At 34.6% G+C, this 144,179-nt stretch overlaps 5 protein-coding genes and 1 long non-coding RNA gene across 19 annotated transcripts in view; 4 read left to right on the forward strand and 2 right to left on the reverse strand.

The window, feature by feature from the left end:
• Positions 1–1,174: 1,174 nt before the first annotated feature.
• LOC111044855 (integrator complex subunit 13) lies at positions 1,175–23,517 on the forward strand. The gene is made up of 12 exons (XM_039433990.1): positions 1,175–1,763; positions 3,725–3,799; positions 4,071–4,235; positions 5,361–5,485; positions 5,999–6,092; positions 6,579–6,789; positions 8,502–8,646; positions 11,000–11,216; positions 14,652–14,816; positions 18,044–18,270; positions 21,284–21,403; positions 22,360–23,517. The coding sequence occupies exons 1-12, from the start codon at positions 1,533–1,535 to the stop codon at positions 22,703–22,705; spliced, it is 2,121 nt and encodes a 706-aa protein (XP_039289924.1). The 5' UTR covers positions 1,175–1,532; the 3' UTR covers positions 22,706–23,517.
• Positions 23,518–23,665: 148 nt separating this feature from the next.
• Positions 23,666–43,732, forward strand: LOC111058352 (gastrula zinc finger protein XlCGF57.1). 5 transcript variants are annotated; one of them, XM_039433992.1, is made up of 6 exons: positions 23,666–25,672; positions 26,786–26,887; positions 29,918–29,983; positions 30,656–30,788; positions 33,728–34,093; positions 41,791–43,732. In XM_039433992.1, the coding sequence occupies exons 1-6, from the start codon at positions 25,661–25,663 to the stop codon at positions 42,864–42,866; spliced, it is 1,755 nt and encodes a 584-aa protein (XP_039289926.1). In that variant the 5' UTR covers positions 23,666–25,660; the 3' UTR covers positions 42,867–43,732. The 5 variants fall into 5 exon arrangements, with proteins under 5 accessions (XP_039289926.1, XP_039289928.1, XP_039289925.1 ...); XM_039433994.1 differs by lacking the exon at positions 23,666–25,672 and having other exon boundaries at positions 25,930–26,887; positions 33,728–34,822; positions 41,791–41,925; XM_039433991.1 differs by lacking the exon at positions 23,666–25,672 and having other exon boundaries at positions 25,931–26,887.
• A 6,702-nt stretch (positions 43,733–50,434) lies between these two features.
• Positions 50,435–57,858, reverse strand: LOC120352633. 2 transcript variants are annotated; one of them, XR_005571986.1, is made up of 3 exons: positions 57,796–57,858; positions 55,436–55,621; positions 50,435–50,988 (listed from the first exon to the last, which is right to left on the reverse strand). It is a non-coding gene; the product is annotated as an uncharacterized LOC120352633 (long non-coding RNA). The 2 variants fall into 2 exon arrangements; XR_005571985.1 differs by lacking the exon at positions 50,435–50,988 and adding an exon at positions 54,414–54,495.
• Positions 52,021–73,987, forward strand: LOC111058351 (inositol polyphosphate 5-phosphatase E). The gene is made up of 9 exons (XM_022345867.2): positions 52,021–52,197; positions 53,286–54,482; positions 59,134–59,251; positions 60,029–60,126; positions 60,899–61,023; positions 62,572–62,790; positions 64,010–64,168; positions 67,638–67,932; positions 69,241–73,987. The coding sequence occupies exons 2-9, from the start codon at positions 53,362–53,364 to the stop codon at positions 69,353–69,355; spliced, it is 2,250 nt and encodes a 749-aa protein (XP_022201559.2). The 5' UTR covers positions 52,021–52,197; positions 53,286–53,361; the 3' UTR covers positions 69,356–73,987.
• A 4,781-nt stretch (positions 73,988–78,768) lies between these two features.
• Positions 78,769–121,654, forward strand: LOC111048289 (ubiquitin carboxyl-terminal hydrolase 7). 9 transcript variants are annotated; one of them, XM_039433996.1, is made up of 24 exons: positions 78,769–79,148; positions 85,793–85,912; positions 87,132–87,313; positions 88,498–88,594; positions 89,128–89,246; positions 90,864–91,007; positions 92,031–92,216; positions 92,783–92,863; positions 93,368–93,458; positions 94,175–94,367; positions 95,349–95,502; positions 96,716–96,910; positions 97,943–98,164; positions 106,079–106,373; positions 107,481–107,605; positions 108,442–108,557; positions 109,434–109,601; positions 113,950–114,103; positions 114,629–114,765; positions 115,238–115,336; positions 115,788–115,911; positions 117,213–117,284; positions 119,206–119,314; positions 121,024–121,610. In XM_039433996.1, the coding sequence occupies exons 1-24, from the start codon at positions 79,085–79,087 to the stop codon at positions 121,122–121,124; spliced, it is 3,348 nt and encodes a 1,115-aa protein (XP_039289930.1). In that variant the 5' UTR covers positions 78,769–79,084; the 3' UTR covers positions 121,125–121,610. The 9 variants fall into 9 exon arrangements, with proteins under 9 accessions (XP_039289930.1, XP_039289929.1, XP_039289932.1 ...); XM_039433995.1 differs by having other exon boundaries at positions 78,781–79,148; positions 85,790–85,912; positions 121,024–121,654; XM_039433998.1 differs by having other exon boundaries at positions 78,781–79,148; positions 85,790–85,912; positions 108,463–108,557.
• A 5,780-nt stretch (positions 121,655–127,434) lies between these two features.
• The window catches only part of LOC111048290, a 302,562-nt gene continuing 285,817 nt past the window's right edge, over positions 127,435–144,179 (reverse strand). Inside the window, exons 6-12 of the mRNA XM_039434005.1 lie at positions 139,337–139,492; positions 138,160–138,394; positions 136,645–136,857; positions 134,224–134,476; positions 132,811–133,118; positions 131,524–131,701; positions 127,435–130,355 (exon numbers count right to left, since the gene is read on the reverse strand). Coding sequence (XP_039289939.1) covers positions 129,720–130,355; positions 131,524–131,701; positions 132,811–133,118; positions 134,224–134,476; positions 136,645–136,857; positions 138,160–138,394; positions 139,337–139,492 — 1,979 coding nt within the window. The 3' untranslated portion in view covers positions 127,435–129,719. The remainder of the gene's footprint in view (positions 130,356–131,523; positions 131,702–132,810; positions 133,119–134,223; positions 134,477–136,644; positions 136,858–138,159; positions 138,395–139,336; positions 139,493–144,179) is intronic.

Genomic DNA, 144,179 nt, shown 5'->3' on the forward strand with positions numbered 1-144,179 from the left:
TAATATAAGTCATGAGCCAAAGTCTGTTGTAGGCCTACGCTTTTTAGGAGTGAAGTAAACTTTTTTAGAAGTCTAGTATTACGTGTATGCTAAGTGTTATCACTCAGGTCTAAACGTTCAACAATACTCAATGGCCGAGAGCGTAAAGGCGTAATACATCAGAATTCAAAGCTGAATAACAAACATGATCTAGGTTCGAATCTCGGTCGATGACAATTTTTTTTGTCGATGAATTTCGACTTTTATTAGCTATTTTTTTTATATTAGTTACCGTAATTTAAATTTCAATCAATTTTTTTAGATATATTTTGAGACAAAACTGTGAAATATGCAATTATATTAATTTTTTTCATCACATTATTTCAAAATAGTAATGACAATTCTATTTATCCATCTATCCATGAGATATTGCACCGGGCGCAAAGCGCGAGCTATAAAAATTCAAACAATTATTCCAAATATCAATAGTAAAAAAATATGGTCACTATTGTAAATTATTAATTAGTAATATTGAAATTAATTGGCAGTAAAAGTTGTCATAACCAAGATTCAAACTATCAAAATAGGCTGTTTGAATTTTATTTATTTTGCAATTTCTTCTATATTGGGAAGTTTTTTTTTTGGTGTGGCGAAAAATAGCGTTCGCAACACGGGCAAAAATGTTTTTCCAGCTCTCGAACGCTTCAAGTTCTCGACTTCGTCTCGGACTTGAAAACCGCGATCTCGAGCCGGAAAACGTACATTTTCGACCCTAGGTGCGAAATATACTATTTCGTGATTACCTGCATTTTTCAACTTTGAGGGGGAAAAGCTCCAAGGGGATTTCTTGGGACTTTTGGGAGAATGACCCTCTGGGAGGGTTCTATCGATGGTAAAAGATTCAGCTTTTATTTAATTTTCGGATCGAAAAAACCTTTATTGACTGGGCTAATAGGCCTAGTAGATATTTGATAACATGTTTAGATAAAAATAATCTTTTTCCTCTCATTCAAATTTGGCGCTGATTCAGTCTGACATGCAGAAACGTTTCTTTATAAAGTTTTTGCAAGTGAATAAAATATTCTTCAAATTCCATCTAATATTATTAGATAAAAATGTTTTTAAAATCATTTTTGTATTAAAATGTTTTTAGATTTTCTGCCATTTCCAATGTGCTGGACAGCTGTTTTAATGTTGATGTTGATGCATTTATCTGTTTACTGTTTAAGGTTAAAGTACATTTCTAAGTTTAATTTTTAAATTTTATCCTTCAAATATTCTGTATTAATGGATAACCAATTTTTAATAAGAATTCTGTATTAGCCACTTAATATCTTGTTTATTATTATATTTAGCATGTCATTTTTAACGATTGAAGTATGAATAACTTTTATAACCTAGCATTATTTTAGGTTATAAGATAGTAGTCCAAAGTTTCATAAACTGACAATACAATAAAACTTTTCTAATAACCCTGTTTATAACAAATACAATGATTTATCACCAATTATTTGAATAAATAATTTCATATCCGTTAGCTATATTACATAAAAATGTTGAACGATAAGAGATACCCGGCAAACCACAAAACGCTGTTTCTTTTGGATCATACACCGTATTTTGGAATACCATGTGAGTGTTTAATTGAATTCGATTTCACCAAATCAAGAGGACCGGGTTTTATTCCTTTAGCACCGATATCGAAATCGTTGTGGACTTGTAGTGTTGAGGCTGCAATTGAATATTGCAGAATCGTTTGGGATATTTTTCCAGAAGGAAAACTGGTGAGTTTAGTTCTAAAATATTAAAAATAGGATTGTAAAAATTCAGAACAATGTATTTACCGTTTTTATTGAAATACATTTACTAAGCTGAATAAAACAGAAATATGCAACCATCTCATACCTGATGTTGATGTATATACAATAACCGCTCGATTTGAACGTTAATACTTATTTTCTATTCATTGCAATGATCAGTAATAAATTCTCATATTTAGTATATAATCATAGCACATTTTTTATTTTTAGGGTATGATAACATTGGATAAGTTTGTTTATGTGCAAGAGCACGATTGGTCATTCATGCTTGGCCAAGTACACAGATGAGAAAAAAATCAGAAGAGAGCAATAGGAGCTCTCACTCTGAACGCGAGTAGTTGCTGGCTGCGTTCAGTGTGAGCAACTACAAACAAGTCAAAACGTGGTTCAATTGGTTTTTAAGATTTTGTTTTTTGGCCTTACCTAATCTGATATTTACGTGCACTTCTTGGCTTATACCTTTCTGGAAGGACTCAGCTTGTCACCCTCAGTAGTGCAAACTCCCAGACTCCTCCGGTGTTCCTCAGGGATCAGTGCTGGGGTCTACACTGTTTGTACATCTCTACTGTCGTCGGATGTTGATCTTGAGCGGGTTTTGGAGGCATCTGCAGAGCATCTTTGATCTGCCTCTCCATGGTTCCTGGCTAATCAATTCCAGCTGAATGAAGACAAGACCCAAAGGATCATTTGAAGCTTGTCACGAGAACTGCGTGACCCTCGGAATCCAGTAAAGCTGCTGGATTTTGTTGTGAACTGAAAACTCAGCTAGAACAGTCATATACAGCAGGTAACCAGTCGATTCTCCCGCATTTGCTTCCTGCTGCTCAAGATGAAAGGCCTGATGACAGAGATATTTGGTAATGATGTATCACACTCTCTTCCATTACCCATCACATATGGATTGCTCCTGTGGGGTTATTCGCAGGGACTGCTGATGTCCTGAGGCTGCTCTTGCCCACTGTACGCCCATCTTTGCTCGCCTTGGTGTACTGACGGTCATCAGCCATTACATCCTCTTGTGCTTGGTGTATGTCAAGAGGATACAGCATAGGCCTACTCTAGCTTCCCGCAGTGACATCCATTACGATAACACCAGGCGCAGTGAGCTGTTGGATACCATATACCTACTTCTTTATCCATTACCCACACTTGTGGGATCGATGGCGTCATTTCACAATGAAAGTCAGAAACAACAAAACACTAATTTATCAAGATGATATGTCCCCAGGAGACGCCTCCACCAATCATAGGCCAGTTTTAGGAATTCTGCTCAGAAATTCTTTAACAAGCTGCCTTATGGTGTGAAGCAGTTGGATGAGGCCGCCTTCAATAATACCGTCCGGAAGCTGCTGTATGGCAAGGCATATTACAGTGTAAATATGAATTTGTGGGTGATAATTTGAATCTTTACTGAAAGTGGTCACTGGATCGCTGCCATCTGAACTGTTACAGTAGGTGTTGAATTACGTGTTTTGAGTTTTATGACATCATCGATCCCACAAGTATGGGTAATGGATGAAGCAGAAGGTATTAAAGGTAGATACACGCATCCAATGTGATCATACTCTGAAACTGAAGCATGGAAGTATTTTGATCATACTTCATAATTTAGATTTTCAATCTTGATAACTCTCAATTTTTGTGGGGCATGCAAATTAGTTGATTGCTATTGCTTCTTTATAATAACTCTGAAAATTTTTCAGGTAAGCTAATTAGGCCTAGCTACTTTAACAAATCTATAAATAATTAAAAACTTTCTAATATAAAATATGCTTCTCCTTCTAATTATTAATTGGAAAACAATCTTTCCTCTCATTCAATTTTTATTAAACATATAGTTTTCAAGCTCTGGTGAATTTCAACAACAATTATTGTATCTATCATCTTTTTCACATGCTTTTTAAATTCATTTTATTTTGTTTCAGGTTCGATTTGTTGTCAGTGACAGTACCGCTCACGTTTTAAACTCATGGAATCAATCACAGCAGAATTTAACTCATGTGAGTTTCTGTTAATCAATTTTTCTACAACTTCCGATTTTTATAAGTTATAGATATCACGAGAGAGGGTTCTTTCCTGTTTCGGAAAATTTATTTATTTATTCATAGACAATAGATACAATCCCATATCCAAAATATCGAAGAAATAAAGCTTGTGTGATTTGAACAGTTGCCGGAATGATGAACTTTTTCAACCATAAAAATCGTGTTAACTCAATCATAAACCTTCTGATGTTATTTTGCTGCATATTGTTTTTTTGTGATTTTTCAGTTGCTGAGTGGATTGTCAGCAGTGGGTGTTCCCCCCTCCCACCGCCACACACCTCCGAACGAATACACGGTTGTGCACGGCATACGAGCCGCTGTCAAAGCTCTCAGCGAAAGCTCCGAAATTCAGCATGAGAAGCGCAATTCTCTCAATGAAACTGCATCAATGGTATGTAAAAACTTATACATTTAAATTTACATTTAATTTTTAATGAATCTGATAATGCAATGTTCAGAAAGCAGTCGTTTGGTCATGTCAGAGGCCTGAAATTGATCAGTTGCGACCTGAAAACTCTGACACCAGACCTGAGCCAGCCAGGTCACTCGATATTATTATTATTATTATTATTATTATTAATGCAATGTTCAGATTTATCTATTTATATTCTAATTTATTATGCAAATGTAAATTCTTATCACAATGAGTCAATGGAATATATTGAAACACAATAGAATGTATCAAGTATCCTTTTATTTTATTCAATTTTGATACTTTTAGTAGCCCTAAAATAAAAGCCTGTGGAATGCATTACAATAATCAATTAAAATCAAGTTCTCTATTCACGCATTCTTGTATACGTTATTGCATCAAATAGAGTGCAAATTAAACGACAACCCACATTACTATCATCATTTACCATACTGCAAATAAAAATGCTATAATTTACTCTGCACACTTGTGGCTGTTATTCTCCGAGCTTCAGGGGAATAGCTAAGTTGCATAACTAGGTTCAGCCAGCTTGTTAATCCGAGTTGAAAGCAGTGGAAATTCAATATGTAAACTGTTCGTGTATATATGGGTTGAAGTGCATTGAGGTTTTATGCATGCATTAATCTCTGCATAAATAGCAATCCAGCTAGCTAACAGCTGAACCTAGACTCATTTCTAAAGCGTTCGTTATAACATATCTGAGAATCTAATGAGTCAATATTTCCACTTCTACAACAGCACGTTACTTACTTGTCAATTCCGGATGCGTTTCAAGGCCCGGGGCCCTATCTGCACGCGTCTTCTGCGTGCAGATAGCACCTTAATAATCAAGCTAAAATTAAAAAGTAATGCACTGTTTCAATAAACATTGTTACTTATTAGACGAATGAGCAATAGTTCAAGATTGGATGAAAACCTGAACATATATTATATTTGAGAAGTTGAACACATTGCTCTCAAAACTGGAAAAACTTTCCATGGAATCTAGTCCATACATATTTTTAAATGTAGCATACTACTGCTGTCTTTCGTTGATCTTTCTGTAAAAATGGAATTCTATGATAAAATAAATGTTTTTTTCAGCTTTTAAATAATTGTAGAGTGATATGCCTGACTTCAGCGAGAGATAATATCAGCATTAAAAGTATACAGGAAATATTTCTGAATGAACTCGTTCAAGTCAATAAAATAGCTGCTTCATCTGATCAGTAAGAAAAATATTATTATATCTGTAGTGATAATTTTTTAGTCATAGTATTTTTTTTTTCATTCAAGCAAAAAAAGAAAAAGCAATCCTTGAAAGGCTTAGATCATTGTCAACTAATTTCAACAAAGAGTTTTATTCCAATGTTAATTTTTTTAAATAGTCAAACATAAAGATATAAACATTCCATCAAGACTGCTCCTACATTGAGAATAGGAATATTGTACGACAGAAAGCAGACATGCTTGTCTTCTCCCTAACAGTCCTAACTTGAGATTCCACTTCCAATATAAGAGCAGCGTTGTTCATTACTTTTGATTCAAGTAATTTATCATTCCAATTTTAGTTTGCTTATTTTTCAAATTATCTTTGCTATGTTAAAGTAAATAATGTTTACGTAAATCCATTTCTAAGATTTCAACGCTCATTTTAATATTATAAGTATTAAGAGCATAGTGAATAATAATTTTGCTTACATGTTTCTGAGAACAAACTTCATGAATCTTCTTTTTTCCAGTTTGATTCCTGTCAATAACTGTCATCTAGTAATTATAAATGTTTATCCAAATAATATGGAAAATGTACCTGTCACTCCACATCCATTGAGAGAGGTAAGTTCATCAATCAGAAAATAATAGAAACTCAACTTTCTTTCCGATAAGATTATTCATTTGAACAATCATATGAATCGGGTTTATCTTCTTCTTACTAAATAATTTTACTAAATATATTTATAAATGAGATGGAACATCTTCATTTTTATCCTTTTATCATTATCAAACTAACTTCACGTCATCTACACAGGAAACAACATACACATCACTTTCAAATAAATAGATTTCTTATAAAAATATATTTATTTAATGATATTAATCATTTTTTATATTTTTGTCAATATTCTATTCATACTTATTCTGTTTTAAATATTATTTCCATTTCAGATGAAAAATAGTCAACTACACTGCATAAAATCCGGGGGACAATTCGCTGGTGGATTATGACGTTTAATTCTTTCTGAAAATAACTTCAATATATTAGAATATTTTCACTTATTGTATTCTATTCTTGTACATTTTTAAAAATAATTTCTATTGCAGATAAGTAATCTGTTAAGCTGTGAAGTACACTGTGCCAAAGCCGGGGGACAAATAGCCAGTAAATTGTCACATCTGATTCTGTCGCACTATGATCTGGCATCCACAACAGTCACTGGAATTCCGATGAAAGAAGAGCAGAACGCCAGCTCCTCTGCCAATTACGATGTCGAAATATTCCATCCGTCACAAGCTCATACTGCTCTTCTTAAAGGTAATGCTATTTGCACATTTAGGCACTCTTAGATACTTGGTATAAATACTAATGTTATATTTTATAGTATAGATACTAGGGATTCTTATATTATAGTCCCTAGATAAAGTGCAACATTTTCTTCCTGAAGGGGAACGTTTTTCGCCAAAACTGGTAGCCTAGGGTGACAATTCCTTCGAGGGGATAAATTACTTGAGTCCCATGATGTACACAACATTTTGCCTCCACTAACATATCATACGAGGGCTATCCAGAAAGTATATTACGTTTTCGTCTGTGTCTGCTAGGGGCGGGGCTATCGCGGCCATCTTAGGGTCAGAGCGCTGCACGGCTTATTTGGCATCTAGCCGTGCTAGTGAAAGGTTCGTGCTGTGCTCCGTTAAGAGACTGTGACCGTTTGAAATTTCTGCGTTGATTGACAATCCCGTGAGCTGTGTGCATTAGTAAGGTTTCTGACTGCAAAGAACTGTAAAGGTAAACCGATAGAAATCTTTCGGCAGCTTTGTGAAGTGTATGGGGACAAGATTATCACTGAAGGTGGAGTGCGTCAGTGGGTCATAAGTTTTAAAAATGGCCGAAACAATGTTAACGACGAAGATCGAAGTGGGAGACCCACCATAGTGACTGTTGAACTTGTCGAAAAAGTCGATGCTAAAGTCCTTGAAAATCGAAAGGTTACAATAACGGAACTTTCTTTGAGTTTTCCACAAATTTCGCGAAGTTTAGGCTGGCTATGCAGTGTTCTGATGACGAGGCACAGCTGCAAGAAGAGGTAGCGAATTGGTTGAAGGCGCAGGTGGCCGAATTTTTCGACAAAGGAATATTTCCAAGCTCGTACATTGTACGATAAATGCCTTAATTTGACTGGTAACTATGTATAAATGTAGTATATGAGTTTGGCTTCCAACTGTATATAATAAAATTTGTTTCCTATACTTTGTTTATTTTCTATTCCAAACTCCTTGTTCAAACATAACCTACACCCACTGATAATAGAACTATCTATTATTGTGCAACTAACTAACTCTAGGTTGTCTAATATATGTGCTATAAAGTTGTCAGACAATTTTCGTAGATTACAGAGAGACCACGAGTCTTTTTCAGATTGATTTCTAGGTTTTTGCAGAGTTGACCCATGGTTGGTAGAATACTGCAGCAGGCCTGCCAAAACTATGCATTTCGTTATACTCCCAACTTTTTCTGATGATCTGAGTTTTACAAATGGCTGTGGTTTAGGAATAAAAACTCACAGTTTGTGACTGAGGCTATACACTAGAAATATCAGAGCTGCGCTTGTGTGGTAGATCTCTTCTTTAAATTGACCAGCAAGGGGTCAAATCTTGTTTTATTCATACATTTACAAGTAAACATTGTTGTGTTGTGTAATTTATACCTGTGTCCCATGTCAAATACAGTCACCAAGTCCACAAAGTGAAGGAATCTGTGCCAAGTCCTAGCCCTAGTTTTTAGGAAAATTATAATATCTATAGGTTTAATGGTATTTTAGATTTAATAAGTGTCCTACAAACCGGGACCTAGACTAATAAAGCTAATAATGAGAGTAGGCGTGGTCTCTAGGATAATTTTATTAAATCTATAGGGTTAATGTTTCATTAGATTTAATATGAAAGTGTCCTAGAAACCAGTCCCTAGACTAATAAAGCTGAAAATTAGAGAGAAATAATTGTTTCTATGAACGTTTGTGTTTGCAGGACACTCAGCCGACGTGGGAATGATAAAGGAGGGCACTGATTACGAGAGTGTGACCTTGAAATGGTGCACACCCAGGGGCTGCTCGGCCGCAGAAATGCACAACTGCACCGCCATGTTCAGAGTTACTCCTGTTGATGTAAACAGGTACTGCATTCATTTATTCATTTACTCATCCATTTATTTATTAATAGAAGTACTTGCAATAATTAGATTGGCTAGGAAGAAAAACCATACCAACCCCCAACTATTCCTCTCCCGAACTTACCTAAATAATTAACTTTTTTATGAATAACTTATTACAATGATAAAATACAAATAAGTTCTCATTAGTTACTATTTAAATTGGAATCAATCAGTTTTGAATTTCCCCGTAAATTAGCATATACTTGGAATTAATCACAATAGTTTTCAGTTACTTTGAAACAACTCATTGAATTCTCACAATTAATTATCAAGTACTTGGAATAAATTAATTGCGGTCTCCAAACAAATAAAGTTCCAGGCGATGAGAAGTGGAGTTAATTGTATTGGCATGAATACTGTCTGTAATACCTACTAGAATGCTCTTAGTACCAGGAATGTTTAGATATAACCAGATAGCCACATGAGGTTGTATTAACCTTTTATTTGGTAATCGAATTGTACATTAACAGTGAGAAAATGACCGGTAACCTTATTTTTAAAATTAGAAATTACTAGCTAAAAGGATATAATATAATAGACTAATAATAAATTCTATACTAGAAGAATATAATTGATTGAATGAGTTTTTAAAGAACTTACGTGTGAAATAATAAATTTATAGGATATTACAAATTGCAATCTATCAAGGCACAAAGTATCTATTTTATTTAGATCTCCAATATTAATTCCTTTTTGGTATATCAATATGCTAAATATTATAATTCCGGATGTACGGTATTCTTATAAATAAGCATAAATCTATGCAGCAAAGATAAGAGCAAGGTTGAAGTTTTGGGCATTACAATAGACAGGGGCCTATCATGGAATGCACATGTTGATTCTGTATGCAAGAAACTAGGCTCAGGAATCCATGTTGTAAGAAGAGTAAAGTGTATTGCAATACTGGAAGCGGCAAAAGTAGCATACTATGCCCTCCGAAAACAAAGCCGTAGTGCATTCATGTGACGTCAGCACTTGTAGGGCTTCTACACCAATAAAAAGTCGTTGATTTCAGCTGATCTATATCAGCTAGTTTTTTTATTGGTGTAGGAGCCCTACCTGTGCTGACGTCACACGAATGAACTACGGCTTTGTTAACGGAGGTAGTGGGTAGAGTCCCACCTGAGATATGGCTTATTGTGTGGGGGGATCTTCTGCGGGCAATCTAAAGAGAGTTCTCACGCATCAGGAGAGGGCTATGAAAGTGCTGGCAAGTCTCAAACAAACAGAGACATGTCGAGATGCCTTCCGTCATCTGGGCATCATGACGGTGACCAACATTTATTTATTTATTTATTCGTGGACAGAATAAATATTATTATATTTCATAATAATATAAATATGATTAGGGAGGAACAACAGGCTTGGCCCAAATCTATTCCATTCCCAAATTTTGATAAATTAATAAAATGTCCAAAATATAGGTTATGTTTCTACTGTAGAACGTTCAAGTTCAATTTTCGTCCAAAAATATATAATATAAGCTAAACATTTTGAATTTAGAGAAATTGAAACACCAAACTATATTTAAATATAACACATAATTATCACTTCATATTGAATTAATCAAGTTATTTACATCATGTAAGTCATCACCCATGTTAGCCGTCACAATACGTCACTCGTCAGGCAGACAACTATGTACTCCCAAGGCACAGGACTGCATTCTTCGAAGAGAAACCTTCATACGTGGACAGAAAACTTTGGAATCACCTACCGGATACTATAAAGAGGCTGGATTGTGTGACATTGAAAAAAAGACCTAGTGAGTTTCTTCAAAGGAAGGTCCATGTATGAAGTATGCGAATTTCTTGAAACAAGAGACTCAAACTGGCAGTGGAAAAATATACTGAATCTATTTTTGAAACAACAAATATTAATAATGAATTATGCTCTTTGTAGTTACCAAACAATTGTCATATTTTTTCGACAACAATTACTGTTCTTGAAGAATATGTAATAAAGAATTTTGACTATTGACTTATTTTGATTAATATTGGTAAATTGTCTTGCTTGTAGCTTAATTATGTTGACAAATGAATCAATGAAAAAGTGAATCAATGAATGATTGAATCAATGGCCCCACTTGATCGCTTTATTGTCTACCAATGCTCCAAGAACCAATGACTTCACTTGATTCGAGTTGAATCTATTATTGACGCACGTGCAACTGGATGATGTTTTACAGAGGCTTAATTGAATGCCTCAAGAACCAGTGAATGATTGAACCAATGACTCCATTTGATCGCGGTTGAATCTAATAGACGTACATGCTGAGTGATGTTATACAGTGAAGATCAATGTTATGTTGCAGTCGACCATCGTCGTGTTTGATCAACTTCCTGCTGAACGGGCGGTCGGTGATGCTGGAGATGATAAGGCGCGGAGGGGGCAAGATGATCTCGCACCTGCTGGCGGCGCATGGCGGCGAGATATTCATCCACAGCCTGGTCACCGGTCGCAGCATCCTCGAGGACCCACCTTCCATCTCCGAGGGCTGCGGCGGACGGGTCACCGACTACAGGATCACGGTCAACTCTCAGCGTCACAAATTACACTTCACATTTCACCACAACACAAATTAAAAATTAATATAGGGGTTTTAATTTTAACTCTTTATAATATTTATCACATTAAACTTACAGTTGTAAATGGCTAGAACAGTTTTACTAGGAACCTTTAAATACAGATGGGAATTAATGAGAAATTGCATTTATCCAAATGCTAATTAATGAATAATTATTATTAAACGAAAATCCAAATTAAATGCTGTAAATCACCCCAAAGACTCCTGCTACTGCAAATATTGACAACAGGGGTAACAGCTAGATGAGAATTCGATGAGAGCTTCTATCCAAAAATTATTTGCCAGCCCGGGAATCGAACCCGGTACCTACCTCCTAATTGCTAGTCAGGTATGCTTACCCTTACACCAAACTGACAATCTCTGGATAGCAGCGCTCATTTTATACGAAGCCATAGCCAAGCCATTAATTTTCATCTGTTGACTGGCTGGCCGCTATGGCTTCGTATAAAATGAGCGCTGCTATCCATAGATTGTCAGTTTGGTGTGAGTGTAAGCATTCCTGGCTAGAAATTAAGAGGTACCGGGTTCGATTCACGGGCTGGCAAATAATTTTTTGATAGTAGCTCTCATCGTATTCCCATCTAGCTGTTAACTCTGTTTTCAATAATAGTAGTGGCAGAAGTTTTTGGGTGATTTACAACATTTAATTTTGGATTTTCGTTTAATAATAATTAAACTTACAAATGTTTAATATGACTACCATTTGTCGCACAGCACACATCCAGCCTATGACCGAGTTCTTCCCAAACGTTGATAAGTGTGTCTTCAGTAATTGTAGCAACACCAGCTCTTCAATTCGATACTTTAATTCAGGGAGATTATTTGTCATGGTGGTTATAGCTGGAGGTTATAGTGGGGTGTCATAATTAGGGTGAAATTGATATACATCTATTGTGTATTCATAGGTGTTTGCTACACCAGTTATGTTTTTTAAATGTATGATTTTTGGTCGAATATAATATTATAATATTAATTATTTCCAGCAATCTCTTGTGTTTGATAACTGTATTTGTAAATAAACTCCTCTGGATATAGGTCATTGAATAGGCCTACAATACAATAGATCAAAACTTAGTGTAGCGGTTGAGGTAGAGTGTATCAAAAACTGTATCTGAGAGTGTTTGAATAATGCATGTAGCTGAATGTCGCCGCTTCCTTCTATACATTCTACCCTACCTTCGTTGCTCCACTATGTTCTTACACAGTTAAGTATATGCATTATTTTCATCACTCAGCTACTTTCCCTGATACACTATTTTTTGCCGCTTCCCTATTTTTTGACACATTTCAGTACATGCATTATTTTCAACACTCTCAGCCAACTTCTTTGATACGCTTTACCTACCTACCTACCTTTGTCGCTCCACTGTGTTTTGACCCCTATTCAGTGTGATTTGTACTTTTTGGGTGTGCTTTTTCATAACTGGGCACTATCTAAGGGACAATTTCTTTTAATTGATGAATAAATGTTCAGCTTGCTAGCTCAGAGAGAGAGAGGTGAGGAGTGGGTTGTTGAAGTCAATCCCTCGTTGATGGTTGAAGTTTGATTACAGAGTCTTCTGTGACCGTGATCTCTTTGTTTTTTACTACTCCTTGATCAATAATTATTTCCTCTCGTTACTATTTTTTCTCTCTTCCTAGATTGACTCCTGTATAATCGTAAAAACTTCATTTCATTTCCATATTTTCATTTTATTATTTGCTGTGTTTATTTTTTCTGTTATCTAAAATTGTGTTCAAAATTTCTTGAATGTATATTTTTCAGAAATACTTTTCGTAAAAAATTTTCATGCAATAATCCTTTATTGTCATGAAACACAAAGTGTTGTAACAAACGTCAAAATAAAATAAAATAAAAACATTCAAAATATTTTTAAAATAATAATATAGTCAAAATAATATTTTTGTAAAAAAAAATTCACAACAAAATTGGCAAATAGTAATAAACAGTAGCAATTGATAAATAGCAGGTATTAAAACGGGATCCAACACAAGTCACAACAAAGCTGTTACAGTTGAACAGATGAACACTGAAGCTATTCAAAAAATTATCCAACAGAATAAAGACATCTTTCTGTAAGTAAGCCTTTTATGTGTGACTTGAATAGTGAGGTACTCAACAGTCTTACTTCAGGGGCAAGCTCATTGAATAACTTAATGGACATGTTTCTCCAATTCCTATGGGTACTCGCATATTGGTGAGAATCAATTCTGAGATTTAACCTTCCTCTGGTTTGATAATTATGTATGTTACCATTTCGACTATATTCATTAAGGTTTTTTTCATGTACATCAGACAAGTAAAAACATATAAAGATGGGAGAGTCAAGACGCCTAGTTTACGAAAAAGCGGTCTACATGTTGCTAGGGGTGGTGCCTGACAAATTATTCGAATGGCCTTCTTCTGGAGTCTGAAAAGTTTAACAGATGCCGAACAATTTCCCCAGAGCTGAATCCCATAGGCTAAATGGCTATGGATGTGAGCATAAAAGACACTCATTAAAACTTCATGATTAACTATGTGAGTTAATCTACGTAGGACAAACAAACCCTTACTGACTTTACCAGCTGTGTAATTAATGTGCTTTTCCAATTTAAATTCGAGTCAAGCATGATACCCAGGAATTTGAGGGAATCTGTGCCAGTAAACCTAGGGTTGAAGCTAAACTGTAGGTCACAGGTTTTCAGGAGGTTAAGAAGCACACCAATCCATTATATTCTATGTGCTCAATTCAACAACTGTGTCAACATTTTGTTTTCCTGTCCCATTCACCAATAAGCCCAGGTCATCGGCAAAAAGATAGGGTTGGTTTTGATCACAGCAGTTCCTTATCACACCTGACAAATCATTTATGTAAATGATAAACAACAGTGGACCAAGTATTGAACCCTGGGGGACACCATTTCTTCCAATATTTGTATTAAATATTGCACTTTCATTTGTTTTACTTGTATTATGTGTCAAGAGAACAATAATTATGGGTTATTATCCTTGTGCTCTCATATGTATCTCAAATAAATAAATAATTTACATAGTGAATAAATATAGATATTAGGATAAAAATGTATTAGTAGATATACCTTCTTAATGGCATTTTTCAATTGCCCTAACAAAGCACGGAAACCATTTAGTAATGAAAATTCAATTTATTCATTCATTTTCAATTAAATCAATGATTTAGAATGAGTGAATCAATAGGATTACCAAAACCTCTTCTCCCGAATTCTGATACTTGATTTAGTCCAAATAGTAATAGTATATTTGAGAGTAGCCCTAATGAAAAAAAAGACAGTCTAAATATTCTATGCTTCCAGCTCTTATTGCTTTAACGAGAAATGTTCATGTGTTATTTTAGCTTATTTTATTTATTTGTTGTAGGATTTCGGTATGCTGATGCAAATGAACAAACTCTTTCCTTTGCGGTTATCTGAAGAAGAAAATAAACCACCATGGCCCATTGACAAAATGAAAGAAAGGCTAAATCGATTCACCAAGTACTGGCCTCTTACCATCTCCAATACATCGATCTTCAACTTCAAAATGGTGAGTGAGGATGCTCATAAATTATACAAATATTATTATATAAAATATATAACTTATCCATTGAATATGTTCTATTAAAGTATTTCAATAGGGCTACTTGATTTGTTAATTAATAAAAAATAATTCCTTAGTAACCTTTCGCTTTCAATAGTTTTTTATATAAAAAACATCCTTAGAATATTCTTTATTCAAATTACCTACCTTAAATTTTTGATAGTGGTCGGGGTTGTTTGGTAAGTTTGGTCGTAGGTTGGTTAAATTTTTCAACACACCTGACGAATTGGTAACGTTTATTTGTGTGGGGGATGAGGAGATACTCAGTCGTTTCAATTTCCATCGGACTATTTTCGTGCGGTTGCTTCCTTTATGCAAGCAGCCCAAGTCCGCTGCACACAATAGACCGTCTCCCATGGAGATAGGAAGCTTAGTTGTGGGTTATGTTTCAGCTATGTTATATTAGCTAAAGATAATTAAATTTTTCAGTAGATGTTTGGATGCACGATTTTTAGATCATCCTGTTGTAGGTGAATGAAAAATGTTGTGTGCTTCTAGGGACAAAAGAACTTGCTCTCCAATAGGGAAATTGACAAACGTTCACTTCAGGAAACACAAATAACTATTATAGGTGGTTCAATCACAATAAAAGGTTCATTCACCAAGATACCGCTGCAATTTCAAGTTTTTTTTCTCGTGACTGAACCATCTGTACTCTCTAGAAGCACGAATAACTATAGTGAGCATAACTGTCAGCATTCCATAATTTGACTTAGGCCCTACCTATAAATCTATAGATTTAATTGTCCATTAAATTTAATAAGTGTCCTAGAAACCGGGCCCTATTTATTTACTCAAATCACTGATACAGCTGTCTACAAATAGGCCTACTACATCAATATGCAACATGTCTTAAAGTGCAGTCTCAATGAGACGCCGCTAAGGAATTGTAACTTTAGAGCTAAACAAAATAAAACTCAGGACAAGTCAATATTAGACCTACATAGCATGTTTTAAAATTATAGGTGGCAATAATCAAAACATTGTAGTTTCAGGGAAAAATATGAGAATTTAGGTACCAGGAAATTCATAATTTAGGAAGTCTGTTAGTGAGTCAATTGAGAAGGCTAAAAATATACCTTTCAGGAACCTGCTAAACCACCCAATATCCCTGAGCCTCCCCAACTAAACAGGCAAACAATTGAATAGCCTTATTGAGATTTAATGAAGCCTTCTTAAATACTTAGCCTATTGAGAAGAAATCATCACTGTGAGACCGCGGATTTGTTTCATTGTGCTGCACTGAATCTTTCGAAAATAGAGTTTGATCATCAGACAAGTTTAGTAATAGGTGAGAATAAGGAATCTATAGTGAGGTCCACGTTATAATGGCAGTGAAGAAAGATAGGAGAAAAAAGTTGCCTAACCTCTGTCTAATTATTCATCCTTTGCTGAAACAGCTGAGACTTTCGTCGTCTGTGGATAGTAAAAAAAGTGAGTGAGCGAGTGAGTCTGTGGAAAATCAAAATATCGCATCCCCGAAATTCAGCTGACTTATAGCCAGCTGTAAATAAGAGTGCAATAATTATAGAGGCATAAAGCTAATGTCTCATACAATGAAGGCTTGGGAGAGGATTACTGAGAAGAAACTAAGAAGGGACCACAATCAGTGAGGAGCAATTTGGATTTATACCAGGAAGAGGAACAACAGATGCAATATTTGCTCTCCGGCAGCTGGTGGAGAAGGCAAGAGAGCTAAGGTCTCAGCTGCACATGGCATTTGTTGACCTGGAGAAGGTCTGACAGGGAGCCCAGGCAAGAGATTTGGCGAAGTATGAGAGGAAAAGGTGTGCCAGAGAAGTATGTTGGATTGGTGCAGGAGATGTACAAGCAAGCCATCACTCGAGTGAGAACCAGTGTGGGAAGGACCCAAGAGTTTCCTGTGCAAGTTGGCCTTCACCAGGGTTCAGCACTTGGCCCATATCTGTTTGATCTGCTCATGGATGTCGTGGGTGCTGCAGTCAAGAAGCCAGCACCATGGTGCATGCTATTTGCAGATGACATCGTGCTCTGTGAACCTACCAAAGATCAGTTGGAAGAGAGGCTGGAAAGCTGGAGGAAGACTTTGGTGGAGAGGGGACTGAAAATTAGCCGATCAAAAACAGAGTACATGGTATTGGGAAACAATGATGGGCTACCCTTACAGCTTGAAGGAAACCAACTCCAACCAGTTGCAAGTTTTAAGTACCTGGGTTCAAGTGTACAGAGAGATGGAGGGCTTGATGTAGAAATACAGCATAGAATAAATTGTGGATGGATAACTGGAGAAAAATAAGTGGTGTTCTTTGTGATAAGAGAGTAAATTGTCAAATGAAGGGAAAAGTGTATAGATCAGTTGTGAGGCCAGCTATGCTGTATGGAACAGAAACATGGCCCATTTCAAAGAAACAGGAACGAAAGATGGAAGTGACTGAGATGAGAATGTTATGATGGATGTGTGGGGTTACAAGAAAAGATAAAGGGCTGACTTGCGGGAGAGTGGTTGGAGGAGAGAGGAAGCATTGGATAGGGCTTTGTGAAGAGGCAGACTAAGAGAAAGGAATGCCAACCCCATTTAAATGGGATAAGGCACAGCCAAAGAAGAAGAAGAAGATAGCCAGCTGTAAAATATAAACACGATTATTTTAGAGAATTGTGTTCTGTTTATCAATAAATAAAAATAACAAGCGAAGCTCGGTGCCCCCGATATTTAATGTAATATTAACTGTTCATGCTCGTTTGAAATGATCAATTATATTAATTAAGCAATAAATTATATTTTTCAATAGTTTTCATAATGAATTTATTTCAAGATGAAATATATTGTTAATTAATCATTAATTCTACATTGTTAAAAGAATATCTGGCAACAGATCTAAGCGAGAAAGAGATAGCGCTCTCCGGTTTGTTGGTTGATAGACAAGGATAGCAATACCATTGCTAATCAAACACTGCCATTATAACGTGGACCTCACTAAAGAAAAATATTGTATTCTAGATTCCTTAGGTAAGAACGTGTAGAATGCAAACAACTGGTACTATGTGTAGTTGTTTCTCCTTGAAATGTTCTCTACAACTGTCTTTGAAACCAAGTGTGAAGGCAATTCCCATTTGACTAAAGCTGACAGTTATAAGTGAATCTCACTGTAATTCGTTTGGCTTGGAAGTGAGATTGTAATGTGTTATTGTTTTAGTACATGGAACCTCTGCTGTCAGTGATGGTGTCGGAGAGCCTGACGGATGACGAGGTGGTGCAGTGCAAGCAGTGCATCTACACGCTGATGACACTGGAGTCGAAGCACGAGCCACTGCAGGCCACCACCGCCATCGGACACCACGGGCACCACGGACACCGCGGCAAGGGGCCCAAGCGCGACGAGCAGTACCACAAGATGTGGAATGAACTCGAGACTTATCTCAGGTAGCTTGTGCCAGTATTCACAATGCTATTTCAATAAGCTGAACTATAGAGAAGCGATAGCATAAAGGTTCGTACAGACTTTCGCTCTGCTCCGCAATCGAACGTCACTCGAGCAGATCGATTGATGATCGACCGGGGAGCAAGAGTGGAACGCGAGAAGAGCTCACATCTCCCATAACGTTCATAATCGGAGCGACTGCGGAGCGAGTGCAGAGCGTGCGTGTACCGATTGCGGAGCGAGTGCAGAGCGTGTTGGAGGCGCGTATATCTGTACGCATCTAAGGCCGGTTACAGAGCTCGACCGACCGTCAGTGCGTACGTCAGTCGCGCTTGTCTTTCCCATATTTATATTCCATGTATCCGTTCAGAGCAGGACTGACGGCCCGCACGCGCACGGTCAGGACTATGCGTTTTATACAGCGTATGAATACCATCGGTCGAGCTCGTGCGCATCCGTTCCATCGGTCGACTGACGCGCTATTGAAACAAATAGAAGCTTTCAGAGCTGTACTGATCGCAACATAACCAATGTGCTGACACCTCTGCCCGACAATCAGCTGATATTTTATTGAATAGCATAAAGAATGAATTCAATTGATAGTGTAATATTTGAATTCAGAGCTTTTCTATACAATTCTTCAATAATTTCTAAATTTTTTATTGAAAAAATCATATATTATTAATATTATCTACATTTATTTGATCCGTAGCTCAAAGTGACTGCAAGTATGTATTCCCAATGGTGATACAAGCTCGAAATAACTCATCAAAATTTCTGATGGAGATTCTGAGGTAGTTGAAAAATGTATCTTCACCCCAAGCAATGATGTATATAATGGTACTAAATTTCCTTTGAAATGCTCTTTGGGCGACCATCGGGTGAACTTGATATCTTCGTCTTTTAATCTTTCGTTTACGAAGATAATAAGCTGCAATTAAACAATCTGTAAAGGCGTCCATTTTGTGAGTCAGAAAAACTGATGTATGGTCAGGATGGTGCATACGCACTGACGGTCGGTCGAGCTCTGAATGTGTAAAACTGATTCATCGATGCGTACGGTCAGGATGGTACATACGCACTGACGGTCGGTCGAGCTCTGTAACCGGCCTAAGATATCCCATATTAGTATGGGCGCAAATGTCATGAATGGGCACTTCGTTGTCATTTTTGAGAAACAGCCATGGAAGATGTCTCAATTTCTTCGTTAGGTCTAGCATAATAAGGATCGTGATGATGATAAATCGAAATCACAGGCAAACACCTAGGAAACAAGCTGGCCGCCAAAACTTTCAGGGTTTTGCTATATCGCTATCGCTTGTATTTCAATAAACGTTCGAGATATTCAACCGTTTTTTTTTTAACGAAAATATTTTTAAAATCTTCCTCTACAATTTTTGTTTTATAAAATTTTCCTCTAAAACGCATATTTGTTTAGTTATAACCTTCAAAAGCCCAAAAAAACTTTTTTCCAAATTGGTTCAAATTTCATTTCATTATAACTTTATTCATGCAAGAGATACAGAGAAATTTCAAATCTATGAAATTTAGAGCGTTTTTCCACCTTTGGAACGATATATCTTCATGGTTTGTAAGTTACGTCAAAAAATGAGTTCTCCAGCGCCCTCCAAAGAAAACCCTGCATGATTTCTGGTGCGTTTTTCCATATGGAGTTGGTGGAATTGGATAAATCTTTCGAATATTGTAGTATGATTATTTTGGAGCTTCCAGATGGCTGAATTGATCCAATATCCTCGACATTATTAGAATTACAGACGATTTCTTGAAAATCGGCATATTTTTGCCGCCATCTTGTTTATTTCATGATGACAAACATTTTTGAGATTGCCATCATGGATCTCTCTCTACACATCATTATAAAGAGATTGATACCATTCCAAAGTCTGTACCTTCAAGGAGTCATGAGTTACACGGTTTTCCAAATTGTTGGGATTGGCATTTGGTGGAAAAATCGTGTTTTCCGCTGCAAACAGTACTTTTTACCCTTTTTCTGATGACGCTCCAGCCGTAAAATATGAACTTACAGCCTTCAAACAGATGTCATTTTGAAGCTTTGGAAATATTCTACAACACTGTGCCAATAATACTAGTGTTTGTCCACTTTTGTTATAAAACAAAAATTGTAGAGGAAGATTTTAAAAATATTTTCGTTAAAAAAAACGATTGAATATCTTAAACGTTTATTGAAATACAAGCGATGTAGCAAACCCCTGAAAGTTTTGGCGGCCATCTTGTTTCCGAGGTGTTTGCCTGTCATTTCGACTTATCATCACGATCCTTATTATGCTAGACCTAACGAAGAGACATCTTTCTCGGCTGTTACTCAAAAATGACCACGGAATGACATTTGCGCCCGGACTATATAAGTAGTTGGCTTTGGATGGTTTGTTTACAATCCGAAGTTAGCAAATAATAGTTCAGCCCTAGAGAATAAATAGCATAAGGATATATCCTATTGTATAGGGTATTTATGTTCCAAATTTCACTGTTAACTGAAGACAATGGTTCTAGAAGTTATTTTTCGTTAAGCTTCATAGCTCATTCGTTGAGTGCTACATACAATAGTGCTGCAAAGTGGGATCACATCATGTGACTTCATATTTATGAACTCGCTTGTGAAACCGTTAACTTGATGGCCAACTTATTCAATTCAGGTTTATTATGTCCGGACATTTAATAGAAACAATACAAAAAAAAAACAATCGGAACAAACGTTACTGACTAAATCTCTGCTATCTTTAGTTTACAGTTATTTACTCTATGCTCAATTTTTTCGGATGATGAGATTTGCCCACATGAGATTTTTGCTTGGGCATGGGTAATGTAAAATGCGTTGAGAAATTCATGAGATCATTAATTCATAGGAACTGATTATTTATTTAATTTAATTTTATAAGAACGTATTTTCTTGTTATTTTTCCATTTAAAATTAAATTTAAATCAATATCCAAGAGTCTGTGATGGAGAGTTTTGATGAAATGTGTATGTTTTCAGATCTCATCTGCATTCCGATCAGCATTCGAGAGTTCTGCACTGCTTGCTGGAGTGCCGCAACAAGGAAATTGATGACAAGACCAATGTCGAATTGGACCAGGCTCTCAGGGAACTGGATCAGTAAGTTCACAGTAGAAAGCCTTCTATTCATATATCAAAAACCAAATTCCAAACCTCTATTTCATTAAAATTAAATGTTGTTGCTGAAGCTGATGCCTATATTATGAGCTACAGGCTTGTACGTTAGTAATGACAGTATTGATCCAGTTTGGTCCAGTATTGATCTTTACCCACAAATGGGCATATGGGCATTGCTGAAGCTGATGCCCATATGAGCTCCAAGCTTGTATGTGGGCTAAGCGACGGATGATGATGATGATGATTATGATGATGATGATGATGATATAAGCGATGAGTGAAGCTACAGCTTGAAGCTAGATTTGCACATAACAGTGACAGTGAACAGAGAAATTTGATTGCCATGAGTTCTTATGGGATTATTCGTATTCAGCCCGGCCGAGTGAGTATGAATAATCTCATTAGAACTTATGAGAATTATATTTCCACTTTTCACTGTTGTGTGCGAATAAAGTCAAGTCGAATCAAGCTTCATTCCATAAGATTGATTACATATCTTTTCAATACTATCTATTGCTGCAATTCAAACATAATATTAAACAGCAGGTTCACAAGAAATGAAAATGGATCTTTGCCGGTAGTGTCAAATTGTAATATTGATAATATTTATTTTATTAATTTGTATGTAATTACATTATTTGTTACATAAATTTGTTGAACAACAAAAGATTCTCAAGAATGGAAATGGTTCTTTGTCGGTAGTGCCATATTGTAATTTTATTTATTTTATTAATTTGTATGTAATTACATTTATTTGTTACATAAATTTGTTGAACAATATTAACTTCTTATTAAAATATTGGAGAGAAATTTTACATGCTCAGCCTACTTTTTCCAACATGGTCATAATTATATTATGATTACGGTATAGTGTATTGTACAATAAATAAATAAAATTATTACTTTTATGGCAAATAAATTAATTTGTAATTTGCCAGGTTCCCGAAGGACTCGACGGCATCACGGTCCGGCACTCCGACGCTCGGTGGCGACGCGGCGCACCGGGCGTCGGTGATTCGCGCGACGACCGACTCGCCGCTGTCTCCACCGCCCCAGGCGTCCGCCGCCTCCGGTCGCAGCCGACCCTACCCGGCACCCCGCACTCTGCTGGAGCTGTTGGTGTCGCGGCAGAACGCAGACAACTCCAAACACAAGCGGCCTGACTTTGTGGGTCGCGTCACTGCCGAGCCACTTGCTAACGGCGGCAGTCTCGCCAAGCTCTACCCCAACCTCAAGTTGGTCGAAGGCGCCGGACGGGATGTTGTGTCGGCTGTCTTGGAGTGAACTGTCTTAATAATATTGAACTGTCATCGAGTGATACGTGGCTCCTACACTCAATTGTCCATAAAGTTTAGTTGTAACAAATTAAACAAATCTCAATCATGATAATACATAATTTAACCATTGACAAATATTTTTTTATGCATAAGATAAAACATAATTGATTTTTCTATCAATCAATAATTTTATTCAATCCAACGCATGATACACAAAATACAAAACAATACATTCAAAAATAAAATACAAAAAACAGTGCTGTAAAGAAAGAAAGGAGGAAAATTACCCAACCAACTATGGTTTCCCATGTTCTGATCAGATGTGTTGTATGTCGAATTTATGAGTGAACTAAATCATTACAAGTTCGTTTTGTTTTCTACAAAATACAGCATATCTCACACTAAATTTTAGTTCTCGTTGAGTTTCGGTAAAGCTGCGCTTACATTGGTCAGGTTTCCTTAATTTTGAGCAAAATAGAGCAAATCTCACACTAAATTTTAGTTCTCGTTGAGTGTCGGTAAAGCTGCGTTTACATCGGTCAAGTTTCCTTGAAGTTTTTTTGACGTTTGAGTTGAGGGGGAGTTAAGGAAAGGCTAGGGAGGTTAGGTTTTGGCTTATAAATGGCAATATTATATTAATATTATTTGAAATGTTTTTTCAGGACACAGTATCAATTTAAAATATGTTACTGTACCAACAAAGCAACTGGAACCAACCAGACAAACTGAAATTTCGCGTATCTGAGATTCTCGATAAGAAATGTAGGTAATATGATTGAGACAGTTGTATTTTGTCTAATTTATCTGGTCTTAATTGAAGCAAAAAAAAATGAAATCGACACAGGCAGCCCGTTTTTGCAGCTTCATTATGTCCACAACCTTGGTTGAATGACCCCACACGAGTAGACCGTAGAAGATATATGTAGCAGTGGAAACGTGCATGATACACCATGACCAGATATATGCCTCCGTCACATGTCCCCTCGGCTTGAGCAAAAGTAAACAGATTCGGGACAGTCACTTGCTGGATGTGGCTGGCCCAACTGATCTTTCAATCCAGCATAAAGCCTAGCAGCTTCACAGATTCCAGAACATGAGACAGGCTTCGCGACAAACTACAGATGATGTTTTGTGTCTTGCTCTCATTTATCTGGAAACGATTTAGCAGGAACCATGTGGAAGAAGACCGCAGATGCTCTGCCGACTTCTCCAACACCTGCTGAAGGTCAATGCCAGCAGACAGCAGCCAACAGGAGAGTTGCACCATTGTCATCCATGTCGTTAACCATCACGATGAACAGGATTGGCCCCAGAATTGAACCTTGAGTTACCTCAGAATTCACAGGGCTCCACCCAATGACACCACCTTAGGCACCCAGTTAGGCATGACTTCAAGATGTTCAAGATAATCCATAATAATTCAATAATTCAATCAAATTACTCATTTGGAATCACATCTATCAGTTATTTTTATAAGAAAAAATAGTGAAAATAATAACATTTATCCTATACCTCTTAGGTACTGAGCCATCTCAGCCCCCTTCAATAGAATGAAAAATCAATGACATTTTAACAGTTCTACAAAGTTCAAGAACTTAAAGATTATTATTGAAAGATATTAGGAAGTAGGTATAGTAGTTATTTATTTTGCAATATGCTTCTAATGTGCATTTATAATAATTTATGAGGCAGTAAGTATATGGTAGATACATTGATCTGAAATGAGAGACTATTCATAATAATATGAGAATCACATTTTTATTATAAACATCCATACACTCTTTTAAAACATTATAATAATAAATAATAAAAGCCTTTATTGGTTCCCAACACTATACAATAATACAAAATAATATGTAGAAAGAATGAACATCTTTGCTAAACTGAAAATATTAAATAACATTACTGAATTAGCTAGCTTTTTTCAAATAGTCCAAACTCAATTATTAGTATACAAGATTAAATAAAAAGAAAATGCAAAAATGTTCTTATCATTTTATTTGTGGAAACCAGGTCCTCTATTGGACATAGGCCTCTCCCAGGTTCCTCCATCTATCTCTATCCTTTGCATACACTGCCCACCTATCCCCAGTCACTTTCACAATGTCGTCTTCCCATCTGAATCGCTGTCGTCCAATTTTCCTTCTCCTCCAGCTGGGCTTCCACAAAGTTAGACTCTTCGTCCACCTGGCATCCTCCAATCTAGCGACGTGACCTGCCCACTTCCACTTCATTAAAACATTATAAACACCTATTAAATCAAATGAGTCATGGTTTAATGGTTTCTCGATGATAATGCTTGAGAATAAAATAATTTAATCAATCAAATTTTACTTTGATTTTTATTCTTTCCTATTTGAAAGAGTAGCCCTAAAAAAAGTAATATGACTTGTATACACTAATCTTTCATTCACATTCTACTTGAAATAGACATCATATTGTGTACGGTAATTTAATTAGATACACTGAAATAAAAATATTTTAATCATTAATATTCAACTGCACCAATTAGCTGCTTGAAATACAGAATAGATATTATTATTATTACAGTAACTATACAACTATGGTGATGAGCACCGAGGTTTTATCGTTACTAATCACCCAGCGGACATCCGGATAACCGAGAATGCTTTATTAACAGCATTTTTTAAATTCTATGGCTACTCGCGCGTATAAATTCAATTGGTTAATCCAGCGCATGCGTATTACTTTGGAATTATTCAGAGTGGAATGCGGAACGATTCTTATCGTTCCACGACAAAAGGTTGTTCAAGGTCATCTTTGTTTATTCGTTCGTCAATAATCATCTGTCATTCTCATTGTTTGATCTTTTCATGTTTTCATACATTCCCCGCCGTTGATTGGCAAATAAATTGTTTTAATTCCAAGATTAGAATTATATAAAAACTCAATTCATTAAAGTGAACCAATCTATCTCCTTTGTGCCTACCAAAATTATTAAATGGATAAAAATGTAAGTATACCATAACTTGAAATAATTATTTTACCTACGTTGTTAGTTTAAAATTTGAAACCAACAGGAAATAATGAGATCACATAGGTAACCGAAAACTTTGTTGTTAAGACTGATTGAAGTATGAAATGAATCGAATGGAATATTATGAATGGTCAGTGGCGTAGTGAATTTTCCACGTTACAACCCCTCCCCCCACGAGACCGAAAAAGAGGCCAAAATCACCCTTGCTCATCAAATTCTACTGGTGCAGTTAAAAACTTTTAAATAATCCCCCCCCCATTTCAAAATCCTGGCTACGTTACTGTTGATTTTCCTATTTGGGCCTACTTGGCACTTGATTGTGCTCTTGAAATGATAAAAAGTACCTATTGCCGTAATTACAGAGGAATTTAAACGCCCCGTTGTCATTGTTCAAGAGCAGTGTTCTTGCTTGCTACAATTTGATTAGTATAAATTAAGCTGATTCAGAACTTATTGACTGGTATCCATTAAGATGTCTTGCTTACTTTTTTCTAGGGCAAGTCTAAAACCTTACCTTTTTTCTAGACGTCTTGAGGCTGTCAGGGCTTCAAGAGTGCTGCTCATCTCGAAATTTTTTTTTATTTGTCAAAACTTATAGGTTTTATTGCAATGGGTCGGACAAGGAAATCGTACACTCATCGAATATTTCTAGGTGTGACACCAGATTTTAGTGTCACCCTCGGTATGCACGAACACTGCTGTTCAAGTTTGCATTACACTCGGACATCACTGGTATCCGCATATAATATGGGTATTGTTCCTATAAGAACCAATCCTATTTTAGATCTGCACGGCAGTATAGCTAGTCTCTAGGTTAGTGCTCTGAATAAGTTGGAGATTCAGTGAACAGGTAATTTTCTAATCTTGGATAAGGGAGGCTGATATCGCCTGGTCCTCAGCTTTGCAGCAGACGTTTGTCGTGTGTTGTCTGAATGACCGAGTCCTATCTAGAGTGCCACCCAAAATTCATTTCATACTACAATTTATACTATACTTTGTGGGACCACCACACCTATGTGGTCTCTGTGTTGCTTCCAAAACAGGTGGTTATCTATGATCACTCCAAGGATTTTTGTTTTATTTTCACAGATCAAGATCGAGGAGATAGAAGGTAGATTCGGAGATCACGAATTTACAACAAATAACAAGGAAGATGAATCGCCTTCACTTGTAATCTCAGCCATAACTCAGGTATGTATTTTCTACAATTAGAAAAAGTTAGGTATATTGCTCAATTTTTTGTTGTTGCTGAATGCATTAGAACCTCTATTGGTACTATTCACAAAGGTTGTTATCTGTGTTTGTAAAAGTGTCACAGAACTCATTTGAATTCAGTTAAGCAATATTTAGAATTATTGTTTGACTAGCTGGCCCGGCGAAGTTCGTACCGCCAAATAGTTGTATGCATCTCATGACAAACTTTAGCTGGATGCACACCTGAGGAGGCGCGATGCAAAATAAATAAATTATAAAAAATCAATTAATTTTAAACACCAAAGATAGCACAATAATTCGAAACAAAGCAATGTCTTTAGAGCATGTAAGTCTTCAACCTGAGGAGGCACGACTGAATGGTTACACACAGAACAGTCATTTTATTTTTAGTTGGGGCGTTTAGAATAAAATACATGGGCGGTTATGGAACAGCACACACTCTTGTCTACTATCTACCGACGGCTGTTGTATGGCTATGATTATAAAGCTGGCCACTGACGAGCGTTCCAACAAGCCAAATGGCACGGTAGCGTGCCATTGGAACGACGTGAATGGTGAATCGCGCTCGTATTTTGGTGGAGCGACGAGGCTCGATGGAATTCCAACCGGTTGAAAATCCATCGCGCCACGCCAAACCCACGTGCTCTCTTAAGAGAATTTGAACGTAGACCTATATCGATGCACGCACAACTTACTAAATTCCAATTACTTAGTTCTTACTAAATAATTCTTTGCAACTGCTCATTCTCAGTTATATACCAGTCCTCGGAATAAAGAGACTGATATCAAGACATCCGTGATAATCACATCTATATCACTGATATCACTGATATCAAGACATCCGTGATTTATCACATCTGTGATAAAGGAAAAATAACTAAAAAGGATTTTTCACTGCTTAGAGCTGGAGGGAAGATTGGCTTGACAATATCCCACTCAGTATGTGAATGGGTATTTGGTGGGTGAGAGTGTGGCTGGATTTGATGTTGGAATGTGAATGGACCAAATTGAGCAGGATCAGGCCGTGGACATAGTGGTACAGCACTTTATGAATTGGGGTTTACCCGAATTGTGACTGGAGCAGACCAACAGACTATTAGCATAGAGAAACAAAAGCGTTAGTAGATATCCCATGGTATAGGGAGTTTATGTCGTAACTTTTACTGTTATCTCACGCCAATTACTGTTGATTATTGTCGATTCTTACTGTTTTGGCCGGGTGAGAGTGTATGAACGGTACAATAAGAGAGACTACCAGTGTCACACAGCTTCAAGGGAAAGAACTACATGGACTATCGGTTTGAGATAACAATAAAAGTTACGACTTAAACTCCCTATACCATGGGATATGTACTTAGGCTATTCTTTCTCTATGCTATTAGACTCATAGTTAGGCACTGCAATGGTTGAGCCTATAAGTTTACGGAAAATGTTGAAGATTTCATAGTATTGACTGAGGAAGCAAGGCGTATATTATGAACTGGGATATCTGCCTCTAAATAATTTTATATTTTCTGTATTGGTGCGGGGGGGGGGGGGTGAAATGACAAGATACTATATCTATCTCGTTAGAAGATAGCTATAGACAGACCTATGCTGAATAAATAGTATCTAAAAAGACTCGCATTCGTTAATAAATAGCTTAATACAGTATAAGTTATCAAAATTAAAATAAGTTATTAAAATTAGTTATTAAAATTAAAATTACGTGTAATTCCGTATTACAATTTAAGGCGCGTTCCTTTTAATAGCTCGTTTGTCTGTTAAGTGAAATCATAACCCTATTTCGGACTTTTTAAATGTTATCTAAATTTGGGAGAGAAATAGTACAAGGAATAAAACAATATAAAAATCTTAAAGCACCCTTAATTTTCAAAAAAAATTAAAATAGTTTAGCAACTTGTTTCGGTTATCACACCATCGTCAGGTTATAAAATGGATGACAATTTTTTTTCCACCAAATAATCACCAAAACTTGTAGTCAAACTATTTTAAAGTTTTTTAAAAATAAAGGGTGCTTTAAGAATTTTTATATTGTTTTATTAATTAAAAAGTAGCTCATGTGAATGAAGTGTTTTTATAGTATAATGAGTATCCTTAGTTTTTCTCTCCTGATCAGTGCTTCCTTGTAAAAATTATAAAGAAACTAGCCGTCAGGCTCGCTTCGCTCGCCATCCAGCTTCGCTATCCGTCTATCCAGGGGGCTCCGCCCCCTGGACCCCCGACTGGATCGTCCGAAATTGAGATCAGCGGATTCGCTTCGCTCGCCTGCATTTTTCATTTGAGCATGCTTCATTTCATCAGAAAGTCAAAGTACTGAGAAAACGCAGAAAAGCTGAGAAAAACACTGATTTTGGGCGTCTTTGATGAAATATTAAAGTCACCTCATCACAAAATTTTTAGACCCTAGCTAAACCTCTGTACCAAATTTGAACATTTTGTGTCTATTACTTGATGAAAGAACTGAGGAAACGCTAATTTTGGGCGTATCTTTGACGTTATTGCAAATTCCTTCTAACTCAACTTTATTACACCCTAGCTTAGCTTCTGTACTAAATTTGAACAATTTCTGTTCATTTGTTCTCGATAAATCTGAGAAAAAGCAAAAAAAAAAACGCTGGAGAACGCTAATTTTGGGCGTATCTTTGACCTTATTGCAAATTCCTTACAACGCAACTTTATTACACCCTAGCTTAGCTTCTGTACTAAATTTGAACAATTTCTGTTCATTTGTTCTCGATAAATCTGAGAAAAAGCAAAAAAAAAAACGCTGGAAAAACGCAGATTTTGGGCGTATCTTTGGAAATTTTTCCAAATCCGTTCTTAGTGCGCCTCTAAAGGGCCAACTGAACATACCTATCAAATTTGAACGTTTTTGGTCCGGTAGATTTTTAGTTCTGCGAGTGAGTGAGTCAGTCAGTCAGTGAGTGAGTGAGTGCCATTTCGCTTTTATCTATATATTATATAAAGTGTCTTATAAGTATTTATTTTCTAGTATGATTACAGGGTGAATCTGATAGTGGAGGAGTTGACATCAAAGAGGAGATCGATATGGACTTTGATCCGCAGCAGGTGATTTATTTATGTATTAATACAGGCACAAGTTATTCACAGTAATTATTATTGGCAGAAGACAGCAGGCTTAGCCAAAAACTTTAAAAATAAATTTTCATTGAATCACTGTTCCTCTCTCAATTTTTCATAAATTTACCATTTTGAAATGAATCATTTGTCAACTCTATTACTATACTAGAATAGAACATTGTTGATAATTGTCGCTAGGCTATCGCCTATTGTACATTGAGTTACAAAAGTAAAGTACATTGAGTTTACAAAAAATTATGATTTTACAGATTGAAAAAAATAAATACAAGATCAAACTTACTATTTAGACTGATGCATTGTAATATATTAAATCTAATGTTAATATAAATTGATATTAATTATCTAGGTATTGATATTTAATTCTATTGATAGATATCAAATCATGAGTAAGCCAGCCTTCTAAGAGACATTCTAAGTCAAAGAAGAGAAATACATAGTGTTTTGTTTATTACTTTTCAGAAATATAATAGCCTATGCTTTGACAGTGATTAGATTTTTATCCCTATTCTGAGACTTGCTTTTGCAGTTACAGGGTAACTTTGTACAATATTTTGCAAATTATTTTGTTATTTTTCATTTTTTAAATTGCAATATAACATATTAATTTATTTAATTATGTTGCTATGTCAATATTTGCAGATGGAAACAGAAGTTGTGAAGCAGGAAAATTATAGCAGCCAAGAAACATGGTCTTCAACTAATGATGACGGCTTCGTCCATCATATCACAAGCCAGGGTAATCACCAGATATTCTTCAGGGAAACAGTGCCAGGTAATACCCGTATTTGCTTATAACAATGATATGTACCCACCATTCTGTCTCTACTTTTTGAGCGAGTAAATAAACTTAGGTCCACTAGGTTATGCATTCTATCGCATGTTTGGGTTAGATTCAAAAGTGTTTTTAATAGATCAAGGAAATCAAATCAACAAATACTTCGTGGAATCCAATTTTTCTTTTCGATAAAATCAACAAATACGTCTTGCAATTTTTCTATCCGATTTAAGTAGAAGTAAAAATATCCAAATGAAAGAAATTATGTCCTAATCTCTATTTTACAGTAGTCGTTCTCTATCTTTGCCTACGTGTCCTTGAAAAAGCATCTAGGCAAGGTATGGTTCGCGGACTGATATCATTGCCTTTGCAAAAATATTAATTAGGCTTGTTGAGAGTTCCTAGAAGAAGGAAGCTCATTACAGAGCTACCTTCATCTTGCCTTACTACTGTGGCTCCTTTAGCGCCAGCTTAGCATGGTAGATACGCGCATATGTTCAACTCTCAGCAAAATTTTAGCAAAAAGACCTAGTCTCATGATTAAAAATAATAAATTCAATTAATTCTCCACATTCTCTACAAACTAATAATAAAAAACAAACATTTTTCTCAGTAACTTTTGCTCGACATGAAAAATTCAAGTTGTGAATTTCTCGAATTGAGTACCTCGGTTACAAGAGATCTTTGACCAATTTTCAAATTAATTAACACAATAAATTGTCATCCTCCAACAATTATTCTCATGACATTGCCAAAGTTACGTCAGTATTTATTATGCTTAGTTTTTGAGTAATTGTGTGTTTAAGTATGCATCATTTGTGATGGAAACTAAAAGGTTAAACTATAGTCAGGTCCACGTTATAATGGCATTGGGGAAAAATAGGAAAACTTCCAGGTGGAAGACGCTAAGCATTGGTTCATTTTTGCAACTTCAAGGTTTTTTTACTTGCCCACAAACTTTTCATTTTAAGTGAAAACAAAGTCTCTCTCTCTCTCTCTTCCCTCCATTTTGTTCCCTCTCTTACTTTATCCATATCATTATTAGGGTTTCACATATTTTCAGATGACAATATTATTCAATCACTTTTTGCTATAAAAAAACGACTAGCTGTCAGATGACTCCTATCTGACTGCTAGTTGTTCTTTTTATTGGGCACGTTCTGTGTACATGGAATGTGGTAAATTGTCCGATTCACAATTTACTATAGTGAGGTCCACGTTATAATGGCAGTGTACGATTGACAATACTGTTGCTGTCCTTTCCTATCATACAACAAAACAGATAGCGCTATCTCTTTCTTGCTTTGCAATGTTGTCAGTTTTCCAGTATATTTTATTTTTACTTTTGACAGTGACTGTACGAAAGTAGACAAACAGTTCTCAGCCGCCATTTTTTTTTCATTCTATCAAAATACTTGAGTACACAAGTCGTATAATTGATTTAAAATGTATTTTTGAAACAATAAAATAATTTTTAGACATACCGTATGAGAAACACAAATTAAAATACCTGAAATGACATTTTAAAAGTTGATAACTAGCCATCCTAGACTCCCTCCATGCTTCAGTTGGGCTACACTTATAGGTTAGACCTACTCGTACTGGTATAAATAATATTGAAATGTTATTTCAGAACTATTTAAATTAAAATTCCTTTTTTTGATAGGATTTCTATTTTTCTATTATCTTTGAAAGAAATTGGAGTAGAATACCTACCAAATAACTTAATTTCTATTGTTTTGAAATTCAGATTGTTGTATCACAGCTTTTCAAATTAGCCGCCATTTCAGATTTGTATAAAAATAAAATCTGATCTCAGTTATGAAAGCAAATTTTTGAATCAAATTATGAAAAAATATATATTCTCTTGATTAATTTGACATTAAATTGATTATTTTATCAAGGAAATGATGATTATTGTTAGATCAAATTTAATGGGATGAATTGAGTAATAGCTGTGTACACTCAGTGGCAAAATGGAAAGACTTGGCAACGTTTTTCTTCTATCTTTCTTCACTGCCATTATAACGTGGACCTCACTATAGGTAAAAAGTTCCGCGTTCCATGGGAAGAGTTTTGACAGATTCTGTATCAGAAACCAGTTCCAGTTTCAAAATCCTGCCCCACAGTCGAAGCGTGGTAAATTGTCCGACCTGGTACAGTTCCAACTTTCTGAGCTCTCATTGGTCGATTATTGTAGTCTGCTTGCTTCTCTGCACATGCGCTGATAGTTGTTTGTTTACCATAGCATAGCCATAGAATACATAACCAACAAAAGCCATACGAATTTATTTTTACATAACCAACAATATGATGTTTGATAACCATTCATTAAATGAATTTTTCTGTATAGAACATTTTAGAGTAATGGAATAAAAGAAATGCAGAAATGCACACTTTTCTAGACGGTAAGTTTGTAAAACAGCCTTTCTTCATTCACGCAGCTAGTAAACGACACATTTTAGTGTAAATCAACTTTATATGTGCACGCCAAAAGCTTGAACCAACGATTTTGAAATGGCATTCCATGAGAACATTTTGCACTAGTCACGTGATGGAACAATTTACGATTGGAACTGGATAAATTTTCTGTACACAGAACGTACACAATAGCAATATGTTTTTAATAATAAGCAGTTAGTGATGGAAAACAACATTGAAGTACAATTATTAACAGTTTGAAAATAAATAGAAAATAAATTCAATCCAGCCGTACATGGTTGATCAATAAACCTTGCTTATTGTATGAAAGTTGAAGATTAATCTATCTTTCCAATTCTCTTCCACTCTATCTTTAGATTTTCCTCTTTCATTTTGATAAGTAAATTATTAATTATCCACAGTTGTGTGGAAAAGAGGATCTTTGTATTTCATTGCAGTCCCATGAATCACAATCCAAATTTATCTTAGATCATATAATTCTCAATTTTTTTCAGGTGAGCAAGAGGATGAAAATTGTTCAGAGGAACTTGACTTCATCGCTGTGAAGAGTGAGCCGGAGATTTGGCCTTCTACGTCCAGTACATCTAGGTCTACTAATGCCTCTGGAGTGGGTGAAGTGGACATCAACTGTGCAAATTCAAACTCCTCAGTGGGAACGTCTGCAGATCCATCAATTGATGTGGTTCATTCGGAGAAAAAACGTTTCAGCTGTGAGTTTTGTGAATTCGAATGCACGCAATCAAGACAGTTGAGATCACATCTCAAATTGCATGCAGGCAAAAGATCTGTCCACTGTGAATTTTGTGATCACACATGTGCTACTGCCAGTGATTTGAAAAAGCACATGAGGCGTCATACAGGTGAAAAACCGTTCAGCTGTCAATTATGTGACTATGCGTGCTCACGATCAGATTCTTTGAAATCACATATGCTCCAAATCCATACAGATAAACCTTTCAGTTGTGAATTTTGCAGCTATAAATCCGCTCTATCAAATCTTTTGAAATCTCATATGAAAACACATACAGGATATAAACCTTACAGTTGTGAACTTTGTGACTATAAATGTGCTCAATCAACTTCTTTGAAATTACATCTGAGAATACATACAGGGGATAAATTATTGTTGAGGTGTGAATTCTGTAACTATAAGTGCGTTTCATCAAGTCATTTGAAAACACATATGAGAATACATACGGGAGATAAACCTTTCAGTTGTGACTTTTGTGACTATAAATGCGCTCAATCAAATTCTTTGAAATCACATATTATGAGAAGGCATACAGAAGATAAACCTTTCAGTTGTGAATTTTGTAACTATAAGTGCGTCATATCAAATGATTTGAAATTACACATGAGAACACATACGGGAGAAAAACCTTACAGTTGTGACGTTTGTGACTATAAATGCGCTACTTCCAGTAATTTGAAAGCGCATATCATTACTCATACTAAAGAAAAGCCTCTCAGCTGTGAACTTTGTAACTATACTACCGCTAGATCTGGAAATTTGAAAAATCATATCAAGGGAAAGCACGCAGGGAAAATTCCTTCAAGCACAATTGTCTGAAAGCTTAGCTATAAGCCAGGTAATCTCCCTCTCCAATGGCGCTGAAGCCCAAATCGGACTCTGGCCTCAACCAAACTACACCTCCATCTATCCCTATCCATCGCCGCTCTCTTCCATCCCCTCACACAATTCAGCATCCTTCCTCACCCAATCCTCTCATCGCTTCCTTGGTCTCCCTACAGGTCGTCTTCCTCCAGGCTGACCGACAAACACCTTCCTTGGCACTCGTGCTTCGAGCATTATTTGCACATGCCCTGACCATGGAGGCGCATCAATCTTATGTGGACTGATAGTTGAGGCTCTGCATAAAGTTCTGTTAACTCGGCATTGGTTCTTATGCGCTATTGTCCATCCTCGCATACCGGTCCATGAATTCTTCTCAGGATTTTTCTTTCAAACACATCCAAGACTCCTGCTTTTTTGGTTGTGGTAGTCCAAGCTTCACTGCCATAGCAAACCACCTTTCTCATTATACTTTCATATAGTTTTGTTTCACATATCCGGTGTACATTTCTATTCTTGAATATATTCAGTAGAGAGAAGAATGTACGATTGGCGGCGAGAATACGTTTATGAACCACTGTTTGCTCCTCATTACAATTGGACACACAACTGCCCAAGTAGGTGAAACTGTCATCAACTTCATAGTTCTTTCCACCACATTTGCCCAAGCCGATTTCTGTTTTGTCTAGATTGAAGTAATACTTTAGTTTTGTTGACATTGATCTTCAGACCAACCTCTGATGCGCTTTGCTCCAACTCGAATGCTATGTTTTAAACGGCTGCAAGAGATTTTCCAAGTATGCCTATATCATCTGCATATCCAAGTATTTTTGTCGACTTGATCATCAATGTGCCACTCCTACCACTGACGTCCTCCTAATAGCGTGTTGCAGAGACAAATTGAAGAACATTGGTGCCAGTCAATCTCCCTGCTTCAAGCCACGCGCCACGCCAAACCAGTCTGTTAGCTCTCCTGCCACTCTAACTTGACAGCCAGTTTATTATATTATATTCTTTTTTTGTAAAATGAGCCTTCAAGTAGGACTAGGTCATTTTTATTGACACAACATCATAACATGCTTCTATGTAATACCATTTTCAAGTGTAGTATTCTAATCACGTCGAAAAATTAAACTTAATATCTCAATATCAGATTTATTCATACACGTTCAACATATTATACAGTATTGGTAAAAATAATGGAAACAGCTTAATATTTCTTCTACAAGGATAATTTGACATTAGGTTTGATGCATTGATGATCCTATTCGAGTTAAAAAACTACTTTCTGTATCTTCAATAAAATTATGTTCTCGAATAAGCATCCTCATTTCTCAAAATGCTTCATGTTTAATGACGCTTACATTGCATAGATAATAATTAATACCTAGCCTATCTTCATAATACTTGTGTAATAATAGTATGATACATAATTTCCTCTCATTCAATTGTTTATAACTACCTGTAAGCTTCATGTATGCTATGAAGTATCTAGCCGAATTTGATTCAGCTTTGTGTTCTGTTTCTGGATTGATCTTTTGGAGACTCTATAGAACTTTTTTACTTATTTTTGTATATCTTATTTTAACTCTTTAAAACGAATATGGCATGTCGCATACTACCGAGCTATGCAAGTTCCAATCTAGTTTATACTAGTCTAAAAATATATAATAGCAATGGACAAACTAATAACATAATAATTGAATAGATTAAATGTTACGTCATGTGTTGTATTTTCCTCTTCGTGAACTTGACCAAAGGGGCTCTTCTTTTTTTCATAGGAAATAAATTTTTTCTTGTATTCACGTAAGTTGAGATTTTACATGTTAAGATTAATTCCCACACACTAGTGACAGTAAAAGTAACCGGTAGAGTGAGAATTTTAATGAATTGTTTCCATGAGTTCAAATGGAATCAATTTATAATCCCTAGACCATGCTGAGTGCTGTCTGTGAAGGAACATTAAATTTTCAATATTTTTGATTAAAAATTTTAATAACAAATATTGGAAATTAAATTTTAACTGTGCCGGGCACTTTCTCTGTCACTGGTGGCTGTGAATCGCTTAAACAGTAATTATTATGATAATAGTCCATTATATAAAACAATAATAGTCCATAATAGTCCTTAATATAATAGTAATAGTTATATAATATTCCATTAATTATAATAATAGTCCAGTCAATTGGTCATTTTTCAGGAAACAGCCCAGAAAGAATTTTTCTCGTCGGTTTTATGTGTATTTTGGGGCGCTGAATTAGAATCTGTAATTTTCTGACGCGCCAAAGGGCGGCTTTGCCCCTAAAAGCCCTACATTTTTGGACTTTTTTCATTTTTTCCATTTTATTTTGAAAACTTCTGGTTTTATTTTGAAAAAAGGTTTCTCTAAAGAATTGAAAGACAATAAAATTTCCAATGAATTGAGTGGTTGCGCAGGGTTCTACTTTTACGCAGAAAACTGAGTTACTTTAATACTTCTTGAATCACTATTATCGTGAAAGTGCAGAGACTGTGAAAATGAGGAAAACATTATCAATTTATTGAATCTTTGAAACGAATGAATCAAAGTCCAGAAAAATCTGGTGTGTTAAACTCACACAAATTATTTGCACATTGAACTGCACGCCTCATTCTTAAACGAGAATAATTTAGGGGAATAACATCGTAATTATTACGAATGGCGGCTATATATTTAAAACTACGATCATTACTATTGTATACAGAGTGAGTCATATGTAAGGGAACCCTTCAATAAGTCGAAGACTGTTGTAGATATAAAGCCGTGTCCACACTGAACAAATGTTCGACATACATGTTCGGCAAACATGTTTGTTGAGCTCAGGGACAAACATTTTAAAAAGTTTGGACAATCATTGTTCTTCAAACAAAAAATTACTGTTTTTCCAAACATTTTCAGTGTTGACAGCTGTAAAACATAAAACCTGTTCTCCTCACTTAGCCTACAAATATTTTGTTTGGTGACGCATCCACACTGGCCACGGGCAAACATTGTTTGTCAAACATAATAGAATTTGCCCAAACTGTTTTAAAAACCATGTTTGTCGAACATTTGTTCATTGTGGACACGGCTTAATACTGTAACTTTCAGGATAAGTTATTGTTCAAACTAACCTTTTGACGTACAACTGAATTTCAACCCCTCGTAAGGGGGTGACTTAGGGGTTGTAACTCGAATATTTCAATTGTAAACACCCATTGGGTGGTACATTATTTTAAAGGTCTTTTTAAAACAAGAAAGATTGCAACAATTTGGGGTTGTAACTCAAATATTTTGAATGTAAACACCCATTGTGTGTCACATTATTTTAAAGACCTTTTCGAAGCCAGAGAAATGACATCAATAAAAATATTCTATGATACTTTTATCCAAAATGGCGACTGATTGAAGTTTTAATTTTTAAAGAAATAATTGACAAAGTTCAATCATCCGCCATTTTGGATAAAAGTATCATAGAATATTTTTATTGATGTCATCTTCCTTGTTTTAGAAAGGCCTTAAAAATGATGTGTCACACAATTGGTGTTAACTTTTGAAATATTTGATTTACAACCCCTCATTTCCTTAAAAACTAAAACTTCAATAAGCTGCCATTTTGGATACAAGTATCATAGAACATTTTAATTGATGCCATCTTTCTTGTTATAAAAATAACTTAAAAATAATTTACCACACAGTGGGAGTTTACATTTGAAATATTCTAGTTACAACCCCTAAGTCACCCCCTTATAAAGGGCTGAAATTCAGTTGTATGTCAAATGGTGGGGTATTCGACCGATAACTTATCCTGAATGTTACAGTATCTACAACAGTATCATAGCCACAAGTATGACAGTATTCCACTTATTGAAGGGTTCCCATACATATAACTCACTCTGTATATTGTTTTCAGAGTACATTTACCTTTGTATAAAAATTGTGAAATTTGATAAATTTTTAAAAGTCGTCGAAACAGCTGTTCTACAGATAAAATATCTCGACTATATCGCATGCTTGTGAGAACCGAAAGTGTTGTCAATAGATCAATAAGATCAAATTATCTAAATACTTCGTGGAATCCAATTTTTCTATCCGATAAAATCAACAAATAATACTTCCTGTATTTTTTCAAGCTCCTTACAGAGCTACCTTCATCTTGCCTTTCAAGTGTGGCTCCTTTAGCGCCAGATTAGAATGGTAGATGCGCGCGTATGTTCAACTCTCAGCAGAATTTCAGAAAAAAGGCCTAGTCTCAATTGAAAAAAAATTCAATTAATTCTTTACATTCTCTACAAACGAATAATAAAACACAAACATTTTTCTCAGTAAATTTTTCTCGACATGAAAAATTCAAGTTGTGAATTTCTCGACTTGAGTACTTCGTTTACAAGATATCTTTGACCAATTTTCAAATTAATTAACACAATAAATTGTCATCCTCCAACAATTATTCTCATGACATTGCCAAAGTTACGTCAGTATTTATTATGCTTAGTTTTAGAGTAATTGTGTGTTTAAGTATGCATAATTTGTGATGGAAACGAAAAGGTTAAACTATAGCCAGGTCCACATAAAAATGTCATTGGAGAAAGATAGGGGAAATCCCAGGTGGAAGACGCTAAGCATTGGTTAATTTTTGCAACTTCAAGTTTTTACTTTCCTTGCCCTATTACCATAGGTAAGGAAAGTATTGCTTTCCGAAAAAAATTAAGGTACCCCAATTTCTAAATTTCTATACGTTTCAAGGTCCCCTGAGTCAAAAAAGTGGTTTTTGGGTATTGGTCTGTATGTGTGTGTGTGTGTGTGTATGAGTGTATGTGCGTTTGTGTACACGATATCTCATCTCCCAATTAACGGAATGGCTTGAAATTTGAAACTTAAGGTCCTTACAATATAAGGATCCGACAGGAACAATTTCGATCCAATGCAATTCAAGATGGCGGATAAAATGGTGAAAATGTTCTCAAAAACAGGGTTTTTCGCGATTTTCTCGAAAACGGCACCAACGATTTTGATCAAATTTATACCTAAAATAGTCATTGATGAGCTCTACCAACTGCCACAAGTCCTTAGTTTTAGATTCTCAATTATCTGGCTTCAGATACAATTTAAACAAAAAAATTGAGTGGAATAGATTGAGCATGGAAATCTCTTCAATTAATGTTCAGTAACATTTTCACCTAAAATTGAAAATAAGCTCGAAATTCGAGAAAATGTTATTATTTCAATTATAAACTGTTGGCAACTGTTGATTCTATTAAATCATTCACTATGAAAAGATAGCAAACTTCGTGTATCTCCAGCCTTATTGTCCTGTCACCAGCTGGCTTGGATCTTTGAATAGTAGACTTGAGATGCGCGGGAACACTAGCGTCAGGTGATAAATTTTCATAACGGCAAGGAAAGTTGTGTGACTGCGCCACACCAGATTTTTTAACTAGCCCACAAACTTTTAATTATAAGTGAGAACAAAGTCCCCCTCTCTTCGCTCCATTTGGTTCCCTCTCTTACTTTATCCATATTAGTATTAGGGTTTCACATATTTTCAGATGACAATATTATTCAATCACTTTTTGCTATTAAAAAGAACAACTAGCAGTCATATGACTGTTATTTGACTGCTAGTCGTTCTTTTTAATAGAATAAATCTGGTGTGGCGCACTCACAACTTTCCTGGCCTTTATGAAAATTTATCACCTGACGCTAGTGTTCCCGCGCATCTCAAGTCTACTATTCAAAGATTTGAGCCAGCTGGTGACTGGGCAATAACGCTGGAGACACACGAAGTCTGCTATCTCTTCATAGTGAATCATTTAATAGAATCAACAGTTGCCAACAGTTTGCAATTATTGGATAATCACATTTTCTCGATTTTCGAGTTTATTTTTAATTTTAGGTGAAAATGTTACTGAACATTAATTGTAGAGATTCTCATGCTCAATCTATTCCACTCAATTTTTTTGTTTAAATTGTATCTGAAGCCAGATAATTGAGAATCTAAAATCAAACTTTGCGTAGATGGGGCGGAACTCCTGAAATTTTTACAGATATGGGGCTTTTGCAGTTGATAGAGCTTATCGATAACTATTTCAGGTATAACTTTAATCAAAATCGTTTGAACCGTTTTCGAGAAAATCGCAAAAAAACCTGTTTTTGACAACATTTTCGCCATTTTAGCCCCCATCTTGAATCGCATTTGATCGAAATTGTTCGTGTCGGATCCTTATATTGTAAGGACCTTACGTTCCAAATTTCAAGTCATTCCGTTTATTGGGAGATGAGATAACGTGTACACAGACGCACGCACATACACTCATATACACACACACACACACACACACACACACACACACACACACACACACACACACACATACACATACAGACCAATACCCAAAAACCACTTTTTTGGACTCAGGGGACCTTGAAACGTAAGCCTATAGAAATTTAGAAATTGGGGTACCTTAATTTTTTTCGGAAAGCAATACTTTCCTTACCTATGGTAATAGGGCAAGGAAAGTTATGAAACGTATAGAAAACATGAAATTAAGGTACCTTAAATTTTTTTGGAAAGCAATACTTTCCTTACCTATAGGGCAAGGAAAGTAAAATGTGATTTAATAATAAGCAGTTCGTGATGGAAAACAACATTGAAGGACAATTATTAATAGTCTGAAAATAAATTCAATCCAGCCGTACATGGTTGATCAATTCACCTTGCTTATTGTATGAAAGTTGATGATTCAACCATCTTTCCAATTATCTTCCTCTCTATCTTTAGATTTTCCACTACCATTTTGCAAGGGACTCCTCACCAACAAAAGCCATACGAATTTATTTTTCACTTTCATTTTGATAAGTTAATTATTAATTATCCACAGTTGTGTGGATAAGAGGATCGTAATTAATTCTGTATTTCATTGCAGTCCCATGAATCACAATCCACATTTACCTTAGATCATATTATAATTCTCAATTTTTTTCAGGTGAGCAAGAGGGTGAAAATTGTTTAGAGGAACTTGACTTGAGCGCAGTGAAGAGTGAGCCCGAGATTTGGCCTTCTACGTCCAGTACATCTAGGTCTACCAATGCCTCTGGAGTGGGTGAAGTGGACATCAACTGTGCAAATTCAAACTCCTCAGTGGGAACGTCTGCAGATCGATCAGTTGGTGTGGTTCATTCGGAGAAAAAACGTTTCAGCTGTGAGTTTTGTGAATTCGAATGCACGCAATCAAGACAGTTGAGATCTCATCTCAAATTGCATGCAGGCAAAAGATCTGTCCACTGTGAATTTTGTGATCACACTTGTGCTACTGCCAGTGATTTGAAAAAGCATATGAGGCGTCATACAGGTGAAAAACCGTTCAGCTGTCAATTATGTGACTTTGCGTGCTCACAATCAAGTTCTTTGAAATTTCATATGCTCCAAACCCATACAGACGATAAACCTTTCAGTTGTGAATTTTGCACCTATAAATGCGTTCTATCAAGTCTTTTGAAATCACATATGAAAACACATACAGGAGATAAACCTTACAGTTGTGAACTTTGTGACTATAAATGTGCTCAATCAACTTCTTTGAAATTACATATGACAGCTCATACAGGAGATAAGTTGTTGAGTTGTGAATTCTGTAACTATAAGTGCGTTTTATCAGGTCATTTGAAAACACATATGAGAACACATACGGGAGATAAACCTTTCAGTTGTGACTTTTGTGACTATAAATGCGCTCAATCAAATTCTTTGAAATCACATATCATGAGAAGGCATACAGAAGATAAACCTTTTAGTTGTGAATTTTGTAACTATAAGTGCGTTATATCAAGTCATTTGAAAATACATATGAGAACACATACGGGAGAAAAACCTTTCAGCTGTGACGTTTGTGACAGGACATTTGCTACTTCCAGTAATTTGAAAGCGCATATCAGTACTCATACTAAAGAAAAGCCTTTCAGCTGTGAACTTTGTAACTATACTACCGCTAGATCTGGAAATTTAAAGATTCATATGAAGGGAAAGCACGCAGGGAAAATACCTTCAAGCACGATTGTCTGAAAGCTTAGCTATAAGCCATGTAATCTCCCTCTCCAATGGCGCTAATGCCCAAATCGGACTCTGGCCTCAACCAAACTACGCCTCCATCCATCCCTATCCATTGCCGCTCTCTTCCATACCCATGCCTGTTGTGTGTTGTTGAATAAGTGGACGATTAGTAATTTGACAAGTTGTTTATTAATTAGACAAATAGACATGTAGACAAGAAGAAAAATCAGTTCAGGTCATACATAACCTCCTAACCAAACCATTCACACTGGCTTGGCCCGCGCTTCCTTCTCTTGTTGCCAACTTAAGTATGAATCAGTAGGTACCTGTATCTTATCATACTAGTGTATTATTCTATTCTATTTTATTTTAACTATGAGGTTATTTTTGTTTATGTCACTTGCCAACCATTTTGTATTTTAGTCAATGTATGTCTATTTTTGTATGTCAGTCTGTCAATGTATAATGGTCTAATGACAATGTCAGTTATATATTTATAATTATATACGTTTAATATCATTCATATAAAAAAAGAGCATGTTGTATGTTGGTACTGATTCATGCTTGAGTTGGCAACAAGAGAAGGAAGCGCGGGCCAAGCCAGTGTGAATGGTTTGGTTAGGATGTTATGTATGACCTGAACTGTTTTGTCTTCTTGTCTACATGTCTATTTGTCTAATTAATAAACAACTTGTCGAATTACTAATCGTCTACTTATTCAATAACACATAACAATACCCAAATCCTGCTGTTTTGGTTGTCATAGTTCAAGCTCCACTACCATAGCAAGCATACCGTAGTATTCTAATTACGTCAAAAATTGAACGTAATATCTCAATATCAAATTTATTTATGCACTTTCAACATATTAGGGGTATTCACAATGTTGTTTTAGCCTTCTGAAATGCTATTATTTTAATAACTCTGGATTGTGAACGACTCATCTAAAACCATCTGCTATTAGCTAACTGCAGTAGCGATCCAAACGGATAATTTGTGTAACTCAAAGTTTACTATTATTCTAAAGTAAGATTATAAACATTTTTCTTCAAAAATGATAGCCTAATTTGACAGTAGGTTTGATTCATTGATGATCCTATTCGAGTTGAAAAACTACTTTCTGCATCTTCAATAAAACTATATTCTCGAATAAGCATCCTCATTTCTCAACACGTTCCATGTGTAATGACGATTACATTGCATAGATAATAATTAATACCTAACCTATCTTCATAATACTTTGTAAAGTCGCACATAACCTTTATTTGGATAATTTATTTTATGAAATTGGGATGAAAAGAAGTTTTGGACTGTTATCTGTTTTTTGTCCTTAAGTGATTGTAAATGATGAATAAATACTTGTGTGATAATAACATGATACATATTTCCTCTCATTCCATTATACTACCTATAAGCTTCATGTATGCTATGAAGTATCTAGCCGAATTTGATTCAGCTTTGTGTTCTGTTTCTGGATTGATCTTATGAAGAATCTATAGAACTTTTTTACTTATTTTTGTATAACTCATTTCAACTCAATGACATGTCGCATTTACTACCGAGCTATGCTTTATATGCCTTTTTCATTAAATAAATTCTAGGCCCGGTTGCACAGAAGCCGGTTAAATTTCAACCGTAATTAATTTAATGAGAACCAATCTAATTTAACCGAGAAGGCGTTTTTGAGAAGATGGCTTCCCTATTGGTTCTCTTGGAATTGATCATGATTAAAATTTAACCGGAACCTAATCTATTAATATATTCTAAAAAATTTTCATTTGCAATAGAATTCTAAAAATACATAATATCAATGGACAAAAATGTCCATAATAATTGAATAGATTAATAATTGAATAGATTATTTGTTACTGCAAGTGTTTTGTATTTTCCTCTTCCTAATCTTGATTGAGGGAGCTCTTCTTTTTTTAAATAGTTTCTTTTATCTTGAATTCACGTAATTTGATAATTCACATGACAGTGAAAGTGCCCGGTAGAGTGATAATATGATTCAACTAGCCGTCAGGCTCGCTTCGCTCGCAATATCCGTCTAGCCATGGGGCTCCGCCCCCTGGACCCCCGACTGGATCGTCCAAAAATGAGATCAGCGGGCTCGCTTCGCTCGACTGCATGTAGACAGCGGAAACTCTGTACCGAATTTGAACGTATTATGTCAATTTGATCTAGAAATACACCTGTTACTATATCGGCGTATCTTTGGCGAACAAAATTCTTCCACCTCAGCTAAACCTGTGTACTGAATTTTTTTAAAATATATTTCCATCAATAATTATTGAAAAAGGTGAGGAAACGCAGAAAAGCTGAGAAAACGCTAATTTTGGCTAACTGGATAAATTGGTATTTAGGAGGTCCTGGATAAATTTAATGCATTTCAATCTTCAACTTGGTGCCAACCTAACAAAGTCAACTCAACTTAATGCCAACCTGACAAAATTTTTAATTTAGTTACCAGAACAACTGTTTCGAAGAGGTACTCTCTCTCTAGATTATAGTTCTATATTAACATATGGTATGGACATTTCAATTAATTTTAAGATATTGGAATAAGAAGAATATACATGCTAAAAGAACTTAAAACCCTTGAAAACCACCCTTAAAGTTAAAATATTGTCAAAAGATTTCTTAGTGCGCCTCTAAAGGGCCAACTGAACATACTTACCAAATTTGAACGTTTTTGGGCCGGTAGATTTTTAGTTCTGCGAGTGAGTGAGTGCCATTTCGCTTTTATATATATAGATTATTATTCCCATAAGTTCAAATTGAATTAATTTATATTTGCTGGGCATGCTGAGTGCAGAAAAGGAAAATTTTAATCAAAAATATTTGAAATTAAATTTTTATTGTGCCGGGCACTTTCATTTGTGGCTGCGAATCCAGCTCAACCTGGCATTATTATTCTATATATATATAGTTCAGTTAAATAGTATTTTTTCAGGAAACAGTCCATAAAAGAATTTTTTCCTACCGTTACCTTGAAAAGTGGCCATTCCTGCACTGATCACAGAACGCAAAGAATCACTTTTCCGCTCTAGTGCGGGAATAGTTATTTGTGCAACTAGTGCGCAAAGTGACACTTTGCTGCACCGAAAGAAACGTTTACGCCCGAGCCGTAGGCGAGGGCGGAATGGTTTCTTGAGTGCAGCAGAGGAACTTTGCGCACGTATTTCACATTAAGTTTTTCCTACAGTTACCATTGAATATGAAAAGTGGGTAATTATGGGTAAAATTGCCTGAAATGCATAAAATGTTTTTCTGTGTAATTTTATTATTGATAAAAACCTTAATCCTAAAATCCTTAAGTCCTCGTTGTCCTTGGTTATAATATATAATGTAATAATTAGCGCGTTGTGCTTCCTTGCACCTCTGCTCACTATAGCAGCCCAGTCACTGTTACCAACTTCATTTTGATTTTGCTGCACTGTTGCTCCATATAACCTACTAAGTATTTTGCGTTGCCATGTTGCAAATCTGGAGTGCAGAAAAATTTTTCCCGCACTAGAGCGGAAAAGTGATTCTTTGCGTTCTGTAATCAGTGCAGCAATGGCCACTTTTCAATGTAACTGTAGGAAATAGTTATTTGTGCAACTAGTGTGCAAAGTGACAGTTTGCTGCACCGAAAGAAACGTTTAGAAGAGCCGTAGGCGAGGGCGGAATGGTTTCTTGAGTGCAGCAGAGGAACTTTGCGCATGTATTTCACATTAAGTTTTTCCTACAGTTACCATTGAATATGAAAAGTGGGTAATTATGGGTAAAATTGCCTGAAATGCATCAAATGTTTTTCTGTGTAGTTTTATTATTGATAAAAACCTTAATTTATTGTCAAATTGAATAAAAATTTTGTCCTTGGTTATAATATATACTTAATAAGGTGCTCGTTGTGCTTCGTTGCACCTCTGCTCACTATAGCAGCCCAGTCACTGTTACCAACTTCATTTTGATTTTGCTGCACTGTTGCTCCATATAACCTACTAAGTATTTTGCGTTGCCATGTTGCAAATCTGGAGTGCAGAAAAATTTTTCCCACACTAGAGCGGAAAAGTGATTCTTTGCGTTCTGTAATCAGTGCAGCAATGGCCACTTTTCAACGTAACTGTAGGAAATAGTATATTTCGTACCTAGGGTCGAAAATGTACGTTTTCCGGCTCGAGATCTCGGTTTTCAAGTTTGAGACAAAGTCGAGAACTTGAAGCGTTTGAGAGCCGGAAAAACATTTTTGCCCGTGTTGCAAACGCTATTTTTCGCCACACAAAAAAAAAATGTTAAGTTGGCAATTTTGAAAGCAAAATTTTAAGGTTATGCTACTATAAATCATACAATGTTAATGAGGTTATGATAGTATCATTGTATTCTATTGTTCGGTATCAAAACTACAAAATAATTCATATCAAGTTATAGAAATGATCATTTATTGATAGTTTAAATACCTATTTAATTATACTAGATACATAAATACATATTAAATTATAAAAAATAAGCATTATTGACAGTTAATTCTTTGTTTTTCACATAAAATAAATTATACAATCATTATAATTTTTATACAACAAATCTCTATTACTTTATTCTTTATTATTTAAATAGAAGTTGAATGTGCAGTTATGATTGTTTGAGAACATGAATCCTCTAGCAGATTCTACTACTTTTTTCTGAGAGGTCAAATGTTCATTCAAATTGTTTGTATCTACGGTCTATTCTGATTGGTTCTCATGACATTTAATCTCAAATATTTAACAGACTTTTGTGCAATCTGGCCTTATAATACAGTATTATAAATAATACTTCCAAAATAAATAATAATTCATCCATTTATCCATGAGATATTGCACCGGGCACTTTGTGCTTTGCGCCCCATGCAATATCTCATGGATAAATGGATGAATAGAATTTTCATTACTATTTTGAAATAATGTGATGAAAAAATTAATATAATTGCATGTTTCACAGTTTTGTCTCAAATAACTCAAAATATATCTAAAAAAATGATTGAAATTTTAAAAAAAAGTAAGTACAGTAACTAATATAAAAAATAGCTTATAAAAGTTGAAATTCATCGACAAAAAAAATGTCATTGACCGAGATTCAAACCTTGATAATGTTAATCACGAATTATGAGTACTGATGTATTATGCCTTTAGGCTCTCAGCCATTGCATATTGTTGAACGTAGGGGCCTGACTCATAAGACTTAGCAGACACGTAATACTGTACTGTAAACTAAAGTGCGAGATAAATTACTTTTAACATGAAGAGGAGAAACCCATTTCTCCCTCTACAGTTTGTAGCGTAGACACAGACAGACATCCTGTGCACAATTGGATGCGCCATGTCATTTTGCTTCATGTTCTTGTGATGAAAACATATCTGTTAAAACATACACAAACCAATATACCTGCTGACCAGTACACTACTTGGAACATTGCCAGCAATAGATGGAGGGGAGTGTTGCCGCGTCGTGTTACAAAGCTTTCTTACTCAGACACAAAAGAAGGAGAGATAGGTAGCTAGGTAGTGGGAGTGATTAGTGGAGGATAGAGCATCAGACCTCTCCTTCTTTGAGAAAGAGCCATGTTAAAAGTAATTTATCTTGCACTCTAGACTTCTAAAGTTTACTTCACTCCTAAAAAGCATACAACAGACTTTGGCTCATGACTTATATTATTAAAATTAATATATTACCTGTCTCACAATAAAATTTTCACTCTGAATTAAGTCAGGTAATGTATCTAGGCTACTACTATAATATAGTGTATAGCGGCAAATTTGAAGTCGGTTTGCCGGCATTTTCACAACAAAATATTGCTCTGAAAATAGTTAAATCATAGAGAAAACATTCGAAGATTCAATCTTGAGTGGGCCTAATGTTTTCTCTATATGGTTTAATATTGATGAAAAATATTATCTAACAGTTTTAATAATGAATTTCGGAAAAATTACTAGGAATTTTCAGTAAGGATGAGTTTTACCAGTAGGCTTACCTTAAACTTGAGAACTCTGCTGTATTTTCTTATTATTATTGTTGATTGTATTGCATTAAGAAGTGGAATTGATAATAAAAAGAAACAATAATTGTTAATAATTATTATTACTTTTAAATATTGATACAATTTATTATTGTACTTTGATTTCAAATTTGATTCTTCACTTTTAAATACTAGCGATACGTACCTTTCTGACAATGGACAATGCAGCCAACATTACATTGTTGAGGCTATTTATAAATATTAAATTATGAAACAGTAATTTATAAAATATAGACATAATACCGCGATTCACGATACATAATTATATAGATTTTTACAGTTGGTATGGGATTATCTCTCTATGATTTGTGAGATCGGACAGGATCAGCTGTTATTCAAGGTCATTTTACAGCCCTAGGGCTGTAAAGTTTTACCGGCCTGGTCGGAAAACAATCACTTTCGGCCTCCATATGATGAACGTAATAGTATATTTCACACCTAGGGCCGAAAATGAGAATTTTCCAGCTCGAAATCAGTTTTCAAGTCCGAGGCTGTAGGCCGAGGACTAGGAAAGATTGAGAGCCGGAAAACATTTTTGCCCATGGTGAGAACGTTATTTTTTGCCACACAGAAAAATAAACAATATACATATGAGAATAATTGTTTATTAGTCACTTCCAAAAGCAAAACAGGAAGGTGATAGCTCTAGCAAATCTGAGGTAATCTGAATATCAGGAAATTGTCCAAGTATTTTTATTTTTTATTCTGATTTGTTTAAATAACCTAAAAGATTATGTTCAATTATGTAAGAGGTTGAGTTTATACTTTTTATTCTTCCAAATGACAATAAGATGATATTATTATAAATGTTTTGATTCTTGAATAATAAACACAAATAATGAAAAGTTTTTTGATCAGCTGTGTCTTAGCACACTTGAAATTTGGCCAATCTGAATGTCAACGTCAACAATGCTTCTTGTCGTTGACTTCGGAAGTTTAGGTTAGAAGTTCTATCCTACTCTGAAAATCGAATTTGAATAGTTTATAATATTATATCTTATCTGTATTTTATTCATCCAAATAAAATGGTAGTATCTTATTGCAGAATATTTATTCAATTCTAGAAGCATAAACTGACTCTGTTTCATAAACCATTTTGTAAACACGTCCACATCAAATCAGAATCAGCTGACTTCAAGGTTATTTTACGATTTTTTTTCTGCACTCCAGATTTGCAACATGGCAACACAAAATAGTTAGTAGGTTATATGGAGCACCAGTGCAGCGAAATCAAAATTAAGTTGGTAACTGTGGTATAGTGCGTTCCATGTTATAATATTATGAAGGCAATGATGGACAAGGACATATGCCTTCATTCATTTACTACATTACTATTCATTTTTAAATAAATTAAGGTTTTTATTAATAATAAAATTACACAGAAAAACATTTGATGGATTTCAGGGAATTTTACCCATAATTACCCACTTTTCATATTCTTTGGTAACTGTAGGAAAAATTTAATGTGAAATACGTGCACAAAGTTCCTCTGCTGCACTCAAGAAGATCACCTACGGCTTGGGCGTAAACGTTTCTTTCGGTGCAGCAAACTGTCACTTTGCGCACTAGTTGCACAAATAACTATTCTCATCGGGTTTATATGTATTTCTGGGCACTGAATTTTAATCTGAAATTTGCTGACACGCCAGAGGGCGGCATCACCCCTAAAATCACCACATTTTTGGATTTTTAAATTTTCTATTTCATTTTGAACTTTGTGTTTTTTTTTAAAAAAAACATTCTCTAAAAAATTGATGAAAATTTTCAATGAATTGAGTGGTTGCGCAGGATTCTACTTTTGCTTTGAGTTAGGGTACTTTATACTTTAGGGTACTAAATACTTCTTGAATCACTATTTATTATATCGTGAAACTGTAGAGACTGATAATGATGAGGAAAACATCAATTTCTTGAATCTTTGAAACGAATGTAACTTCACGAATATCAAATAAAAATAAGATTCTGCTCTACAATTCAAAACCAAATTCTTTAATAGGTCTATATGCGAGAAACGAAAAAAATTTACCTTTGAATCACCGCCACTCCCTTAGCACAGTGGATAGGGCTGGGTTTTGATGTTTACTGCGAGGTCAAAATCTGGAAATAGAGAAAAAAATTTGGAAGACAATTTTTGGCCTCGCAGTTCTGTTCAGGGTAAGGTAGTAAGGAGGTAAACATCTCAAGTACAGTAGGCCTACCCAACCATTCCCACTGTAAACCTAGCGCCGCAGTGCAGGATGGTTTCTCACAGCTTGGCGTTGTTGTCATTTGAGATGGGTGTCTGGCTTGAAGTGTTTCGACCGCATTGCAGGATGACTATTAACGGTTGCCAGAAGATCAACAGCTGGGTCTTTTTCGTTATTTTTCGTGATAGAGAAATTCTGATTACAGATTCGTTCTCAGCGACCCCAAGTTTAGCCTGAAGGCTCAGAATGTCAACAATGTTTTTAAATAATTAAAAATCATCATGAAAAGTAATTAATATGGTAGTAAACCACGTTTCTGGAAACTTTTTACTGGTGACTGGAGTTATTATTGATTATAGGTAGCACAAAAATCAAAATAATCGTAAGAAAGAAAACTGCTGATGGACGCGAATAAGACCGTCACACCATTGTTCTATTGTCTCGGCTGCTTGGCTGAGCCTGGCTGGAGGGATCAAATAACCGACTGGATTGATCTTTCGTCTGTCCACCCGGCGGAACTACGCCGACCATTGCTGGGTGGAAGATGTTACTGCGGCCGCTCGCATTCCCACTAACGCTGCTATTACTTGCTGTCTCAGCGCCTAGTCCGATTCAGCCAAGCATCCAGCCTGCACTGCGGAGCTAGGTTGAGGGGGTGGCGGTGATTCAGGGAGGGTTATATAATAACCCTTCGTTGACTGGACTATTATTGCATTTTTGAATGCAATTTTGATGAAAATTAGTTAATACATTTATGCTATTAGTGCTAATCCTGGAAAAGAGCACTTGTGTCATAATCGATTTTTACTATGGAAATTTGAATTTGGGCCCAAGTTGTCTATCGATCGTTTGGAATGATGAGGGCCGAACATTGATATCAATCTACTCCATCTCGATTCTCGATGGGAACGGACCTATCGACTGCTCTCGAACTCGATTTTGATATTTCGATGACGATGGCTGTCGGCGTCTGCTTGCCATTATTGTATTTGTATATATTTTTCTAGGTTAAGGCTCAGAGATAAAAATAACTTAATGGACTTGAATATTTAAATTTCTTCAACAATTTTTATGAATATAACACGTATTAAAACTATGTGAGAACATCTAGTCAAAATGAGTGAGTACTTATTGATTTGATACTATAACAATAGGCCTACCAAAGGTTGTTCAACTCAGTTTTGGTATTACCGCTTTTATTGATAATTTTGTCATTTACTATTCTATACAAAACTTGAATCAAACTTTATCATTCATACTAATTTAAAATACAATATAATATATTTTTTCATATAGATTAATCTATAAATTTTTTACTACACTTGAAGCTAACCAAAATGGTTTCAATACCGTATAGGCTTACAACTTCTTTTCAACATCAAATCAAATTTATAGCCTTAAAAACGACAAACATTCTTCATTAATTCAAATTGTTCATTATTTAATACAATTTATTTCAGGCCTAGATTGAATACAAAAAGATTGATTTTCAACATTTTCTCTTTTACAGTCAACAATCTTATCGTCAATACAATGACTCATAATATTTTAAAACATTCATATTTTTAAAATGGAAAATATCAAGTTATTGTAGCTTTCCTGTAGCCTTTCGGCAGTTGCGCTGTTGTAAAAATTACCGTACAACAGTGTCAGTTTTTTGCTGCACATAACTAGTTGGATGGGGTGGTGTCAGTGAATGAGTCACCTATGCATTCCAAAACTTTCTCCCCATCACTCCACTGAGTTGCAGTATCAACAACTGAGCAATAGTTCAGTCTTTAGGTGCCATTTAGTCGCGACAGTGCGTAACTCGCACTGTGCATAAGATGGGGAAAGACTGTATACGGGGACTGTAAACGAACCAATAACACAGAATTGATTGCTTTGCTTCATAGACCTTATTGGGCTATGAAATGGTAATCATCCAAATGTTCATAGGCGTAAAATAATCTAAGAAGATAGAAAAAGTAATCATAGAATTGATTAATATGTTTTGACAGTAAACAGAGTAAATAATACTTGGAAAATTGGATGTTGTAAAAAGTACGTGTGATTGAGTAGGGCGCGATTACCGAAAGGCTAGTAAGTGAATATGACGAAATGAATTTAGTTTAAATGTATTTTCGTTTCAGTGGTGCATAATCCATAATGTTCAATTCAAATTGAAAAACCTCTTCTAAAAAGCGTATTTTCTCTCTCCGTTTGCAGGTAAATCTAGTCAATCAACTCATGCACTGCCATTTATCATCTTCTCTCTAAAAAATGACTGTCCGCTATTTGAACCATGAGCGACACACAAGTACAAGACAATCCGGTGCCTTCTCCAACAAAAACCAAAAAGAAATCGCATGGACTGTGCAGTTTTATGTCACGAAAGAAAAAGATCGCCTGCTGCCCACCTGATAACAACAACTCTGAAAATAATTCTGAGGAACTCGTCACTGAACACCATCGGGGCAAACAATGGAGTGAGACAGTAACAGTTCATGCTGAGAAAGGGGATGAAATGAGTACGAAAATGATGAGTGAGGCTGTGAATGAGAAGAGTGGGGGGTGTGATGAGAAGATAGGAAGAAGTAGTAGTAAGAATGTTGAAATCAACAGTAATAAGGTGATAAATAACGGGAATAATGTAGCTTTTATAGATGATGACGAGGATGAAGATGCTGATGACGGTCGAAAATCGAAAGAAACTCTACGCAACTCAGAAAACAGCACCAACGTAGGACTTTGCTGCGCTATGACTGAAAGCAGCACTAAAACAACAGTAGTACACGTGGCAGAGTTGAAGAAACAGGAAAGCGTTGAGAACCGTAGAAGAATTTTGAGTAAAATGAACGACCATCGGTCTGAAGAACTACCAGCAGTGAGTAGTAATGTGGAGAGGGGCATTGTGAAGCCTGTTTCGGAATCGAATATCGCGGGGACCGCTTCACCTCCAGTTAAGAAGAGTAGTCGGAGTTTGTTTGCCAAGTATTCGAAAAAATGTCATAAGCGGTCGATCAGTTTGGGGAAGTCGATTTTCTCGTCGTCTTCGGATACGGGAAAGAAGAAACCGGTGCTGGGTAGTTCTGCGTCGTGTGACGTCACACCGCCGCTGCATTCCTCTTCACCCTCCCCGCCGGTACCTCGACGGAGAGCTCTCCTGCACCGGAGGTCGGTCGACAACATCGTAGTGGCCGGGTCGTCAGACTCGTCTCCCAACTCGCCGCGGGCCGACAAGAGCAAGGGTCGTCGCCGTAAGAACCGGCCTTCGTCGGTTGCGGTTATGGGCGCTCGCGACTTGGGCGACGACTCGCGACCCGACGAGCAGAAGCGGGATGTCTCCATGGACAGCCTGGCTCGGCAGTCGCTGCTCGCCGCTCATGTGCTGCATCTCATACCTACGCATCGTGCTAGAGAAAGGTCAGCCATCTCACTAAATAATAGATTTGCAATGAAGATTAGGCTCTTTTTACTATATTGATTTGAAACCAATGAAGTATTTATTTATTCACATTTCATAATACCGTACACAAATCAAATATATGATCAGAAAAGGACCAACAGAATACGCCGTGGAAAATTTAGAATTGTATTGTATAGTGTTAGGTGTGAATTTTTATCTATTATCACTATTATTTAATAATAATTGGAGTGATCTGTGGTCTAGTGGATAGAGTGCCTGCGTAGCAGCATAGAGATCCCCGGGTTCAAACCCTCTCAATACCAAAAGTTTTTTAACCAGATCACTCCCGTGTTATCGGATGGGCACGTTAAACTGTCGGTCCCGGCTGAAGTATGACAGTCGTAAGACCCCATTGACGGCTTAAATTATATATTCAGGCGGTGGGACCTTCCCGCAAGGGCCTCCCCACCAACAAAAGCCATACGAATTTACTTTTTACTATTATTTAAACAATCCCTCAGGTACTATGTACCCACTCTTAGTGGGTATCAGACTCCCTTAAGGACCTGAGTCCATAAGGTGAGTTGTATTGTATAGTGTGATGGAGGTGTGAATCTCCACCTAATGTCTCTATTGATGAAATAATCCTCGGGTACTATACCCACTCCTAGTGGGTATCTGGCCCCCAGAGATCTGGGACCTGAGGGATTGTTTTATTAATATAGACTATCGGTGGAGATTCACACCTCCCTCACACTATACAATACAATTATCCATCTCATAGACTTAGGCCTACTAAGTTTGAAAAAGCTAAAAAAATAAGCTCCCCACCACAAAAAGGCATGTGAATATTATGCTACTTAGGGTGCACCATGGAAAACAGACGTTTCACAAATGAACACTCCACTAGTTTAAGATCAATAAATCAATAATTGGCAGAGATAAGCTCCTTAAATGCGATTCGACTTACCTTACATAGGTATCAGCGTTTTTACGCTCTCTGTAAGTCTCCACTCCAATAGTTGCCGATCAATCTGTGCGATTTTCTGTTCTTTGGCTAGTCCCAGTTCAGCAATGTACGATGTTTGGTTCTATTCATGAAAGACTTCAACTTGAATACCAAAATAAGAGAAAATTAATCAACGAAAGATCAGACCTGCGACAGACAATAGAGTAGAAAATCGATCGTCAACCATATAAACAATCCTCCTCTTCTCACTATAAAATAATACTATTACGATTTTAATAATAATACCACAATTTTAAATTGCGAATTACTTGAAAATATAATTTTAGTGTTACCTCTAGCATGAGGGAAGGCTATTTCAAATGCTAAATATTCATTAGCTACTCTTAGCAAAATCTATTTGAGATAAAAATAGCTTGATAGACCAATAATAATGTTATACTTATTTTTATTTTGGTCATTATTCTTTATTATGTTTGAGAAAAGGTTTTTTTTCCATATTCGACACTTAACGATTGAGTTGTTTAGCTTTTCATTCAATAGAACTTATAAACTCATAATCAAATGAGAAATATTGAAAGCTTCATTAGTCATCCAAAAAATTATAATAATAATAGGATGAATGTGAATCACTTAAGTTCATCACATTATGATTCAAACATTAGTTTGCTTTTCTCAAAACTTGGACTTGGAAATTACTTGTAGAAATTACATTATTACTAATTATAATACTACTATGAACATCATGAATCTCTCTGTATAATTCAATTATTCTAAAATAATATTAAACTAAATATGAAGTAAATGTAATCTATTAACTCCATGTGCCACTGTTAGATTTCTATCATTTTGAAGAATTTATTGTGTCTAATTCTTTTAATTTGATGTCCAATTAAAATCTAAATCACCGTCCTAATTGGTCGAATACCTGCTTCCCAAAGTAGCAATTTATTCTATCTAGAACACGAATTACATTAACAGATTTCATTAATTAAGTGATTTATTTACGTAACTACTTTAACTGGTAAACTTGATCCATTACTTAATGTCGATCTCAATCCGTTCATTGGTCGCTCTCATTACTGCTGTTTTGGCGTCTTTGTTTCAAAATTTTTTTGCAATATTCTTCGGCTCCCACGCATGCGTTGTGGATTATAGGCTATTGTTTGGATTGTCTATTTTAGGAAACCGCTGTACCGAATACTCTCTCACTCTCTCCGCCACATTTTTATTCACACAACATCGCTTGCTTTGTATATACGCTCCGTAAACTCTTTCATCGCCAAATAAAATTTGAGACTCTGCCATAATGCTCATGTCTTGGACCGAAAGTCTTTCTAATAAATTGACATCCATTTCAGTTTTAGAGTTTAATTCGATGGGTTTGTTTCAATTTAAGTGCTATGTTCTAGGAAGAAAATCTAGTGCTAATTACCATCATTAAAAACTATTTAAATTCATTGTGATATGGAATTATAGTGGATTAAAGTGTTAAGTGTCTTCTCACATGTTAATATGTGTAAGAGACCTCTATAGAGATAGGAGATTCCTCTTTTTTCTAGAGTTGATTAATCATAACTATTTGTTCACAACAATTACGTCCTCAACGATCTATCAAGTTCATTGAACATTGCAAGCTCATTTTAAAAGTAAAAGTGTGATATGTTAGAAGTTGGAGTAGGTCTGCGTATACTTCATGTTTCTAGTTTCTTGTATTTCATTTGTTTGAGAATAATTATTATCAGTGCAATAAGCCAGATGGTATTCATAACTAATCTTACAAATATTGCAGTAAACTTATTTACTTCTTCAATTTTTTTAAGCTTGAGTCATTGATAAAATCTTTTAAAATTCCACAGTTACATAATCCAAGTAAAAGTTCATTCTATTGCATTATCAGGTAACAAAATTTCTCAAATTTTCAATAATAAATTAGTGGCAATCCAACGTCTGTACCAATACAGATTAATTTAAAATAAATCCTATTATCAAAATAAATAATTTCAATACTTTTTCCAATTGCAAAAAAAACACTATGATAATTTAGGTTTTATTTAGTTCCACTTCTTCTATATCTATTGTTAAACTAAAATTTACAAATCTCATATAATTATAACTAACGACCGTAGTTCAAGTGTTTAATTTACTGTACAATGATGTGCAAATTGATCAGAAGCTGGTCATTTGTTACCAAATATGACGTGAAGGAAATTAAGTGAAGCCTTATCACATCAAAATAATTATTGCTATCTTGAATAGTTATAATTTCAACAATTTCAATCATAAATCAACGTCTTCCATTGCAAATCTAAATCGAAATCTGGTACCGTACTAAATGAGTAGCAATAATAAAATTAACAAACCTCTAATTTTTCGTTGTGCTCTCCATTCTCCTTGATCTAACTACGTTTAAGCAACCGTCCCCGCCATTAAACCACATCCTGTCATGCAAGTATTCTCCATTTATGAAATTGAATCCCTGCTTTATCTGATATTTCATCTACAGACTCTCATTATACTTCCGGTTTATTTTCCTTTAAAGGTGTCAATTGTGTTTGCTTTATGATCAAGTATTTGTTCAATTGAAATACTGTACTTGTAATTCATAAAAATCATTAGTCTGCCAAGTTCAATTGGAAATTTGATTATAATAGGCGAAACCTTCAAGTAGGCCTACTATCTCTATTGTGCTAAGTTATTGAATTGTTTTATTATTGCTAGTGTTTGACTTATCCCATTTGAAGAAATGTTTTCAATGTCAATTTTCGACCTAAAAAGAATTTCAACACGCTTTCGATAAAGTATGAGATTTTACAATGAGTCTGAAACGTTGCAAGTTTTTAATACAGTGTCTCCAGAACTCTTGTTAGTGCTTTGTGAAGGATTGACTGATCAACTTCATAAGTGATTAACGATTCCCTCGTTGACTGTAGAAACTATATTGAGAAAAATGGTAATAATGGAAAAACAGGAGCAGAAAAAGAAAAAGTCAATTCATGGAAAACCGAAGTCTATATCTACTCTTATGTGAGTAATACTTTCAACTATATTGTTGCTTTAGAATTTTTATTTATTTGTTGCAAATTTACAATGTGAGAGCTCACGGGAAAATAAAAAACTTTCCGGGAAACCTTTGCTTTTTGATCAGAAAAAATTGATACAATCACAGTATAATTCAAGCAGATACATGAGATATTAATGTTTGTAAAACATCTGAAAGGTTTGGATGCTAACAACTTTAATTTTATTACTTTATTACATCACTTTGAAAATTTCTCATGACATTTTTATTTGTTCGTTAATCTGTAGCAAGTGATAGCAAATCCTTCTTAATGCTGCAAATGGTTCAAATACTTGGAAAAGTAGGCTTGAACGCAGTAAATGTGCGTAGTTTATAATGCACGTTTCTAATTATTTTCATAAATTTTCAAATAATTTTTCAAGCTCTCTTGAATAGTTTTGTTTTGTTTAGCCTGAAAACCGACCACTTGGATACATTATGAAATAAATAAGACCAGGCCTATCTAAATGGTTAAGAACTGGACTTGAATAATTGGTTATAAAAAATGATCACTATCAATATTAAAATGAAACTCGATTATGATCTAGTGTAAGTAGTAAAATCTGAATATCTTTTTATTCCAAATCTACATTTTGAATTTACTTTTATATTGATCATATTATTTTGAATCAATTTTCAGAAATTTCCTCCACGGCAGGATAGCTGCTCATTCTCTCCTGGGAACTGTAGAATTGGATCGAGTCCTACCTCAGCGTGAGATTAGAATTTACATAGGCACATGGAACATGAATGGTCGAGTGAGTTCAATTATTATTATCATTATTCAGATCATGGGATAAGACAGATAAACAACTCATAAGTTTTGAATAACCACAATTCACTGTATAAGTTAGTTCTAATTTCTCTGAGGTGTTATGTTGCGTTGTGTTTGGAGAACACAAGTGTGTCTGACCGCCATTATTTTCGTGTGAGTTAAATAAGTATTTGCAAATAAATAAAATACTATTCTCTAACTATTCGTTATTGGGGAGTACCTTATAGGATGATCTCACCTCGCCAGATTTATGCTGTCAATGGGCTGTCACAATTGAATTCGTTAAATATTTATGAACTAAAATGTTAACTAACTAAAATAATATGAATTAACTTGTTGATTCCATATACTAAGCTATGTAGAAAAGGTTGAAATCTGAAAAAAAAACATTTCAATAACGTTATGTTGATTAAAATACTTTTCATTTGTAATGGGTAGTTCTTTGTAAATATTATATTTCCAATAATAGTGATATTTTTCACAGATTTCAAACCACATTTTGTGTCAAGATTCTGTTTCGTGATTCATTTCGAATTTCAAATTCATGAAATGATTGAACACTAATATTTATGTAATTAGTATTAGAATGTATAGAATTTCTACAGATATTAGTTCCTTTGTAAACTTTTCTCAATTTAAGGTCTTAAAATCCATCAATCAGTTGATTTGTTTATAATAATATTTCTCATAATTTCTAATTTATTCATGATAATAGTATTTTTTTACAAATAAAATAAAATGATAAATTGTTTTGTTTCAGCCCCCGCCACCTGATTTGAACGCCCTTGTTCTGCCTGACGGTTTGGATCACCTTCCTGATGTGTTGGCGGTTGGAACCCAAGAAAGCTATCCTGAGAGGTAAACTAACATTCACATTCCTATTGTCCGATTTCTTTTATCGCTGAATGATTGAGAACGTTTTTTAATATGTGTGTCTCATGTTTCTAATTTCAGTTGGTCCCTTTGTATATTTTATCTTGATGGGTCATATCTTTATGAAGCTTCTCCACAGTTCAATTTAGACATCTAATTTAATGTCTTTTTTTAATTTAGACATTTTTCAATATCATCTCTCGGTGGTTGCACTCAAGTCTAGTACATACAACATCGCCTTACCAATGCCACGAGAACCAATGAAGGAATCTGACGACAATGCTCTGTCGTCATTGAAAATAATTCTTCATTTCAAATTTGTTTTTGGCGTCATTGTAGAGTAATTTTAAAAATGTTCTACGATTTTCGGAAAACTTGTGTTGTGAGTTGAAACAGCAAATAATCAATGTATCATATCTGCGGATTCACGCTTCTTTAAGAGATTAATTCACAAATTTAAGAGCCGTAAAATAATTAAATGCAACCAATTTAATGAACGAGTCTGACGTCAATGTGATGATGTCATTTTACGGTGGTTAAAGTCAATTGGATTCTCGTGCAACTTATCATTATAGTTTAAACTGTAACTAATATAAAAAGTAACTATTGATTAGGTGAAATTCTCGTCACCTTATTTTAAGTTGTATTTATAGGTTCATCTCGAACTATGCTATAATTCTATCGAATTATTAGTGAATCTAGTTGTTAATTGCTTTGGATTCACTTAAATTATTCTAGATTTTTTACTTGATTTCAGATTCCTGTGGGAGGTGAGCTTACAGGAGACCCTGGGGCCATCTCACGTACTCTTCCATTCCGCAGTGCTGGGAACTCTGCACCTGGCTGTCTACATTCGTCGAGATCTTCTGTGGTATTGTTCAGGTATGACAATCTACATCATCAAGGCCCGGTTTCTAGGGCACTTTTTAAATGTAATGAACCATAGAATCTATAGGGTTAATGGTCAATTAGATCTAATACAAGTCCAGCAAACTGGACCTGAATACACTAATTTTTATTCAATGCCAATCTATATCAACGAAGGCCGATTAAACAAAAAATATCGAGTGTCAGAGGTATATTATGTTGAAATATATTATGTCGTGATTTGAAAATTGAATTTTTAGAAATCTTCGTAATTATCTACTGGTCTACTTGATTTGCCCATCTTCCGATCATTATTTGATTTCTCACAATCTTTTTTGAATCATTTTACAATACCTACTGTTGAGAAGCGTTTCTTTGCTGCGACCGACAGTAGCAACTATTTGCAACCTCAAATCCTACCGGAAAATCGCTCGTTCAATGAAAATTAATACGAAATGCTATAGAGTTAGTTTATATCATTTATTTTATACTGTGTTTCCTATTTATGAGCGGTTATGTTTCTTTTTATAGTTTTCCCTGTTCCAAATAGTTGCTATGTTCATATGTACAGTGGTTTGTGTGAGCCTTTAGACTTACGTTGGAGCCACAGCCCTTAACGTGAGGATTTCGATTCTACAGACATATGGGACTTACCTTAGTGGCCAACCTAAGATTCAGTCTTCCAAGGGTGTGATCACATTGAATGCGTATATGTGCAAGGGCCCGTCAGATCATGCATGAACCGAAAAACAAAATTTGAAAAGTGCCATTGAAACACGTTGTGACTTGCATGTAGCTGCTTCACACTGAAGGCAACCAGCAAGTGCAAGCGTTCAGTGTGAGTGTTCCTATTGCTCTTTCCAGATTTTGTTTTTCATCTACATGCTTGGTCATGCATAACCAAGCTTGCAATTGCACATATCCTATTATATATTAAGCGATCAATTTCTGTATTTTTATATCTGGTTATTTATTTATATTCAACGGATCTCGAAAACGGCTCTAACGATTTTCACGAAATTTGGAACATAGTAGGTTTATGATATAAAAATTCGATTGCATTAGGTCTCATTCTTGGGAAAACTCGCTGAACGACATTAAAAGGATAATTCATCCTTGGCTGAAACAGCTGTGGATAGTAAAAAAGTGAGTGAGCGAGTGAGTATGTGGAAAATAAAAATATCGCATCCCCGAAATTCATAAGATGACATACAGCCAGCTGTGAAATATAAACACGATCATTCTAGAGAATTGTGTTCTGTTTATCAATAAATAATAATAACCAGCAAAGCTTGATGCACTCATATACGCATTTGTGATCACACTCTTAACATAAAACCTCTCAATAATAAAAAATACCTCCACAGCGAATATGTTTCTCAGGTTTCAACCACTTCGTTGAACAGATTTTGATCTGTATTTCTAGATCTTTACTGTCTTTGTTTCTCGTAATTTCTACTAAAATAAAATACTAATAATTACTATTCATGATGAGTGCTAAGCCTGTTTTTTCTGATTACCAATGATTATATGATTATGTATTGTTATCATTGATGTATTTAGTGGCAGAAGAGTCTAGCTTCAGCGTTCGGCCGGGATCGGCGTTTCGCACGAAGGGCGCGGTGGCAATTGGCTTCTCGCTGTTCGGCTCGTCGCTGCTGTTCGTGACGTCACACCTCACTGCCCACCAGGACAAGGTCAAGGAGAGGCTGCATGACGTCAAGCGCATCACAAAGGCTCTCGATCTGCCCAAGCTGCTGCCCTGCAAGCATCGCAACAAAGGTATTACACATTACCATAATAGAGATGCTAATGAGAGATGAATCCTATATTCATCAGCCAAATTTCTGTTATGTTCACCAGAAAATCAAGAACGAAGTTGATTGTCTTTTATTTACTGGTGACCCCCTGGGTTGAAGAACTCGCTCATGAACAGCTGTTGTATTGATCTCTGAAATCCGCATCTTGTAATTATAAAGAGTTGGTGAGAATCATTATTGAAGCAGCCGAATATCTCTTTTACAAGTATGATATGACAGTAGGTTCCATGGGGATCCTATTCCAATTGAAAAAAAAAACTTTCTGTCACTACAAAACTTTTGTCCGTCATCCTGAACTCGTCATATGGATCCAACTTCATTTCGAATCCAACTTACACAATTGAAAAAAAAACAAAAAAATTAATGGCGAAACCCATACAACGATATCTGAAGCCGTTTCAATAATCTCAACATTTAAAGATACTAATAAATGATACAAAAATGGAATAAATGAGTACCTACGAGTACATTGGATAATCAAGTGTTATTGAACTCTATTAGTACCTTCTACTCACAAATTTAACACTTTGAACAAAAAAAAAATGTTCATAGCAAATTTGTCAACATCATAGCAACTGCTTTCACAAGTAGTATTATTAATTACGCGTATGTTACAAACAGACAATAGACAGGCAGACAGACGTTAACGGAAGCAAGAACTTATAACTTTATTAAATATGTTGTGTATTATTCAGCTAGATTCATGTATGTCGGCAAACAAAGTCTGCCAGTCTGTGTGATAACTCCCAAATAGCATAAGCTTTTTTAGATGAATGGGAAAACAGAGAAGTATCATGCAATTAATTGCAGCTGACTAAATGATAAATGAAAAAAAAATTCTTATGCAATTTTAATTTATCCTGAAAAAGGACGAAGGAGTGAATCAATGTTGTCAATGTTTAACGAACTTATATTTGTTCGAAGAATACGTGTTCAAAATTTGAAGCTGATTGATCAATTCTTTCTAAAGTATTTGTAGAACATACAAACAGACGGACAACAAAATTGGCCTCTAGTAAGTCAAGAGTGAGAACTCGCTAACGCTCGTTCAATCATTGTTTTGTTCCATGTGGTAGAGTGGTCAACTCTAACCAAACTTTCTCATGTCAACAAATGAAAAGTCCTTATCTATTATACTCTACTCAGTTATTATTGTAACAGTGCGTTGTGATGGTTTGCAGATGTGACACAGAACTACGACTACGTGTTCTGGTGTGGCGACCTGAACTTCCGACTGATTGAGCCGCGGGAGGAGGTGATGGAGTGGCTGGCACAGAACAAGTTCCCCCTGGCCGAGGCCTCTGTCTGCGAGCTCACCGACCAACTCACCAACAGCATCGGTAACTCGCTACTCATTATAATAATCATGTCCTTACTACATTACAACCTTTCAAATTGAGATTTCAACTGAATTAATTTTTATAACTTGTTCTCAATACACTCGCACCTTAATAGTAAAGTCAAAACTATATTATGAATATAAGAAGTTGAACCTCAATATCCACGTTGCCGAATTGTGACATTGTTACCCTTCATTGGTGCATTTAATACACCTAGAAGCTTAATATAGTGAAGTCAAAATGATAATCTGAATATAACAAGTTTAACCTCAATATCCGCGTTGCCAAATAATTGTGTGAAATTGTTACAGGGCTGGCTAGTGAATACGAGCCATATTCGCCATATAACACACCATATAACACGCCATATCGCCACACCTCGTATATTCAGTTATATGGCTGAAGTTCTCATCTCAGACATTCTGTTTTCACATCTCATCATCTTGTAACAGAAAGAAGAGTGTAAGAGAGGGCCTACCGCGCCCTCTATGAAACAACTAAGATCTAAGAACTTCGTTCTTCTATGAAAAATAAAGGCAGTCGTTCGATTCGATTCTATTATATTTTATTCTATTCTATTCTATATCATTTAAAACTAAATAAAACAAAGAAGTGATCCAAATGTTGGCACCTTACTAGCAGAAGAGCAACCCTGCTTGCTGGTGGGAGCATACAGAGTAAAATAAAAGTTGCACATTTGTCTCACAACCTTGAAAAATAATCGTATTACAGGAAAAAATGTTATATGAAAAAATATAATACAATAACTTATGTGAAAAAAGAGGCAGAACATCTCTCTGCAACGAGGATCATAAATTGAAACAATCGTATTTGTATTATCCTTATAAATTGCTTAATTTACAAACGTTTATTTTCTATCTATTTAAACTGTTAGTTGAGAATATAATGGCTAATATAAAATCTAATATGAGAATATAATGAATATAAAATCCTATTATAGGAGAAAACATGGCCAAGGAAATATCAGATAGTTTAGGTAAGAATATAAGTGATATTGTAAATAGTTATAAGCCGAATGTAAGAGTACCCAATTCTATGATTTTTCTACCCATAATTGAGCAAGAAATTATTGAAGCTATAAACTCTTTAAAAAACAGTAGTGCGCCGGGTCTTGATGGTTTTGATAATAGAAATTTAAAAGGCATTATAGAATTAATTTGTATATCTCTGGCTCATGTCTTCAATTTGAGTCTATTAACTGGAACATTTCCTAAAGCAATGAAATTAATTTGTGTCAGATCTATCCATAAGGGAGGTGATAAGCAAATTTTAAGTAACTATAGGCCTATATTACTAATAAGTAACTTATCAAAAATACTGGAAAAGTTAGTGAAAGTTCGATTGATGAGCTATCTGGAGATATAATAATAATTATATAATTTCTCCAAACCAATTTGGTTTTCGTAAGGGAATAAGTACGGAATCAGCAGTTCTGGAGTTGTCAAAATTGGTTATCCATAACCTAGAGGAAAAAATAATGGTTTAGCTGTATTTTTGGATCTGGCTAAGGCCTTTAACTCTGTGTCACATGATTTATTACTTGAAAAACTTGAAGCAATAGGAATAAGAAATACAACTCTGGAGTGGTTCAAATCCTACCTTAGCAACCGTCAGCAGAGAACAAAAGTTGGAAGTCCCATGAGTGCAGAAGGATCCATGGAATTTGGAATTCCTCAAGGAACAGTTTTGGGCCCAATTTTATATCTTATATTTGCAAATGAGTTGTGCTCCATTCGAATCGGAGGTAGGGTAATAGCATTTGCAGATGACACGGCCCTGCTTTTCCAGAGTAGAAACTGGGATGAGGTATTTCAAACAGCAGAAACAGAACTCTCCAGGGTCACCACATGGATGGGGAACAACCTTTTAACATTAAATGCAAGGAAAACAAATTTCTTAACCTTTTCTATAACTGATAGCACCAAACCATCAAAGTCATCAATGAAGCTCCATTATTGTAAAGGGGAGAATCGAAACTGTGATTGTCCTCTCATTAAGCGCTCTGATAATGTTAAATATCTAGGTATAATTGTAAATGATCGATTGAGATGGGGTGAGCATATATCGTACACAACTAAGAAAATAAGAAAGCTCATTTATAAGTTCTACCAGCTTCGTCATATAATTAGTAAAGATATGATTAAAATAGTATATTTCTCACTTGTAGAGTCACTTTTGAGATATGGACTGTTGGTTTGGGGTGCAGCAAATTACAACTTAATATATTCAATTTTTAAAGCTCAGAAACGTATTCTTAAGGTTATGACAAACAAAAACAACTGTTTTCCAACAAGTGAATTGTTCACCGAAAGTAGAGTTCTCAGCGTCAGACAGTTATATGTATTAGTTTTAGTAATTTATATTAAGAAGAATACAAATTTTACCGATTTAATTTTCCATAGCCACAACACCAGAATTAGAAATCTGAATTTTCTTCTCATTCCCAGAATGAACACAGTTTTTGGTCAGAGATCTGTACAATATTTAGGTCCTAGAATTTACAATAAAATCACGCAGATCGCAAAAGGACGAAATAAATATAAATAGATTTAAAAGAGCAGTACGGAATTGGTTATATGATACTGGCATTTACCAGACCGAGGAGCTCATTGTAAATAGGATATAGAATGAACTACTGTCTTCTTTTTTATTCTACCTTTATTAACTAACAAACCTTTATAACTAAAATGACTAATTACATTTTTATACTTGTTTTAGAAAAGAATATTATGATCACCTCGACACAATTATTATAGTGGGGTATCATAATTAGAACTAAGTTTAGTATTAGCAATTTTGTATGTATAATATAACAACTATGTATATTATGTTTTGTCAATAAACTCCTATGGTTGCAATTCATTGGCAATCAGAGAAATTATTATTATTATTATTATTATTATTATTATTATTAGTGTCAAGATTTTCGTACGAATGTAAGAGGAGTTTTTCTATAATAATAATAACAGGGAGACTATTTTTATTGATGTTGGCATACCATGTTGCCACAACTTGGAACAATATTACAATGAGGAAATATCCAAGTATCTCCCCCTGGCTGCTGAGATCAGGGATGTCTGGAAGCAGGAAAAAGTTACAACTGTCCCTATTATTATCTCTTCTGTTGGAGTGATCAAGCGGAAGGTTTCAGCGAACCTCAGTCGCCTTGGTGTCTCAGGGAGTGCAAAACATGGAATTCAAAAGACGGTTGTACTCAGCACGGTATTAATGATTAGATCCTTTTCAAATTTGACAGAATAGAGATGTACCAAAGTCTTGTCAATGGCCGACTTATGTTGCAATAAAAAATGATGAAATGATTGAATAATAATAATGCTTTATTCAACCAATAAAATTTTACATTACAATTACATTTAAAATAACAAAAGCATTTCATAAATAAATAATAGTTGTTTTCCAAGTTGATGTGTGATGTGATTTGGTACAGGTGCCGCGTTCCCAGGGTTCCGCGAGGGTCCACTGACGTTCGCACCGACCTACAAGTACGACCCGGGCACACAGACGTACGACACATCGCACAAGCAGCGAACGCCCTCCTACACCGACCGCATCCTGTTCAAGTGTCGGCCGGGTGCTGGTGCGGGTGCGGGGGCGGGCGAAGCGGGGCCCAGTCACTGTGCCGTTGACTGCCTCACCTACACTTCTGTGCCGTCAGTCTGCACGTCCGACCACAAGCCGGTCTGGGGCCTCTATCGGTGCTCCGTTCGGCCCGGCATAGACACGTGAGTCTATATTTGGAATAAATATATTTCATTTATTTTCTGTAGGTCTACTTGATAGCTTCATTATTTGGAATCACTAGTACCCTCAGATAATGGGTTGAATGTAAATGATAAAATTATTGAATAAACTGTGAACAGCGGACCTCGCGCAGTTATAAACCATATAGTCTCCTCTAATACTGTCCATCAGAGTAAATTCTGTCCTATTATGTCGTGTCGGCGAGACATCGGTGTATAAACGACTAATGGATGTTTATCCATAACTATCATCGAAAGCTTACCGAGTTGAAACACTACCTCCGTAAACACTACCTCTGTTTACGGGGAGGTAGTGGTTGGAATCAGATAAAAGTCGGGAGAAAATACTATGCTACTTCGAGTTATCAATTGCATGCCTCTGCATGCAATTAATAGTCCACACTCCACACAACAGCTGATTTTTTACCAAGTTACATTGAGATATTAAATTGCATGCAATTTATAATCCACTCGACAGCATAATTATGATGAATAATTCTATAGTCTGATTTTTACTCTAATATTGGCGTATGAAGGAGGCTCCTTTTCCTTTTATATTATCCTTAAAATGCAAAATTCTCGAAAACCTTGTATATACGTCGACGCGCAATTTAAAAAGGAACATACCTGTCAAACTTCATGAAAATCTATTACCGCGTTTCGTCGTAAACGCGGAACATACAAACATATAAAAATATAAACATAAAGAGAAATGCAAAACCGTCGACTTGAGTCTTAGACTTCACTTCGCTCGATCAATTATTGAATACCCGAAACCAGTCGTGTCATGAAGAGATAAAAAAATATTAGTGATTCTGTATAATGAAAATAATCTGTTTTTGGGCTACGACCAAACCTCACAAATGCGAAGTTGTATCTTCAAATAACTTGAGTTACATGCACAATATTGTATAACTCACAACCTTGTGCCGCATCTACTTGTTGGGGCCCAGTCGCTGGCCTAGCCTGCAATGTGGCCAGTGCCCAATTTGCCAACGTTGGCAAACCACCCATCCACACACTGGCGCTGGTCGACATTGGCCTTCATTGGGACAACATGTAGATGTGGTATAAGATTGTTCACTTTTTTTTGTTTACGGCCAGGCCTTACAAATACGGAGTTGCAGCTTCAAATAACTTGAGTAACGTGCACATTAGTGTACAATTCACATTTTTACATGTTTATCATTTATTTTATATATTTTAATATTATTTTATGTTCATATTGATTTTATTATTGTTTAATTGTTGCGAGTCACATCTTAACATGTGTGTTGTTTGTTGTTACAGAATTCCACTGGCAGCTGGTCTGTTCAACAGGGAGGTGTACTTGGAGGCGATTCGACGGAGGGCTGCAGCTATGGAGGCCAGAGACGGTGCGTCGGCGGTCTGCTCTCTGCAGTAGCACACGCCCTCGCCTCCTGCCCGGGTCAAGTGACCCAAACAGAGGTCATCACGAGGTCAAGGTCACAAATCCGACAGGAAAGTGTGCACTTGTCTCTGAACTACTGTGTCGTCACAAATTCAGCCAAAATTATTCTAATGAATTACATTAATGAAGTTTATAAAACTCGGCGAAAATTAGTTGATAGTTTTTCGCGACATTGAAAATGCTGCGGCATTTATCACGTTCTCACGATTTTAGACGTTCTGTTGTGTGAAATTCTCTTCAAACTGTCAAGCATTGAATGGGAAGCATTGATGAGGAATATAGTTTGACTTCAGATACTGTTTTTGGTGTGATATAGTGATATTTGTTCATAATAAAACACAAGAATATTGTCTAAAAATATCACGAATTCATTAAAAAGTTGCAAATATGTTTCAATACCTATGGTGTCATCTTCAGTGTAACATAGGTGTTGAAACATGTTTGCAACTTTTTAATAAATTCATGATACTTTTAGACTATATTCTAGTGTTTTATAATACAGTTTGAAGTGAATTTCTCTATAGTTACTGGAGAAAGGTTACTGGAAGTTTGTAAAAGATACTGACAGTTAAAAGTAAATTCCACTATAATTACTAGAAGATGCTTATTGGAAGCTTGCAAGAAAAAATCTCTCTCCTTGTTCCGCCATATTGTCAATATAAGCTAATTGCAGCTCACTATATACTTTGACCATCAAAACCATTTTGATATAATTTAAAGTTAAAAATTGTCAAGTAGTTTGTTGAGAGTATAGTCAGTTGCAATCAATAAATTAATGGAACTGGTAATAAGATTCTTTGAGAAGGGTCTGTTGTCATGATGGTAATGCTTAAATCGTGTCGACACTTACTTGAGCCTGTAATCTGTTCGATAGTGTTGACACAAAGTCCAAGTTACATGCTTCTGGTTACTTGCCTCTTATAACTAGAACGTCTATTAAAGAGTCGTGAAATCAGGTTTCTTGCGTTTTGAGACGTTCTAGATGTTTACCGGAAGATTGTTACTGGACACTTACTTGAATCGTGTGGACACGTAATTGAACATGTAACCCCTAATCTACTGGAATAGTGAAACCATGATAAATGGAGAGCTTTCAGGGTCCATTGAACTAAAGTCTTCAACAGTCTGATTTATTATTCACTGACTTAAAAGCTTCCAAGTTCAATTGAACTTCAACATTCTCCACGTAATTGGATCAAAGCACGTATTTCAACTACGTACTTGGTTCAAGTTACATTCTTTCGGTAACCTTTTTTCAGAAACTAGATCTAGATCGTCTAGAATCGTGACAGCCAGGCATTAGTCACAATGGAAAACAACAAAATAGAATTCAATTCTTGCTGTGTCTTAAAGTCAGAGCGGGGTTTGAATAATGTAGTCAGATATCTGTTTGCTGACTCTAAAAGAGACCCAATATTTGGACTCGAGTTTCAAAATAATAACTTTTTTAACTCTTTGTTATATATGAATGGCAAATCTCATGTCATATTCAGTAATTCTTTTTTTTATAAAGGATACATAAATAAAATAACATTCGCACCAAGTTGGCAAATGAGAAACGCTTATCTATGCAAAATTACGAAAATTAAATTGAAGCCTCATCCCAGTAATCTATGTGAGGCCTTATCTAATCTAATTTTTGTGGATTTTTTTATCTAATCCATATGAAGGAATTGGAGCTATTTATTTTTCAAATTCATAACTGATAAATAGTGCTATTTTCTATGAGAATTTCTATATGATAATTCATCTTTTATAATAATTAATAGTACTTTGAATGTACCTTACTCTTCTGAATATAATTCATTCAACCTAAATTTAACTGAATATGGCATTGTTAGAGCAAATATACTTGCTCCCAATTAACTGACAGTTTAGACGTCACTAGCTCACCGAAATCGAAACTGTCAGGGAAAATGTCACAATTTAAATAGAACCCTGGTTTGAAGATACAATTAACGTTACGTAAACTAGTTAGGTTTGAACTACTTTTAAATAATTTTTTTTAGATTTTTTTATTTTTCTTTACATGTTACAGATATATTCCTCTACAAAAAAATTGAAAACATTCTAAAACCTCTCAATGTTAATGCTGTTTTCTCTGATGTATCAATCGCTACTCCAGTCTTTCAAACCAGCGAAGGGCTGATACTCTTCTCAAAATTTTTACAAATTTATCTTCTTCTTTTTCTAGTTCATAATTTTAAAAAACTCTTATTTTAAAATATCTTTCTGCCTTTTTTACATTTTTTCGTCAGACCATGGTTCTGCATTTTTAGTCTGTTATCTAACCTTGCTACTTAATTTTTAATCACACCTCTCTCTCTTGCCTGTGGTGCTGTATAACACGAATTACAGATTATATATACCAATTTTTCGGCTTACTCTAGTCTTTAACGAGTATTCACCTTGTATACAAAAACAAACACTGTACATTTCATAAACATTTTTACTGTTTTCAAAAAATAAAATATGTCTTATAAATAATCAACACTTGATTACTGCTCATGAAGCGCTTGGGCATTTTTGTATTAAACCAACTCTAGTCGTATATATCAATAAAATTAAGAGAAATTTGTAAAATATGACATCGCTGTGATCTGTTTGGATTCTATATAGTTAGCTATATTCAGTATTTTCCAAATACTACCTTTGAAAAACTAATACCTAAGTTTTAGAAATTCTAGATTAAAGCCATTGATTCCATTCTAGTCTTGCTCAAATTCCTCAAAAACAAGGAACACTGTACGGTGCGTAATATCGATGGAACTCTCTATTATATTACAGTCCAACTAGCCAATTAATTATTGTGTAAGGAATATTTTTCACGAATCGCTATAAAAATTTAACTAACCTGTGTTTTGTATCTCTCGGTTGATGACTCTTATGCTCGGTCTTTGGTCATTAATATTGATGATTATTATTATTAGCGTATGGCTTTCAATGGTGGGAAGACCCAAGGGTAGTTCAACCTGGCCGTATATAGTCCAAAGTTCTCTAATGGGAAACCGGACACTAAGGTTATAGTGAGCACAATACTTTTAATTTACATTACACATTAATTGATTTAATCAATGCTATAGTGAGGCTCACGTAATGACAGTATCTGATTAACATTGGTGTTGCTATCCTTGTCTATCATTCCACAAAGCAGATCCTTTTCTAGCGCTGCAACGTTGCCAGATCGTTTTTAACAAAAATTAGTAGATATACAATTACCAAAATATTTCATCTCCATTATGAAACTTTATTATTCATTCATTGAAAAATATATATTCTTGACAAATAAAATATAATTGATTTTATTATTTTTGACAAAAATTAATAGTTTATATTACATCAGATATACCGGTATCAGCTATTCTCTATAGAAGGCAGTGGCAAGGCAGAGAAACGGCAACGCTGTTGTATCTTTTTCCACTGCCATTATAACGTGGACCTCACTATAGACGAAGGTGTGGAATGTTTTATGTTACACCCATTGTTTATCGTTCAGACATTCAATTGGATGTTCATCAATTAGTCATTTAATCGATTGTTTATCGATCAGACACGCAAGTGAAATTGAAAATCCTGAGGTATAACTAGATATGCCTCACAAGAAGTTTCTACTTTAAGATCTTGTAGAAGTTTACCTGTTTGCCTTATCCATTCCCCAAGATTTAGATTTATTTACACGAATAAGTATTATTATCTATATGAATTGTTTTTGACAAATAATGTAATTATTTTATTCTCACCTCTCACTTTGCTTTATCAAATTTATTTCATCCCATTTCTAATAAATCATTTTTTACCTTGAGTGTATGAAGAAAGTTTTTCTATGCAATTTTTTATAGATGTGTAAAAACGTTGGGTTCGATTCTAGTTTTAGCCTTGAAGGAGCTAAGGAAACAATATTTCATTGAATTCCTTCTTATCTTGCAATATTGTGTTCTTTTAATCCTGCACTCAACACGTATTACTTACGATCTTCCACAAAGCACATACAATTTACACCTTGTAAACTGAAAAAATATTGAAAATTCTTTTTTTGTTAGTAACATTCAATCTTGATTCATAGGCTGTAGTCTAATCATTTTTAACCCAATTAAAGTGTTTTCATAATCTTAACTTGAATGTCTTTAGTGATAATTAAGAAATTTTGTATTGCATATCCTACTGTTCTAAAGTATTAAAGTAGCAATAAAAAGCATTATGCTTTCATGTTATGATATCGATAGAATTATGTTTAAGAATAAGTCACTGTGATCTTTGCAATATTATAATCCTGCTATTTACGTGTAAAATATAACCTGTTTAGCGGACGATAAATCTTCAACAACTTTGGTTCATAGTGCAATAATATTATTTCTAGTTCAAACATACTCCCAATAACACAATAATTATGATTCAACTCGTTAATCCTCTAGATATTAGAATAGGATTTAAAATAAGAGCTGGATCTCTCTTTTCTTTCCAGTTTTGAATTCCTGTGTAAGACTACTTGTAGCCTAATTAATACACTTGAGTCTAGTCGGTGCATAATAAATATATGTATTTTGATGTTGTTTAGAATTAAATATTTTATTGAATTTTAATAAAGTCTGAATCAAGCTGAAATTATTTCTGGCTTATTTTTCCCCCACCGATTTCCTATATTAGTTGATTCGAATATTGGAGTAAAGTTCTTGTAGTCTCAGCATGAGGAGTGGCCGCAGTCGAGTGATTTGGATGCTGGTTTTGTAAATCAGAGGCCCGGGTTCGAATCCCGGACCCGACAAGATATTTTTCTCGGGCCGCTTTCGAGTTTCGAATGAACACGTGCCGTCGGTCCCGGCTGCTTAATAGTAGTTGTTAAGTCATGGCAGAGGACCTGAAATTGATCAAGTGCGACCTGAAAGCTCTTAACGCGAGACCCAGGCCACTCGGAATCGTTATTATTGTTAGTTTTAGCATGTAACCTGTTAATAATGTAACAGTTTCATTGATTATTACACAAGCCTAGCGATACATTGATATGAATGAGAACATGCCACATGTCGAAAAACTATAGAATTAAAATAACAACGCATAATAAATAAACCACATTTGAATATTGATTAAGACTTTATAAACAATAATGTGAATTTTCTAGACAATTTGTACTGTATTATACTCAATGTATGATTGAAAATTGTTATAAATTTTGATGTTACAGACAGTAATTATATTACAGACAATTACACAGCAATTGATCATGAAATGATTCATCATAAAATCTTCTTGACATTTCCTCTTCCCTATTATTATGTGCTTCTTTAGTCGCCATCAGTTCAAACGAGAAACGATTGTTGGTCATCTCAGTTGTGAGAAGCAAATTAATTGCATGCTCCTCAAGGGTTTCTGCAAATAAACGAATTTTGAATCTGAAATTTTGAATTATTTTCTTTATGGACTAGCACTCATTTGCCATCTATATTTATGTAAATAAAATAATATTCTATTCGTTCTCTTCTTTTGCTGAGAATGAAAGACACTCATCACTCCTGAACTTTTGCATGGATAATAGGAGGAATGATAGGAAATAAATTATTAGACTCAACAAAACAGTACTTTTCACTCTAGATATACAAATAACTATTGATGAATTGAGGGCCAAAGAAAAGTACATTTTTAGCTGTAAAATTGACGCTGTATCCCTATGCCTGTATCTTCAGAATGTTATAGTTCAGTTGATATAGACATGAAAAAGGGGGTGTGCTTGCACTTTATATTGTAGTTCTGAGAAAATAGTCAATTTTTATTGTTTTTTGAAATATGGGATAGGCATAATTGTGCTACACTCAAAAATACATTTTCAATTTTTAGACCAAATTTGACTATTGATAAATGGTTTTTAACCGCCTTGACAAACTGAGAATAAATAATGAGCTGTAGTACAAGGATATCCGATCATTACTGTATTGTAAGTTATGAAATTTAATCCTTTAGCTGTCCTTATGCGCGCCTCTCCACTAAAAAATACTGAAATTAAGTGCATCTAACATGTGATTCTGTATGTACATAATAGATTAGGTAGATTGGTAGATACATGATCGTATGAACCTATATCATTGTGCGAAATCTCAATGTGAACACAATGAAGTTAGTGATGACGTTAAAGCTACAGTAAAACTTTGGTCTTTTAAAAGTATTTTCTAAGATAGAAGGAACATTATTATCTGGTGTACCAGGAAATTTATATGAGACCTACTGGTCTCATGTTGTAGAGCACAAAATTACGCCGAGAGGGATTTTTAATTGTACATTTTAAATGTTGACAATCAGAAGTATTGTTGATTGAAAACTTAAAAAAATTTTCCAATTTTTTAAAAATTTTATTCATTTTTTGAATAGTTGTAACTGAGTACTCGTTGAAGATTCAAATGATTTTATTAAAAAAACGGTAATGATTTTATTATAAAAACGGTATGAGTAATTTTTCTGTCCGATTTTTCTTACTGGATTTGGCGCATAACTGGAAATTGGTAAATTAACAAAAAATACGAGGTTTTTGGGCCATTCTGTATTTAGCATAAAGAACTTTTGCATGTAAAAATTGGTACTGTATTTCTCTTATGTATCCAATTGATATATTATCAAATCAAAACTACTAGTAGTTCTGTGAACAGTAGACCTCACGCAGTATTCTCATCCACAAGTACCTGATTTAAACTATAGACCTTATATATGGAAATACACCAATAGACTGGCTTCTCCACACATCTGTGTAATCACTTGTCAGCTGATTTATGATGAATAATTCTGTAGTCTGATTTTTACTCTAATATTGGCGTATGAAGGAGACTCCTTTTTCCTTTTATATTATCCTTGATATGGAAAATTTTCAAAAACCTTGTATATACGTCGACGCGCAATTAAAAAAGGAACATACCTGTCAAATTTCATGAAAATCCATTACCGCGTTTCGCCGTAAATGCGCAACATTTAAACATTGAGAGAAATGCCAAATCGTCGACTTGAATCTTAGACCTCACTTCGCTCAGTCAATTAGTTTGTCCATTGCTACTAGTAGTTCTGTGAACAGTAGACCTCACGCAGTATTCTCATCCACAAGTGCCTGATTAAAACTATAGACCTTAAGGAAATACAGCAATAGACTGGCTTCTCCACACATCTGTGTAATCACTTGTCAGCTGATTTATGAATAATAATTCTATAGTCTGATTTTACTTTCCTTGCCCTAGGTAAGGAAAGTATTGCTTTCCGAAAAAAATTAAGGTACCCCAATTTCTACATTTCTATAATACGTTTCAAGGTCCCCTGAGTCCGAAAAAGTGGTTTTTGGGTATTGGTCTGTGTGTGTGTGGTCCTTACAATATAAGGATCCGAAACGAACAATTTCGATCAAATTCAATTCAAGATGGCGGCTAAAATGGCGAAAATGTTGTCAAAAACAGGTTTTTTTCGCGATTTTCTCGAAAACGGCTCCAAAACGATTTTGTTCAAATTCATAGGTACCTGGAATAGTCATTGATAAGCTCTATCAATTGCCACAAGTACCATATCTGTAAAAATTTCAGGAGCTCCGCCCCATCTATGCAAAGTTGGATTTCAGATTCCCAATTATCAGGCTTCAGATTACAATTTAAACAAAAAAATTCGAGTGGAGAAGGTTGACCATAAAAATCTCTACAATTAATGTTGAGTAACGCATTTTCACCTAGAATTGAAATTAAGCTCGAAAATCGAGAAAATGTGATTATCCAATTGCAAACTGTTGGCAACTGTTGAATCTATTAAATCATTCACTATGAAGAGATATCAGATCTCGTATGTCTCCAGCGTTATTGTCCTGTCACCAGCTGGCTTAGATCTTTGTTTAAAAGTAGATTTGTGATGCGCGTAGACACTAGCGTCAGGTGATCAATATTCTAATAACGGCAAGGAAAGTTGTGTGAGTGCGCCACACCAGATTTTTTACTCTAATATTGGCGTACTAGCCGTCAGGCTCGTTTCGCTCGCCATATCCGTCTAGCCAGGGGGCTCCACCCCCTGGAGCCTCGGCTGGATCGTCCAAAAATGAGATCAGCGGGCTCGTTTCGCTCGCCTGCATTTTTCATTTGAGCATGCTTCATTCCATCAGAAAGTCAAAGTGCTGAGAAAACGCATAAAAGCTGAGAAAAACGTTGGAAAAACGCTGATTTTGGGCGTATCTTTGATGGAATATTAATAAAGTCACCTCATCACAAATTTTTAGACCCGAGCTAAACCTCTGTACCAAATTTGAAAAATTTCTGTCTATTACGTGATGAAATAACTGATAAAACGCTAATTTTGGGTGTATCTTTGGCGTTATTTCAAATTCCTTCTAACACAACATTATATTACACCCCAGCTGAGCTTCTATACTAAATTTAAACATTTCCTGTTCATTTGTTCTCGATAAAACTGAGAAAAAGCTAAAAGACGCTGGAAAAACGCAGATTTTGGGCGTATCTTTGGAATTTTTTTCAAATCCGTTCTTGGTGCGCCTCTAAAGGGCCATCTGAACATAACTACCAAATTTGAACGTTTTTGGTCCGGTACCGTAGATTTTTAGTTCTGCGAGTACGGTAAAAGTGTGTGCCATTTTGCTTTTATATTATATAGATGAAGGAGGCTCCTTTTCCCTTTTATATTATCCTTGAAATGCAAAATTTCCAAAAACCTTGTATATACGTCGACGCGCAATTAAAAAAGGAGCATACCTGTCAAATTTCATGAAAATCTATTACCGCATTTCGCCGTAAATGCGCAACATACCTATAAACATTTAAACATTAAGAGAAATGCCAAACCGTCGACTTGAATCTTAGACTTCACTTCGCTCGGTCAACAATATATTATAACATTGCAACATTGCAAGCACCAATGTACATCGGTATTGTGACTGGACTATCCATATAGGTACCGTACAGTAGCCTACCACAAATTACAGAACAACTGAGTACTTCCTTATTCCTTGGTTATACGTTCGTTTTTTAATTTAACTGCCAATTAATGACACTTAGATTTGTTTTTTCAGTTATTGTGAGATTAATTATTGGGTTAGATAATGGCACCCAATCACAGTTAAGTTTAATTATTATAATAGCCTAATGATAATGTTCTGCTATGTTATGTTAGAGCAAGTGCATGTTGCTTTGAAGATTTAAAATTAGCGCCATTCACATTGGATGAGCCATCATGATACTATATTCATGTAATCATTTTATGTGTTCAATGCCATGTTGTAATAAATTCTCTGATGTGATATTAAGTAATGTCAGAATAAAAATCAATTATAAATATTTTTTAAAAATTATTCCACTATGAAAAAGTGTCTTTATAATACATTTTTTGATTCCATAATTTAAATAAATTACAAGTTGTAAACTTGTGGCGCCTGCGCAGTTGACCTCAAACCTACGAGTCAGCCATTTTCTTTATTTTAGTGTGTGTTTCTCTGGAAAATATTAGAATAAAATTTCAAATGTATTTGACATTAGTGAGTAATTAAATCACTTGTGATATATATGGTTGCGTTGTTTCCCCTGGTAACAGGGGGTGAAGAAATCTGCAGACATTGGGCGCATCGCAAGTAAACCCGTCAACAAACTAACCGTGTCGGGTAAAAACCACACTTCACCACATAGACGTTGTGTAGCCACCAACGTGAAGAAATCAAAACTACAAAATAAAATTGCAGCCGTCGAGAATATGAACCACGCTATTGATAGGGAAAATCAGAACAATGATGTTGAAGAAATGGATACACAAGAAGGTAAACCTGTCAATGATATGCATTTATTCTAGTCAGCGTCCATTGATTTGCCGATGTGTATTATTAATAGGCTTTCTTGTTCCTTTTTTTGAAGTTCACATTAAAATCCATCAATAAAATTTGACAAATCAATTTGTTTAATTCTCTGTCTTATTCATGTATTTCATGTGTTGTTATCTACACTCATGCACTTGAAAACGTGTTTTGTAGGTCATTTTTAAAACGAATAGACAACTCTTATTTCTGACGGCATTTGTCTTTTGTTCTTGAATGATTCATGATGTAATTTCTTTTAAAGTATATTTTAGTTGATTATACCAGTTATTATAGTATCCACATTTAAGAAAACCTTTATCGAGGTGTTTCATAATTTTATGTTGAAATATTTTAATTACCTACAACAATATTGCACCACAATTTTTTCAATTCTTTACCCAATCTTAATTTCCATTATTCTATTAATGACATTGCCTTATAAGCTACTGTTGACTTTTTTCTTGCATCAAATTTGAATGCCACATTGTTGTCTTAGTTTGCTTCTAACCAACCTAACATTTGGTTGGGTGCAGTCGATAAACATGCAAATTGAAGGTTAACATAACCTAACTACGTGATGGCATTTATTCGGTTTTATCAAAAACACCTTTTGTATTGATGGTTGTTTGGTTTACAATCTTTACACAGCCGTCATCTTTTCTATTAATTTTTTAAATATCTTTTTCTGTCCGGTACGTTTATCAACATCTTGAAAATTAATAGGTACTAGGTATTTTATGAATTGATTAATAAATAGGCCTATTCAATTGCTTTTTTTGACCATACTATTTGTTTGTGTTTAAAATCCCTACCGGTATTGTTTTTTTATTTATTTTTTAGCCTATATTAATTTTTTTATTTAAAAATGCACTATCAAGTTTTTCATACCTTTAATTTACTGTTTAATTCAATTTAAGCCTAATAAGAAAGCAGGGTTATATTTCTTGTTAAGCCCAAATTTTAAGAAAACTGCAATTGTTTTTAAACACGCTTGTTCCTTTACATTGTTTTTTAGCCCCCAGAACTAGAAATTGGAGCCCGTTGAACATGTGGTATCCGCGAGTATAGAAACCTTGGACACGAGTGCGACACCAATAGTGTCCTAGTAATGTCCGTGTTGTTCTAGTGTAATGAGTAAAATAAAAACTAATGCCCCAATAATTGCTGGAACAGGTTTCCCAGCCTGTTGTAGTAATTAATGTAGTAAGTAGGTAGGACCTAACGTCACATGCGCTTTTATTAGTTTGCCATTAAAAAAAAGTAATATAAATTGATGTAAAAGTAAGAGTAATATTATAAGTTGTTTCTAAAAATACATGAGATAGCTAATATTAAAAAAATGAATAGGGTGAGAGATGAAAAATGATATTTAATACATATTCTGTAAGTTGAAGTAAAATATAGAAAGAAGTGAAAAATTGAAAATAAATATTGAAATGAAATATAAGTTTTAAAAACGATTAGGCTAATTATCTTTGATAAAGTCATTAGAATATAGGCTTACATTAAAATAACAAAATGAAAAGAACAATGGTGTTTAACAACATTGGCCGTTTTCATACACACCGAGTAATCGCCGACTTGGTATCATTCCGATTCTTGCCGGGTGCCGAGGAAGGTTTCAAGGAAAAAGTAGCCTAGCATGATTATGAAGAACAATTAATATGGAACAGTTTTGTTCCCATATAATGATAATAGTCAAAGCCAGTGACGACTCTTATTAAAAAACTTGAGTGAGACACGACTAATTTTAAATTGAATTGAAATAGTGACCACAGAAGCATCACATAAGTTTAAACTTTTTTGTGCACACCAAAAAGTTAATCATGTTCTAGAATTATGTAGATTGATATAGTTGAATGTCATGTATAGGATACCAGAAAATAATAGGCCTATCATTTTCAAATAAAATAGAAGAGATTAACATATTTACAAATCATTGAAGCTTTTTAAAGTAATAAATTCACAGCAAACTACATAGAGATCCCGGGTTCAACCCTCTCATTACCAAAAGTTTTTTAACCAGAACACTCCCGTGTTATCAGATTGGCACGTTAAATTGTCGGTCCCGGCTGAAGTATGACAGTCGTAAGGCCTATTGACGGCTTAAATTATTTATTCAGGTGGTGGGACCTTCCCGCAAGCCATACGAATTTACTTTTTTTACTACAAACTACAAAGCTTTATTGTGCTATTATAAAAGATAAATAGGCTACCGGTAAAAATATTCAACTCTAAATGTAACATTCAATTCTTTGTGAGTCTCGACTGAACATAAAACATTATACTACGTAAACTACGGATTTGAATTTACAATTTTAGAATAGAAGTCCGCGAAAACTACCGGTCGGCCGGCGGCCAAAAGTTTGCTTTTCTGCTTGTCAAATCTGATTGAACAATTGACAACACTGTGACCCAGACTCAATGCTATAGGATTGGACGCACCAATCCTGTGTCTCAAACTGTAAATTGTACAAATTCGTTGTACAATGCTTACTCGTTGAACCGTATCGATGCTGGACAGTCTGCACAATGATAGAACATGGAATAATCGAGCATCGATCGTATCGATTCGTTCGCGGCAGTGGCAGATTTCAACGTTTTATACCAGCCGTCTTGACTTTTAACTTCAAAATAAGTTAATTATTACCCATTGAAATTTAGTATGGATATCAACAATAAATGTGATGTTATTCCAAAGGTGAAAGCTCCAAGATTCGGTGCTAAAAAAATGAAAGCAGCATTTTTTCAAGTCCAAGAAATGAATTATTATTCCATTCAACATTTCCAATTTAAAATTCTAAGCGATAATTCTCAGTAAAATTTTTAATTTTTGGTATTCGATTGATTAACTTGCTGAGTAAGTATTTTGAGTCTCCGCTACTTTTTATTAAGTTTCGCAAAAATATGTTCAACTTTTCAAGTGCCGGTAATAAGGTCCCTCTTATCAGTTCCGGCCATTGCAATAATTTGTACAGGCAGTGCTAACCTTTCAGTATTGTATTGTATTGTATTCTGTGAACATTTATAGTAAACTCGAACGAGGTGTGCGAGGTCATTGTTTTTGTGTCTTGTAACCAATAGCCTATGTTTATTGTGAATTATAGGAAAATCTCTTAACTGCGAGCTAGTTCAAAATATTTTCAATCAATGCACAAGCTGGCTCAAAGAATTTCTGATCAATTTACTTATTTTATCTTCAAAGATTCACTTGATAGATAGTCCTATCATAATACAGTTAGTAGGTCTACCTCCTCCTAGCTTCAGTTATCAACATTCTTGATAAGCTGTTTCTACCTTGTTTCGAAATGCTGAAGTGAGTTAGCACTGGGCAGTGGGATTTTATTTTCACTTTAAGTCAGGTAGTTTATTAATTTTCAGATTCATGTTTTGTGAATCTGTCATAACTTATTTTTTTCTTTGAGTTAGCATTGGCCAGTGAGATTTTATTTTCACTATAAGTCAGGTTGTTTATTAATTTTCAGTTCATGTTTTGTGGATCTGTCTTAACTTCTTTTTTTATAATGGCTCGCCGTACGTATCATATTATTTCTATAGCATAAATATTTTCGTATTATATTATTTCTATAGCATACGTTTTTTTCAGTTGTCTTGTTCATAATTTGGGTTAATACAATTCAAGTAATCATCATATATTGTAAGAACTCAGAATTGTGTTATAAAAATAATGAAGTCATGAATTTGTTAATTTGGTTATTCCTTATTTGGAATTTCTACGCAATATTTCAAAAAATAATATTACATAGTCTGATTACGTACTTATTTTGTGTGCAAAATGGTGATCTGGTGAAGGTAGATAACCTAGATTATCACTATTATTTTCTTGAATTAGAAGAACAACTTATTTGGGCGAAAGCCTTTTTTAAATTCCGTTCACAAGTATTTTTAAATTCATATTCAGTATTATAAATTCATAACCATGAATTTATGTATCAATGTTCTAAATTTCAATTAAATCGACACATTTCATAGTATGAATTTTGGCAATTCCCAAAGTCTTTCATCAATATTTACATAGAGGTTATTGTCAAATTGATTGATTTCCAATCACAATCATCATCAAAAATATTTTAGAATTCATCTAAACAATAGTATTGATAGAGTGATGTCAGAAAGATAGCCAAAGATTCTTTTACATACGAACTTGGAAACTGTTTGACCCATAAAATTATTCTAATTTTAAAACCCTTCTTATTGAACAATGTAAAACCACCCCGATCAGAAATTCAATTTTTATCCTATTCAAAACTTCGATTTAACTTTCAAGTTAACGATGATCCTTCGCTTTAAAAAAAATTGCTGGTACCTCAACATTGAAAAATTGAATTCCTATTGGATAAGGAAAAGAAGATCTATTCTTAAACAAGGAAGCAACATCTATCTCAACGTGGCATATATGTGTGTGATCTATTCAGATTCAAAATCGGTTGCATTTACTTGTGATGCAATCGGCCGAGGATGAGTGGAGAAATTGAAGACTTGGAAATGTGATCTATTTTCGTCCTGCTTTCTGAAACTTGGAATCAGCTGCTCGTTAATAAACAGCTTGCATTTTTTTCTTGTCAGTTTTACTCGTAATTCAGTTTGTGTGCCTTTATTTTTTCCGTGTGTCCTTCCTATGTGATCATCAGATTTTTTAGTTTTGTTTCATCATTGGTCTAAATGGTCTTGGAGTTTTTATTAAAACCTTAGTGAAGAATCAATGCCGTGAAGTAATTCAGTTTGTGTGCCTTTATTTTTTCCGTGTGTCCTTCCTATGTGATCATCAGATTTTTTAGTTTTGTTTCATCATTGGTCTAAATGGTCTTGGAGTTTTTATTAAAACCTTAGTGAAGAATCAATGCCGTGAAGTATACCGGAAAGGGAGTAGGGTGTAATTTGGTGTTCTTACTTACTAAAATTTGAGGATAATATTAATGAGTGAAAAACAGGTTTGATTGTTCTCCATTGAGCTTCCATTGATGCTGCTTCACATGATATGATGTCATGGACGGATTTTATGCAATATGGTACATCAAAGTAAATTTTATTGTATCTATGTTATATTTTATTCATTACCAAATATATACTTAAGTTTTGGTGGGTGTAATAATTGAGAACAATGTTAAACAGAAAAACTAAACTAACTTATAGAATATAAACTAGTTTATAGAATAACTCAATTCATTTTCAATGTGCAGTTATAATTAAGTGTTATATTTAATTATAAATTTGGTGTTTTAATTCTTCTAAATTTGAAATTTCTTGCTCATATATATTTTTGGACTAAAATTGAACTTGAACTTTTTGCAGTAAAACATATCCTACTTTTTTGGACATTATCAAAATTTGGGAATGGAATAGTTTTTGGCCAAGCCTGTTGTTCCTTCTCAATCATATTTATATGATTTATGATTGTATCTACGAATAAATAAATATACAATTCATTTATGAGTTTTTTGATAAGTTTTTTACAGTTAGTATTTACGTATGATGCAGGTTAAAAATTATTCTTCCATGGTAAAATGGAAGCTTTGAGCTTTAAAATAGAGTTTAAAGAAAAGGTTTCTAAGCTACACTCCAAGTTTTTTTTAATGTTATGATTGCTATTGTTCTAACTTATATCTATTAATCTCTTCAGTCTCACTCTTATTTATTTCCAGATTAGCTCTTATCATATTTCCAATATTGTATCATGCCTTTTTTAGACTGTCGATTCATTTTGGAAAATTACGTTGATATGAGTGATGAACGCGTTTTCACTCTCATGAGTGAGATAATTGACCATTACTAATACAAAAATTGTTTGGAATAGAGTTATTCTGTTATATATTTGAAACATAGCTCTTGTTTTGTCTATTATCAGATTTCTTATAGATAGTATGTTTTGTAAGTTCAATTAAATTTCCTTACTAGGAAATTCAAGGGCTGGTAAGAAAGTAAAATAACTTTCATTTTCACAAACGTTAAAGTTTATTTTGTATATGTTTTCTATTTTGTCTGGAGCGAGCCTATATTGTTTGTTTAGTTTGCTTAATGAATTTGTATATTCGTCGTACCTCTCCATTATATTATCCAGTTTCATAAGTGTTCCGTAAACTGAGAAGATTTCAGTTCTTCGAGATTGTACTGAATCCACTTTACGTTTCTGATTTCACAAAACATTGCACCTTGTTCCACTTTTTGTAGATTGTTAGTAGTTTCAACTCATGGCTTTCCTTTACATACTTCAATTTCATGAAAGTGTTCAAGTTCTTCAAAATTTCTTTCAAAAATTATTTTTAGTTTGCTATGTATAACGACGTATACTTCTTATGTCTACTCTATAGTTACGGTAGCAATTTCACCTCATAGCTTCGCATCACATTCTTTAATTTATTGAAAGTGTAAAATTAATTTAATTAATATATTCGATATTTCGTTCCTTGATTACTATATTTTTAAGCTTATAAAACCTCGTCGCTTCTTTTTTCGTTCGTTCTACAGTTTATGCTTTCACCTCATAGTTCCCCATAAAATTCTTGAGCATCATTTAAAAAAATGTGTAAAATTTTAGAGATTGTTGAGATTTCATGAATTGATTGATGGTTTCGCTTATTTTCCAGCAGAAGCAATGGACACTCCGAATGATGGTGGTGGAGGAAATGTGGCTGTTGACAACCGTGCAGTGAACGGCGAGGTTCCCGAACAGTCTTTTCCCCAGGACGCTGAGATGGCAGAGGCTGAAGGTCTGCACTTTTCATTTAACACAAACAATCATTGTAAAGTATTAGAGTGAACAGAATGGTCAAGTCTCAGCAAGATGACATCAGGTGTTTTTATTTTTCTTTATTCACTAGACCTGAATAGTGGCATTGATCGAAACTGAAAGCTAAACATAGACCTGCCCGTTCTGTTCGTCTTTAAGGTGTGCATGAATTTAGGGTCAAAACATAGTGGAGCGCAAAGGTAGAGTGTAGTAGAGGAGGCAGATGAGAGAGTGTTGAAAATAATAGAAATTTATAATAATTATTAAATGAAAATCCCAATTAAATGCTGTAAATCACCCCAAAGACATCTGCTACTGCAAATATTTCCATCCGTTAATAGAAATGTGCCAGAACATATTGAAGAAGCGATTATGTAGAGGAGTAGATTAGGGTTGTAGATGAATAAATTGTCAATAAAGTGTGTCTCTCAAGACTATATATTTCCCTAAGACTACGGTTCTTTCTTGAATACCGCACATCTTGCTTATTTATTTAACAATGATAAAAACACATAAAATGATTGGGAATGAAAAACAGGCTTAGGTATAGCTCTTACTATTCCATTCCCGAATTCGATAGTAGCATCACCACGTTCTTATGTCTTTATAGATACTCTCTTCCCATTAAATTGTGTCTATGTTATATCGATGTAACATTATGCTTGTTTCGGTAGGATGACATGCCTATGTTTAATCTCATTTTTCGACTGAAGTCCAGTACATTCCCAGAGAGGCTGCTGATAGAAAAAACAATTTTCTTCAGCACCAACTATTTGAAGAGTCTGAGAATTGGTGGAATCTCTTCCACTACTATCAAACATTTTGGCAATAATGTAAAATGATATATTTTTCAGCTATTAAGTTGGTGAACCCCTTTTTTTATATATCCAATATCTTACAGTAGGCTACCAACTATTTAAGGAGTCTGTGATAATGGAAGTAATCTCCTCTATTACTACCAAACATTGTGACAATAATGTAGAATGGTACATTTTGTTTGTTGGTGAATCCTTTTATTGTGTATGTTTTTTAAGCAATAGATTGGAAGAATAAGACGTTGATGTTGTCAATACCACTATATTATATAGAAATATAGTGGTGTTGATAACATCAACGTCTTATCCTTTCAATTATGGAGAAATACCACATCTCGATTATGGAAATACCAATTTGATTACATGTTGATGTGTGTTGTGTAGACGAGGCTCGGTCGGAGGCGACGTTTCGGTACACAGTGAAGTGCCTGAGCAAGCTGAAGGACTCGCAGCTGTCCCCGCCCTGCTTCGTGCGCAACCTGCCCTGGAAGATCATGGTGATGCCGCGCACCGCCCAGCCGCAGGACCGGTCCAACGCTGCAAAGAGTCTCGGCTTCTTTCTTCAGGTAAAGCGGCTAACTAACCTAGAAACTACAAGCGTCGCGGCAACACGCAATGTGGAATGCCATGCGCATCTGAGTTCCACACATTTACAATTAAACTAAGCACAGTCTATGTGTAACGGTAATCTAGGATTACATCTAAGGGCCTAATCACACCTACATTTATAGTGGCTTAATTGTACCAAGAAATATTGCATCGAGATCCTCGTCTTATCAAATATTTGTCGATTTGAGGCTATGTTTGAGTTTGTTATTTGTAGTTTATTTAATAGTTTTCATTTATATTGAAAAGTTCTTTTTCATGAATTAGGGTTTTCAAAAGTTCATCAGCGTAACCCAACTATAGTTAACCGCACGAAAATGGTCCGATGGAAATTGGAACAGATGTGTGCAACGTTGCCAAATAAAAGTTGATCAACTTTGTCACAGCTTATAATATATCATATCTATAGAATTGACATCTATCGTCGCGGGGGGGGGGGTGATTAGTTACTGAGTCGTTCCAATTTCCATTGGCCTATTTTTTGCGGTTGACTATAGTCGTAAGAGGTTTTTTCTGACTAGAAATTTATGAAAGTCCTCATATTTAGTTAACATTCAGACACTAGTGAGTCGATCCAGTATTCATTTTTCCATCTTGTTCACTATAGATGTAAATGTAATTAGGACCCTAAGTTCGCATTTAGTACAATGTGCTACATTCCGAGTTTGAACTACAAGCTGATCTAATTCAGTTTGTTCTTGGATGGTGCATACAGCCCTGAAGCGGCTTTTAGACGCTAGATTTCCGCCACTGGCGACACCTACTCTTGTCATCATGTCACTTTTCAGCAATTTCCATTCAAGTTAGACAGATGTTTGCTAAAGATTTGTGTCTTTACTTTTATCGTCTATTTACTCTTGAGTTGAATATGTTGAGCATTTAGCTAATCTAGCTCAAGTAAAATAAATTGGCTTTCTCCGTTATAATAAGCTTTTCAAAGAAAAATCAAAATCAGATTTACTGTAAATACAAGATTACTACAGTAAGAACGCTAATCAAAAACGTAATAATTGTTTCCTTCAAAAGACTATTCGTATGTGTGGTAAGTTCCGCGATATCAAACTCTTAACTTGAAAAATTGAATGTTTTATTTTTATAAGAAATCTAATACTGCATATTTATTACATTATGATTTCCTTTGCAGTGTAACGGTGAATCCGAAAGTTCTACTTGGAGTTGTTTCGCAAATGCAGAGTTGAAAATATTGGCGCAAAAAGAAGGCTGTGATAATTTCTCTAGAAGTAAGTATAAGTACTAAACATTTTCAAACAAATCACATTCGTCATGCGACAATAATAACCTAATGAGTGATTTCTATATTGGTAACGGTTGATAGATGTTCTTCAAATTTTGTTAGTTGAGTACTGTAGTTCTCAATGTACCACTTGAGTTAGTAAAGTCAGTAATTTGAGTTAGTACTAGAACTGACTTAGTTTTAATGACTTAGACTACTGTCTTAAACTACTGATTCAGTTTTGATACTTAAGAGTTGTGAAAAGAAATATACAAAAATCTATTCACAATAGTTCAGAGCTATTTATTATTTTTCAATTCTTTGTTTCCAATTTGGAAACTCGAACTTATGTTTCATACTCAGGCTATAATTACTTTTGAAATTCATTTCAGACAAGTTCTAATAACAACATTTTCATTAATAATTGCAACTATCAGCTTCAAAATATTTTTAATGGCTTTTCTATAGATCTAAAAATTTGCCTTATTTCAACTAATTCCATAATGTTCAAAGTAAAAATAATAATATTTTTTTTTATAGAAATCCAGCATCTTTTCTACTACAAAGAGAATGACTGGGGATTCAGTCATTTCATGACATGGAGCGAAGTCATGGACCCTGATAAAGGGTACATTGAGGATGACGCCATAACCCTTGAGGTGAGTCATCATAATCATAATAATTCATTCGAAAGTTATTCAATTCTTTTGAGCCTGAAAAATAAATCTATTTACGGAGGAAAATGTATCACAGTACTACTGACATTAATTTTATATGATTTGATTTTGATATCAAATTATTATCAGGTACAATGGCGACCATGGCAACAATTGTATTGACGCGACGTTCAACGCCACTGATCGGTCAGTGAACATGGCGCTGAACGAAGCACTGTTCGGTGTAACTGATCCATTTCGATAATGTATCTATTGTATAAATGAATTGTATAAAATTAGGAAAAAAATTAACGTCATATCCGGTTTGTTCATTGATCGTTCATCGTACTTTTCTACCGATTGCTTACTGAACGTAAACAGACATGGCTGAATACGAGGCGGTTTACAATTATTATAATCGACTCCATTATACTGATTTGGGAGCAGAGAAATGCATGATTAAATAAATTCAATAACATTTGAAATATTATTAACATTATCATCCAAAGCATTTAAAACAACTCTAATCACTTGTTGGTTTTCCATTTCCATTTTAATTTATTATACAATGAAATAGGTTAGGTTCTAGTTTTGTTTACGAATATCAGTAGCAGATGAAACATGTCAGTCATGAGCAACCGTTCAGCGCCACTGATCTGTGATCAGGGGTTTTTTACTGATCGTAAAACACGATGGAATTGATCAGTGGCGTTGAACGCACCCATCATCAGTGCCTTTTTAAATTAAATTTATAAGTTTCAATAATCCAATTCATTTTGGTACAATATTTTTCTTGAAATAGCGGGAATAATGAATAATAACTGAACCACTGACAGTAAATTGATAAGTTGGTACGTTATTTAATTTGCAAACTCAAAGTAAGATAAGTGATGTTAAGATAAGATAAGATAAAAAAATATTGTATTTGTGTTCATTCTCTTTTCATTCTCTTCAGCTTTAGTTGTTATTATTTGAAGCTGCCTTCTTTTGATTGTTATCTCTATTATACGCTTCTTCTACTGACTACTGTAATGTATTCTATTTCTGATATTATCTTGTATTCATGGAAAACAAAAATAATTGAACCAAAGGTATTACAACATTTTTGTATCATTTCAATAATATTCTGTTCACAGCCATTTACATTTAATAATTATCCAAGGTCAGTTTACTTTTCTTTAGAATGTTGATAATCTAACAATATATATTACTCAACTAATTAATTTGAACTAATTTGCTGGTGGTCCGTCAACAATAGAGAATAGATCATGAAGGTCATTAAGATATCAAGATGGCGCTTGGGCAATATAGTTGCTTTTTAACCGACAAGTAATCTAATTATGTTGTTCCTCAAAGGAGATACATATAGTACTGCTGTGGTGTGCGAGATCATTTTTTTATATTGAACAGAAAACACATTGGCAATAATATTGTTTTTTTTGCTAGTTGGAAGCTGCTTATATCTTCGATTTGCGGGTTGACTTTGTAAATTTTTCACAAATTGTCAATTTCACTTTTAGTGATGGAAAAGTTCCACAATATCAATATGCATTTTTTACAAGTATTTATATTATATTTACATTGTATTTACGAGTATTGTTTTGTATTTTTGTTGTTTAGGTTCACGTGAACGCTGATGCGCCTCATGGGGTTTGTTGGGACTCGAAGAAGCACACCGGTTACGTGGGCCTCAAGAATCAGGGAGCCACCTGTTACATGAACTCGCTCCTACAGACACTCTATTTCACCAATCAACTCAGAAAGGTAAAATATCACCAACATGATTTATCAAAAACTAATAATAAACCAACATAATACAGGGTAAAGTCCCTCCGCAGTGAAATATTTGAAAATACACCTAATCATTCAAAAACAAATACAGTATTTATAACAACAGGGTTTTAATTTATCAAACTCATGTGTGCATCCAATACAGTAGATGTTGAAAATGCCTTCCTTGTAAAGGGGGAGTTAGTTTTCAAACGGGTTTCTAAACAGAGCACAATCTGTCACCATACAGCTACTGGGGAGAGACTTTGATCACCCGGTATAATCCCACTGTTATTTAATATCCATTGTGATATATTGTTGGAGTAGCTTTCAACCATACTGCAATCAAGTCTGTAATATTTAAGACGATACTCACTTTCCAATTTTTTGATCGATATTGCAGTTTGAATTTAAAAGTATCTCATCATAGCACTTATAAGCTACTCTATTTTGGCTTGAATTTTTGAGAATTATTGATATAGGCATGGCCCATTGGCTTAGACTTCTGCATTGGTTAAGGACTAACTTGAGGTTATTTTACACACAATTTCATCTGATAACAATGTTTATTGTATCTTGAATTGAATTCATAAATACTCAACTTTTCAGTTAGTGAAATTTTCCCAAAACTAAATAGACATTGAAAAACCTTGAGGATTTTGTAAAAGTTGCATTGTTCCCAAGTGATTTAATAGAGAATGTTATATACGGGATCAGTGAATCTGTCTCCATGAATAATAGAAATGCGAATTTATCTCCAATGCACTTCAAAACTACTGTTAGTTGTATTACAAATACAACGCATACATTTTTCTTTTTTGTCAGGGGGCAGTTTATTTTTGAACGTCATCACTGTTAAATTTGTTTAAATTTACGTGCCTTATTTTTAGTAACTCCAAGTGAGATGACTACTTTGGAGGGACAAAAGCTAGTGCTTTAGCATTCTGTTCAAACAGTAAAATATGACTGTCAGTTAATGGAGGAAGATGATTTGATTAATAATTTTGTTGATTGTAGGCAGTGTACAAAATGCCGACAGAAAGCGACGACTCGAGCAAGAGCGTAGCGCTCGCGCTGCAGCGGGTTTTTCACGAGTTACAGTTTAGTGACAAGCCGGTTGGCACTAAGAAGCTGACCAAGTCTTTCGGCTGGGAGACGCTCGACTCATTCATGCAGCACGATGTACAGGAATTCCTCAGAGTGGTCAGTAATAATATTCATCTCCATAAAAAGATAGGCCTATTTTTTTTCAATTTAATCAAGTTCTATTATAATTGGAATTCATCTTCAGAAAAATGTACTTTTTCAATTCAGTCAAGTTATCTTTGAAAACATTATCCATATTTATTTATGTAACAAACGACACTGATATAAAAACATTGGTAGATAACATGCTAAGGCAATCCTTGTTTTTTACAAGGTGATTAGGTGATTAATTTTTTTTCTTTCAAGTTTAGGGATTGACAAAGTTTAAAAGTAGGTTAGGCTTCTTAAATTGTCCAATTTTCGATGTAAACACATATAAACATAGAATTTTGAATTATAGTTGTAGTATTTCCCTTCAAAATGAAGAGACACAAAGTAAATGTTGTCAACCACTTTGCAATATTTTTCTTCCAACCATGGTCAAATGTTATAGGTGTACTTGTAACCTGTCCTTAATATAGTAAAAGATTATGCCTTTTCATACTGTGAGCTTTTAATTCTTTTTGTCAAGTTAGAAATTTGGATGTGGAAGAACAGTACTTGAATTATTCTTACTTTTTCAGTTATTGGATAAGTTGGAGAGCAAAATGAAGGGCACTTGTGTGGAAGGAACAGTGCCTAAACTTTTCGAAGGAAAAATGGTTGTAAGTATAAATAATATAGTTTTAAACTTGAATAATATAGGCCTAATGAAATATGAGATAACTAGTAATAGAATAGATAATGTAAATTGTGTCCATTGAACTATAATCCATGTAATTTTAAAAACACATTATTAAAGGTGATGGTTTCTTGATCCATCCGAGCTGCTTTGTATTAACACACTTTTTTATGTATTTGAACACGACATGCAGTCAATTTTTTAAGTAAATTTTTAAAAACTTTTACATACTGACTGAAGTACTTTCGATCGTCTAGTACTTCAGTCAGTAAGTAAAAGTTTTTAATTATTTACTTAATAGATTGACTGCATGTCGTGTTCAAATACATAAAAAAGTGTGTACACATTATTAGTCTTTTATTATGAAATTTATTGTGGTATAATTAATTCGTTAATTAATCAATTAATCAACTAATCAAACTACTTAATGAACTAATCAAACTACTTAATCAACTAGTTGATCGTTTTTTGTTTCTTTCTTTTTCAGTCTTTTATTGAGTGTAAAAATATAGACTACAAGTCAACCCGTGTTGAAACTTTCTACGATATCCAGTTGAATATCAAGGGAAAGAAAAACAGTAAGTTTTCATCAAGTTGTATTTGTTGAATTATTTTTTACATAACATCACTTATAATTTTTCACAATATACTAGAAAAATAAAGTATATTATCTTTTCAAAGTTTCACTACTATTTCTTAGTAGTTGCAGTAATTAGTATGTAATGTAGTTAAAAACGTTGCAGTACTTCAAGGTTAAACTGTATTAATAGGCATCTTAACTTGCTAGTTTATACTAATATTTCTCTATTCTTGTCCGAGAAAAGTTGCATTTTCTATGTTTGGTTCAAGAGTCATAGTTTTACAGTCAGGTACTCAATACTGTTGAAAATGAACCCTATATTAGTGCATTTGAAAACAGTTCGACACCATTCCCAAAGGTACCAATTACACGCTTTATTTCTCATTTTTTTACTGTTATTCCAAATAAAATCAAGTTTTCTTATGACATCACTTACATATCAAATTCCGTTATACAGTTGATATTACAGCTCATTGAATACAATACTGTTTGCTTAAGAAAATTATTATCTGAAAACAGGAGTAAAATACATTCAGAACTCAACAAAAATGCTCATATATAAACACAAATAAAAATACTCATCTAAATTGAGTTTAATTATCATAGATAAATCACTTCATTTTTGCAGTGTTCTGTTATTTTGTTGTTCTGCTATAAGTTATTTTGTTGGCTATCATTTCTCACTATTTGATTGTGTGTGTTTGTTGTGTGCAGTTACAGAGTCGTTTGGCGACTACATAAAGGCAGAGGTGTTGGACGGAGACAACAAGTACGACGCGGGCGAGCACGGCCTGCAGGACGCTGAGAAGGGAGTCATCTTCTCTCGCTTCCCCCCTGTCCTGCATCTGCATCTCATGCGCTTCCAGTATGACCCCATCACTGACTGCTCTGTCAAGTTCAACGACAGGTTAGTACCGTACTCCTATAAAGCAGTCTATTTACAGTCTTGGACTGGCCACTGACTGTAGAACATGCATGATACACAGTCGTCATACATTACTGTTGAGTTCTAAGCATACCCTCCAAATTCCTTTGTCAATTGATCTATTGTTGTAAAAGTTATTTGAAAAAAGATTTCACATTCTACAATGAAACTGCTGCTACGTTGGAAGGAAAATTCTACATCAAATTGAAGATAATTTAATGTTCTGTAAGCACATAATCAGCGTGGAATTTTTTAATCAATAATTTATTGATAAGGTATGAGGCCAATAAGAGTCAACAATTTAGATAAACTTGCTTTTTTCAAAACTGTCACACCTTGAGGCACGGATATCTCGAAAACTGTAAGAGATATAAAACAAGTTGTGCGATGAATGTTTTAGGAAATTTTGTAGGCTTCAATTTTGCACAGGATAGTCATGTCCGTAAGACGCAATAGTTTTCGAGATACATGCAAAAAAACGTACCTGTGTACCACCTCCACCTCCTTAGCACAGGGGGTATGGTTGGGGGCTTTTGATATGTTTACCTTCTCCTTACTACCCCAAACAGAACTGCGGGGTCAAAAAATGTCTTCCTAACTTTTCCCTCTATAACCCTTCATTGACTGGACCACTACTGGAGTATTGCCATTCTTTTTGTCTGTCTGTCAAACTTGATTTACTTGAGCAACTTCGCAAGGAATTAATTCTACAACTAAACTTTTTGATTTCTTATTTTATTAATGATGCTATACAGAAGTGTATAATTTATAGTGACTCAAAACAAGACCATTCATGTTGTTGAATGTAAAATTACATGACAGTACACTGCAAATCCTCCATTCGAAATACTATTATTTCTTGTTTCATGTGACTTCTGACAAATACCTTGTTATGATCCAGACAAGATACCTGTAATCTGTAATCAAGATGTTGTTAAATACGGGATAATATCTGTACTTCAGGTTCGAATTTGACGAGAAAGTTTGCCTGAATGGGTACCTGCAGAAGCCAGAGGCGACATCTGCCGACTACACACTGCACGCTGTCCTCGTGCACAGTGGAGATAACCACGGAGGACACTATGTTGTTTTCATCAATCCCAAGGGCGACGGACGGGTGAGTTGCATCTCAAACTGGCAGTATTGCTTCAATTGATGTAGATCTCATGCAGGCTATTATCTAGATATTCCAATCGAATCGGTCTATAATGATATTAATAACATAGAGAAAATATGGCATAAGAACATATATCATATTATAGTTAGTTTATGTTGCAAATTTCAAGTCGATTTCTTGTTAACTCATACAATATAATACAATATAATTCTCACCTATGAATGATTGGGAAAGGAACAACAGGCTTAAAGCCCAAAACTGTTCCTTTCCCAAATTTAGATAGAAATTGTCCAAAAATAGGTTATGTTTACACTTCATGGTTTTTGTCCGATTTTGATTCCAAAATATTTATAAACTGGGAATTTAGAATTTAGAAAAGTTGAACACCAAATTAAATAAGAATACTTCACTAAATCATCACTGATAACTGAGAAATACTGCATTAATAATTGAAAATTTTAAAACTTGAAAGACACAAACTTACTCCTAAAACAACAGCTGAATTTGTTTTACTAACTCAGCAGATTACTGTCAACTACTGTCTATTATTACTGTTTTGGCCGGGTGAGAGTGTAAGAACGAAGACTACCAGCGTCACATAGCTTCACGGACAAGAACCGCTAGGACTATCGGCTTGTGTTAATAGTGAAATTTGGAACATAAACCATGGGAAATCTTCTTATGCTATATTTTCCATACGTTAATAGCTACAGTAAAAGAAGCTTAGTTCTTATCGGAGAGTTCACAAATTGGCAGACCAGTTTGGAAATCATCCTCAACTTGTAGTGAACTTAACAAAATTAGACGAAACCTTGGCTGGCATTACAGCTCTTGCAAGTGATGTCATTTATTGTTTTATAGCACACTGGTAAAGACTACTTGAATTGTTTAATTAATTTAGAACTTACTAGTAATCTCTCTATAATTTTTTATATAAACACAACTAGTTTTGAGCACATGCCATATTTAACTGTCAAAAATGGCATGTGCTCAAAACTAGTTGTGTTTATATAAAACGTATAGAGAGGGTACTAGTAAGCTCTGTAGTACGAGAAATTACGTAATTATGATCAGTGGTAATTTATAGATGCAGAGGCTATGTTGTCATTGTGTGTTATGTTGAAATGAATTTTAATGACATTTCTTATTAATAGTAATACCTTTGTCTGATCTATTTGGTCTAAAATAGTATTTTTATATTTGTTTATGAAAGTGGTGTAAGTTCGACGACGACGTGGTGTCGCGGTGCACGCGTGAGGAGGCGATCGACCACAACTTTGGTGGCCACGACGAGGACCTCAACATGACGGTGCGCCACTGCACCAACGCATACATGCTCGTCTACATCCGCGACTCCGAGCTCAACAACATACTGCAAGTCGTCACCGAGGATGACATCCCACATGAGGTAACTAACTGCTCATCACACCAATGCAATCGATTATCACATCATATCTGACAATTTCACAATATGAAACAATTTTAAACACAGTCTTCAGAATTTCACAATATGAAACTAAACTAAAGAACATTGAATTAAAAACAATTAATTGAACATTTAAACACAATTTTCAGAATTTCACAATATGAAAACTAAACTACATAAATTGAATTGAGAATTCTTTTATAATAATGTTTTTATTCCACTTATCATTATTATTTGATTCAACTGCATTTGAGACTCAAATAAACTACTTTTTCATCAAAGGTTATTAATATCCATGAATCCTATTTTTGGCCATATGATATTATGAAGAACTGACATATTATGGTGAAAAATGGGCTTGCATTAAACTGGTGAAATTAATCTGAGCATAAATAAATGTACTCCTGATATTAATGCAATTTCGTTATGGAAAATGACACAATGCGTTAGAAAATCGAAAAAAAATGTACTGATATCCTTGAAAATGTGTCTTGTCCTACCAAGGCGAATTTGACCAAAAGCAGATGTTTTGACTTATGATAATGAGTGGAGAATAAGTTTGCCCAGATCAGAATCTTAATTCAAAGAATTTGTGAGAGTGACCTCTTATTTAAATTCAGATGTCGCAATGACTCTTGTAGAGGGAGAACGTCTTAAATAATATTTTTATGTAAAGTAATGTCTACATCTGCCTGTAAAAATATTAAAATTATTGATAGGTGTTTAAAATGTATAGTTATATTATATAAGTATTATTGTTTTGTTTTTAAATTCATTTGTCAGAGAGACCTTATGAAGAAAGGGTTCCAAGCTCTTCATGTCAACTGTAAATCTGTTTCTAAAAACATGGATCGTGATATAGACACTTGTTTCTTCTCCAATTAGAGTTGCCGGAGAGACACCTATTTAGGAAAATCATCTTGACCTCTCGTTTAGTGTGAATATGCATCCAGAAACATTATTATTGTTCGTATTTTTTTTTAAATCGACGCTTGTTTTTTACGTGAACTTCAGTTGTCGGAGAGACTCCAAGAGGAAAAGCGTCTGGAGGGCATCAGGCGAAAGGAGCGCAACGAGGCCCATCTCTACATGACGATCAACGTGATCCTGGAGGACAGCTTTGTCGGCCACCAGGGCAACGACCTCTACGACCCCGAGAAGGTGTCCTGTCGCGTCTTCAAGGTCAAGAAGACTATGACCGGGCAGGATCTGCTCAAACTGTTGTCTGAAACTTTGGTAAGTCCGCTCAAATCATCTAGAACACAATGGTTTTGTACAGCATGAACTATGTCAACGCTGTTATAAGTATTAACCAACTTTTATTTATTAATTCTCTATTCATTTAATTATTCAGAATTACACAACTTTCAGAAAAGTACCACAGCCTCAAGCCCACTGTTCAAATTTATATGACAGTCCAAATGTAGGTTATGTTCCACTTTCAAATTATTCACACATTATTACACACTCCAATCAAAGAAAACTCCAAAACAAACAGAAAACACAAACTTGTAAATTTAAAAATACTTCTAAAATTAATTAAATCAATTACAAACAATAAAAAAAGTCCAAACTTTGATGGAACTGAAAAATTTTGAGATCAAAAAGACAAACACACTATTTCTGTGTGATATTCTTTCTATTAAATATAAGTTTTCACACATCTTTCCTTTTTTCTGTTCCTTTTTTGCACTCTACCTGCGTATTGCATGAAAAAACATAGTTTTTAATGTATTTTTTCTTCCCTTTTCTGTCCAACACTCCACACCATTTGATAAAATGTTTTTGTGTTATTTTGTTTTGTAATTTTTTTTCGTGTTTTCTGTGATTTGTAAATAGATGAATGAAGTAAGTAAATTGAGCCTAAAATAGACAAAACTTAGTCACAATTACTTCCACTTTTTGTGTAGTTGAGAAGTTGATATTGTGGTAATTATTCATATTGAATGAAAAAGACTAAGAAATTGTCAAAAAACCACAGATTTATTGATACTTGGAAAGACCAGTTTCGGTTATTACACCATTGTCAACCTCTGATAAACTCTGATAGAGTTTGAAAATGGTGTAATAACCGAAACCGGTCTTTCTAAGTATCAATAAATCTGTGGTTTTTTGACAATTTCTTAGTCTTTTTCATTCAACAATTACTTCCTTTTTGAGAAATCGAAGAATTCTAGTGAGTGATGGCTAACTAATACAGAGTGCGGCATCATAATTTCCTTTTTTGAAATGCGTACTATTCAGTTAGTTGATGATGTAGTGGAGTGCTAGTAATGACTTTCGAGAGGGGTGATTTCAAAATTTTTTTCTTGCACAGTTCAGTCGCCATTATGCGTTAGTACAGCGAGGAGCGTGCGTTTGCTGTTGAGACCTAATTTTCAAGTGGCTGTGTTTACAGCACAGTGAGCCTTTCGGAATTTGTTCAGTTCAGCCCTGTTGGCCAGTGTTCCATAACTAAACTCAGTTGTTTTGTGGTTACTATGTCTAGAAAAACCAATAGTAAAAAAAACAAGATATAAAATTTCACGGCCCATTAGATCACGTGAGAACATTGAACCAGTGAGAGTTTCAGTTTTGCGATCTCCAAGGCGTTCAGCACGCAAATATGCGTCTGACCTTGGATCTTTCGATCAATCTATGAGGAGAATACTTCTCGAAGACCTTCATACAAAATGGATATAATTTATGCAAAATGGCTGTTTTGAAGAAACACTTCCCAGAATGCATTATCTCAGTCGGAGGCAATTTGCGATTTGCAATGGTCGGCTCGATCTCCTGATTTGCACCCGTGTGATTTTTCTGGTGAAAACTTGTCTGTATGTGAATTGTTTGAAGACTTTCAAGAACAACATAAAACCCTATAAGACCCATTTGAAGACCCTCAAGAACAACATAAAAGAATAACATACAGGATTTTTTAAAGAACTACATACATGAATAAACTACCAAAATTACTCCTGCAATGCTTGAAAGGGTTATATCAAAAACTAGAAATAGGCAATCAAGTGTAGCCTACCCAGAGTGGGGGACGTCATCTTCATCATGTACTCTTCAAAATTGCATGAAACAAAACTTGGAATACATTCTTTCATTCTAAGAATAAAATAAAACTTCTGACTCTTACAATGTGTTTGATTGAGTTATGAAAAAGGAAATTATGATAGCACACTGCATTAAATCTAATTTATATCTCAATGGTTGCGCCTGAACCAGATTAATTCTTTGCTCACAGTGCCCATGCACAAGCCTAAAGCCCATGTGAGCATCATCTTCGACCAAAAAAATATTAGTCAATTCCCAAATTTAATCGGTTTAAGACATTTTTTTCATATTTTTAATAAGATGATTATGGTTTTATATTTCATGTTTCTTTTTATGATTATGTTTTATTTGTTTATTTATTATGGTTGTGGGTAGCAGTAGCAGTTTGATGGTGATTCGATTAGTGGTTTTGATTTATGTTGGTACCACTCCTCTCCACTATCCTCTCCTACTTCCTTGTCACCATCTGCGCCTGAGCCGAGGAGAAGGAACGAGCAACGTAATAACGCAGTGAGTTTCTTGTAATCCAAGGTAAAACCACATTATTATAGTCTAGACCTCTTCATTTCAAAACCGCAAATTTGCGTTTCTTCCGCCGAAATAACCCCTTTGATTACCACATTATTCTTCTATATAATTTTTTCTTAATTGAACTCTGCAGCTTTCTTGTTGTCTTGGTGCCTTCTTAAATAGGAATTTTATTAGTTTTGCAGACAGATTGTATCCGGTTGCCATAATAGGTGGTAATGGGATTCGGTCGATCCGTAATCTCGAACGTATGTTCCGTTTTCAACCTATAAACGAAATATTTTCTCCGAAATAATTTCAGTTAGCCCGAGAATAACTTTTGATGTGGCATAAAAGAATGCATGTTAATGTTTCTATGAGAACTGTATTTTATACTGTAGAACAGAAGTGAAAATTATTATAATGAACAGTTGAAATGATAATTGGGAAGCGATTTTGTTTCGTGGCGACGCTGATGAGTTATCGATAAGATAAATAAAGCTTCATGCGTCTACTACTGCTGTTGTACGGGTGACCACTTTGAGAGCTAAATTACTCTTAATACCATTTATGAGTTTGAAAAAAATCGTTTCCTGGTGGTTTGGAACTCACCTAAAGCTGTAGATTCGCTCATCTCTCATCATCATCCGTCTCATTACCCACGCACAAGCCTAGAGCTCATGTGGCATCATCAGACGAAAAAATATCGAACAATAATGTTATTTATTAATTACGGTTCTAATGTAATTTTGAAGAGAATCGAAATAGCTTCTATCAAATCCACTGAAGAATTCTCCAACTATATAAATATAGAATTTCCCATTGCTATTGCATGTATTGCCAGTATTTTCAATGATTTGTACGGAATTTTTCAGTGGGCTTAGTATTACTAATTTGGATTCTCGTGTAATTGATTTATGTCATTCTGCTAGCATTGATACGATCTATGTTTCAAGTAGTCCAGTCAAAGAAAGGTTATAGAGGGAATGTTTGGAAGACAATTTTTGACCCCGCAGTTCTGTTAAGGGTAGTAAGGAGGTAAACATATCAAAAGTCCCCACCCTTACCCCATGATCTAAGGGGATGAGGGTGGTTTCAAAGTTGCATTTTTAAGCGTTTTGCTCCCAAGCTCATATCTTGAGAATCAACCGACATAACTAACCATTCAGAAATGAAGCTTGATAAATTCTCTACACTTTTTGTTCAGTGGAATTTTGTGATATTCCCAACAGTTCCCGAGATATTCGCTCTTGAAGGTGTGTAATTGTTAAAATAACAGGTTTTTATTCAATGTTTTGCTCTTTCAGGGCTTATAACTATGCATCGGAAAAACTAATGCTTATCGTAGGTTTGTTATTTATACATCAAATTGAAGAGAATTCAATGCTCTATAAGCTCATAATCAGCATGGATTTTTTCCCATTGATTTTTGAAAAGCTATAAAAAAAGTTATAAAAACTGAAAAAATTTGAGGCAAATGTGTTTTTTAAAAAATGTCACATTCTTCAAGAGCGGATATCTCGAAAACTAGAGAAAATATAGAAAATGTTGTGAGATGAATATTGTAGGAAATTATGTAAACTTCAATTTTGTATATAACAGTTAAGTCCGTAAGGTACATAGTTTTTGAGTTATATGCGAGAAACCAAAAATTGGCAGGCCTACCCCTTTATAACATGGGATAGGGGTGGGGACTTTTGATATGTTTACCTCCTTACTACCCTTAACAGAACTGCGGGGTGAAAAATTGTCTTCCAAACATTTCCCTCTATACCCTTTTTTGAGCATTCATTGCCTGGGCTGAAAGGAATGTTTATGATTGTGTGTGCATAAGGGCGAGACCATATTAAGCGGTTTTTCAAGCGTTTTCAGACCAGGTTTTTAGAGTCAGCAGGGCAGGAAACTCCGATTGGCTGATTGGGTTGACACATGAAGAAAACGTTTGAAAAACACCGAATATGGTATTGTCCTAATTTCCATCTTTTCGGTTACTGTTTTGATGGAATGTTCATTTTCGTGTCCAGAAACATCCGATCTACCAAATACTTGAGCGGCCCAACTATCAGAACAATAGTGGAAATTAACATAATAATAATAATGGGTTATGAAAAAATTCTATAACTAATTTATTGATTCAATGATACACAATTCTTTATTCTTTATTGATTCATATAATAAGTACATATTTTTCATAAATAATTGGGGTAGAACTAACAGGCACAGCCCAAAACTGTTCCACTCCCGATTTTGATTTATAATACAGGGTTATCATAAAATAATGGTGCGGTTTCAAACATTGTTTAAAGAAAAACAGAATTACTTACAATTAATGTTTTTTTTTAATCTTATTTGTCATCTCAAACAGTTTTTTTACATAATCAATAAATTTCAATGTGGGCGCCCTTAGTCGCTCGACAAATGTCCAAACGATATTCAACTTCTCTCCAAACATTCGCTAACATTTCTTCGGTTATGGTTGTCATTGCTTCATTAATCCTGTTTTTTAAGTGGTTCAAGTCGCGAATTTTTTGTGAATAAACAATGTTTTTGATGTAACCCCACAAGAAAAAATCACAAGGTGTCAGGTATGGACTCCTTGGAGGCCACAGCATAGGTCCTTGTCGGCCTATCCATCGATCTCCAAATTTTCCGTTCAAAGCGTCTGTGACCAATGCACTAAAGTGTGGGGGAGCACCATCTTATTGGAAATGAAGTTGATGAATGTTTTCGAGTTCATCTAGCTCAGGAAAGCAATAATTGATTAACATGTCGAGATACGCAACTCCATTTATTTTTTTTTTTCACCAAAGAAGAAAGGCCCTATTACGCGATTTTTCATCACACCACACCAAACATTAACTTTGAGCGAATCACGTTGTTTCTCAACAATTGCGTGTGGCTTTTCAGAGTCCCATATTCGTGAATTGTGTCTGTTAACACATCCACTCACATGGAAAGTAGATTCGTCTGTAAAAATTATATCATCTAAAAATGATTCGTTTTCACTTATTCTGTCCAACATTTCAACAGCGAAATTGTAACGGTTTACACAATCATTGGGTTTCAATTCCTGCAGTACCTGGATTTTATAAGCGTGTAATTTGAGTTTTTTATGTAAACCTTTGTGAACCGTTGTTTTTGGAATACCTAATTCAACGCTTCGACGAGGGATGGACTCCCCAGGACTTCTAATTGACGATTGTCTAATTTTGTTCAACCGTTTCGTCCGGTACACTTGGTCTGCCGGTTGATTTCTGTTTCTGAACTGATCCGGTTTCTTCAAATTGATTAAACCAGCGTGCTATGTTATTTTTGTGCGATGGATCTCTTCCAAATTCACGTCGGAACGCACGTTGAACTAAAATTACGGATTTTAATTCAGCCATCAATAAAACACACTTTGTTTTATCTTTAACCGAGAACATAGTAACTCATTAACTCACCGCAACAACAGTACAAGAACTGATGTTGAGGTTAGAACAGCTTATAAACATACTTTTGTTAGAGGCTTTCAGAGATACCAATATAACATTTTAAAATTTCCCTACAATCTTCCTACGAATTACTGAAACCGCACCATTCTTTTATGATAACCCGGTATATTAGTCCAGAAAGTAGGTCATAATTTTAAAATAAATTAGGTTATAAATATTAGGTTAAAATTTTTTGATCAAGGTTGAGTAGGAATTGAGTAGGTTGATCTTAAATGTCCGCTGTTTTCATTGAAGTTATTCAGGGTGATTCAAAGAAACGGGAAATTTTGAAAGTCGTGTTGGTAGCCTTGGGTGATTGCTACCACTGAATAACGTATGCCAGCCTATCAACAAAACCTTGCCATTTAGTTATCATGGATGCACTATGTCACACACTGCACGAATATCGATGGCTGCTGTACACCAATTGTTTGGGGAACGTGTAATTTCGAAAAATGGTAACATTCCATGGCCTCCCAGATCCCTTGATTTGTCAGCTTTTGATTTATTTTTGTGGGGTCACCTTAAAAGCAAAGTGTTTCTTAGTCGACCTGCAACAATGGAAGAATTGAAAGCCAAGATTTGAGAAGCAATTTCGGAAATTCCAGTTGTTATGTTACGTCAAACCATGAAAAATGTGATAAAGAGACTACAGGAATGTTTGCGTAGAAAAGGAACACACATGCAAGATGTCATCTTCAAAAAATAAATGTTACGTTATTTATTCTAAAATGGCATTATTTTTACTATTAAATGATATGAAAAACTTTATTCAACGATTTCTTTTCTTGAAATTTTTTAACTTTCAAAATTTCCCGTTTCTTTGAAACATTCTGTATGTGAGTAACATGAAATATATTAGGGGTCATCTAAACGAGTGAAATACCGTTTTTTCGCTCTTCAAATTGATCTCTTATTGGGTACTCTATTTTGCTTGTATAGTAGAGTAGAAGTTTTTATGTATCCCATATTTTCGATCTAGGTTTAGTAGGGGTATCCACAATGTTGTTTTAGCCAGCTAAAGTGCTATTTGCTAACTCTGGATTGTGAACGCCCCATCTAAAACCAACTGCTATGAACTAACTGCAATAGCGGCCAAGCGGATAATTCGTGTAACTCAAAGTTTATAACATCACTTTTGCTACCACTATGACCAAAATAAATATGGCCGCCGTTTTAACAGAGTTAGCTAGAGTTAGCGGACTCAAACCTGCACTATCTGCTATCTCGTCTGCAATTTTTTTCTAATGTACCACTATAGCATTGAGTTAACACAGACTTAGCAAATAGCAGGAGCTAGCAAATAGCTCGACTTAGCCAGCTAACTCCAACATTGTGAATATCCTTAATATTTTTTGCCATAGTCATTCAATTTCAGCTGTTTTCCATACATGAAATCAATCCGGTAAACAGCTGTTTGCAGAACAAATAAACATATGATTCTCATTACAGCATACTCTACTGTAATGAAACCATATGTTTTCTTTACAGTCGAGTATGTTTCTTAGTTCTGAAATAGGAACATCAAAACTGCTACAAAAACACCACCTTGAGCGCTCCAGGTGGAAGTTTTGTCAACTTCCACAAAATTTCGTGATTCGGAATTTGTAAACTAGGTTATGTTTATAGAATGCATGTAGTAACATCAGCGCAAACAGGTAATGTTTCCTATTTCTCAATTATTCTTCTTTAGATTATTATGACAAAAATAGTGTACGTTACTTGGACGTGATTGTCTTTTGCAGTGCTCGAATGAAATTCTAGTCTCGGCTAACGCCTCGACTAAGAAACATCATTCCTGCCTGCAAAAGGCCCCTTACCATCCTTGTTACGTAATATACTATTACGCAAGAGTACATGATATTTTCGACCAAGGTCTTGAAGAAATGTTTGTTCGGTCATTTCTTCCGAAAATCGTGACATTTAGAAAAAATATACTATAGAAGAAATAAACTTCATTTATTTTTAGTTGAATTGTATTGAAATGCTAAACTTTATTTTGTAAATGTATATATGTATGTATGTATGTATGTATGAGAAATAATGTATTGAACAATTTAATCATTGTGTGCAAAAATACCTAGTTTTGTTGATGGAGGTTTTAACGGAATGTTTGTGATGTGTGTAGAAATACCCGATCTATCAGATGCGACCGTGGCCGATCAGCAACCGATCGAACCAGACGTACCGGCCGACCGTGCTCGACTACGACAACGACCTGCACAAGACAGTGTCGGACATATCGGAGTCGCAGAGTGTGTGGCACGTGTTCGTCGAGACGATCGAGCCCGACTCGGAGGTGACCAAGCTGGGCTCGTTCGACAAGGAGACGGACGTCCTGCTCTTCTTCAAGTTGTACGACCCCAAGGCCAAGCGCATCTACTACTGCGGCCACCAGTATGTGCCTGTCGCCACCAAAGTTCGTAAGTACCAACTTGCCAACAATCTGTGTAGTACCAACTTGCAAACAATCAGTGTCTGCATTTGGAAACGGCTATCATTAGTTGAAACATGTTCAATTATCATCAATAAATTGTGAGTCAGTGTCTGCATTTGAAAACGGCTATCATGAGTGTACATTACGCGTCCCGTAGTTTTGCCTCCGAGACATTGAAACGGCATATTGACAAGGTATGTTTCGCGGGTAACATTCACGGCTTTGCAAAAAACATCAGGCTTCAGAGACCTCAGATCCCTAAATGATTCTCCGAAGCTCCCTACAAACAGAGATTTTTCATGAATGAGAGAGTTGCAAAGTATCACCAACAATGGAAATAGCATGTTGAGCAAATTTCAGCTGTGCTAAAAGCTCATTGTTTAGCTTTTCGGATGCAACACGTTTTGCCTTTGAAAAGATACAAAAGATACCTGCCGTCAATTCAATTCATTTCAAGTTTTCAATTAATTATTTTGTGGGTTTGTAATTCGAACTACTACTACTCGCATTTTGTACTATTTGAACTAAGTACTACTTTGATTTGTAATCTAAACTAAATTCTATATTTCTGGTTGAGAACTTTTGAAATAAGTTGGATAGGAATAGCGCTATTTCGGACTGTGATATTTTAAATATCAAGATTCTAAATATTAATTTGGTATTCTTTTTGATATCTACAAACGAAGATATCAAAATTCATTTTCTGGTAAGTTTCTCTTCAGATCATAATTTTGATTTGTAAATTATTTCATGATCTTTTAGGAGTAAGTTTGTTTTTTTGGTTCGTGTTTAAAAATTTCTCTAATAAGTGAATATTCTCTATTTTAAAAATAACTGAGTGTTTATTATTATTATTTTGGTATTTGGAACATCTAAATTCAAAAGAATGGTTTGTATAAATATTTTTGGACAGAAAATTTTGTGGAAATCTAGAAGACATACATTTGGACTTGTAATGTTACTTAAATTTTGGCGAGAAATAGTACAAGGTATTCTTAGTTTTTCTCTCCCGATCTGTGCTCCATTGTAAAAAGAATAAAATAAATAATAATCTTCTTGGTTTTTTCTTATTCTGTTTGTTTTCCTTTTTCAGAGGAACTTTGTCACATATTGAATGAAAGAGCAGGATTCCCCCCGGACACAGAATTAGCGCTTTATGAGGAAATTAGGCCAAACCAAGTTGAGAGAATAGAGAGGTTCAATGAACCTTTGGAGAAGGTGAGATTTAAACTCTTACAGCTAGATTAAATCTATATTAATATTGACTTTATGCCAAATCTTAGATTATCCAGTATTAGTACTGCAACAAATTTGTATCCATTTGTAATTAATAGAATGAAAGGCCATCAATTTCATAAAATTTTAGTCAATGCTAATTGATGAGTTGAGAACGATTTTTTCAAATTTCTTCCAAATTAATATTTAAAAAATTATTACTGTCTGAACTGTGAAGCCTCTTGTCTTGAACTGTTTAAATTTTTCGCTATACTGCACAGAAAACGTACAATGCCCAGACAGTTTATAGTTTAGAAAGATACCGTTTTAGGAAAAGTTTAAATGAAAATAACTGATCTCAATTTGAGCCCGGAAAAGTAAAGGTCAGCTGCGATACCCGTCCCGAAAGTGGCAAATTTCCGATCACTTCCAGTTTTCTTGTATTTTAAATATTTGAGTATCAATTGTGTATGACGACAGGGACCTTGGTCCTTCAGTTTTCTCGTCGTGCGCAACCTAGGCTACAGATGGCATTGACAATAAAAAATAAATCTGATCATTTGTTTCTATTCACAACTTTCTGATCTTTTGAATATAGGCTATGTTGAAAAACGTGATGTTACGTATTTAGTCAATATTGTTGTTATTTACTCACATAATTATTATTTGCTGATTGTGTAGCGAAACATATCGCATTCCTTTGGCCATGAATGTCGTCTATTGCAGGGCTTGAATGAAATACATGCTCGGAACATCATGCTCGCCCTGCAAACGACCACTTCCTGGCCACGTGACTCAAACTGCTATTAAAACTGAATTGTTGATGATCCCCCTTATAGGTGGCATTGGTTGATTTCCAGGTTCTTGAAGAATTGATGGATGGCGATATAATCGTTTTTCAAAAGGATGAAAGTGAAGACATTTATGAACTTCCCACCTGTAAAGATTATTTCAAGTAAATATGTTTTTATGTTCTTTTTTACCATAATTTTAAGAAAAATAGTACACATAATATACTTCAAATTGCTTCTACATTGTAGATTATTGTTTAAAATGTAAATACCAAATTAATCAATTTACCGTAACTTATAACTAATAAGATTAATTACTATTTACATTATCTTAACTTCATCTTATAACATATGCCTATTTTAGTTCAATGCATTTTGCGGTCATAGTAAGTGAATGCTATAAGTGAACCCTCATGAAATACACAGGTATTTTATAGTTGTGGTGATAGTAGGCCTATTAATATGTGTCAATATTTATTTGACTGACACCACTGGTACCCATGCACAGTATTCTCTACTCATGATTATAAACTAGTATAATAATAATTCTCAAAGTTCAATAATTAATGTATTTATCCTTGCTTATATCTAGCTTAATGATGATTATTTTGTTTTGGAGTATTTTCACTGGACATCATTTCTCTTAGTTCTTAATTTGAAAGTTGTCCAATAATCGAATATCTTCTCCGATTGATCGAAAATGTTGCATAATTAAGTAGACTCTGTAAGCACGTTCTGCCCTGTTTATGGAAAGTTTTGTTGTGTTTCGTTGAGAAGGATTACAAATTAAAATAAAACTTCAACTATAGGCTAATAATATTATAATTATATTATAATCTAATATTGTGCAATAATGTGTTTCACGGTGTTTATGTCGAATTAGTTGCTAATTTTTGTTCTTTGTCGTTTAAAAAACTGAAAAACTACAAGATAACTAAACTCTAACAACATTAAACTTCTTTAGTAGAGCAGGCTCTCCAAGTAATAAAATATTTTGCTCAGTTAATGTGTTATTTGATGTTAATTCTTGTTGTTACCAGGGAGCTGTTCCACAGAGTGGAGGTGACATTCTGTGACAAGACAATTCCGAACGACATCGGCTTCACAATGGAACTCAACTCGAAGATCAACTACGAACAGATGGCGCAGGCGGTCGCCAGCCGCGTCGGCACCGACCCACATCGGTTGCAGTTCTTCAAAACACAAAAGTAAACATTTATAACGTTCATTTGTTGCTCCTTAATCTATCCACAATTTTACGAAATGAAAACATGAAATATTCGTTTTTCTTAGATGTTATTAGGTCTGTTTGCACAGTAGAAGTTTAAACTGAATTGAATAAACTGCGGGTCTCATCTCAAAATTAATCAGAAATGGCAAAAAAAACATTGATTTGATCCAGTTCAAGGTACGTTTTCGTCTGTTTGTGCGTAAACTTCCGCAGTTTAGCATTGTTGTCTGAAGACATTCATATTGTCCAAATTTCAAGTGTGCTAACACAGCTGATCCAATAACTCTTCGTTATTTGTGTTTATTATCTAAGAATCAAAACATTTCGAATAATATCATCATATTGCTATTCAAAAGTATAAACTTAGACGGGTAAAACCTATCTCAATGGGGGCATGGGACGGTCAAGCGAGAACAATACAACTGCGAGACCCTTTGGCAGGTAGATTTAGCACATTTTCGACCCTTGTGAAATGATGCATATGCCCCCATCCTGTTATGTTCAGTAACTTTATTCGACACTTAGCATTTAGAATTTAGATTTTGAATTTCATCATCATGCAACACAATTTTGAGCCAAATCTAATATTATCAAAGAACAATTTTAGTATATCTTTACTATTCTATTACCTATTAACAGAATATCTATACTGTGTAGAGTAGTATAGGTAGAATCGTAGAGGGTTTATAGTATGGTATATAAAAATAGTCATCGAACAAGGCTCTTTGTGCCGCTGATTCCATGGATTGATTGGGCAGTTTTATTATAATATATGTCAAACAATTCATGTTTTTTGTGGCCCAGAGTAATAGCCTAATAGGACTTGAGCAACACTGCATAGTGGCCCAGCACAAGTGCGTTTACAATTTATTATATGTGAGTGATAAGGGTATATCAATGTGTAATGCTAGTTTTTACGTTTATAAAAATTATGATGGTCAACCATAAACTTGAAGAGAATACACCATTAATGATGAACTTACAAGTTGACACATTTGAATATATAAAACTAATTTCTTAGTGCTACTTGTTATTTTTCATACGATACATATGTTGAGTTGTAAGTTGCGAACCAGAGAGTTGGGTTTTGGAGTAAATTTTAAAAATATATTACATGTTGCTAAACTTATCTGAATGGGGGGGCATAAAGAGATCTATTGTTGAATATTGACTGAACATTGACATGGGTTGACAGTTATTGTTTCCCATTCCACCGGCGTTGAAGGAGGAGTATTGTTCTCTCTTGACCGTTCCATGCCCCCATCCATATAGCTTTTACCCACCTGAATTCCCCCATTGAAACATAATTGAACATAATCTTTTAGGTTATTTAGACAGGTTGAAATCTAACCAATCTGAGATATTCACCATCTCGTGGTCGACGACGGCATTTACGCAATCGAAAACCCAGCTTTAAGCTGAGATTCCGTTTGGGCTGGCACTGTGCAAACCATCGAGATTGAGTAGATTTCTGGAGACACTATTAATTGCGAAGGCAGTGTTTTGACTAATTTGGCTAGTTTGAATTTTAAGCGGCAAAGCAGCCAAGTTGGCACTATGTGTAGTACCAGCCTGTTTTTTCAACTGTTCGTTACCTGCTTGTCATGAGGGGTATTCACAATGTTGGTTTAGCCAGCTAAAGTGCTATTCGATAACTCTGGATTGTTGATGTCCCATCTAAAACCAACTACTATAAGCCAAGGTCTATAAAATACAGATCATGACACAGTCCCGTGATGCATTGCAAAATCGCCATTTTATGTGGTTCTAGTTCACCAATTTTCAAATTTATCAGCTGTTATCATTAGGCTATAGATTGAACAACATGATGTGTTATTTTGTTATATTGTTCAAGGAATATTGCTTGAATTTGAATTGTAAAATAAATTCTTCCGACAGAATAATAATATTTAGATTCCAACTAGGAACTGAATTGTTGATTTTTAGATTTAATTGATTGGGAACTTCAAACTGTTGAGGTTACTGTAGCTTTTTGTCAATGCCTTGTGAATCACAAGTTACAAGAATAAGAACAATTTTTAATAATAAAAAAATGAATTATTGAACCACTTATTATTGAAATTTTATTATAAAAAAATCGAAAACCTGAATTTACATATCATCTAAACCAGAATATTGTTTTTAAAAAGCATAATGCATGATTTTGTTATGGGTAGATTGGAATTTCAAATGTACCGCCATAAAGACCCCACATAATGGCCGATCCATAAGGAACACGAGTGTCATGACCTGTATTATTTATAGACCTTGAAGCGGACAATGTTTCGTAACTCAAAGTTTATAGCAGCTTCTCTTTGTCTCAGAAACAGAGTAAAGGCCAGCAACAGTCACAGTTATAACATAATTATTCAAAAGTATTCTTTGAGTATCTATAGTGAGGTCCACGTTATAATGGTAGTGTACGATTTGCAATGGTGTTGCTATCCTTGTCTATCGTTCAACAAATGTGAAAGAGTTAGGGGTTAGTTTTTATTTAGGTTATATTTAATAATGTTTTATCAAAATAGGTTAGGTTTTTGCTTTGAAATAGCAATATGCTAGAAGGGGCTAGGGTATAGGTAGAGTTATGTTTTTTGATGTTTCAAAGGTAAAAGGATAGGTTAGGGGGTTAGGATTTTGCTTTGAACCACATGTTTGTGAACATGTTCATGAAATGAACCACATGTTTGTGAACATGTTCATGAAATGAACCACATGTTTATGTTTTGTTCTAGAGATGATGAATAAATCTGAAGTATTTAATGTGAAAGGGTTAGAGGTTAGGTTTTATTTAGGTTATATCCAATAATGTGTTATTAGGATAGGTTAGGTTTTTGCTTTGAAATTGCAATATGCTAGAAGGGGCTAGGGTGCAGTTGGAGTTATGTTTTTTGATGTTTCAAATGTGAAAGGATAGGTTAGGGGGTTAGGATTCTGCTTTGAAATCTAAATTATTAAATGTGAAGGGGTTAGGGGTTAGTGGTTAGGTTTTTTGGATTATATTTAATAATGTTCCATGAGGTAAGGTTAGGTTTTTGCTTTAAAATTGCAATTTGCTAGAAAGAGCTAGGGTCCAGGTAGAATTATGCTTTTTGATATTTCAAAGGTGGAAAGATAGGTTAGGATTTTGCTTTGAAATTGCAATATGCTGGAGGGGATTAGAGGTTTTTCAAATAGTTATGTTTATTGATGTTTTAAATGTAAAAGGGGATGTTGAGGTTTCGGTTTTTGTTTTGAAATGATAATATGCTGACTTGGTTATAGTGTTTTTTAACATCAGTTAAATAACAACTGTTATATTTTACTAATTATTATATTTTTCAAAAGTACTCTCTTTCTTTTATTGAATAAAATGATAATATATTGAATTTAATGATAAATCATGATTGGATAATAATATCTTCATCAAATAGAATGACGATTGGCTCCAGTTACAGTGCTCGGTAACCATCATCACAAAGAACGTTACATTCAAAGATCTGACCGAATGGAACGGGAAAAACCCGTTGCAAACGCATGCGCGATACGGTGCTGTCTGAGACAAAGAGTGGTTTGTAAATTTATAACCTCACTTTTGCTACCAAATATGACCAAAACTAATATGGCCGCCGTTTTAACAGAGTTAGCTAGAGTTAGCGGACTCAAACCTGCGCTATCTGCTATCTCGTCTGCTAATTTTTTTCCAACGTACTACTATATCATTGAGTTAACACAGACTTAGCAAATAGCAGGACTTAGCCAGGTAACTCCAACATTGTGAATACCCCTAAGGTTATGTACCCCTAAGGTAAATCCTTAAGATCGATTTATAAGATGGATTTTACCCCTAAGGTAAATCCTTTTTGGATATCAATGGTGCAAACCCTTGATGAAGCAAGTGGGCAAAATATTCGCGTGGCGAAATTGCCTCAAAACACTCGGTTGCTCTCTGTTTACGAGAAGCAACTATCATAAGTCAGCAAGCTTGACTTCCTTAGAAGTTGGTCGATTTTGGTTTTGCTTCGTCTTGTCTATTCAATGTACCGATACTCAGTTGATCCTAAACACAACGATCATTCAAGATGATCTGAAATGATCATTGCCATAGGAGCTGTTGAAAAGTTAAGAGAGAGTAAATAAATAGAATAAAATATCTATTTTATTCATGGTATATTCCACAATAATTGTTATATTGTATTCCATGTATCATAATCGATCAACGGAATCTTACTGCGTAGTCATGTGTTTTATTTCATTGTCACTGAAAGTATGTGTATTGAGCTCTTGTTGTGAAGATGAAATTAATGATTGATTATTTATTTTATGGTTAATAATTTTATTTACAGCTACAAGGATTGCCCAGGTAATGCTTTGAAATGTAATTACGAAGGAACGCTAAAGGAATTGCTGTTGTATTCAAAGTCGAAAGGTGTGAAAAAAGTATACTACCAGCAGTTATCGATATCAATTAGTGAACTAGAGAATAAAAGGTTATTCAAGGTAAGATAACAAACATCTTAATTCTATTTTCTTAGTTGAATATCAAAAATCTACCATGTAATTGCATGAATTAACAAATGTAACCAATCAAATTGATTATTGATTATTCACAGTCATAATACGAAATTATCACATTTCGTAAGCTAGATTAGTAATGAAAACAAACTACTTGAAACTGGTCGTATTGAATTAACATTATTTCTTGTATTATTTTAAGAATATTTTTGGTCCTGTTATATCTTTTTAATAAGTTGAACAAAAATTGTTTTTGTATTGCAACTGCAAACTGCAACTCAATGCTCTGATCTGTCATGAAGTTCTGAATTTAATAGATTTGTGTGAGTGGATTTAATAGGTGAGATAGCCTTTTAGTTGTTCCGCATCATTAAAGATTTAAAAATTTCAACTGTTTCTCAAACAACTAGTATCAAACATTTGTATTTGATAAAATGCTTTTGTTTCAAGGAAACCTACCTTAATAATTTATTGGAATTTAACACTTGATTATTTTTCTTGTCTTTCCAGTGTCTTTGGGTTGGTCCTAAGTTGAAAGAGGAGAAGGAAATTACACTTTACCCCAATAAGAATGGAACAGTTGCAGATTTATTAGAAGAAGCTAAGAAGGTAGTTGAATTATCTCCAGATGGATCTGGAAGGTTAAGGTTAGTAATCACTCAACTATGAATCAAACGATTTCTCCTTGTCTTCTACATTTCAATTGATATTCATTTTAAATTAATTATCTTGATTTTTTTACTTAAAAATTCTTATAATTTATTATTATTAAATACTACTTGTAATAAACTTGTATACTTATATGATGCAATTCTTATACTTGTTCTCTATCCATAAGTTGTTTTAATTATTGAGTTGTCTCAAGCAATTTGTTCTTTTGGAGTGCCACCTTTATAACTGTAATTCAGATTAACTTTGAAGAATTGATAAATCAAAAGTTTTTCTAATAGAGATTGCTTTTCTATCACATAAAGATTTTCCTGATACTAACACATGCAAAACCATTTCATGCATTTTAGATCTTGTAGTTCTATAGTTTGTGGATATAGTGGTTTTGTAGGGTACTTATCTATACTAATATTGTTGATTTTAATTGTTGGATATTTTCAATTTTTACAGGATATTTGAGGTAAATTGTAATAGGCTTCACCCAGGACCGAAAGAGGACATGCTATTGGAGCAACTCAACCCAGGATCGGGAAACCCCAAAAACTATAGGTAAACATGACATTCAATCGTTATCTTGGACTATGCTGTTAATTTTTTTTCAAATTTCTCGAAATCCAAATTTATTGACCTCATAAAACTACTTACTCTGTTGAATAACAGTCTTTTAGAGACTGATAAAGATTAATTCTTTACTAATAAAAATTTTACTACTTTGGAGACGTTAGTAGACAATCATAGTTTTCATCAAATAAAAGCGCTAAAGGTTTGTTGTACATCATTGGAAAATTTTAACTTTCTCAAATAAATGTAGATTTTATAATTATTCAAGCTTTGATGATTGTCTGTTTTAGTAACGTATAAAATTGAAATTTGCTAAAAAATCATATTGTATACAAGTAGTTTTATATAACTCTACATATTAATGGAAGAGTTTTCCTTGTAGAATGTATTAATCTGATAAATCCATTTATAATGTAAGTATATTCAATTTTGTGTACAGGATAGAGGAAATACCTAAAGATGAGATCGATGTAGAAGAAAATGAAATGATAGTTCCGTGTGCACACTACCAAAAAGATGCCTTCTCGACTTTCGGCATACCGTTTGTTATTAAAATGAAACAGGTGAGTTGTCATCAATTGTTTGTGGATAATTTATCTTGAGAATCCTTAGATGTATTAATTACCGAATTTTAATTCAGTTCATAATAGTAGTTATTTGAGAGGAATGCTTATAATTTTTCTGAATATCTTTGTTTTGCGAATATCTAATCAGTAGTTGAATATATGAGTTGTTGAAGTATGCAATAGTTATTTGTGCAACTAGTGCGCAAAGTGACAGTTTGCTGCACCGAAAGAAACGTTTACGGCGGAATGGTTTCTTGAGTGCAGCAGAGGAACTTTGTGCACGTATTTCACATTAAATTTTTCCTACAGTTACCATTGAATATGAAAAGTGGGTAATTATGGGTAAAATTCCCTGAAATCTATCAAATGTTTGTGTGTGTGATGCTGTTATTAATAAAAACCTTAATTTATTTAAAATTGAATAATGTAGTAGTAAATGAATGAAGGCGGCTGTCACTCATGTGGTGGCTGTCGCTGTCATCCACTGTTGTCCACTGCCTTCATATTATTATAACGTGCACCACAGTCACAGTTACCAACTTAATTTTGATTTTGCTGCACTGGTGCTCCATATAACCTACTAACTATTTTGCGTTGCCATGTTGCATATCTGGAGTGCAGAAAAAAATTTTCCCGCACTAGAGCGGAAAAGTGATTCTTTGCGTTCTGTAATCAGTGCAGCAATGGCCACTTTTCAAGGTAACTGTAGGAAATTGTTATTTGTCTACTGTATTATGTATTGACGTATCATTTGATGGTGGGTAATATTAATATTAATAATGCATTTGAATACAGTTTCAACAGATCTGTCGGTGATGGTACAATATTAGACTAAATTGTACTGATCCACTGAAAACACCTACATCCATCCTGCTCTTACAATTATTTTCGAATGCTATCGATACGAATGTTGTTACTTTTTTGTGTACTCCTTTATACATTAGTAATAGATTTTAGAACTAGTTACTATTTCAACATTGGCTATACTGATAATAGTGTACAGGATGTGGCGTGGCCCATTGGATTTTTTGAGTTGATCTTAAAGTTCAATGTATTTTTGTAGTTGGAGTTTGCATTTCTCGGATTCAAGACTGATAAATTTATTGCACAGTCAATTAAAATCGATAATTTCACAACACTGGCAGAAAGTTCAATATATTCATTTAAAATGCTTGATCACTTTGAATTTATTAATTTGTAATTGCCTGGCAGAATAAATAGAATAGTTTTTAGCTAAAAATACTATTATTCAAATAACAACCATGGTTTTTTTAAACATTTTTGTCGTCATGTTTCAGATGGAACCACTTTCAAAGTTGAAGATTAGATTGATGAAGAAATTAGGCGTTCAAGAAAAAGAATTTGAAAAAGTAAGTGAATTAAAATATCCATCAAAACTTTAAATTACTGTAATATGCTATAAACTATCGTAAATGTCTACTAATGTATACCTTTTAACATTCAGTAGGCCTATTTTTCCAAAAATATTTAAAAATACTTGAATAATTATTCAAATGTCGTTTATTTCATGTCCAAGTAGTTAGCCCTTTTTGATAGAATTAAATATTATGTAATGGTTTCGTTACAATTCATCAGTTGTGATTAGCTATATTTGTAAATGTGAGTCTCAACTAGACACTGCATTGAGAAGATTGTAATTGAAAGTACCCAAGATTGACAATAAATTGAAGATGTAACAGGATAAAGGCGACAAGTAACATTTTTTACATGGATAAAGGTAATAAGTGCCGCTCTACACGTTCCAAGGTTCAAAATAATCCACTGTGAATAATAACTGGGATTTAATGTCTTATACAAGGTGTTTCAGAAGTAGTGTCGGACATTTTAGGGTATTATTCCTGGATGATAGGAGACTACAAATGTTGTATTTTGAGTGTCCAAAACTCAGCGGTTATCCTTATAGCTGCCATTTTGTTTTTTTCACTTAGGAATTTTTATCTCAAGAACGAAATGATGTATTGATCTGAAATTTAGCATGGATATTTATGCTATAATGACTCAACTGTAGAAAATAAAATAAAAACTTTTCGATGTAAATTTTCAAAATAGCGGCCATTTTAAATTTTTGATTGCAAATTTCACGAAAACCGTTCACTTTACAGAAAATTTCTCAAGAGACAAAAAAGTTAGCAAATTTCATCAATATTTCAACGATACCTCATTTAAGATTCATTTTAAGATTCTATTAATAAATTTTTTTGGATCTTGTAAAAGTGTATGATGAATATTTTATATAGGATTAAGGCTATACGCTACAGAAAGTAATGCCAATAATCAGGTGATTTCACAATCTTAGGATCATCACTTGATGCATGCTGTTTGTGAATTTCCTCATTCTGAAGATATTAGCAGTTTTGAACACTTTATCACGGAACTTACCTTTTCGAATTTATACTCATTCGAAAGTTCATGAATAGGAGAAGTTTTCGAAATATTGAAACCACTTTAATTACCCGGAGAAAAATCTAAAAAAAAAAACGATTTGAAATTTGACTTTGAATTTGGAGAATAGCATTTTTTCAAGTTTAAGCCCTAATAAAAAAAACTACAAAATATCTATCAACCAATAACATTGCATTAATCTTGTTTGAATTTTTTTCTCTTTCTAACAACACCCTTGAAATTGAAATTTGACCAGTAGTTTTAGAGTTATTGAGTATTTAATGACCAGAAGTAGGCTTATTCTCCTTCCAAATCACTGACATTGAATGCCCTGCATTGCCGACCTTTATATCCACTCCAAACACTGTTGATTTCAGTTTCATCAGATTATTGTCAGTCTTTTTTGAGATGTCTTCATTAATACAGTAGTATTACTAATTTTAAATGGCTCCAAAAGGAGATATATTGATTGAGTTCGCTATGAATAACGGACACAGTTCTGTGCAACTTGATGAATAATGAAATCAATATAACATAAAAGGTATTCAAGCCAAGCCTACTTATTATAATGAATGAAATTAAAAGAATGTATTATTATTCAAAGTATTGCTAGAAGATATTCACTATATTTAAATTTTACTTTGCGATTTTTATGACCTATATCAAGTATGTAAATAAAAACCTCCATTAGGAAAACTTTGATTTATCTCAAAACTTTTCAGATTGCCTATCACCTTCATTCACTCAACCCTTCAATTATTCTCATATGAAATTGATTCTCAACATTTTCCTAAGAATGTGATATAAATATGTGAATAGGAATGGAATTTTTGTTAGTAAGGTAATATTTTTTGCACTGTGAATAATTGTTCTATTGTTGTTTTGCAGTTTAAATTTGCGTGGGTGAATGTGAATGGTAGCAACAAGATAACTCACCTCGAAGAGGATAGCTTAATAAATTTGACTGAATTCAAACAAGCTATGCAAACGGCCCAAAGTGAGTACTATCGCAATTTGATGTGCTCCATCCTATAACTTATATTAATATATTTTGGTATCAATCTTGTAATTTTCTTCCTTGTGCATTATTTATTATTTGAAATTTACATGGAACTCAACTTGACCAAGCATAGTAAATCTCGAACTAGCTCCTCGTATGATGTAACATTTGTTTGATATATTGATGTTATTGCTTTTTTCGAGTAATCAGTCGATGATTATTTGTTGTTACAATTTGTAACTAATTTTGAATAACTTTTGGTATATTGATGTTATTGCTTTTTTCGAGTAATCAGTCGATGATTATTTGTTGTTACAATTTGTAACTAATTTTGAATAACATTTGGTATATTGATGTTATTGCTTTTTTCGAGTAATCAGTCGATGATTATTTGTTGTTACAATTTGTAACTAATTTTGAATCAATGCGGCATGTATATGACATTTTTGTATTTTTTTATCGACTCACATAATGTGATCTTCAATAATATTATAAATTCGGTTCTTTGGAAAGTTCTCGACACCAATCAATGATGATATAGTCCTATGCGTAGCATAACTAAAACGATAGAAATACTTATTCTTTGTGAATTTAGTAATAAATTACTGTACGAGTAATTTTGTAATTTGTAAAATTCTGTCCGGACCACATAACTTCTACCCTTGATTCTCTCAAATCTAGTATGGTATGGTTAGTACCGCATTGTGATATCATCTACTATAATAGTGGGAGAGATTCCTAGTTAGTAATTCAGTTATGTGGTCTTAGAATAATATGCATGCTATTAGAATTTACAAAATTCCTCAAATAATTTTTATTGATTTTATGATAAATTTGATATATCTATGACACTAATATAGAGATGAACTTCGAGAATACAGTAAAGTATATTCAGTACGGTAAATTTTGAATAATTATAAGTATCTTCTGGTTAACTATTAATATTTTCTAAATCAGTATTTATTACTGTATAATAAATATATTACTAGTATATTATAAAGGTGAACTCAGAGAATACAATATCTATTCATAAAAAAATTAAAAATCGAAGTACCCTGTTTTCAACTTAATTTTATTTATCACAACATGTTTCGACTCATAATGTGATTTCCAAGTGGTTCACTCAAAAAAATTGTGAGAAGTAAAATAAAGTTACCGGTACTCTGTTTTTTAATTATCATGTGAATACGAGTAGTCCTTACCAAGAAAATGAACTCTTATTCTGTACGGTATCTTCTGATTAATTATCAATATTTTTGGAATATTTATCAGTATCTTCTGAAGAATAATCACTATTTTCTTTTTAGTTATCATTATCTTCTAAAGAATAATCACTATCTTCTGTATAGATATCAGTATCGTCTAAAGAATAATTACTATCTTCTGTATAGATATCAGTATCTTCTAAAGAATAATCAATATTTTCTGTATAATAGGTATCAGTATCTTCTAAAGAATAATCACTATCTTCTGTATAGATATCAGTATCTTCTAAAGAATAATCAATATCTTCTGTATAATAGGTATCAGTATCTTCTAAAGAATAATTACTATCTTCTGTATAGATATCAGTATCTTCTAAAGAATAATCAATATCTTCTGGATAATAGATATCAGTATCTTCTAAAGAATAATCACTATCTTCTGAATAATGTTCAAGTGATTTTCGCCAAATGTATGACAGTATGCATACTTATTGTTTACAGGCCCATCAAACAAACCCTTCTTCGGTTTGGATCACGTGAACAAAGCGCCAAAACGGTCAAGATTCAACTACTTGGAAAAAGCCATTAAAATTTACAACTGAAGCCGAAACAACCGATTGAAACTGGACCAGTGACTAATGGTCAAGCCAGCCGCGACACTAGTGGGAGTTGGACCTTCCTTGCAAGTGTGTGTGCGCGCGCAACGAAGCTAGTGGAATACTCGCTAGTGGAACAGAGAGTGGTTACAGACTTGTTGAACAAGGACAGTTGTTCGCAATAATCGCTTCTAAACGCCAATCAGCGACAGTCGCCGGACATCATTGAGGGTGATTTATTGTTTTTAGAAAATGATGCTTTTAATTACCGCCGTCAATCACTGATATTAACGCTAGCTGGGAGGGGGGACCGCCCCCCTCCGGCACTCTTCTCCTCTCGGCGCTCTTCGCCAACTCAGTCTCATCAGTCTCACACAAAACGTGATCGAATCAATCGACAATTTACATCAATGACAATGTTTATTTATTGAATTGTATCCGTCATGTATCAACATTTTATTAATATTAATAATTATAATGATAACAACATCACATTGACTATTACCACTAACTTATTAAAGTGATATTCTGTTCCATTCCTGTGTGACGATTTTAGGTACTACCAATTTGTTTCTAATAATTTGATTGTATGGCTATGAGGAGATGTTGTGGTATTTCTCCATAATTGAAACAATGAGACGTTGTTGTTGAACAAATTAGTAGTATTGACAACATCAACGTCTTAAGGTGCATTTTCGTTTGTTTGTAAATTTCTGCAGTCAACGACGGCAAGCATTGTTGACATTCATATTGTCCGAATTTCTAGTGTGCTAAAACAGCTGATCAAATAACTTTTCTTTATTTCTCACTATTATCATAGAGAAACGATAGCATAAGTAGATATGCCATGGTATAGGGCGTTTATAGCTGCGTACACATATACGCTCTTCCAACCCGCACCGAGCACGCTCCTCCCTCGTACCGCCCTCGTTCCTCCATCGAACCACAGTCGCGCCGCCCACGCACCCATCATGAACGTTACGGAAGATGTTAGATCTTCTCGCGTTCCCCGGTCGAACTACTCTTGCTCCCCCGGTCGATCATCAATCGCTCTGCTGGAGTGACGTTCGGTTGCGGAGCAGAGCGAAAGTCTGTACGCACCTTTAGTCGCAACTTTTACTGTTATCTCAAGCCTATAGTTCACGTAGTTCCTTCCCATGCAGCTGTGTGACGCTGGTAGTCTCTCAAATTGTGCCGTTCATACACTCTCACCTCAACAAAACAGTAAAAATCGACAGTAATCGGCTTGAGATAACAGTAAAAGTTGCGACATAAATTCCCTATACCATGGGATATCTACTTACGCTATTGTTTATCTATGCTATTATTAAAGAATTAAACATTTCTAATAATATCAACATATTGCCATTTAAAAATATAAAAAATTATAAGCTCAACCTGCCCCATTAAAACATAATTGAACATAATCTTTTAGGTTATGAATACAAATTGAAATTTGCCCAATCTGAGATTCTCTTCCTGTCGTGGTTGACGACAGCATTTACGCACAAACGGAAACCCAGCTTCAACCTTTCAATTTGTTTCTGTTTATTCTGTGGACTGTTTCACATGAATACGTAAGTCCTGAAAAAGACGCCAAATCAAAAAGATTCATAGAAAAATATATCCACATGCATAAAAAATCATGCATTTGTCATGTAGGCTATTACAAATGTTTGCTGTGCAATTCAAACAATTTTTCTTGTAAAACATTTGTGCTGTGTTGTGCTATGCTATGCACATAGTGGTGTTATGTAATAACATAGATGTAAAGAAGAGTACAGGATTTACAGATTTATGTGAAATAGGCGCAACTACAAGGATATTGAAAATGACTCTAATAGAAACTAGAAACGCTAGTAGAATGATTATTCTACTCAAACTGCAACAGTTTAAGCGACACTTGATGGCATTCTCGAGAACTCATGAGAAAATCTCTGAATTTCTTGAGAACTTTGTGACTTATGCGATCAAGGGCCATTTGCACAGTGAAAGTTTAAACTAAATTGAATCAGTTGGTGGCTTGATTCCAAAATCAACCACATTTTAACAACCGAGACTTATATGGATTTAATCCAGTTGATAAATTTAAAAATTGATAAGTTTATTTATAAATTTATAAATTATTGATAAGTTTAAAAATTGATATTCCGTTTAAACTGGCATTGTGCAAACGGCACTTGAGATAACTTGACCTCAACCAACTATCAATAAACTTATTGTGACCTGGCAATAGCAGATATCTTCACAATCTCAGGGTTGAGGTTGAAGACCATAACTATGAAATATTTATTGAACCTTACGGCTTGAAAATACAATTGTTCAACCAGAACACAACTTGTCGCTTACAAAATATGAAATCCGATAACATGATATCTCGTGTTGGATAGCATAGTTTTTGAGTATCCAAAATATGCTACAGAGGAGAAAGAAATACTAGCAGTGTGTATTTTCATTGTAATCACATTACAAGAATTTTCACTTCACAAGGAGCTCTGTCATACTTCTTAGTGAATTTCATGGCTGAAGACCTAAAGGTGCATTTTCGTTTGTGCGTAAATTTCCGCAGTCGACGACGACAAGCATTGTTGACATTCATATTGTCCAAATTTCAAGTATGCTAAAACAGCTAATCAAATAACTTTTCTTTATTTCTCACTATTATTAAAGAATTAAACATTTCTAATAATATCAACATATTGTCATTTGAAAGTATAAAAAAGTATAAGCTCAACCTGCCCCATTAAAACATAATTGAACATAATCTTTTAGGTTATCATAATTGAAATCTACCCAATCTGAGATTCTCTCCCTGTCGTGGTTGACGACGGCATTTACGCACAAACGAAAACCCAGCTTCAGACAAGCTGGTAATTACATGTCAGCTAGAGGTCTTGATCCATGAAATGAAATGAATGCTTTATAGAAGAACAATAGAGGTTATCTTAGCTCTCCTACTTGAAATCCTGGTTGATACTCATGAAGCTACCAATTATGCCATTCATATTACTCTAGCTCTCGGTGTGTAAGGTAGTAAGTAATACATAATGGAAGATTTATTAGAAATTGCAGTTAACCAACTGCTGGAATATTATGACTGTATAATAATTATTTCAAATATCCAATGAAAACTTTATAAATGAAACTAAGGACTTCTGCTACTGCAATTCCTTATTTGTATATTAATAATGGGGCACCGAGCTTCGCTCGTTATTTCTATTTATTGATAAACACAATTCTCTAAAATGATCGTTAGTCCAGTCGATATAGACATGAAAAAGTTCTGATTTTTTAATATATTATTTGGATACATGAGAGAAGTCCAGAACCAATTTCTTCATGCAAAATTTCCTTGTGCTAGATACAGGGTGGCCCAAATACCTCGTATTTTCGGCTCATTTTCCAGTTTTCAGCCATTTCTGCCAAATCCATTAATCGGACAGAAAGATTTGCTCTTACCAGATTTTAGATTATAAATTTCTGAATAAAATGAGATCATTTCGAACTCTATCTTCAATGGCTACTGAGTTATAATTTTTCAAAAATGAGTAAAATTTGAAGAAAAATCAATTCCGATTAATTTTAGTTTTTGATCAACAATATCTTCCGATTGTTACCATATAGATGTATAATTCATAATCCCTCTGGGCTTATTTTTGTGCTCTACAATCTAAGATCAGGTAGAGCGCTCTATCTCATATATATTTCCAGGTACACCAGACAACAATGCTCCTTGTATTGTGAAAAACACCTAATTTTCAGCTTCAACCATCATTACCAATTACATTGCCCTCACATTGATATTTCGTACAATGATATGAGTTCATGTTCTTTGAGAATCAGCCGTTAGATGCACTTCATTTCAGTATTTCCTAGTGGAGAGGCGCGCTTAAGGACACCTCAAGGATCAAAATTTCAAACACTTATAACTTTTGACACAATCCTCAGATTCCATTGTACTATACTTAATTCTACTCGGCTCGTCAAGGCGGTCCAAAATCATGCATCATAAGTCACGGCTGCAGTTTCTCCACTCCAATTGCATTTCAACTAAAATACTATAGATGAGTGACCAACCTTCTGTCTACTTACTTTGGGGCTCCTACACCAATGACACTCGCTGATGTAGATCAGCTGAAATCAACAAATTTTTATTGGTGTAAGAGCCCTACCTGTGATGACGTCACCAGAATGCACTATGGCTTTGTTACGAAGTTTCCAAAATTCGAGCCGGAAAGATGGCTGAAGGCTCGCAGCGAGGCTCACCAAGGCTCATCATGACTTATGATGCATGATTTTGGACCGCCTTGACGAGCCGAGTAGAATCAATAGTACAAGTTATAGTTGTTTGAAATACACTGCGTGGTCGCAGTTTTTATATCAATTTTTATCTTCTCATTTCTCTAATTGGAAACGTTTTTCCTTGACGAAATTAAACATTCCTAAATAATTCAAAATAGCTGAAACTACACTATTTTCTCTTTATTTTATTTTGTGTTTAATTTTCTATTTTTTCGAAATTATTCAAACGTGACTATGACATGACTACGACTATACGCCCCTTTTCGAAAAGCCAATTTTCTAACTCCAGCTGTTTTAACTCTAGAACTTAGCCAAATCCCGGAGCTCGGAAACCGGCCCTAAAGGTAGACGCACACGGATCGTCATCGGACGGACGGTACGCATCGGACGGATCGGAAGATTAGATTTGATGCATTGTTTTCAATTGGAGTGCGCATACCCATCCGCATTGTATAGGTATGCACACTCCAATTCAAAACAATGCATCAAATCTTATCGTCTGATCCGTCCGATGCGTGCCGTCCGTCCGATGACGATCTGTGTGCGCCTACCTTAAGTGTCGGTACTTCATTAATAACATCATTGATGACTTTTTGAAGCTCTCTTTTTTAGCTGCGTTTTGAAACTTACGTGGAGTATTCATCTGCGTTGTCATTGAAACTCCCGAGTGATGTTTATTTTCTTGTTTCAAAATAGAGTCCACTGCATCGTAAATCTGCTCTATTGAGATTCTGTCTGCTTTGGTTGAATGGAAAATGTTGATGTGATTTATTGAGGATGTTGACAGTTTGGATGGAAACCCACTATAGGACAGCATACTATAAACTATTTGAATAAGGTGAATTCAAGAAATAATAATATATACAGTATTCAAAAATCCGTTGTGCCGCTTTCTCACAACTCTCTATGCCAGCCAGTCGTAATAGTATTTTCAATTCGGAGATGAATTTTCATATTGAAATCAAGCAAACACATTTCCATATTGTTCTATTTAAAATACCTTTTTAAAATACTTGGGCCGGATACAATGTATGTTTATTGAATTTAAACGTTATTAACCACTGATTGAATACTTCATCCGCTTCTCTCAAAGGTTCTGATTTAATCATGGTTAAATTTAATAGATGTAGGCCCTACGTGCAACTGGAGTTGAAATACTATTTGCATTGCCAGGTGAATAAGGTCCGTTTGCACAGCGGAAGCTTGAACTGAATTCAATCAGTTGTTTGCTTAAACTCAAAATTATTCATATTATAACAAAAATGATACTTGATATAGATTTAATCCAGTTTAAGATGAAATTTAGTTTAAACTGGCACTGTGCAAACGACCATTAGTCTCCTATCCGATGATTTGTAGAGTAATCAACTAACTACTTGATTTAATCGATCGAAAAATTGATTATAAATTCTTACGAGAAGAACATTAAAGATGGGCGTTGAAACAACACAAACATTTAAAAGATATGAAAACACAATTTATTCTTCATATTTACTGCTAAAAAATATATAGATCCAACATTTCATTAATTTTTACATGAAATTTGATATACATTTGCAGTGAACAATTGCTACTTTGTTTTCTTATTATATTACATTGTAATAAATTCCAAATATCAACTACAGTATTGTATACAGTACAGGCTTTTCCTACGGTATATTTTACATGCAGATTATCATTTATTATTGTTTTTGTACATTCCTTAAATAATAATGAAACCAATCTTGAAAATGTTGATTCAGTATGTACATTCAAACTGATTTCATTAGAGCTTATCAGTTATATGTTTTTATCAACATTATTTTTAGAAAACTAACCGTAAATCTTGAAAATAATTCATTTGCACAATATTAGATTGAAAAATACGATATGAAATAACAGACTAATTAACTTTTAAGTGATGGTGAGGATTTCCTGGTGATCTGAAAAAAAATTCTTGAATTGAAAGAAACAAAACTGCCTCAACTTAAATTGTTTACTGATTCCTTTTTTGGGTGAAAATTTTTTTATGGGTGAACTGATCAACTGTTTGATATAAATGAAGAATAATTAGAAACATTATGTGAGGTAGATCTCATAAAATTAACTAAGCTAAAGCTTAGATCAGAAATTGGAAGTCCACTCGAATTGGTTTTTTTAAATGAAAAATGCACAAAAAATGTATTGCAAAACTTGCCCAATGAACAATGAAAAGGTTTTCTGCAATAGAGTTGGCTAATTGTGCTGGTTTTCTCATCAATATATGAAAAATAAACATCCTTCGCGTTTGATTTTTAATGGATTGCCAATTTTATTCAATAAATATTTATATTGAAATAATTTATTAGTTATAAATAATAAAGGTAATAATTGATGATTTTCTTCAGTATACACACACTATAAACTTACATGAAACTCCCACTTTTATATTTCAAGAGGAAATGAACTTGCTTTGTATTATTAATTTATAAAATAAATTGCCATCCTTCATTCCATAACTTTATTTATGTAAAATACTAATAATTGTTCTCTAAAATAACACTGTATTTTAATTGTAAATAATAAAATTAGGAATCTTTCTGACAATAAAAGATTGTTATAAATCAAACTTGATATTATGATAGCTAATTTCCATTTTATCCAAATGTTTTGTAGGTACCGTATATCATTTGAATACCATGATATTGTTAATATCACATCCGTATCTTTTAAAAAATTCAGACAATTTCAATTTATGATTTTTTAAATACTGTTATCCGAAATCATACGTTCGAACGTTTGACGATACATTGAACTTTAAGATATTATATGAAAAATACATTGTTTGAAATGTGATGAAATTGGGAATGTATGTATTCAATTATTGTAATGCTATACTTTCTCTTCTCTACTCTTGATCCTACAAACATTTCAAAAAATCTACCCTAAATTAATAAATAATGTAATGATTTACCGGTGCATTAATTCTACCGCCGTACTTTACCAAACAGGCACTTTCACCAATTCTAATTCTATAAGATGATAAAATTCAAATTAACTTTGAGAATCTCGAATATTTATAAATGATTGAATTCAAATTCGAGAATCTAGAACTAGTTGCGGTATAAATTATCTTCTAATTTTAAACATGATACTTTTTTATTATTGTTCATAGAAAATCGTTTCTGATATCATTAAATTGATTTGTTCACTTCATCACACATAACTAACAATATAACTTACAGTGTGATTTATCTTAGAGCATACACTCATTCATGATCACATTATAAAAAACTATATCAACTTACGATATCTACTATACGTCATTAGTAAGTTTCAAACAACACATACATTCAAAATATGTTTATTCCATCCAGAAAACTTCACATACCTATTCAACAAATTGCATTTTGTACATTTTCCTTTATAAAACCACTTGAACATTATTTCATTTGTTCTTCACTCAAGTATTGATCACTGGTTATATCTTTCAGCCCTGAATCGTTAGGTACACTTATAAAATGAACAAATTGAATATATTTAATAAATTAAACGCAATGGCAATTTAAAATGCTATAAAATAGTCAGAAGAGCTCTGCATTTACAAATAACATTGTCCTCAGATAGAAAAGCGTTCATAAGTTTTTCACGACACTAGTCTCTCCTGTTTTCAATCTGTGTCTTCAGGATGTTTGATAGAAAATTAATTGGAATTCAGTTTCATAAATTATACCTTATTTAGTCCATTGTAATTTGAATTTATGAAATTTATTTGAACTTTTGGAAAATAATGAATTGAAAAATCATAAAGATGGTTCATCACATTCAAAGCGTTGTAATAAAACACAAGAAATTAATATTGAAATATATAATTCTGAATGAAGATCAAATTGGGTAAGAAGTGAATAAATAAAATCATCGCATTCGTTAATTTCCATCCACTTGAGTTTTTACAGAGTTTTCTACAGAAGAGAAAAGTAACATAAAAATAAAAATGTGAATTATTTATTGATATTGAAAAATGTATTAATCTTGAACACCTAAATGATTACGATGTGATAGGTTGTGACCAGTTTCATTTTGTGTATCACTTCAATTTCAGTAACTCAGTTTAAATCAGGGTTGGCCAATTAGCAACAAAACTGTAATTGAAAGAAAATGTTATAAGTAGAAATTAGTTTTATTTTTGTGAGAATTTACAAACAAATCGCTTAAACATTTCCACGTCACATCCTCATTCACTCTGGTTTTAAAAATCATCAGTCTGTACATAAAAATGTGTCTCCCACCTTCCCGCACTTATCTGTCCACCGTAAAAAAGGAGACGTCATTGGTTATGTATCAGTAATCGTCATCGTCGTCATCATGTCGTTTCGAGCAACAACAGCAACAGAAACATCGACAGATGAAGAAGAGGAAGATGACGCCGAGGATTGTGCCGGCGGTGGCTCCGAGACCCACCATCAGCCAGTTGACCTCGGGAGCCTCCGTTCGAGCCGCACACAGTTCGGGCGATTCGTCACCCGCGTCGACGGTTAGGTTGGCGAGAGGGTTGAGGTTAGGCGGCGCAGGACAGTTTATGACCCCGTTACAAACCAACCTGGCCGGGATACACAGCGATGTCTCCCCGGGACATATGAACTCGCAGTCGTTCTGCGTAACCGCCGACTGACTGTCGGTCTCGGTCAGTCGTGACGTCATCAGCGTTCCGTCGGGGTTCCGAGGTAGATGGAACAGTTCCGTCCAGGCGATCTTGAAAGCGGCGCGCGCAGGCGTTGTGGTGCCGATGAATTGGATGCGCACAGAAGGCTGCGCGGACGACGCATCGCCGAGCGGAGTGAGGTCTTTGGAGGTGAGCGGTGGCATGTCCTTGGAGCTGACGTTGTGGCCGCAGATCGACAGGAACGGGTGGTCGGGCCGGGACGGCAGGAATACGTCCAACCGGCCATCCTGGCAGTCGCGTGTTGCGAAACGCACCTGGCATCACACATATTAATAAATTATTATCATATCTCAAACATAAACAGGTCAATATCTGGTTTAATAGATTCACCTCGATTATCTGTAGAAGTGTAGTACTAATACCGCATCTGCATGTAAATGAAGCCCAGAGACAACCAGCACCAGTGTATGGATGGATGGGTGGTTTGCCAGCGCTGGCCTTCATTTACCCAACGTAGGGGGTTAAATAGTCTGAGCCAGCGGCTGGGCCCACATGTGGACTAGGCATAAGAAAAATTCCAAACCTCAGATAATAGAGTTGTTGTACGGTCGTTTAAAATAATTTGATACAGTGAACAGTTTTATTAATAAGCCATAAATTAGATATTTGCAATATTGATAAAAAGTTGAGTTAATAAATTCACCTGGAATTTCTCATGAATATGAAAAATCGCAAACTTCAGAAAGTTTAGTTTGAAGAGAATTTGAAGTATTGAAAGCTTTTCGATAGAGATGTGGAATTATACCGTTATTCCAAAAACAATATTTTGTCATTTCTATTTTATTTACGGTACAAAGTTTCATGTTTCATTCACTTGAAAATTGAATTGAGTTTCAGTTACCACCTTCCGATAATGATGTATTCTATGAGCTTTGAAACTTGATGTCTGTGCGAATAAAACTAAATAAGTACATCATATTGTGTTCTCCTTTCAATTGGATTCAGGTACTATGATGATCCATGTTAATCACTCTATTACAGTAAATAACATTTAATAAATTTATAACAATAGTAATCAATTTATTAATACAGGTACTCAATAAAATGATTCAGAAGAATGAATATGAGGAAAAGCAGGAAAATTGCAGAAAAAAGAGTTGGTGGATTCGGTTGAAAATTTATTCAATCTTCGTCTTAAGAATCGATTGACTTGTAACAATAACAACCTACTCAATTTAGAAACCTTCTCTAGTATTCCAGTACATGGTTTGCCATAATGGCGTAGCTAGGTCAATTTCCTCTTCCTCATTAACAATGAATTTTATCAACTTGTTTTCAACTGTATCGTTGTTAATATTACGGTAATTTTGTATAGTTTTTATGAATAGTACTAGTATGTATGGCTGTTTTACAGCCATTAGTATAAATTGTATTGTTTCTTATCGTATTAGTTTTCATAGAATAAAAAATTAATTTATTCACCTTGTCGAAGTGCAACCAGACATCCCTCTCTCGGTTGACACGCACCTCCCAGATGCAGTGCACCGACCTGGGAGCCTCAGCGTAACTGAGTGCCTCGTAGTGAGGAAAGTGCAGTTCTCCCTCCTCGCTGGGAGGAATTACAGCCGGGCCGCACAGTGGGCCGTGAATGAACTCGTATCTGCACATTTATCAAATGAATCATAACATGAGTTTTACAAAAATTAAAATTCTACTCCTTATGGAAATGAGAAGAACAATAGAATAATTTGGAAAGTTCTATTATACAAATATTTTTGGGGATATTCATGTTTCGAAGAATCAATGCTACCTACTATTTACTTATGTTAGAATAATTTTGAATTTTTAAAAAAATCTATTACATAAATATTTTTTGGGGATATCCATGTTTGGAATAGTTAATGTTACCTACTATTTACTTAATGTATACAATAACCAATTAATTATTTTCACCATATTTTAATTGGAAATGAAGATGATTTCTATTCTGAAGAAATACCCTTCTAAAATAATCGCCCCAAAACTTCACAAACGACAATAATCAGTACCGTAGATACTTATTTAGATTGATAACATAATAAGTTATACTTTTTGCAATGTAAAATTGGCGGGAGTTGAATCAATGTTGTGAGTATAACTTAATAAATTCTCATTTACTCAAGAAAATTCTTAGGTCATGGCAAAAAATTGAAATTACCGGTAATCAAGACTTTTGTTAAAATGAGGAAACTATTATGATTTTATTTATAACGAGTAGTTGTAACCCGCGCTTTCTAGTGGGTAAAAATGTCAAATTTTGCCTTGTCCATAATTCTTACCTACTTTGTATATAGTAAGGAAGATGTAAATATCTGGAATCTACATTATACAACGAGATTCAATCATTTTTCTTATTTTATGGTCTATAATCTATTCTACATTTATCAAATTCCACATATATAACAGTACTTATATTATGCTTTGTCATTTCAAGACACTGATTCCCATAAGCAGCCTTAATAATATATTTCTCCATGGCACTACTATACTACTTGCACATTGAAGATCAGGCACGATAGTGTCCTGAATCAGGTAGACTGCTGAAGATGCGAAAATCTGATACTTGATGAGATTTTCACAACTGCTAGATAATTAACCACTATGTAGCGCATAACAATAAGATGGCTGCCATTAACACCATTATTGCCTATCTACCTATACATATTATTTTGTTTTCACAATATCTGAAGAGCATCTCCCCCCCAACTATGGAACCTAACTCATACTCACTTAGCTTCGAAAAGAGCGCCGGGATGCTTGAAGTAACTAGAAGCTGAGTGTGCCGAGTCTACAATCAGCTCCAAATTGAGTGTCTCCGAGGAGGATATGACAGTGGCAATGGGAGGCAGGCTGACTGTCTTCTGCAGCACAGGCTGCTGCTGTTGCGGGGTCGTTGAACTCTTGCACAGGCATTGGCTGCCGGCCGCAGCAGAGGTCGGTGTTTCGCTGCTGTTGGTCAGTGCTGGCTCCCACACTATCAGCCGGTCCAGCCGACTTTCCCAGCAGTTTGAGCAGGGCGCTGAGTTGAACGGATTGTCCTACAAAATAAAATTTCTCTTAAAACACGGCTTCGGTTTATTTATTAAACTATTTGCTATTGTGAGACTCTCTTCAAAATGCATGTAGGCCTAATCAGCAACTATTGAATGTGAAGCATTGATGTTATTCATAAGGAATGCTGACCGTTTGGAGTGAATCACTCCATAGGATGAAGAGGATTACTTATTCTTCTATATAGATATGTGAGAGTGTTAGACCTAAGGTACTCTTTAGACTATCGGATATTTCATAAAAGATCTTTGATCGATGACGATTCTTTAATTTGACTCAGTAGTCCAATGGTTCTCAACATATTTTATGAACTGTACTTCCGTTAGAACTAATGGCTTTCTTTTGTGCCTAGTATGTGAACACTTTCTTTAGAATTTTTAGTATTCTTTTCTTGCCTAGTACAAGTGTTTGAACACTTTTATCAGGACCTAGACTCTTTTTGTCTTTTGCTTCTTTCTGCCTAGTTTACAAACTAGTGATAATAAAGTAGTCTGTTTATTTATTTCATTTATTCATGTACAATATTACAAATCATACAACAATAACTGGGAGAGAGCAACAGGTGATGGAGACCCTTGAGCTAATGGAATCTGTCTCCTGTCCAGTTTGTGAACACTCCCATATAATTATAATATCGACTGATCTGGCTGGCTCAGGTCTGGTGTCAATTTTCAGTTCAATTGAACACTCCCATATCAACCAATCTAAATCAAACCAATCCAAAATCAACCAATGGTATTTTCATTTAGCACAGTGTAAAATTACTCCCATAAGTGTCAACTCATTCCTTTTTCACTGGCAGTAGAAGGGAAATTAATTTAAATTATAATCAGTGTGTGCACACATTCTGCCATCACAAACTACTAGGTTATACTATACTCTTTTTCTGTTTGATAACTTGAAATTGATTGCGGTTAGAGTGAGAATGAGCCACGAATAGAGACGGCAGTCGGTGACGAATCGGTAGCAGCAGCGGAGATTTCCCGCTTCTTTGGGAGTGAACAATCCCATAAGAACCAATAGAAATCTTTTCCTGCCCAGTGTGTGAAACCTCCCATAACATTACTATATCGTTACCCATTTTCCGTTTACCTTGAAATTGATTGCGGTGAGCGTGAGTATGAGCCTGGAAAAGAGCCGGCGGTCGGTGACGAATCGGTAGCGACAGCGCAGGTCACCCGCCCCCTCTGTCCGCTTGTAGACGAGGGTGTTGAGTGGCGACCGCAGACGACCGGACGCCGACTGCCAGCTGACGAACTCCTCGTCGCACTCTGTGTCCGCCACCGGTCGCCCCGACTTCGTGTTGTTGAAGAAGTCGTAGTGCGCCCAGTAGTACAGTGAAGACCTGTCATACATAATTCAATACACACATGAAGCATTATTTCAATATTGTCTTAGAATTACAGAGTGTTTGGAAAGGAACTCCCCAGGTTTAGGCATAAATTTAATGTGTAAATTAATGAAGAACTACATCAACAAATACATAAAATGTAAGAGAGAATCAAGTTTTGTTTAACATCAGTACACTTCAACATGGGATCCATTTGTTGCCCTGCTCGCCATGTATTCGTCAACATATCAGGTGTAACTGTCACAACCGCCATGACCATTCTTTCCCGTAAATGGTTTATGTCTCGTATTTTTTCACTGTACACAACATTTTCAAAAGAAAAAGTCCAGATGGGTTAATTCCGGGCTTCGTGGTGGCCAAGCAATTGGGCAGCTCTCCCTATCCACCTTCCCGGATAGCGAGTGTTTAGAGCCGCGCGCACATGATTACTGTAATGAGGAGGGACGCCGTCTTGTTGGAATAACACAAAACTGCAGAGGGACAAAACTGAGACAGTTGCTGAATTAAAAACACCAAAAACTAGAATAGTGTATATAACTTTTTAAAGATTCTATGACACATTAAAACTAGGGAGCTCTTTTTCAAACACCCGGTATTTCTATTGTAATAAATACCGGTAGTTTCCTTTTCTGTAACTCCACTATAAGGTTTATTCATTTATCCACTTCAGTGCAGTAGCATTTTCCATTTCGAACATTTTTATCTTTTAGGCTAGGTAATTTATTATTGATAAACAATAAATTAGAATTCATTCAATATTTGGAAACCAATTAAATTCAATATTTATTCTCTAAAATTTCATGTATTGAAATATCCTCCATTAGCGGTTTCTCTAGCTTAAGTTCAATAAAATATGTTTTATTAATAATATTTTGTCAACAAAATATGTCTCAATCTATTATAATAAGAAAGCTCAACTAATCAGAAATACATTCGAACACCACCAGCAAAAGAATTAGTTTGTTTTTAACCGCTGATAGCTCTTGAGCTATTGGAGCTGCAACAGCTCCAAAAGAAACTTTGAACAAGAATGACAACATGAGGTAATTTCGATAAATGATTGAGATCTATAACTGGAGAACTTCAAGTAAGAATATGAATAATGTAGGTACCGTATGTTGCCTATTCATTTATCAGAGATATTTGACTGGAGCCCTTTGAACAAGAATGGCAACATGAGGGAATTTCGAGAAATGATTGAGATCTATAACTGGAGAACTTCTTGTACGAATATAAATTATGTATGTTGCCTATTCATTTAACAGAGATATTTGACTGGAGCCAGCAAAGCAACCAACAAAATAATAAGGTTCGGTAGCATAAAAGTCTGTTAAATTTTAACAGGGATTAACTCTGTCATGAGAACCAATTGTAGAAGGCTTCTCTGATTGGAGAAAATGGATGCAAAGGCTTCTCTGATTGGTTTCGTGGCATTTGATCACTATTAAAATTCAACAGGCTTTTGTGTAACCGGGTCTTATTCTTGGGAAGCTTTCTATGATTGATTCACGTGACATTTAATTATCTGTTAAAATTTAACAGACTTGTGCAACCGAGCCTAATTCTTTGACTGCTTAACATCAACTCTGCATTTTTACATGAATGTATTCTCTGCGATTGGGGGAAAATAGCTATTTATGTATTAAGAGCGTAATGCGCGACTTTATCGCTCGCGCAAAACAGTTATCACACGACGCGAAGCGGAGCGTGATAATTTTGCAAGAGCGATAAAGAAGCATTACGCGCGAATTACATACAAAATTTTTTCTACAACTGCCCAAACCTGTTAAATATTACTTATATCGGCGGAACTACAATTACCGACTTTTTAGGTTAAGATCTGACCTTTTGGTGAGCTGCTTACCATCAGCTGATTGGCGAGCGTAAAGAAACTCTCCTGCTATTGCGCGAATGATTTGCGAGCGTAAAGAAAATTTACTGCGCATGCGCGGATGTTTAGCGAGCAAAAAAGTAGATTCTCCTCAGAAATAAGCTGTTTTACGAGGAGAATTGAGTATGTAAATTCTTTTTTTACGCGCAGTTGTAGAAAAATATTTTTTTGAACTAATTCAATATGTCATATTGAGAGAATCGAATTTCCTAAATTATTCTCCATCAAATGCATTGGGGTAGATCGAAAATTTCTACTATTCCATACTCACCCAGAGTAACTTCCAGTTTTACTCTCGAATCGAACAAAAAGTGCATTGCCGGTTGAGACGAAGTCGTGTTTTTCCATAGCTCTAGAAAAAGTATCACAGAATGTCTTGATGATGCGGGAGTCATCAGGCCAGGATGCGTCGTACAGGGTCAGGCTCTCTCCACAATCCCCGTCAAAGTGCATGATCGGCGATTCTATCCTATTGATGCGGAAACTGTAAACAATATACAATATGAGCATCATGTATTCAATTACACTATAAAGCTAGAAACATGATATACTTGGTAACAAGAAATTCATGATCATATTGATCAAGACATTGCATGAGCTTTTTGCTTGAGATCCTGAGCTGATTCCATCAGCCTCTAAATAATTTTGTAATTATCGAACTGTGATTTACCTCCATCAATCTACCACTTGAGCTGTTAAGCTATTAAGAAATGCAGCACAGAATGCAGCAGCTTGTTCCCTGTAAATGGAAGGTTGCAAAAGTGAGTAAAAGTCATTTCTACTAGGGTGTTCAACCTAAAAATGCCTTATCTCTTTGTCATTGATACCCAGGTTTACCCCAAAAAGGTACTTCCCCCTGCATTTGAATTCTGAGTGACTTGTTCCTATAATTGAGCGTTGTAATAAAAAACATCCAGCGTTCTAATTGGAAGCTTTCTAATAAAAAATGATTGAAATATTATTCAATGTTATCATAAAATCGTATTATGAATTGTATTTATGTTTATTAAAGTAGTTCGAACTCATTGCCGGCGCACAACTTGTTCTTTGCCGGTACTGCCATATCGTAATAAATTATAATTTTTTTCAATTTGTAAGTAATTATTTTTATGGCAAATAAGTACGAATTGGATTTAAATTTTTCTCTGAAATGCTTTCTTCAGATCACTTTATAGTCTAGAATCTCTGCTTAGGCAACATTTTTTCAATTCTATAGGCCTATGCATGGCATTTATTAGAGGTGATGTAAAGCATTGATCTTATCTATAATAAATACAGTCAATATTCACTTTCTTGATAAGGGCTATCCGAGACTTTAAACTTTTTAGAGGGCTACCCGTGTTTATGTGAAAATTAAAAAATCATTCTTTTTTTCAACTCTTACAACCATGTTTATCTCTTATATCCATTTTATTTTTCACAATATGTTTTGATTTATAATGTAATTTTCAAGTCGAAAAATATGAGAAATTAAATAAAGTTGGAAAAAGTTGCTTTAATTTTTACAGAAATGCAGTCAGTATGAAGTATGGGATAGATTGTCCCACACAAGATGGGCTTAACTCAAGAATAGTAGGCTATATACTATCCTTGGGCTTAACTTGCCAGGTTCATATTCTGTCCGTAAATGCATTCTGCTGTCCTTTATGGGAAAAAACAGTATGAAGTAGTATGGAATAAACAGTCCCTCACAAGGTCATATTCTGTAAATGCATTTTCTTCCGTTCTCTATGGAAAAAGTCAGTATGAAGTGTATCTCACCATGGATAACATGGTTAAACTTTACCTGGGAAAGTAGAGACGAATAATCTGATCAGGCGATCCCTGAATGAGGTATGTGCAGGAGGTGTGAGGTGGATACCAGTGCGCCACAGAAAGGAAGATGCCCTCTGATTTGCCAGAAGAGGCCAGGTCCTGGCTGGTCAGCAGCCAATCACAGGTGCCGTTTCTGCTGCCCGCCGTTTCCACGTGACCGGGCCAGTTGCCCACGTTGAAGTGGAAGCCCGAGTTCAGGAGTGGACCTGTAATTTTATGTCAAATTCAATTCAATCCAGCTATTTTCACAACTTGATACATAAGAGTATTATAGCCTTCAAAATTGAGTTCAAAGTGTTTGAAGCTATTTTGAAAAGTTGAATCTTTGAGAGAATCATGATAATTAAGAAACTTTTATAGTTTATATAGAATAGAAGCGATTATAAAAAGTTCACGAATTTTTGGTCATTCATAGGTTGGTTGAATTATTGTTCATTCATTCCTTCGTTGAATTTTTGGTCATTCATAGCTTGGTTTAATTTCGGTTATTCTTAGCCTGCAAAATTGAATTCAAAAATTCTCATGTTATTTTGAAAACTGGATTCTTTCGTGGTGTCATTGACCTCTAATCTGTGGATTTTCTCAAGAATTCACCATTGACCTTATTCAACCCAATTGAAATAGTGAGAGAATGTGTAGGTATGACTCCTCTCATTCATATTGATCAAAGGTGAGACTAGGTTTAATCTTCATCATATTAAACAAATGATATTATGTCTAATTTACATTAAAAAATGTTGAGAGTAGGTACCTAGGTAGCCTATATGATATGTTTCATTCATATTGAACTGAATAAAGAGTAGGTTTTATTCTTGACAGGGTTTATAAAAGTCCTGCGTTTTCATTCACAGTTTACTGTTTTAATGCTCGTTGGATGGTATCGTTGAACGATTTGTCATGAATTAATTGAACCAGAACTAGTTTTTATTTGATAAATAGAAAGGGTATTTGATAAATTTTATTGTATTCCAATAAATTCAGTAGTCCTATAGAGAAAAGTGAGTATAGTAAAACAAATATAATATGATTCTCAATAAGAGCAGAAACTTCAAACCAAATTAACGAAAATTGTTTGTTGTTCGCATGTCCAATATCCATTGATATTGATTGTATCAACGATATTGTGTGTACACAGCTCTCGGACTCACCTGCTTGTGAACTGATAAACTCTACAAACAGATCCTCGCTGGTCCCAATAATCGAGTATGGAAATTTGCCCATTCCACAAAAAGTACCAATGACCGGACTTGACGCATCCTTTCCATCATAGATCTTTATGTAGTCGTATGGACAGTGCTCAGCCCCTAGAAAAAAGCAAATGAAAATCGATAATCGATGTCTCTTCACTGCAGCTCAGCTCATGCTAGAATTCAATTAATATAATGGTACCTGCTCTAAAAAAATGTACTGGATGAGGATTATGAACAGAGGAGATTTTTTTAACTCCCGCTACATATTCCCTTTGAAGCTATTCTTTACAAATACTCAGTAAGCTTCACAAATACAATATGTATCTGTCCATCATCATAGATATTGAGTTTATCAATAATCTTTTTGAAAATATGTACTGAATTAAGCTCAAAAATACTAGTTATTTATTTGTTCAGTTAAATTAACTTTCCAAGTTCCAACTGACAATTTTTCACATCACATAAAAATGACAATCAAAATTATCTTTATTTGATATTTTATTGTTATTGTAAGTTTCTTGTTACCTGCTGTAGTTTATATTGTAATTCAAAAACAAAATTCAATACAATTTATTCACAACACACGAAAATACAATGAGAAAATTGTATACTCATTGTTAACTGTGTGCTCATAAAACTGATAATAACTATACTTATAATAACTGTGTGCTAATTTACATAATGTGTGCTCAATTTGAGGAAATGATAACTATTCTGATTGCAAGATGATATAATAAATAGAAAAAAATTATCTGCTATAATAAATTGAAAATTGAAAGTATTATAAAGTATTATATGAAAGTATTAAGCTATAGATAATTGAAACATTTTCTTTGAAGATTTTAATGATTTGCTTCCATTGCTGTTACTTATGAAATTTCATCAAATAACTTGATTGATTGATAATATTGTTCCAAGAAAATGATTCCATATTGTACAGGTATAATGCGATAATATTTTAGGATTGGTCGGTTTGCTTGAAAGACTAAGTACAGAAGTACAGGAGTACGGTACGGAAGTAAAGTAGCAGATAATAAGTTGTAAATATAAAGTTTCGATAAAGTTGAATGAATCTGTTCTGGAACAAGAAATCCATGAAAGATAAAATGAGTAGTTGACTATTTTGGATGTTATAGCCTTAATGTAAGAAAGGTGTGTTACTGAACTTTCTATTGTATTATAACTTACTTTGTTCAGAAATACAAGTTGAAATAATCAAGCCTGGGGCGAATGGAAACAATCATTACTACTGTCTGTTTTCAAAAATAACACTGCGAAATTGTATAGCAATGCAAGTAAGCTATCATCGTAGATGAGATGAAAATATTGAAGTGGAAATATCATTATCAACCAGTGGCCCAAATAGTGGCACAGGTAGAAACAAACAATGCTCCGAAATTTCGAATGAATATTGTTGATTTTCACCTATGTATTGCAATGTTTGACAAACAAAAATAATGCTCGATTGAATGATGTATGTGAACTCTGTATCTCCACGAGCCGAGGGTAATCAATATTCAGATAATTTTCCTACACGTTGTCAAAACAGTAGCTGCATGATTAATTTGGTTCAAATCAGATAGGACACCAATAGAATTGGAACTTTCAATCAGTCTTTGAGTGTTTTCATTGTTAGTTGCTCGGCAGCCAGAGTGAATAGTGTTGTAATCACAGTAAATTAGTATTCAAATGATATGTGTTGTTAGGGCTGGGGTGTGGATGTTATGCACAGATTTGCCCTGTGACCTATTTGTAGTGTTTGTAAGCAGACGCTGTCAAAATGTTGTTTATAACTGGGTTGTTTCGCGAGTAGTAAATCAATACGGTAACTTCCGAAGGATCCACGAATTTTTCACAATGACGAGTGTAATAGAAATTGTAACATACTGAACTAGTCACGGTATATTAAATATATTTATATATTGAAAAAATATATATAATATAATAATGGAAATAATTGGCTTGTACACGTACGAGATAGGAAATTCACGAATGGACGCATCATCACGTCTGAACTACTGGACTGATTAATTTGAGATTTTGCATAAAGATTCTTAATTTACCAAGGATGATTATAGGCCTATTTAAAATTCTTCAAGATTTCAGTAAGTCAAGTTTTTCATTAGACCCTTGCGGAGCATGGGTTACCTGTTAGTTTCAAATAAAAAATGCACTTTTCAATAATAAATATAATATCTAGTTGTTTCATAACGCTTGGCGCACACCATTTAGTCAAGACAAGACAAGACATGATCAGACACGTTCAGTCTCATTACTTCACATTGTTGCTTATGAAGCAACTCACACTGATCTGTCATTGCAATTAGACATGTCTTCATTAGCAACTATGTGAAGTATTGTGACTAAACGTGTCTGATAATGTCTTATCTTGTCTTGACTAACTGGTGTGCTTCTAGTCTAAGTTGAAAGATGATCTCTACTGAATAATTGTAAGATTGTAATAATGATATAACAATCTGATTATTGTAAAATAGTGTAACATAATTTTTTAAGTAGTTATTAGAATGTGATCACAAAAATGACTAGATGGTTTTGAAGCAAATGAAATTTGAACGCTCTTATGAAGCCGCAGCATGGTGTTTTTCATTGTATCTACCTGAAATGTTTGATATGCTCAACCTGTCACCTCCAATTCAAACGAATTCCATCAACTAAGACACAATATGAAAATGTCTCAAGAGCCCAGCCAATGAGGCGATGCGAATTTCTAGAATGTCACATTGTATACAAGTTTGACTTGAGAATGTATTTACAGTATATACACACGGAACAAAGAGGCGAGGATACTTTATGACCCGCGCATCGCATTACATCATGGTTTCCTTGGCCCAGAGGTGTATTAAGTGCGGCAGAGTCTCTCACAAGAGTGAAGTAGGACGAGAAGATGGTATGAGAACGAAAGCATCTGCCGGGGTGCAGGTGTGTGAGCTTCCTCCAGCAACCCCTTTCGGTTTACCTTCACCTCCTCCCAAATTCCACCCCCCTCCCCGGTAACCTCTACCACCTAAAATCCCCCCCACCTTTAAGCACCAAAGAGACCCGCGTTTCCTGAGAACTCAGACATTCATAAGGCGAGAGGTTTATTCGAGTTACAACACCTTTGTGGTCTGAGTGTTGAAAGTGTCCCGGCTCAAGTTCGCTCTCAATGCGATAGAGTAGACTTGCATCGCTCTGCCGGGGTTAACCGAGCTCACTACTTTGCTATGTTTTTATTACACAGAGAACAAACGCTCCAACTCCACAAGTACTTGTAGCAATAATGCACCTCCTTCAGTCAGTCTAGTGATTCTTATTTCTCAACAATCAATCGTATGGAAACACCACAAGAAAGTAGAATTTGATTATTTTTGCTGTGGATTTGGTGCGTCCATTACAATAGCACAAATAATGCGACAGTTTGATCAGTTTTTATCATTCTACTTTGTTCTCCACTACTTCCTATTCATTCTTATTTATTATTTCATATCATCACTCTCTGTCCTCGCTTATTAAATTCCAGTAAGCACACAAAACCAACACCAAGACCTTACATCACTGGATCTCTCATCTCTTCTTTTGGTGAAGAATGTACAAACATGAACCACGTGATTTAGATATTCTTTGAAATTACATTCAAGGTATGTATTTTTTGTGATATCTCTTCTGCGGTTATGCCCATGGCTTCCAATGCTGCTTTAAATTCTTCTCCTTGCTCACACGCAAAAAAGACATATGGATAGAAAGAAAGGAACGAAGAAAAACGCGCTGAATTTTTGACATATGAATGAATTTGTCATTTCTGTGGTGCTGACATTGTCTTATTTTTAGTGTAAAGTGTATTCTTATTTTATGATGTAGGCTACCACTGTGATTGCTTGTACGACTTATGAAATAAATAACTACTTTTTGAATTGAATTGAATTATGTGTAGAGGAATCTTATTGGGCGTTTAAATTTGTTACATTCTTATGTACTCGAGTGAAATTCTCACAGCATGTTTCAAAATAGAGCTCGAGCTAGCTCTCCTTTTATCGCCTATCAAAGCTGCAGTATGTTTCTCTATAATAGTCCAAAGTGTGTTCTAATTTGTCTATTATTTTTTCTATACGTTTATTCAACGTGCTTAACGAAAGAAACTAGATAATTGAAGAAGTGCTTTTCTACAGTAGATTAGTTATTTGATTTTATTCCATTCTTACTTGTTAAAATTATGGAGAGATTCTTCAAGACTCGCTAGTATCTATTAAAAGAAAGTATTTTGAACATTACTATATTATGTATCCATAGCTTATTTATCTTGTACACTAATAACCAAAGACCTTAAAGATGCATAGACTCACATGCAGCGCTAGTGTTGTACTTGGAATTGAAATCCGCCATTGAGGGGGCAACCCATAAGATTATTACATACCAATGCCACCAATGCCTTTGTGATCTATAGTATTACAAATAAATAATATATAATATCTCGTGCTAAAATACCCCAATGGCGGCCTTCAATTTCAAGTAAGAGCTATCATTGGGAAGGCATAGGCATTGTGGGTCTATATCTCTTTAAGGTCTTTGCTAATAACAAAGGAACTGCTTCCGCACACATACTATAATATAGTCTATGCGGGCTCAATTATACAGAATATTATTATTACCATGTTTGAGTATTGATTTGTATTTTTATTGAACAAATAGAAATCGAATTGAATTGAGTTCCTCAAGTTTCAATAAACTAATGAAAGAGAATCATTACTTATTTCATTACGAAGTTCCCAAATCTATCCTCCCTCGTGAGTAAGTAGTCATCATG

The sequence above is a fragment of the Nilaparvata lugens genome, chromosome 8, assembly GCF_014356525.2.
Source record: "Nilaparvata lugens isolate BPH chromosome 8, ASM1435652v1, whole genome shotgun sequence".
In the NCBI taxonomy this organism is placed as follows: Eukaryota; Metazoa; Arthropoda; class Insecta; order Hemiptera; family Delphacidae; genus Nilaparvata; species Nilaparvata lugens.

What these genes read in the sequence shown, in the direction of transcription:
- LOC111044855 (XM_039433990.1), top strand. Translation starts at nt 1,533, where the DNA reads ATGTTGAACGATAAGAGATACCCGGCAAACCACAAAACGCTGTTTCTT. An exon ending in CTCCACATCCATTGAGAGAG is followed by an intron (nt 6,093 to 6,578) that starts GTAAGTTCATCA and finishes TTTCTATTGCAG; the next exon opens with ATAAGTAATCTGTTAAGCTG. An exon ending in ACTCCTGTTGATGTAAACAG is followed by an intron (nt 8,647 to 10,999) that starts GTACTGCATTCA and finishes GTTATGTTGCAG; the next exon opens with TCGACCATCGTCGTGTTTGA.
- LOC111058352 (XM_039433991.1), top strand. Translation starts at nt 26,711, where the DNA reads ATGTGGTCTCTGTGTTGCTTCCAAAACAGGTGGTTATCTATGATCACT. An exon ending in TAATCTCAGCCATAACTCAG is followed by an intron (nt 26,888 to 29,917) that starts GTATGTATTTTC and finishes GTATGATTACAG; the next exon opens with GGTGAATCTGATAGTGGAGG. An exon ending in GCACATGAGGCGTCATACAG is followed by an intron (nt 34,094 to 41,790) that starts GTGAAAAACCGT and finishes AATTTTTTTCAG; the next exon opens with GTGAGCAAGAGGGTGAAAAT.
- LOC111058351 (XM_022345867.2), top strand. Translation starts at nt 53,362, where the DNA reads ATGAGCGACACACAAGTACAAGACAATCCGGTGCCTTCTCCAACAAAA. An exon ending in TCTTCTGTGGTATTGTTCAG is followed by an intron (nt 61,024 to 62,571) that starts GTATGACAATCT and finishes TGATGTATTTAG; the next exon opens with TGGCAGAAGAGTCTAGCTTC. An exon ending in CCAACTCACCAACAGCATCG is followed by an intron (nt 64,169 to 67,637) that starts GTAACTCGCTAC and finishes GATTTGGTACAG; the next exon opens with GTGCCGCGTTCCCAGGGTTC.
- LOC111048289 (XM_039433995.1), top strand. Translation starts at nt 79,085, where the DNA reads ATGAACCACGCTATTGATAGGGAAAATCAGAACAATGATGTTGAAGAA. An exon ending in TTTTCGAAGGAAAAATGGTT is followed by an intron (nt 92,864 to 93,367) that starts GTAAGTATAAAT and finishes TTTCTTTTTCAG; the next exon opens with TCTTTTATTGAGTGTAAAAA. An exon ending in GGAAACCCCAAAAACTATAG is followed by an intron (nt 115,337 to 115,787) that starts GTAAACATGACA and finishes TTTTGTGTACAG; the next exon opens with GATAGAGGAAATACCTAAAG.